The sequence below is a fragment of the Oppia nitens genome, unplaced genomic scaffold, assembly GCF_028296485.1.
Source record: "Oppia nitens isolate AA-2021 unplaced genomic scaffold, nextdenovo-longstitch-racon4-pilon3 scaffold1_pilon_pilon_pilon, whole genome shotgun sequence".
Lineage (NCBI taxonomy): Eukaryota > Metazoa > Arthropoda > Arachnida > Sarcoptiformes > Oppiidae > Oppia > Oppia nitens.
In genome coordinates, this window is record NW_026533199.1 from 1,623,606 (window position 1) to 1,767,350 (window position 143,745).

At 28.9% G+C, this 143,745-nt stretch overlaps 23 protein-coding genes across 23 annotated transcripts; 14 read left to right on the forward strand and 9 right to left on the reverse strand.

The window, feature by feature from the left end:
• Nucleotides 1-32,997: 32,997 nt before the first annotated feature.
• Nucleotides 32,998-33,843, forward strand: LOC128952783 (zinc finger protein 860-like). The gene has a single exon (XM_054298227.1). It carries the CDS (start codon nt 32,998-33,000, stop codon nt 33,841-33,843), a length of 846 nt encoding a protein of 281 aa, XP_054154202.1.
• Nucleotides 33,844-34,240: 397 nt separating this feature from the next.
• Nucleotides 34,241-35,403, reverse strand: LOC128952576 (nucleosome assembly protein 1-like 1-B). Its single transcript, XM_054297991.1, has one exon. The coding sequence runs from the start codon at nt 35,216-35,218 to the stop codon at nt 34,292-34,294; it is 927 nt and encodes a 308-aa protein (XP_054153966.1). The 5' UTR covers nt 35,219-35,403; the 3' UTR covers nt 34,241-34,291.
• A 798-nt stretch (nt 35,404-36,201) lies between these two features.
• On the forward strand, nt 36,202-37,561 carry LOC128952575 (putative zinc finger protein 840). Its single transcript, XM_054297990.1, has one exon. The coding sequence runs from the start codon at nt 36,424-36,426 to the stop codon at nt 37,447-37,449; it is 1,026 nt and encodes a 341-aa protein (XP_054153965.1). The 5' UTR covers nt 36,202-36,423; the 3' UTR covers nt 37,450-37,561.
• Nucleotides 37,562-39,121: 1,560 nt separating this feature from the next.
• LOC128952574 (zinc finger protein 184-like) lies at nt 39,122-40,695 on the forward strand. Its single transcript, XM_054297989.1, has 2 exons — nt 39,122-39,708; nt 39,803-40,695. Exons 1-2 carry the CDS (start codon nt 39,273-39,275, stop codon nt 40,444-40,446), a joined length of 1,080 nt encoding a protein of 359 aa, XP_054153964.1. The 5' UTR covers nt 39,122-39,272; the 3' UTR covers nt 40,447-40,695.
• Nucleotides 40,696-41,836: 1,141 nt separating this feature from the next.
• On the forward strand, nt 41,837-42,925 carry LOC128952784 (PR domain zinc finger protein 5-like). Its single transcript, XM_054298228.1, has one exon. It carries the CDS (start codon nt 41,837-41,839, stop codon nt 42,923-42,925), a length of 1,089 nt encoding a protein of 362 aa, XP_054154203.1.
• A 26-nt stretch (nt 42,926-42,951) lies between these two features.
• On the forward strand, nt 42,952-47,123 carry LOC128952572 (zinc finger protein 239-like). Its single transcript, XM_054297987.1, has 2 exons — nt 42,952-43,016; nt 45,032-47,123. The coding sequence occupies exon 2, from the start codon at nt 45,059-45,061 to the stop codon at nt 47,063-47,065; it is 2,007 nt and encodes a 668-aa protein (XP_054153962.1). The 5' UTR covers nt 42,952-43,016; nt 45,032-45,058; the 3' UTR covers nt 47,066-47,123.
• Nucleotides 47,124-47,767: 644 nt separating this feature from the next.
• On the reverse strand, nt 47,768-52,794 carry LOC128952689 (transforming growth factor-beta-induced protein ig-h3-like). Its single transcript, XM_054298120.1, has 8 exons — nt 52,252-52,794; nt 51,826-52,122; nt 50,482-50,682; nt 50,315-50,406; nt 49,672-49,841; nt 49,217-49,571; nt 48,125-49,141; nt 47,768-48,043 (listed from the first exon to the last, which is right to left on the reverse strand). The coding sequence occupies exons 1-8, from the start codon at nt 52,365-52,367 to the stop codon at nt 47,796-47,798; spliced, it is 2,496 nt and encodes an 831-aa protein (XP_054154095.1). The 5' UTR covers nt 52,368-52,794; the 3' UTR covers nt 47,768-47,795.
• A 5,812-nt stretch (nt 52,795-58,606) lies between these two features.
• Nucleotides 58,607-63,426, forward strand: LOC128952088 (stathmin-3-like). The gene is made up of 3 exons (XM_054297424.1): nt 58,607-58,926; nt 60,839-61,209; nt 63,156-63,426. Exons 1-3 carry the CDS (start codon nt 58,917-58,919, stop codon nt 63,225-63,227), a joined length of 453 nt encoding a protein of 150 aa, XP_054153399.1. The 5' UTR covers nt 58,607-58,916; the 3' UTR covers nt 63,228-63,426.
• A 1,131-nt stretch (nt 63,427-64,557) lies between these two features.
• LOC128952515 (CAD protein-like) lies at nt 64,558-72,166 on the forward strand. Its single transcript, XM_054297923.1, has 11 exons — nt 64,558-64,705; nt 64,788-67,033; nt 67,121-68,150; nt 68,246-68,831; nt 68,923-69,039; nt 69,121-69,188; nt 69,256-69,628; nt 69,696-69,747; nt 69,821-71,500; nt 71,566-71,921; nt 71,991-72,166. Exons 1-11 carry the CDS (start codon nt 64,621-64,623, stop codon nt 72,091-72,093), a joined length of 6,696 nt encoding a protein of 2,231 aa, XP_054153898.1. The 5' UTR covers nt 64,558-64,620; the 3' UTR covers nt 72,094-72,166.
• Nucleotides 72,167-72,333: 167 nt separating this feature from the next.
• LOC128952227 (regulator of MON1-CCZ1 complex-like) lies at nt 72,334-75,370 on the reverse strand. Its single transcript, XM_054297581.1, has 10 exons — nt 74,978-75,370; nt 74,731-74,872; nt 74,485-74,643; nt 74,342-74,410; nt 74,134-74,243; nt 73,949-74,038; nt 73,627-73,862; nt 73,082-73,521; nt 72,539-73,016; nt 72,334-72,431 (listed from the first exon to the last, which is right to left on the reverse strand). The coding sequence occupies exons 1-10, from the start codon at nt 75,196-75,198 to the stop codon at nt 72,358-72,360; spliced, it is 2,019 nt and encodes a 672-aa protein (XP_054153556.1). The 5' UTR covers nt 75,199-75,370; the 3' UTR covers nt 72,334-72,357.
• A 79-nt stretch (nt 75,371-75,449) lies between these two features.
• LOC128952231 (dual specificity protein phosphatase 22-like) lies at nt 75,450-76,805 on the forward strand. The gene is made up of 2 exons (XM_054297586.1): nt 75,450-75,602; nt 75,747-76,805. Exon 2 carries the CDS (start codon nt 75,792-75,794, stop codon nt 76,746-76,748), a length of 957 nt encoding a protein of 318 aa, XP_054153561.1. The 5' UTR covers nt 75,450-75,602; nt 75,747-75,791; the 3' UTR covers nt 76,749-76,805.
• Nucleotides 76,806-77,179: 374 nt separating this feature from the next.
• LOC128952232 (serine-rich adhesin for platelets-like) lies at nt 77,180-78,471 on the forward strand. Its single transcript, XM_054297587.1, has 2 exons — nt 77,180-77,677; nt 77,766-78,471. Exons 1-2 carry the CDS (start codon nt 77,388-77,390, stop codon nt 78,400-78,402), a joined length of 927 nt encoding a protein of 308 aa, XP_054153562.1. The 5' UTR covers nt 77,180-77,387; the 3' UTR covers nt 78,403-78,471.
• Nucleotides 78,472-78,981: 510 nt separating this feature from the next.
• LOC128952229 (nuclear receptor-binding protein-like) lies at nt 78,982-81,025 on the reverse strand. Its single transcript, XM_054297584.1, has 4 exons — nt 80,797-81,025; nt 80,385-80,699; nt 79,242-80,303; nt 78,982-79,147 (listed from the first exon to the last, which is right to left on the reverse strand). The coding sequence occupies exons 1-4, from the start codon at nt 80,905-80,907 to the stop codon at nt 79,013-79,015; spliced, it is 1,623 nt and encodes a 540-aa protein (XP_054153559.1). The 5' UTR covers nt 80,908-81,025; the 3' UTR covers nt 78,982-79,012.
• A 2,430-nt stretch (nt 81,026-83,455) lies between these two features.
• Nucleotides 83,456-84,177, reverse strand: LOC128952233 (39S ribosomal protein L27, mitochondrial-like). Its single transcript, XM_054297588.1, has 3 exons — nt 83,962-84,177; nt 83,736-83,890; nt 83,456-83,669 (listed from the first exon to the last, which is right to left on the reverse strand). The coding sequence occupies exons 1-3, from the start codon at nt 84,026-84,028 to the stop codon at nt 83,460-83,462; spliced, it is 432 nt and encodes a 143-aa protein (XP_054153563.1). The 5' UTR covers nt 84,029-84,177; the 3' UTR covers nt 83,456-83,459.
• Nucleotides 84,178-84,550: 373 nt separating this feature from the next.
• LOC128952226 (probable protein phosphatase CG10417) lies at nt 84,551-87,311 on the forward strand. The gene is made up of 4 exons (XM_054297580.1): nt 84,551-84,879; nt 84,951-86,623; nt 86,708-86,792; nt 86,892-87,311. The coding sequence occupies exons 1-4, from the start codon at nt 84,769-84,771 to the stop codon at nt 87,186-87,188; spliced, it is 2,166 nt and encodes a 721-aa protein (XP_054153555.1). The 5' UTR covers nt 84,551-84,768; the 3' UTR covers nt 87,189-87,311.
• Nucleotides 87,312-87,648: 337 nt separating this feature from the next.
• Nucleotides 87,649-91,376, reverse strand: LOC128952230 (protein starmaker-like). Its single transcript, XM_054297585.1, has 5 exons — nt 91,041-91,376; nt 89,226-89,318; nt 89,034-89,138; nt 88,018-88,948; nt 87,649-87,805 (listed from the first exon to the last, which is right to left on the reverse strand). The coding sequence occupies exons 1-5, from the start codon at nt 91,227-91,229 to the stop codon at nt 87,681-87,683; spliced, it is 1,443 nt and encodes a 480-aa protein (XP_054153560.1). The 5' UTR covers nt 91,230-91,376; the 3' UTR covers nt 87,649-87,680.
• Nucleotides 91,377-91,449: 73 nt separating this feature from the next.
• LOC128952228 (RING-type E3 ubiquitin-protein ligase PPIL2-like) lies at nt 91,450-93,307 on the forward strand. Its single transcript, XM_054297583.1, has one exon. The coding sequence runs from the start codon at nt 91,611-91,613 to the stop codon at nt 93,261-93,263; it is 1,653 nt and encodes a 550-aa protein (XP_054153558.1). The 5' UTR covers nt 91,450-91,610; the 3' UTR covers nt 93,264-93,307.
• Nucleotides 93,308-95,145: 1,838 nt separating this feature from the next.
• Nucleotides 95,146-97,893, forward strand: LOC128952785 (ras-related protein Rab-23-like). Its single transcript, XM_054298229.1, has 7 exons — nt 95,146-95,178; nt 96,148-96,269; nt 96,402-96,445; nt 96,569-96,610; nt 96,749-96,988; nt 97,128-97,307; nt 97,409-97,893. Exons 1-7 carry the CDS (start codon nt 95,146-95,148, stop codon nt 97,891-97,893), a joined length of 1,146 nt encoding a protein of 381 aa, XP_054154204.1.
• Nucleotides 97,894-98,036: 143 nt separating this feature from the next.
• LOC128952234 (uncharacterized) lies at nt 98,037-98,950 on the reverse strand. The gene is made up of 2 exons (XM_054297589.1): nt 98,482-98,950; nt 98,037-98,367 (listed from the first exon to the last, which is right to left on the reverse strand). The coding sequence occupies exons 1-2, from the start codon at nt 98,743-98,745 to the stop codon at nt 98,236-98,238; spliced, it is 396 nt and encodes a 131-aa protein (XP_054153564.1). The 5' UTR covers nt 98,746-98,950; the 3' UTR covers nt 98,037-98,235.
• Nucleotides 98,951-107,750: 8,800 nt separating this feature from the next.
• On the reverse strand, nt 107,751-110,420 carry LOC128952225 (uncharacterized). The gene has a single exon (XM_054297579.1). It carries the CDS (start codon nt 110,103-110,105, stop codon nt 107,871-107,873), a length of 2,235 nt encoding a protein of 744 aa, XP_054153554.1. The 5' UTR covers nt 110,106-110,420; the 3' UTR covers nt 107,751-107,870.
• A 6,705-nt stretch (nt 110,421-117,125) lies between these two features.
• LOC128952787 (transmembrane protein 234 homolog) lies at nt 117,126-117,548 on the forward strand (the record flags this gene model as incomplete). Its single annotated transcript, XM_054298231.1, has 2 exons — nt 117,126-117,290; nt 117,378-117,548. Coding segments are annotated over 2 exons (336 nt in total), but the record flags the coding sequence as incomplete, so codon positions are not given.
• A 555-nt stretch (nt 117,549-118,103) lies between these two features.
• On the reverse strand, nt 118,104-119,886 carry LOC128952791 (transmembrane protein 68-like). The gene is made up of 7 exons (XM_054298234.1): nt 119,482-119,886; nt 119,168-119,404; nt 118,946-119,066; nt 118,768-118,869; nt 118,690-118,701; nt 118,317-118,600; nt 118,104-118,214 (listed from the first exon to the last, which is right to left on the reverse strand). Exons 1-7 carry the CDS (start codon nt 119,608-119,610, stop codon nt 118,104-118,106), a joined length of 996 nt encoding a protein of 331 aa, XP_054154209.1. The 5' UTR covers nt 119,611-119,886.
• A 13,735-nt stretch (nt 119,887-133,621) lies between these two features.
• LOC128952795 (uncharacterized) lies at nt 133,622-136,270 on the forward strand. Its single transcript, XM_054298240.1, has 2 exons — nt 133,622-135,637; nt 135,782-136,270. Exons 1-2 carry the CDS (start codon nt 133,622-133,624, stop codon nt 136,268-136,270), a joined length of 2,505 nt encoding a protein of 834 aa, XP_054154215.1.
• The last annotated feature ends 7,475 nt before the right edge of the window (nt 136,271-143,745 follow it).

Sequence of the window (143,745 nt, forward strand, 5' to 3'; positions counted from 1 at the left end):
TGTCATTACATAACATAGCATAAATAGTGCTATATTGAAACAGTTTTCGCACCAACACATCACAAAATTATTCCTTACCTCCCTTTAAAAAAATACATTGATGCGACCGAGACTATAAAACCCCGTGTATTCTCAATGTTTTTATCATTGAGATACTGGTAGTCACTCGGCATAAGACTAGTACTGCTAAGAGCCTTTAGCAGATCAGTTCTCTTCCCCTCTGGTTCGACCCCTTCTCTGATATGGTCCGTATACTTGGATGTATACACTTATGATGTCTTTTCAATAAAGCCTTTGGATTTCAATGTGAGTTTTTTACCTTTTATTGTCTTCTACTTTTCTAAGCGACCTAAATCCGTGGGTTCCCGCGTCGGGAGCTCCAGTATCGTAAAGGTCCCTTCTTATCTACATTAAGGTGAGATGACTGGCCGTCGGGTCCGCCGTGTCGGGGGATCTGGTCGGTTATGTTGTCAAGCCTTCCCGCGTATATAGCTAATGGACGGAACCGCCGTGTCGGGGGTTCCGGTCCAGTTATGTAATCCTACCCTAACCTACCTTTTGATGGTTGACCATCGGATCTGTCGTGTCGAGAGATCTGTACGGCTACGCTGTCCTCCTCCCTTACCTCCTTTGACCTATACTTAGTTATTGTTGGTATAGACTACTATATGTGTCATATGGAAGTCTCCGACATCCCCGAGATTGTACCAGGCCGCCGAAGGCTCTGCCCGATTTTTCGGCAATAGTCCTTCGTTTTAGTGAAACAGTTGTAGTTTTGTCGGTTCTCAGTGTTAGTTAACACTAATAGTCTGACCTTAAAATACAATTTACTAGGTGATCCACTAGTTGCTGTCTACGTGACAATAGCACTAGTTTTGTTGATTGTTGTAATTATCGGCTGTTTGAGTGAATGTGTGTGTGAATGTATAGCAGTGGTTACTCGAGTACTTATGTGCTTTCGCTAACTTAGTTGGGAAAAGCATAGTTACTATCTGATACCGACTGACTGGGTTGGCCAACGGTCCCAAGAGGGTTCCGGTCATCCGATCGCGTGATTGTGTGTTAATAGCCGATAACGGACACTGAGTTTAAGACCGTTAATATACGCTCCTCAATAGTGATCCGAGAGTATAGTTAAGGTTTGCCTTAACTTTATGAGTCTATAGTCACCTTCGGGATTGACTGACCCGGTATAAATAAATATTTGGACACCTAATAGTTTATTGTTGTTACATATGCACTGTTCTTACAATATCACGGCCAAAAACCTATAGGTGATGTCAAGTGACCCCAGAGACGACATAGTTATGTCTGACCAGATTTAACTCAATACCGTATGTGAGATAATAGAAATGTTACGATAATTATGTAATACTGTCGGCAATCTGTCGGTCATGTATTGTCTTTATTGTATTTGAGTGTATGATTTGTTTGTATAGATTTATGTTAATTTATGTGATCGGTGACTCTCCGGCGATGCATTCGTTGACCGATGCGGCGGCGGTTGTGTACGCGACACCGCTTGCTGTAGTTAATGAGCGCCTTATCATTGACGCCACCACACATACAATTTTGTCTAATATAGTTCTTGTCTATGTATGTTAGTTGAATGTAATTTTGTTGTCTGTTGTAATGTTATACAGTACAGATTAGTAGTCCAGTGATAGTCACCGTAACAAAGGTTTCGGGTGTTATCACATTTCACCGACGAGTGTCGGGTAGGGTTTAACTAGTGTTTAAACGCCTTTATTTAGTGCCGGGTAGGCACGGCTGTAGAGACATAGATGGGTTAGATTCCCCCAGAGATTGCTTGTGACGATCCCATGGTTATGTCATCAGAGTCAGAGGACTCTGATTTATAGTTTGGCCACAGGGTTGGTCAACGGGTATAGCATTACTTATCCTATAGTGGGTATTTGAATAGACTATACGCCGGTTTTACCGACGGTAGTACCGAGTGATGGTACTGACCATTAGACTCAGTCTTACTAGTAGATTGGGTATTGAGTTGCATGTTTTGGTTAGAGGGAGGCTTTGAGGCTTCTCTCGTTGACAATTGTTGGTAGTGCACGACCAGCTAGTCAATCGTTATGTTTTTAGTTACCAGTTTATAGCTGCGACTAGACATTTGTTGTCATTGAGATAGTCGGTTTTTGTTTGTTTTAGCGCAATTGTTGCGACTAGCCAGCCATTGTATGGATACTGATAACACTGTATCGTCATGTCTTCAATATACTATAGTAGGGTCACGTGTAGTTTGTGACCAAACCCGTAAAATAGTTTTCACTGGTCTCAGAGCTTCTGACCAGACCCGAGTGGTACAGACTTCGAGTCTTAACTCTCAAAACAATGAGTCTGTCTTAACATTGAATAGTGTTTCGTTCGATAGTAAAGGTCAAATTGAATTAAATAATCTCAGGACCAGAGATAATACCTTTTATATAATTGGTCCGCAAAGTAGAAATGTCTTAATTTACGATCAATCAGACATAGATTGTATTAATAATTGTGTAGTAAAAGCTAATATTGTGCCCAATGTACAATTCAGACAACCTAAGCCACTACAGGAGTACTGTGCCAATAGTGGCGGCCATTCCAGTGGTTTACGTGAAATCATTGCATGGAAAGTGAAGCGAGTAACTCACCCCAAAAATTCTCATGAAACATCTAAATAATCAACACTTTCCAGATATAAATGGCAATGTTATTAAAATAATATTGAAACGGTATAAAAATAGGATATATTATAGTTATAACAGTAATAATAAAATCTACTCTTTACATCATGGTGGAGGTGCGGGGTATAGAGAGTAGATTGAAATTATTATTACTATTTTTTCAAATCTTGAGCTCATTCTAATCTTAGTAGTTAAGCGGTCTTAACTAATTAAGCGATTTCCTGTATTTTAATTGCAAGTTATAATTATAATAATATCAAAAGTTATAATCTGATCATCGTTCAGACGCAACAATATAAATATTTATATGAATTATATGCAGCTTTAGAATTATTTTCTAAAATTTTGTTCACTTGTATTTTAGATTTTATAGGATACAGGTTGAAAGTTCAACAAATTTAAATTCTCTGATATAACAGTTGACATTAAATTAATTGTGTGATTTAATATTTAGTTTTTTTTATAAGTTTATTTAAGCTAATTATTAAATTACGATTAAAAGTATTGGACTGGTAATTTTCGAATTTATTTCAGGTATAATAAAACGTTTCATTTTTATAATTTTGATTTAATAAAAACAACATTTGTAGTAATACAAAATAGTGTACGCATTGCTGAGCTAAAGGTTACCCGGGTCGGGTAATTGAATGCCGCCAAACAGCATATTGACTGCAGTATTTTGTAAAGCTTATTTTGTTGTATTCGTATATGTGTTCCATTGTTTTGTGTCACTCGATTTTTATTAATTAATGTCAGTAGTACACATTTGTCTCAATATTATTTATTATAATTATAGTCATAATACATATGTATATTTGAAGAGAAAACAAAAATTTGACTGATTTTCAAATCGGATAACAAAATATATAATATCTTTCTCTCTCTATTGAGTTTTATTGAGTAAATTATTATGTATAAAATATCATTAGATAAGACAGTATTGAGTTTCTCTTAAAACTTACAACTTTTTTAGTTTTAAGTCGATGTATTATTACATTTTGTTTCAATTTAAAAATATATATATAAATGTCATTCCAATAGATTTTACTATAGATTTGTTTTGAGAGTGATTGCCTTTCTCTCTTATGTGGAGTCGGTGTCAGACTCAGTCCGATACCCTAAATTTAAGTACTGAATATATTTATCTCACATTTTTATGCCCTCTCATTGTTGGACTCAAGTTATTTGAAATTAAACGCACTGTTTTAAGTACTTTAATTGTCACTTATCTGATAAAATGAGGGATAGCAGACTGATTGTCTGAAACTTTATGTGTGTGTTAACTATAAAGTGCCGATAATAACAAATACAATATGGAAGTTACTATTTATAATATTAGGCAATACAATGTAACAATAATATGACTGTAGTATGACTATCAATATATTAGTTAGTTTAATAGTTATGCTAAAAGGTCGTACATTTTTGCACCTTCATTACAGCTAAAAACAGTTTACCCATAAAAACTATTTTTTCATTTCAATAGATATAACGTCTGTAACTGTATTACCAATTGAAAACAATCATTTTACTTATAAACGCAAAATTATAATGATATAAATGCCTTTAAGTGTATTCCCATTATTGATAAATCATAATAAATGCTTTTAAATATTATCTCTTTCGTGTAGTTTTAATACATTCAATAGCCTATAGTTATACATCACACAATCATTACTGAATTGATTTTACAGTATACTATATGGTATCTGTTGTGTTAAAATACATATTATACTGTATATTGAGTTTCAATGGTTTCTTCAATATATATTCAATAATTCCTTTTCTATTCAACAATTTAGATATATTGAGAACACAAAGTGCCGACCACTTGAATATTCAGTAATCACTCACTTATTTTTCTGGCCTGTAGTTATGTTTGCGCTCGTTTAGTTCAAACAACCACCCGATCAAACAATCGATTGATATAGTTATTCAAGTTATATGTAAATACCGATGATTTCGGTCTTTATTTGTTTTGATTTGCAATTTATTTTCCATATTCTCACTACTAATACCATAATTCACAGTTATATTGTATAAATGTATCAATGATTACATCACCCCAACAGTGCTCTAAGTATGTCCTTCATAGTTATTTTGTTTTTCTTTTGCAATGTATTGCAAACGAGTATCACATTTGTAGTCATATTTGTGTGCAAACAGAGATATAGAGACACAAAAAAAAAAGTTGATATTATAATATAGATATTAATAATAAATACATTTATATTAATTTTTTTATATCACGTTGTTTTTTCAGTTAAAAAAAACATTGCTTAACAGTTATAGCCATTGAAATGTTTTCAAATAAATAAGAAAATTATTGAATAAAATTAATTGATAGTGGAAAGTAATACAACATTTGGAATACCAGTTAATCAATCAATCAATCGTTTTGATCGTTGAAAACGCGTTTGACTTCCAAAACACTAAAATTGCAATACAATTGACTGAACACTGGATCTGACCGTTGATTTAGTGACCACTTCTTCATCACTTTAAGTTGTGTTATAATATGACTAAATGTATTTATATTAATGATAAGCTTTATAAAATAAGCTATTTTACTTATACCAAATTTGAAAGAGAAATTCAAAAAGATAGTAAACGAGCCATAGATATTTTTTGTAAAAAATTTCACTTAAAATACCAATTTATTTATTGTAATTACTATTATCAAAGCATTAATGGTAATGATTTCGAGCTATTTGTTAAATATAAATTAGTAGTTCAATCCTTTACAGACATAAAAATAGAAATATCTACAGAAAATAAAAATTATAAAACTGAAATTTATCATCAAGCAGCTGTACAACTACACAAACAATTTTTTAAGATAAACAAAATAGATAAAACTAATAGTCAAATTAAAAAAATAAATAAACAAAATAAAAATAAAATAAATAAAACCAAAAATAAAAAAAAATAAAATAAAATAACAACCTAAAAATATATGTACTTAATATAAAATTTATAATCAGTATATAAAATAAATTATTTCTATTTTATAACTAAATATAAATAAAAAAAAATTATTTAAAACACTCCCTTACTTATTATTTTATTATTTTTATTATATGTAATAAATTAATTAATTAAACATTCTAGTAATTTATTAACCATTAAATCATCAAAGGATTTAATGAGTGCTTACAATGCATTGCTTTTTAAAGTTATGTTTTAATGCTTTCATAGCGTTTTACATATTATATTTATTAATTTTATTGTGAATACACTGATATTAAGAGGTTTTTCGATGATATACTTAATTATACTGATATTAGACATAATTATTAATGATTTCCATCAAAATTAATTATAGATTAGGATTAACGAGACATTTTTTTTGTTAGCAAAAGTCGTCAAAAGCGAGAGTTAGCTAAATTTTTAACGGTATTGAGTGCAGCCGTTAGCGGCCAGTATTAGTGCACTCAATCTCGCAAACAATTCCTGCATTACTCCTGTAGTTAGTAAATGTATTGACTTGTTTGAAATATTGCTAATATTTGGTCAAAAAATGTATTATTTGTTTGGATTGATTCTCTGTAAAATGATTATTTCTTAGACGTTAACGATTTGTATTATGCATTTGGCAAACAAACTCACTATTTATGTGCATTACTTGACATGAGATCTGAATGCTATATCATATAACAATGACACACATTATCACTACTATTATCATTGCATTTATTATTGTCTAAGTCAGCCGTTGAGATGCATGAGCTGTGCTTTTAATAAAATGTTTGTGTGGATCGCACAGTCTATTGAAAGCTAATTTGAATAACAAATGATATCATATATAATATGACTAATGATTGCATTAATTATTTGTTGTTATCTTTGAATTATTAATGAAATACTTTGTGACATTTATTCTAATGAAATGGGAGTTACATATAAGCAGTTAAGGGTTAAGATAAAGTGGGGACAGTGGGGGTATATGGGATGTACTGTTTAAGGGCTTACCACCTCTGCATTGGTATATCTGTGAAAATCTTGAAAGTTGAGCGTCAGTCTAGAAAAGGATGGTATGTGTGTTCACTTAGGTGTATGTCATGTAAATGCCATTCATATGGTATGAATGAAAGCAAAGATATCGATATTTTGCGGTCATTTAGTTATCAAATGTTTGTAACAAACTTTTTGTTAGAGTCGTCGCTCAAAGGCTTTTTTGTTATTAGATTTTTCAAACAATAAACAAACAAAAAAAAAAGTGATAAAAAGTTTTAGAGAACATTCATTTTCAATAATTATATTATAAAATACTTACATATTATTAACAAATAGTCTATTTTGAATCACTTGATTATCTCTAATTTAAGTATGAATTTTGGATTTATGGCATCATTTGTTTGTTTGATTCAAAGTTTTCTATATATAGCTTTAATTGAATCAATGACGTACTCTCCCGACTCTCGATACTTGTGAGGCACTGACTGTTAGTTTTCGTATTAGTTGTATATTAGCTTTGTATGAGATAATAAAAAATAGGGAATAGCCTGTAGGCACTAAACAATGTTCCCCTCATTGTGAATAAGGCAGGTGACTGTTCATACCATACCATACATACATAGTACATACGTAGGACTACCCGTTTGAGTTGAAAACTAACTCTCATTCACTATCGATCCCTAAATTTCTCTCCTCACTCGCTATCGACCCTCTTTTTAATTTGTATGGCTCTAACAATTGCATCTAAATATAGCCATAAACTGTGTCTAAAAAGCACTCAATTGGCAACTGAATGCCTATATATATCTGTATCTGTCATTTGCATACATCTGTGTGTCTGAGCCTGTGATCAACCAGAATCTAATTATGTCTAGCAATTCCTTTCAATAGAGCAATAGAACACACACACATATAACACCGGATGTACTCGAATGCTCCTTAACTATTCTCGAGTTCGAAAACTAGGTCTCTCTTTCTCTCACTCTCTCTCTTATGAGTGAAAATCATAACAAACTTTTGTTGTAAATTCTGTGCCATAACTTATACCGTATATACTGTACAATGAGATAATATATACAGTTTATGTATGTTGAAGTATGTGTGATATGATGTGCACTGAGAATATCCATCAGTGCTGTGCTGACGGTATTCATTTGAATGACCTCTTGAAAACTTGTTTCAGTAGACAGACTTCTGGCACTCGGAGAGGGATAGGGAGAGAGTGATTGGAAAGTTGGCTAACAATAGACCAAAAACGGAAACAGATTTTACATATTATGTATGCAAACAAGGGGTGCAATCATTCAGTCATTTGAATAGCACTGATATACAGACACACAAACACAATGACTGTATTAAATGCAATTCACAGTCAAAGAGAGCAGATTTGTTGGACTATTTTAAAGCTGATATCAGGTTCCGTGAAAACAGAGATACTTTTACTCTCTTTTTCTCTCTCTCTCCTGTCCTCATCAACCGATATTGTGTGTCGTTTATTATTTGTGTATTTCCCACTCAATCTCCCGTTCCTTTCTACTCAAATGTCGAGTGCTTTCTTGATTTTCATTTGCATTGCAAAATTTTTTATTAGACAGACATAATTCAGAGATCATACATATTAGTCTAGAATTATTGTGGGATCATATGTTGAGCGACTGACTCTATAGTACTGTACACTAACGGTGCTCTCATTGTCGGAGCACTTGATGGCGATAAGTAAATCGTTTGTATTTTGAAAAGTTTACTATTTAAGTTTTACACACACATAAAAAGCTGATAAAATGATAACAAATTTTGTAGCAATTTTTTATACTATTTTCCCTGCATTTTCATTATATTACAATTTACAATATATCTTAATAGAAAGTGAGTGATATATATATATAGTATCGTTTATAATATATACTATACGGTATATTGTAGTTAGTAACTGTAGTATATGGAGAATTTATATAAAAATACATACAATATATACCGGGATATATATATTATAATTTTCATTGAATACACGATTCAATGGTTATTTTAATCGATGTCATGAATACTACATTTTTTCTGTATTACATGTGAAACCCGGTTACACTAATTCACTCATTAGGAGCACATTTATGGCACTTTAATTTGCTTTCAAATCAAATTAAACTTATGTTTTTGAGAAATTTATATCTTTGAAAAAAAAATTATTACAATTTTTGACAATCCCTTGACAACACACACCTACACCAACCAATACATCTACCATTTCTTAAACTATACGCTATATAATATATCATACCTAAAATGCTAACCAATGACCTGTTATAACCCAGTACTTGATGAATTTGTCGTATGCTTTAAAAGCATAAACTAAAACATAAATAATTTTAAAATCGATATAAGTTGTAAATCCATGTAAACTAAGTTTAAACTGTTTTAATTGAGTTATTTTGTTTTAAAATCATTGATAAAATGCAGTCAAAAATCAGTTGCTGTGAACAGAAAAGATTGACAAAACCTGAAAACAAAAATCAAAATAAATGTTTTTATAGTGATTTTAATACAACATTAACTGCTTAGACAGCAATTTGCGATCTCATTGTTGCTCTTCACGCGTATCCATCAGTTAATTGTTGACTATTTTTACTCAATGAATGCATTACTAATTCTAGCTATGATTTTAATATTTATTAATGAATTAAACACTTATTAAAATGTTTTTTAAAATAGACAGTAATTGAAATAACTCGACAACAAATAGATTTTAAATTTTAAGTAATGATATAAATTCATTGTTTTTGTTATTATATATTCACAAAAAAAATAATAAAAATTTAGTAAATAATTATGCAATGAATTCAGACATTTTAACAAAAGAAATCAACGATAGCGTAGAGAGTAGAGAGTGAAAGCACCAGCATTACCATATATCTATAATATGTTAATCCATGACTAGATTTTTAATTTAAAAATAAATATTGTTATGGTATCAAAATTTTTTATAACATAATTATCTAACATAATAAAAAAAAATCTCAATAATATTTAAAAAAAAAATAAAAAAATAAATATACACATAAATTTTACTAATTACTATTTATATTACAGACCAAATATTCCGAACCCAACCAATTCCTTTGCACCATCTTTCCCAAGTTTTCCCAAAAGTATCCAAATTTTAATTAAAATAAAATTTTAATCAAATTTATCATAAATAATTAATTTTATAACAATAATGAATGTAATATACACTAAAGACTGTGAAGTGAATGCCACTATTCAAAGAAACTGTATAATTATTGATATTATAAGTAATCTCAATAATAACTATAGAGTAAATTACAAAGAAGAACAAGATATTAGATTAAGTTTACATCACAGTAAAGATAATTATTATTATGAACTCTATAGTTTTGGAGATTTTACTTATAATAAAAATACAATTCATTTCTTAATTAAACAAAAATACAAACCTAAAAGACCACCAATTGGACTTAAGTATATGTTAATCAATTATAGACACATAATAGAAATGTATTATAAAACTAATGATATTCAAACATTATCAAAATATAATACACCAGACCTAAGCGATGAATTGATAGAAATTATTATAAGAAATAATAATTTAATTAAAAATAATTATGATAAATATTTGAAAATAAATTATTGTCCATTTTGTGACCATTTTAAAAGTACAAATATTTCTAATACTAAGGAGCATTTGCTGAATGAACTAAGTTTGAGCACAGATTGTAAAATACATAAAAATATAAATTATGTAAAAACTGATTGGATTAATCAGTTTATATACAACACAAACAAATTCAATTACAAATTATATTATTGTCAACTATGTCAAACAAACTATAATCAAATAGATAATTTTTCACTTAAAAATACCTTCTTAATATTAGAACATTTTAATAATCACTATAATTTTAAAACCCTCATTTGTTTACTTTGTATAGACTCAGAAACATATGTTGCCAATGATATCGGATTTGCAATTATTCATTTTAAGACGCATTTGAATTCATTGAATAATAATTTATCCAATGAAATCAGTAAATTTTATTATGGTGATAATATAACCATAAATCTACTTAACTTCTTATTTACCAATTATATTATATTACCAGAATCAATAATTGAAAAAAATATTAAAATTAAATGTTTAGATAACTATCCAAATTCAAAAATATACAACTCAGTTGATTTTATTAGTAAATCCTTAAATATTGTAAAAGATTTCACTATTAAAAGTAATTTAGACAGTATTATATTTAAAAACTCTGAATTAACGACAAAATTAAATACAACTCATTTAAAATGTAAAAAATTTTCAAATAAAAAATGTTTAAAAAGGTTAAATAAAGTTAAGTTATCAGGGACAAAGAATGTTAAGATATGGTTAGAAAATAATGAAAATTTTAGAAAATCATTTTCTAAAATTAGTATATCAGTTAGCACATCGGATTATACAGTTAAAAAATTTACAAATAAATACGAATTGTCGTTAAAAGAGTTATAAAATATAATTATTTGTCCTGAATTGTATTTAGAATTTGATAGTAATTATTTATTTGAATTATCAAAAAATATATGGCTAAAGCAAGACTTTGTAGATGGTTTCTTGTATATAGCCCAAAATTTTGTTGACAAATATGATTGTCTCGTATTACTTTCCACTGAAGTAAATACTATTATTAATCCTAGAAATGATTTTACCAAAATTCTAAGGCGGCATCACCATTACATAAATAACACAAAAATATTAATTTTTCCAATAATTTACAATAAACATTGGTTATTATTGCTATATAATAAACAAAAAAACACACTGTATAATTATGATTCAATGCTTAAGTCTCGATATACACAAACCAATTGTCACAATCAAATAATTAAATACATTCAAACTGTTTTCAATAAGACACCAGAATTTATAATTGAAAATTGTTTAATACAATTTGATAATAATTCTTGTGGATTATTTATGATATATAATTTATGTATGTATTTAAAATTAGCCGAAGAAGACACGTTCCTTGACGTTAATAGATTTAGAATATTTATGTTAAACGTAATAATTGATAATAATTATCAAAATTGTAATTTATTCTTATAGGTTTTAACGTCAGAATCATTGTGTAATAAAATAATAATAAAATTTTTTATAAATAATCAAAATATGTCTCATTTAATATTAACTTTAAAACATAATTGTAACATAAAATGTAAACAATATGAACAACATCGACCACCTACTCCTGAGTTGCCAAAGCTTACATCTTCTGATTTACGTCCATTTGAAAAAACAATTCATAATTTAAACAAACAATTTAATAAAGAATATTTTTTCAGAAAGGATATTAACTTCGGTGATCAGTATGTGTTAAATGACAATAATCTATCAGCAATATTTATTTGGACCAATTAAAGAAGATGACAATAGAGAACGTATGAAATTTCTTGTATGTTCAAGTTTGCTTAAAAAAAGATCATTGAAATATAAACTTACTTCAGATTATACAAAAGTTTGTATTAATAACTATTATAAAACTAACTTTTTACCACCTGTTTATTATATACCTAATTATTCACATAACTTAAATAAAATCATTAATAACAATTTTTCACTAATTAATAAAAATAAAATCAAATTTATTTGTGTATACTGTAATTATAAATGTAAAGACAGCAAAGAGTTTATTAATCATCTAAATAAAGAAATGGATAATGAGATACAACATATTTGTAATAATTATTGTGTAGAAATGTGTATAAATCATATACATAGCAAAAACGACAATAACATTAATTTGAATCAGTGTAAACATATATGTATTATTAAAAGTTTTAATAATATCATCAAAACAAAACTTACTAATAATTTTATTAACAATCATAAAACATATAAATTCTGTGCTTATTGTCAAGGATTGACCAGTCGAACTGAACTGAAAAAACTAATTAAAACAAAAAATATAATTGAATTATTAAAAACTTTTTACAATCACATTAATATGAAATCTGTGTTATGTTTGTTGTGTCGTGCGAAATATTTTAGTCAATACAAAAATGGACATTCTATTGAACATTATATTACAAATGATTTAAGCATTATTATTGATCATTTGATATCACATCATGTGACCGATATCCAAGAACCTCTACATCTGGAAGTCTCTACATTTAATTATGGTGATGACATCACAATCGACGCTCTGGCATGGATTAGACAGTACGTCTACGATGTTGGAGTAACTAAAATTGAAGAAATCATCAAAAACAACATCAAGAAAGCATCACCGGATTCAGTTGTCTATTCATCACTAACAAAGGCGATTTCGGATATTGGGACACTGGGTGAATTTAATTCGTTTTATACCATACCTACTGAAGATGATAACATAGCAGCCGATGATATAATCAATGACTTATTTAATAAACTTAATTAATATTTTAAACTTACTTATATAACCTTATAAACTGGTGTGGATAGGTGTCCCGCTTTCCGTTGGCGGTCATCCAACCTTTTATTGGTTGTTAGTCGGTCGTCTGATCAATGAATTAAACTAGCAATTGCTCATGAAACAATTTATTCACATATAGTTTAAGTAATACAATACAATTATATTAAAACAAAAACAATTGGACAATACGATATTGAAAACTGACAATTATAATTATGACATTTTGAAACAATAATTGCTAAGTAGTACCCGAGACTTGTTAACTAACTTAACTTAACTTGACTGCCTCTCTCCATAGTTATACCGGACCGGCAACAGAATCGTGCGCACCAATCCAGCAGCCGGTCCAAATACAGGTATGGGAGGCATCAGTTGATCGCATACCTTACTATATATGTCTATGACTGCACAAATCAGTTACCACGTAAACAAATACTGTTACAAATGCCATCCAATCAGTGTCGATCGTCCCCGATCGACATAAAAGCTTATTTTATAGTAATACAATAGATAATATAAGCAGAATAAAATAAACGATTATATTAGCTTTATAATTATAATAACACGTGTAATCCAAAAATCCGACGTCGAACATCTTTTCTAGTCGGTCATCGATATCGATATACCGTCGATCAGGACATCTTTCCCAATCGACAAATAACATCGACCTAATATCCAATTAAGTCGAACACGACTTACAACACCTCAGGCGTCCCCTGGTGAAGCGTCTCCCATATGGACACCACGAAAGCTCGCATACGGGATGGTCAGTACTGAATAAACATCAGCCGCCGCTGATAACTGGACTTAGTCCCCAGGAGTCATAAACAACTCCTAATTCTCGTTATATTACAAATATCTTATACCAAATAAAATCTTTATAAAATAACAAATTTTTTTTTGTCTTATGTGTAAAATGTGTATGTGTGTGATTTCAACATAAAGAAAGGGTTCTAACGGACGACCGGCATTGACTTCACCGAGAACGTCTGCAAGCAAACCTTATTGTTAAACGTCGACCCACCCATCGCTTGATTTCGAATGACAAGCGATGGGTCCACTTGACTGACTTGGGTCGCTTTTTCCATKAGTCGTCTTGGCAATTATGCGGAATTCAACTTCATCTTCCGCGTCCAAAACTGGGTAATTAAATTCTGGCTGTGTTACAGGTTGAAGATTGACCCTTGTCCATTGGGATTTGTTGCTATTGTTGGTGTTCAGTGTTTGGACTATATATTCAGCTTCCAGCGTGTTTTCAAATTTCTCCCATCCTATTTGAAGATACTTTTCATCTCTTTTTATTAGGTAAGGTTTTCCAGGTTTATTGTTATAATGACCAGTAAATTTTATCCTTTTGTCCTTTGTTGTAGGTTTTTGCTGAGGATTGTTTTCAGAAATTCCGTTGGCCATCCGCTTATTGGGTTCAGGTAGTTGATAATCATTGCTGATTGCATGAATTTTGCTTCCTAAGGGATCCTTGGACGTTGCTCTGAATTGGTAGCTTTGGCCACGCCGTAATTTGGAATATCCGTACATATCGTCGTCGACACAACACCGTCCTATAAATGTCCAGGCTTGCTGTGAGCTGATGCGTATTTCTATATCAAATGTCGCGTTTCTTCTGTACTCCAGAGGTATAGTATCCCAACTTAACAGGACCGTTGTATCATCTACTTCTTGAACGTGTATCTCATAATTTTCAGTCTTTTCGTCTTTGTCTTGTTTTTGTTGATTATCGGCGGTTTCAATTGTCTCTTGTTTTTGCTTTTTAAACTCCCGTTTCGGCCATTCGTTTAGTTTTCTTTTGTGATGGAGTGACGCCAGTAAATCAAAGTGTGAACTTAGGCACGGAATATAAACACCATTATCTAATTGTTCGACTTGTTCGGGTGATACTGCTATTTTGTTAATAACAGAGTCGTCTTTGATAGCATCGTATTGATCGCCTTTAGAAGGTGAGTTTATTTCAACTGTATAATTTTTGTTGTCTTCGACTTCCGATAGTCTATCAATTAAGTTTTCTTCTGTCGTCTCGTTGATGTCAGTTTCAGTATTTTTATCCGAAACATCGGGCGTTGATGTGGGAACTCCAGACAATATTCTCTTGGATTTATTAATATATCGACTGATGACAGTTTTGCATTTTATGCATTGACATCGATGTCCCTGGCCACGTGTACATAAATTGCTGTTGTCATCTTCTAATAATTTTCTGCTATATTTCCATGCATTTCGTCTAGAATTTTGGAACCAAATTTCAATTGATCTTTGATTGCGATTCAATACTCTTGATAAGTTTTCCAAATCAGTTGAAGTTGGATACGGGTTTGTTTCAATGAAACCACGCAATATCTTTAACTGGAAATCTGAACATTTGGTGCCTCTACTTCTTGTATCTGACAATCGATCTTTTATTATCTGAATTTGTTGATTTTCTATTGGATTCAGATGATCTTCCATTATTATCTGGATATCGTTTCTTGATTTCAGATGATCTTCCATTACTCTGGTGATCGTCAGTATTTTCAGTCGATCACTGTTACTATATAGTGATCTTCAGTATCTTCAGATGATATACTGTTACTATCTGGTGATCTTCAGATGATATACTGTTACTATCTGATGATCTTCAGTATCTTTAGACAATATACTGCTACTATCAGGTGATCTTCAGTATCTTCAGATGATATACTGTTACCTTCGGGTTGTCTTCAGTATCTTCAGATGATATACTGTTAATATCGGGTGATCTTCAGTATCTTCAGATGATCTACTGCTACTATCAAGTGATCTTCAGTATCTTCAGATGATATACTGTTACTATTTGGTGATCTTCAGTATCTTCAGATGATATACTGTTACTATCAGGTCATCTTCAGTGTCTTCAGACAATATACTGCTACTATCAGGTTATCTTCAGTATCTTCAGATGATATACTGATACTATTTGGTGATCTTCAGTATCTTCAGAAGATCTACTGCTACTATCAGGTTATCTTCAGTATCTTCAGATGATATACTGTTACCATCAGGTCATCTTCAGTGTCTTCAGACAATATACTGCTACTATCAGGTTATCTTCAGTATCTTCAGATGATATACTATTACTTTCGGGTTATCTTCAGTATCTTCAGATGATATACTGATACTATTTGGTGATCTTCAGTATCTCCAGAAGATCTACTGCTACTATCAGGTTATCTTCAGTATCTTCAGATGATATACTGTTAATATCGGGTGATCTTCAGTATCTTCAGATGATCTACTGCTACTATCAAGTGATCTTCAGTATCTTCAGATGATATACTGTTACCATCTGGTGAWCTTCAGTATCTTCAGACGATCTACTGCTACTATCAAGTGATCTTCAGTATCTTCARATGATATACTGCTACTATCAGGTTATCTTTAGTATCTTCAGATGATATACTGTTACTTTCGGGTTGTCTTCACTATCTTCAGATGATATACTGTTAATATCGGGTGATCTTCAGTATCTTCAGATGATATACTGTTACTATTTGGTGATCTTCAGTATCTTCAGATGATCTACTGCTACTATCAAGTGATCTTCAGTATCTTCAGATGATATACTGTTAATATCGGGTGATCTTCAGTATCTTCAGATGATATACTGATACTATTTGGTGATCTTCAGTATCTTCAGAAGATCTACTGCTACTATCAGGTTATCTTCAGTATCTTCAGATGATATACTGTTACTATTTGGTGATCTTCAGTATCTTCAGATGATATACTGTTACTATCAGGTCATCTTCAGTGTCTTCAGACAATATACTGCTACTATCAGGTTATCTTCAGTATCTTCAGATGATATACTGTTACTATTTGGTGATCTTCAGTATCTTCAGAAGATCTACTGCTACTATCAGGTTATCTTCAGTATCTTCAGAAGATCTACTGCTACTATCAGGTTATCTTCAGTATCTTCAGATGATATACTGTTACCTTCGGGTTGTTTTCAGTATCTTCAGATGATCTACTGCTACTATCAAGTGATCTTCAGTATCTTCAGATGATATACTGCTACTATCAAGTGATCTTCAGTATCTTCAGATGATATACTGTTACTATTTGGTGATCTTCAGTATCTTCAGATGATATACTGTTAATATCGGGTGATCTTCAGTATCTTCAGATGATATACTGTTACTATTTGGTGATCTTCAGTATCTTTAGATGATATACTGTTAATATCGGGTGATCTTCAGTATCTTCAGATGATATACTGTTACTATTTGGTGATCTTCAGTATCTTCAGATGATATACTGTTAATATCGGGTGATCTTCAGTATCTTCAGATGATATACTGTTACTATCTGATGATCTTCAATCTCTACAGACAATATACCGCTATTATCAAGTGATCTTCAGTATCTTCAGATGATATACTTTTACTATCTGGTGATCTTCAGTATCTTCGGACGATCTACTGCTACTATCAAGTGATCTTCAGTCTCTTCAAATGATATACTGTTAATATCGGGTTATCTTCAGTCTCTTCAGACAATATACCGCTACTATCAGGTAACCTTCAGTATCTTCAGATGATATACTGTTACTATCCGGTGATCTTCAGTATCTTCAGATGATATACTGTTACTATTTGGTGATCTTCAGTATCTTGGGATGATATACTGTTACTATTTGGTGATCTTCAGTATCTTCAGATGATATACTGTTAATATCGGGTGATCTTCAGTCTTTTCAGATGACTTACTGTTACTATCAAGTGATCTTCAGTATCTTCAGATGATATACTTTTACTATCTGGTGATCTTCAGTATCTTCGGACGATCTACTGCTACTATCAAGTGATCTTCAGTCTCTTCAAATGATATACTGTTAATATCGGGTTATCTTCAGTCTCTTCAGACAATATACCGCTACTATCAGGTAACCTTCAGTATCTTCAGATGATATACTGTTACTATCCGGTGATCTTCAGTATCTTCAGATGATATACTGTTACCATCTGGTGATCTTCAGTATCTTCAGATGATATACTGTTACTATCTGGTGATCTTCAGTATCTTCAGATGATATACTGTTACTATTTGGTGATCTTCAGTATCTTGGGATGATATACTATTACTATTTGGTGATCTTCAGTATCTTCAGATGATATACTGTTACTATTTGGTGATCTTCAGTATCTTCAGATGATATACTGTTAATATCGGGTGATCTTCAGTCTTTTCAGATGACCTACTGTTACTATCAAGTGATCTTCAGTATCTTCAGATGATATACTGATATAATCGGGTGATCTTCAGTATCTTCAGATGATATACTGATACTATCGGGTGATCTTCAGTATCTTCAGATGATATACTGATACCATCTGGTGAACTTCAGTCTCTTCAAATGATATACTGTTAATATCGGGTTATCTTCAGTATCTTCAGACAATATACCGCTACTATCAGGTAACCTTCAGTATCTTCAGATGATATACTGTTACTATCCGGTGATCTTCAGTATCTTCAGATGATATACTGTTACCATCTGGTGATCTTCAGTATCTTCAGATGATATACTGTTAATATCGGGTGATCTTCAGTATCTTCAGATGATATACTGTTACTATTTGGTGATCTTCAGTATCTTGGGATGATATACTATTACTATTTGGTGATCTTCAGTATCTTCAGATGATATACTATTACTATTTGGTGATCTTCAGTATCTTCAGATGATATACTGTTACTATTTGGTGATCTTCAGTATCTTCAGATGATATACTGTTAATATCGGGTGATCTTCAGTCTTTTCAGATGACCTACTGTTACTATCAAGTGATCTTCAGTATCTTCAGATGATATACTGATATAATCGGGTGATCTTCAGTATCTTCAGATGATATACTGATACTATCGGGTGATCTTCAGTATCTTCAGATGATATACTGATACCATCTGGTGAACTTCAGTCTCTTCAAATGATATACTGTTAATATCGGGTTATCTTCAGTATCTTCAGACAATATACCGCTACTATCAGGTAACCTTCAGTATCTTCAGATGATATACTGTTACTATCCGGTGATCTTCAGTATCTTCAGATGATATACTGTTACCATCTGGTGATCTTCAGTATCTTCAGATGATATACTGTTACTATCTGGTGATCTTCAGTATCTTCAGATGATATACTGTTACTATCTGGTGATCTTCAGTATCTTCAGATGATATACTGTTACTATTTGGTGATCTTCAGTATCTTGGGATGATATACTATTACTATTTGGTGATCTTCAGTATCTTCAGATGATATACTGTTACTATTTGGTGATCTTCAGTATCTTCAGATGATATACTGTTAATATCGGGTGATCTTCAGTCTTTTCAGATGACCTACTGTTACTATCAAGTGATCTTCAGTATCTTCAGATGATATACTGATATAATCGGGTGATCTTCAGTATCTTCAGATGATATACTGATACTATCGGGTGATCTTCAGTATCTTCAGATGATATACTGATACCATCTGGTGAACTTCAGTCTCTTCAAATGATATACTGTTAATATCGGGTTATCTTCAGTATCTTCAGACAATATACCGCTACTATCAGGTAACCTTCAGTATCTTCAGATGATATACTGTTACTATCCGGTGATCTTCAGTATCTTCAGATGATATACTGTTACCATCTGGTGATCTTCAGTATCTTCAGATGATATACTGTTACTATCTGGTGATCTTCAGTATCTTCAGATGATATACTGTTAATATCGGGTGATCTTCAGTATCTTCAGATGATATACTGTTACTATTTGGTGATCTTCAGTATCTTCAGATGATATACTGTTAATATCGGGTGATCTTCAGTCTTTTCAGATGACCTACTGTTACTATCAAGTGATCTTCAGTATCTTCAGATGATATACTGATATAATCGGGTGATCTTCAGTATCTTCAGATGATATACTGATACTATCGGGTGATCTTCAGTATCTTCAGATGATATACTGATACTATCGGGTTATCTTCAGTATCTTCAGATGATATACTGTTACTATTTGGTGATCTTCTGTATCTTCAGATGATATTCTGTTACTATTTGGTAATCTTCAGTATCTTGGGATGATATACTGTTACTATCGGGTGATCTTCAGTATCATCAGATGATATACTGTTACTATTTGGTGATCTTCAGTATCTTCAGATGATATACTGTTAATATCGGGTGATCTTCAGTCTCTTCAGATGACCTACTGTTACTATCAAGTGATCTTCAGTATCTTCAGATTATCTACTGCTACTATCAAGTAATCTTCAGTATCTTCAGATGATATACTGTTACTATCAGGTTATCTTCAGTATCTTCAGATGATATACTGTTACTATCGGGTGATCTTCAGTATCATCAGATGATATACTGTTACTATTTGGTGATCTTCAGTATCTTCAGATGATATACTGTTACTATCGGGTGATATTCAATATCTTCAGATGATCTATTGCTACTATCGTGTGATCTTCAGTATCTTCAGATGATATACTGATACTATCGGGTGATCTTCAGTATCTTCAGAAGATATACTATTACAGTGTGGTGATCTTTAGTTCACTCGGTTTATTATGAGATTCCCATGTACTCTCATATGTTTCACTCGGATTCAGATTAGTTTGCGATATCTTCACATATAATTAACACTGTTTTCGATTTCATATTGTATATGTATACCGTCATATGTCACAGCTTGAGGGTCGTTATTGTTACTCAATTTAGTCAGTGAATGTAGTGTTACAGCACACGGCAACAGCACAAAAATTACCAAATAATCAAATTTCAATATATGACATTCTCATCATATAATACTTATGATTGAATGAGTGTATGTGTAATTATTCATTTATGTTAGTAAAAATAAACTTTTAATTTTATATTTTCTATTAATATTTCCAATGTTAAGAAGTTTATTTATTATCAACTAAAATAACTTTTAAGCATATGCGCAAATAATAATTTAAATATTCTGTTATTAATTTAGACTTAAATTCTTAAAATAATTTTGAAAATTTGTTTGAAAAAAGACACATCAATTATAAACAAAAAAGATATAAAAATACAGTGCATGTAAAATATTTAAAACATACTAAATTTATGTTTATTTTAAAGCACGAAAATAGATATGAAAAGTTTTCTATTAATTTGGTATGTCTTAACTTTTATGCTCTAAAATAATGTAAAATGTTTATGTTGACTGACTTTTAATAATGGTTTTATGGCAAAAAGTGATTATATTTTTTGTTAGTATTGTAAAAGTTATACAAAAAAATTTTTTTTTCAATATAATGCAAACTAAACACATTTTTGTGCACACACATTTTATTTTAAAACAAACCTATATATTTACGGCTTTTTTGTGATATACTTTAATTTATTTTAACACTTAATCTATTTTTAAAGACAAAAAAAAAATTTTGATTCCATTTAGCCGTAGGTTTGTACTGACAAAAAAAATCTATTCTGACGCTGTAAAAATTAGCAAATAGTTTTCAGACTATAAAATTTATTTTCGATATACTTGGCCTGAATTATGACAAATATTATTATAATAATTCTTTTATATAACTAAATCCATAGATTAAATATTCACAACAGATTATTTTTTGGTTAAACAATAAGTTTTAGTAATAGGAATTTATATTTTTTTCTAAGATATTTAAGTGATAAAATAGTGGAACAACAATAAAATATAATAAGTCTGAAAAAAATATTTATTATTACCATAGTATAAAATAAAGTAATACTTACCTAGAATTTGAATAATTTAAGTATTTAGTCATTTTATATTTGTGCTTTTTCCTTCTCTTTGGGCTTACCTGTAATCGAAAGATATCGAATGTGGTTTTATTGGGCATTTGGATCCCCAGTTCTGATAAAAGAGTCAATTTTGTCGCCAATCCCGCCTTCCGTTGGCCAGACATCATTGGCTACTTATTTGTCCAGTATATCTTCGGTTCACGTGTGGATAGGTGTCCCGCTTTCTGTTGGCGGTCATCCAACCTTTTATTGGTTGTTAGTCGGTCGTCTGATCAATGAATTAAACTAGCAAATGCTCATGAAACAATTTATTCACATATAGTTTAAGTAATACAATACAATTATATTAAAACAAAAACAATTGGACAATACGATATTGAAAACTGACAATTATAATTATGACATTTTGAAACAATAATTGCTAAGTAGTACCCGAGACTTGTTAACTAACTTGACTGTCTCTCTCCGTAGTTATACCGGACCGACAGCTGAATCGTGCGCACCAATCCAGCAGCCGGTCCAAATACAGGTATGGGAGGCATCAGTTGATCGCATACCTTACTATATATGTCTATGACTGCACAAATCAGTTACCACGTAAACAAATACTGTTACAATATTTCCAATGTTAAGAAGTTTATTTATTATCAACTAAAATAACTTTTAAGCATATGCGCAAATAATAATTTAAATATTCTGTTTCAAAAATATTCTGTTATTAATTTAGACTTAAATTCTTAAAATAATTTTGAAAATTTGTTTGAAAAAAGACACATCAATTATAAACAAAAAAGATATAAAAATACAGTGCATGTAAAATATTTAAAACATACTAAATTTATGTTTATTTTAAAGCACGAAAATAGATATGAAGTTTTCTATTAATTTGGTATGTCTTAACTTTTATGCTCTAAAATAATGTAAAATGTTTATGTTGACTGACTTTTAATAATGGTTTTATGGCAAAAAGTGATTATATATTTTGTTAGTATTGTAAAAGTTATACAAAAAAAATTTTTTTCAATATAATGCAAACTAAACACATTTTTGTGCACACACATTTTATTTTAAAACAAACCTATATATTTACGGCTTTTTTTGTGATATACTTTAATTTATTTTAACACTTAATCTATTTTTAAAGACAAAAAAAAATTTTGATTCCATTTAGCCGTAGGTTTGTACTGACAAAAAAAATCTATTCTGACGCTGTAAAAATTAGCAAATAGTTTTCAGACTATAAAATTTATTTTCGATATACTTGGCCTGAATTATGACAAATATTATTATAATAATTCTTTTATATAACTAAATCCATAGATTAAATATTCACAACAGATTATTTTTTGGTTAAACAATAAGTTTTAGTAATAGGAATTTATATTTTTTTTCTAAGATATTTAAGTGATAAAATAGTGGAACAACAATAAAATATAATAAGTCTGAAAAAAATATTTATTATTACCATAGTATAAAATAAAGTAATACTTACCTAGGATTTGAATAATTTAAGTATTTAGTTATTTTATATTTGTGTTTTTTCCTTCTCTTTGGGCTTACCTGTAATCGAAAGATATCGAATGTGGTTTTATTGGGCATTTGGATCCCCAGTTCTGATAAAAGAGTCAATTTTGTCGCCAATCCCGCCTTCCGTTGGCCAGACATCATTGGCTACTTATTTGTCCAGTATATCTTCGGTTCACGTGTGGATAGGTGTCCCGCTTTCCGTTGGCGGTCATCCAACCTTTTATTGGTTGTTAGTCGGTCGTCTGATCAATGAATTAAACTAGCAATTGCTCATGAAACAATTTATTCACATATAGTTTAAGTAATACAATACAATTATATTAAAACAAAAACAATTGGACAATACGATATTGAAAACTGACAATTATAATTATGACATTTTGAAACAATAATTGCTAAGTAGTACCCGAGACTTGTTAACTAACTTAACTTAACTTGACTGCCTCTCTCCATAGTTATACCGGACCGGCAACTGAATCGTGCGCACCAATCCAGCAGCCGGTCCAAATACAGGTATGGGAGGCATCAGTTGATCGCATACCTTACTATATATGTCTATGACTGCACAAATCAGTTACCACGTAAACAAATACTGTTACAATATATTTTGTGACTTACATTACATTACATGCAAAACTAAAATAACCAATTCATATATTTGTATAAATATTTCCCAATATAAACACCTATTAGTGTAACTTAATATTATACTTTAATCAATATTATATAATGAATATTTAAACATATTTATTATAACATTTATATTACATTTATAACAATTTTACTTTATATCCTATTTAATAATTGATGTTTTTAATGTTTAATTGTAATTTTAATCTTTATAAGCGGACAGATATCATGAGATTCGAGTCGAATCTACAGGGAGAAGAGAGTGATGTCAATATAAAATCTATTATATAATACCCTTTATATATATATATATAAAAAACACTCACAAAGAAATTTTTTTATTGTACAATCATATTGTACACAATATACTACATATAACATTTTAGTATAACGAAAAATCCAACTTTTTCTCCCCAACCATAGTATAAATCTATATAATATTTTCCCTATTCAGTGCCAGAATTACCAATTTTATATATATGTCATTACATAACATAGCATAAATAGTGCTATATTGAAACAGTTTTCGCACCAACACATCACAAAATTATTCCTTACCTCCCTTTAAAAAATACATTGATGCGACCGAGACTATAAAACCCCGTGTATTCTCAATGTTTTTATCATTGAGATACTGGTAGTCACTCGGCATAAGACTAGTACTGCTAAGAGCCTTTAGCAGATCAGTTCTCTTCCCCTCTGGTTCGACCCCTTCTCTGATATGGTCCGTATACTTGGATGTATACACTTATGATGTCTTTTCAATAAAGCCTTTGGATTTCAATGTGAGTTTTTTACCTTTTATTGTCTTCTACTTTTCTAAGCGACCTAAATCCGTGGGTTCCCGCGTCGGGAGCTCCAGTATCGTAAAGGTCCCTTCTTATCTACATTAAGGTGAGATGACTGGCCGTCGGGTCCGCCGTGTCGGGGGATCTGGTCGGTTATGTTGTCAAGCCTTCCCGCGTATATAGCTAATGGACGGAACCGCCGTGTCGGGGGTTCCGGTCCAGTTATGTAATCCTACCCTAACCTACCTTTTGATGGTTGACCATCGGATCTGTCGTGTCGAGAGATCTGTACGGCTACGCTGTCCTCCTCCCTTACCTCCTTTGACCTATACTTAGTTATTGTTGGTATAGACTACTATATGTGTCATATGGAAGTCTCCGACATCCCCGAGATTGTACCAGGCCGCCGAAGGCTCTGCCCGATTTTTCGGCAATAGTCCTTCGTTTTAGTGAAACAGTTGTAGTTTTGTCGGTTCTCAGTGTTAGTTAACACTAATAGTCTGACCTTAAAATACAATTTACTAGGTGATCCACTAGTTGCTGTCTACGTGACAATAGCACTAGTTTTGTTGATTGTTGTAATTATCGGCTGTTTGAGTGAATGTGTGTGTGAATGTATAGCAGTGGTTACTCGAGTACTTATGTGCTTTCGCTAACTTAGTTGGGAAAAGCATAGTTACTATCTGATACCGACTGACTGGGTTGGCCAACGGTCCCAAGAGGGTTCCGGTCATCCGATCGCGTGATTGTGTGTTAATAGCCGATAACGGACACTGAGTTTAAGACCGTTAATATACGCTCCTCAATAGTGATCCGAGAGTATAGTTAAGGTTTGCCTTAACTTTATGAGTCTATAGTCACCTTCGGGATTGACTGACCCGGTATAAATAAATATTTGGACACCTAATAGTTTATTGTTGTTACATATGCACTGTTCTTACAATATCACGGCCAAAAACCTATAGGTGATGTCAAGTGACCCCAGAGACGACATAGTTATGTCTGACCAGATTTAACTCAATACCGTATGTGAGATAATAGAAATGTTACGATAATTATGTAATACTGTCGGCAATCTGTCGGTCATGTATTGTCTTTATTGTATTTGAGTGTATGATTTGTTTGTATAGATTTATGTTAATTTATGTGATCGGTGACTCTCCGGCGATGCATTCGTTGACCGATGCGGCGGCGGTTGTGTACGCGACACCGCTTGCTGTAGTTAATGAGCGCCTTATCATTGACGCCACCACACATACAATTTTGTCTAATATAGTTCTTGTCTATGTATGTTAGTTGAATGTAATTTTGTTGTCTGTTGTAATGTTATACAGTACAGATTAGTAGTCCAGTGATAGTCACCGTAACAAAGGTTTCGGGTGTTATCACATTTCACCGACGAGTGTCGGGTAGGGTTTAACTAGTGTTTAAACGCCTTTATTTAGTGCCGGGTAGGCACGGCTGTAGAGACATAGATGGGTTAGATTCCCCCAGAGATTGCTTGTGACGATCCCATGGTTATGTCATCAGAGTCAGAGGACTCTGATTTATAGTTTGGCCACAGGGTTGGTCAACGGGTATAGCATTACTTATCCTATAGTGGGTATTTGAATAGACTATACGCCGGTTTTACCGACGGTAGTACCGAGTGATGGTACTGACCATTAGACTCAGTCTTACTAGTAGATTGGGTATTGAGTTGCATGTTTTGGTTAGAGGGAGGCTTTGAGGCTTCTCTCGTTGACAATTGTTGGTAGTGCACGACCAGCTAGTCAATCGTTATGTTTTTAGTTACCAGTTTATAGCTGCGACTAGACATTTGTTGTCATTGAGATAGTCGGTTTTTGTTTGTTTTAGCGCAATTGTTGCGACTAGCCAGCCATTGTATGGATACTGATAACACTGTATCGTCCTGTCTTCAATATACTATAGTAGGGTCACGTGTAGTTTGTGACCAAACCCGTAAAATAGTTTTCACTGGTCTCAGAGCTTCTGACCAGACCCGAGTGGTACAGACTTCGAGTCTTAACTCTCAAAACAATGAGTCTGTCTTAACATTGAATAGTGTTTCGTTCGATAGTAAAGGTCAAATTGAATTAAATAATCTCAGGACCAGAGATAATACCTTTTATATAATTGGTCCGCAAAGTAGAAATGTCTTAATTTACGATCAATCAGACATAGATTGTATTAATAATTGTGTAGTAAAAGCTAATATTGTGCCCAATGTACAATTCAGACAACCTAAGCCACTACAGGAGTACTGTGCCAATAGTGGCGGCCATTCCAGTGGTTTACGTGAAATCATTGCATGGAAAGTGAAGCGAGTAACTCACCCCAAAAATTCTCATGAAACATCTAAATAATCAACACTTTCCAGATATAAATGGCAATGCTATTAAAATAATATTGAAACGGTATAAAAATAGGATATATTATAGTTATAACAGTAATGATAAAATCTACTCATTACAATACATAAAAAACACAACCGTTTATATTAATTAATTTTAAATAACTTCAAAAATAATAATAATAATACAATGCACTACATACAAATAATACATAAATTATAGTAAGTATATTATAAGTAAATAATATAAATGTTAATTAAATTTTAACAAATGAAAGAGTCAACAATTGAGTAATACATATACTGTAAGTAAACACGTTTTTATATTAAAATATAAACACGTATTTTTAGTCTATTAATAGTAAATGTACAGTAAATTTGGATTAAATGTTTAATTGATAATTGATTAATCAAATTTGAGTTTATTATTTTTCTATAATAAAATTATCAACATAAAAATATTGTCAATATATATATCATATATTTTGAACACATTTATTTGGTATACCAAAATTAAATACAAATTTTAAACAATAAACTGGAAAATATATTATATTAATTTTTTAGTAAATCTATTGGTTATAAATTGTATAATTTATTGCAGTTTACACTGGATTTGTTAATGAGTTTATTTATGTTTATTTATTGCAATTTCAGTCAACAATACTCACTAGTATTAACATATTGCTAAACTGTATGTCAGTAGAGACAATAACTATGCAATTGTAGGTTTTTTGAGGTACGCTAACACTATGCGTGTGATGTATGAACACCGATGCGATAGTTAAACCGTAGTGAATAAGTGGACACAAAGATAAAACAAATAATAATTGATTTATTTATATACGTATTTATATGGGAAATATAAACATATATTTAGTCTATTGATAGTAAATTTCTATATGAAATTCTATATTTTTAAATTTATTTGATATTATAGTACAGTTTGTCTATTTGATATATGCATCAATGTTTGGGGTCTCAGCACTTGAACACCAATCGTATCGCTTCATTGTCGTCAACCATACAATAGCCAATTACAGCTCAGTGTTGACAACGGTTATTACTGTAACAGTTATTACCCTTATATTATCAACTAGTATTCAACTAAACTATATGATTACAATTTATTTGTTTGGCAATCATGATATCTCAAAATATTTTTGGATAATATTGCTATTGTTTTGGTTTGCTGGCAATATGTTACTAATATTTACTGTACTTATAGCCTATAAATCATCAATAATTGCCCAACAATTGAAATATTTGGACAAAAATTTAGATAACTTTTCCCTACAATATGTTTTCAATATTGTGTTTCACTAAAAATCTATGTCAACCGTTTAGATAGTTTGTTAGCATTACATAATTTTCTAGTTGTCATTATATTGACTATCAGATTAATTACCGATTTAAATAAATAGTATTTTGGTAACATTTTGGTTTGATTTATTAAAATTTCAGTCAACAAAATCACAATTTTTAAAGATTATTTTCACGGTTTTAGAGATACGCTAACACAATGAACACAATGCGTGTAATATATGAGCGCCAATGCGAAAGTTAAACCGTAGAGAATGAGTGGACACAAAGTTAAAACAAATAATAATTGATTGATTTATATACGTTTTTATTTGAGGAAATATAAACACATTTAGTTTATTGATAGTAAATTTAAATGAAATTATATATATATATATATATATATATATTTATTTATTTATTTGATAATATAGTACAGTTTGTCTATTTGATATATGCATCCAATATGTCTATTTCAATATTTAATTTTTAAGTAAATGTTTGAAATTGATTGATTAAACAAATGTTCGTATATTTATTAAAAATTGTTAATCAATCAATTAATTTCATTTTTGATTTATTAAAATTTCATTCAACAAAATCACAATTATTACAAATATTCTATATCTGTGTCTAATCTTAGTTGAGATAATAATAATGAACTTAAGGAAACAATTTATGTTTAATTATAATTTATTATTACAATTGAAATAATTTAAACAATATAAGAAAATAAAATGTAAATGTTATATATTTTTTGTTTATTTAATATTATTGTTATTACTGTATTATTTTATTATAATTATTTATTATTAATTTTTTATAATATAAACATCCTACAAAAATATTAAACAGTAAATTACAATAAATAATTTCTAAATAGAAATGTATATATATTATATATAAAATACATTTTTATAAGAATATATAGAATAAATATAATTAAATGATAAAATAAATAAATAATATATTTTTGTAATGAGTTTGAATTATTAAAAAATAAACTAAATAAATAAAATCTATAACAAACAAATATATCAATAAAAAAAATCATTAAAAACTAAATTATAAAGTTTATAAATTTATTTGTTATAATAATAATAATATAAGCAATTTATGTTTTATAAATAAATGTTACTAAAAAAGCTAAAAGCAATTTCTAATTAATAACTTGACAAATAAAATAAATAAATATTTACATACAGTATATAATTTACTGTTTAAAAAATTATGTTTAATATACTGTATTTTAGTCAAATGTGATTTTTATCACCAAATATTTTTTTTGTAGTATTTATTGTGATTATAAAAGTTTTAATCACAAAAGCAATTGATTAAATATAACTGAAATTAAATAAAAACATAAACTTTTTGATTAATAAATAAACAGTATTTTGTAGTTGTTTTTGTAAACTTTGAGTAAATTTAAGTATTTCATTATTAGTTTTTTTAATCATTTATTGTATTAAATCAAGTATTTTCGTAACTCCGATATCACTGGTCAGGTCATGTCAACCACCGATTGTCACCGATATTTGTCTCGGTTTGTCGCTATTAAATAGCTCTACAAATATTAATGTTTAATAAATGTAGTGAAAAATGCAAATAATATACACAATATTATGCATATATTAATAAATATGATAAATATTGTTAATTAATTTATATTATAATATAATGTTTGATATATAAGTAGTACTTATTAAGTATAATATACAGATTAAAAGTTTCTTAAAATACTGTATTAAAAGTTTCAAAACATTCATATAAGATATTATAATGAGTTTATCAGAAAACATTGAAAATATTTGCACACAAAAAATAGACATAATTTATCATAAATTATAACTACCTGTTTGTTTGATTGTTTTAAAAAAATAGATTTTTATACGAATATTAAAAAATATTTTTGTTTTGTTTAAGATTTATATTTGTAATAAACTTTTTGTTTTGTTTGTTTGCACATATTTACACATACAGTCATACATTAGTTTAAAACATAAGTTGTATTAAACATAAAATAGTTTATTTCAAGGAATTCCCAGGGAATTTCCTATTTCCTTGTGCTCCTGAACTCACCTATTGAACCCTAAAATCAACATATTTTAATACTAATATTTTAACCTAGGTTTGAAAAACAAATATTATCACAAGTATTTAAACTATATATTGAGTGGTGTATTGAATAAAAAAAATTTTTTAAAAATATTTCTATAAAATTTTATGCATTTTTTGGGCTTCATTTATACCAATAATTAGATAATCAGTTAATTCGGAAAATATTGGAAAATAAGATAATTTTTTATAGAATTAATTATAATATATATTATTTGTAGCCCAATATCACTGGTCAGGTCAGGTCATGTCAATCACCGATTGTCACCGATATTTGTCACGTTGTGTCGGTATCAGTGCCGACACCATTGATATTCTGGTCAGAAATGGTTTTGATTCGGTGCACGCATTGCGGGCCATCGATATGGACATAGACTGGTATCACTTACCGCCGCAGATATCTATTGGCCAGAAGATACTGTTGCGGCAGGCGTTGGACAAACTGGCAGCTGATGACTATGACGGTGACAATCAAGATCTAACTGCAAGACAATCGCTATCTATAGACAGTCCTATTGTCATCAATTTGGATGACCAGATGAACACAAATTCAATGGATAGCAACGGAAATTCGTATAATCATAATATTGAAGTCAATAACAGTGATAATTATCAATTGTTTGGCCAGAAGATTGACTCTGAAACTAATCTGCAAAACAATTGCCAATTGAGTGACCAATCAGTGGCGGCTGAAAATGTGTTCAACACGTCTATGAAAATGTGTTCAATATGTTTGGATCCATTGGCCAATCGGATCAAACAACTTAATTGTGGCCATAGTTTTCATAATCAATGTATTCAAGGATGGTTTGCAATGGAAAACAATACGTGTCCGATGTGTCGCCAATTGGTTTTATCTCCGTCCGGATTTCTACCGAATCTTTCGATGACTTTAGTCAGCCATTCAACAACCACTGCAACCACATCGAGACGATCGGCAATATATAACAATAATCGGCGAAATGAGATCCGTCAGCAAAATCTTAGACATTATGACAGACCAGAAGCCGATCTGAACCGACCTCTCGTTAATCATAACTATCACTTCCTCTGATAGATTCAATCATATGTCTCGTCAACGATATAATCATTAATCAAACAATTTGTAAATCATATATAAATTATTACACAATTTACACACAAAAAAATGATATTTTAATTTTACCTATTATACAGTCTTTAATTTTTATTAATCAATAATTTTAGTTATTATAAAATTTTATTATTATTTTATTTAAATAATTCGAGTTTTTATTATTATTATTAATATCTTTAGTATAACATTCAGTATAGTAGTATAAATGAAATAAAAAATAAAATAAATTTTTAACATAAAATATTGTAGTTTTTCTAAAAAATATTGTAATATTTAATATATTGTATTTATTTTTAAAAAAAAAAACATTATTGTATCATTTGGTTTGAACCAATTTTATCAATAACAACAAAATTAGTAACAATACTTTTTTTTAGGTAAACAAATAAATTAATTTTATATATTTTATTTAATAAACATTTTATTTAAATATAATTTTTTTGGCTATATTTATAGCTTAAATATAGCACAGGTATGAAATATATTATACTGTCATTGATATAAATAGATTAAAAACTATGGGTTAAAACTTTAAAAATAGATTTATTAATACAAAGTATTTAATGGATAATACTTTGAATGTAATGAAAATACAATAATACTGTATATAATTTATAATATATGTATATATATGTGATAAATATAGTTAATTTTAGTACAGGTATATATAGTGTTGGTAATTTTTCGCAATTCAATTTTCGATTGCCGCAATTGCGGAAAATTGCGTGAAATTGCTTGAAATTGCGCGCATGAGGGAATGTATAAAAATTAACTTTGACAATGTTAAAAATTTAGTTTACTATAGATTAAGATAATTTACTAATTTATTATTATTTCTACATGGTTTTTAGATGGCAATATTTTATGATTAAATAATTAAAATTAATATAATTAATTTATGTTTTTATTCACATTGCTTTACCATTTAAATTTTGTTAATTTTTAAAAAATTATAAATTGTTCTATGTTACAATTGCGATTTTCGCAATCGAGTCTTATGCAATTGCGGCAATTTCACGCAATTTCCGACCAATGCAATTGCGCATTTTGCAATCGGTACATCACTAGGTATATACATTGTTGTATACATTGGTGTATTTGTTAGTTATTTTTGTTTAAATATGTGTTGAATATTTATTATTATTGAATATTTAAATATATTATTTTTTGATAAAAAGTTTTTTATTTAATGTTATTTGTAATATAACTTCTTTGTTTGGTTGTTTGTGTGCACATATTGTTATCAATTTAATTATTATATCACAAATCATCACTTCTAGAGACCCATAATATCATTGATGTCGCCGTCTTTGTGGCAAACTTTTTGTTTCCGATATTTGTCACAATTTGTTGGTATCACTGCCGACACGATTGACATTATGTTGCGAAATGGTTTCGATTCGGTGCATACATTGCGGGCCATAAATATAGACGAAGATTGGCATCTGTTGCCGACACAGATATCTATTGGTCAGAAATTATTATTACGACAGGCATTAACCAAACTGCAAGATATCACTGATGATGACTTAGAGGATAACAAACAAATAATTACACCAAAACCTCTGGTTCCTAACAGTCGGGTTTTTATCAATTTGGACAATAATATGGACACAGTTTCGGATAACAATGATATGTTGTATAACAATAATGAAGTGAACAGTGATAATCAATTGTATCAAATCAATGATGACTTAACATTGCCGTCAATTATCAATGAATTTGAATTGAAAAGACTTGCATTACAAATACAACCCGTTGTAGTCATAAATCGGCTAAAAATGCCAAACAATAAATCAAAGACTATCAGTAATAGTCGTCTAAATGGGTCTGAAGTCGAAACTAAAAACAATGATTGTTTCAAATGTGTTGAATGCGATCGGTATTTATCATCGGAATTGAAACTTGAAATTCATGTGAATAGTTGTCATCTGAAATGTCGTCCATTCAGATGTAATAAATGCCGAAAAGGATTCTTTGCCAACATATCACTACTCAATCATTTGGGAGAAAAACATTCAATTAAACCGTTTGGTTGCGATAAATGTCAATTCAAGACCCGTAGTAATTGGCAGCTCAACCATCATAAACGGATTCATTCATTCAATCCAGTCATAGGTTTGCCATTACAAGGACTGCAATAAGTCGTTGAAATTTCAGAAATATTTTCGTAAACATCTCGAAAATGATCACTCATCTGATCGAAAAGTTAACATTAAATAAGCTATTAATAGATAAGTTGACTGGATCATACTTATTAAATTTTTTTTTAAAAAAATTATATACCATGTTTAATGTTAACTTATACATAACTAGGAGTCAATTTGCAACAATAAATGTACAGAACTTTAAACATTTATAATTAAAAAATAAAAAAAAATATTTTTTTAATAAACTAATGAAAGAAAAAATAGTTTACAGATTTATATAAAATTTATGATATAATTTGAATAATACAAAACACATAAATTTAGAGATAAATATAAAATAATAATAAATGTTTTTTTTTTTTTTGAATAATTTTGTTTACATAAATTGCAGTAAATAATGAAATAATTTGTGAAAATAATTTAAAACAATGGATATTAACGGCTAATCGCTGGCACTTTCCGACTCTGAATCGGAAGAGTCCTCTGAATCGGAAGATTCGCTTTCACTCTCAATGATATCACCGGTGAAGTAGAGGATAGCATTCGGAACCAATTTTTTGATTAACAGTTGGCTTAGATTCCAGTCATCCCAAAGAAAGTCTTGGATTTCATTGTTATAATTATCACTTTTTTTGGGATCAGTTTTTCTTCCAAGAAGTGAATCGTTGAACAGATCAAAGAACGAGTCTTTGTTTTTCTCGTAAGACTTTCCATCGGTGGTGTTATTTAGTTTAGTGACATCTTTGCCTTTTTTCCAGTCAATGACACAGCCTTTGGAAGCGATCGGATAGTAATCATTGAGAAACCACGGATTGTTAGGATTTGGTCCAAACATAATCTCATATGTTTTGGTGAGCGAAGTATTTCTGAAGAACTCGTTTGTCGCAAATGAAAACTTGAGTTCAATTTTTTGTTGATTTTGGCCATAATTTATCCGAATGTCCGATAAGTACTCCAAAACTGGTTCGTCTTTCTTTTCAATCCATTTGTTTAAATCCATGACTTCTTTCATGGTTTTGAGCCAAAAACCAGGAATTCCTTTAATTAGGGAACCATTGGTTGGTTTACTTTGATTGACGAGTATGTAACCCAACTCTTCGTCTTTGTCTTCAATATCGTCGTCCAGTTTGCAGTCAGTGTCTGTCGGCTCGATTTCACCGCTAATAATAGCTCTCCTCTTCTCATAGATACTGTTGTAGTTGTTCTCGTGTTTAGCCACAACATTGAAGATCTCTTCGGCTACCAGTCCATCAATTTTCAGTTTTTCAAACTGTAGTTTCTTTAAGGCTTTGATCTGACGGCTGAGCAATAGTTGCCAGTCGTTGGTTGGAATCGATGGCATTACTAACTCTCCTGAAGTCGAAGTCATTATCTAATTAGATGTCTTTGAGATTGTTTTTTAGATATTAAGATTCAATTATTTTGTTGTTATAGCTATTGAATGCAACGATTTTGTTAATTCAAAACGTTTACACCACTAATAAAACTTATATTTCAATTGTTTTATTGAAAAACATGAATTTCACGCGATTTTTATTTGTCTCCATTACTAACAATACAATTATCACAACACTATTATTGACTATTAACTCCTATTAATTGTTGAATTATAGTGTAAAATAAATAATATAAAATTTATTAATTTATTAATTTATAAAATTATACTCTATCTCAAATAAATTAAATATATATATATATATTTAATGTCACACTTAACTTATGATATTTTTAAGTAGTTTATTGTTATATTTTTCTAATAAGTAATTAATTATTAGATTAATTAATAATTTAAGCTTTATGATTATAATTTAATGTGTCTATAATATTAATATAAACACTATAATATAATAATAGAGTTACTCTATTTGAACTACTGTATATACAGTACATATTTTTTAGCTCAAATAAACTATTAATAATTATTTTTTGATTTCATTACAAAAAAAAATTTTTTTTAAATTAAATTTTCTAAGTCATACAAATAAAGCAATTTTGACAAATTGACTCATAGATATATAAATTATAAGTTAACATTAAATGGTATATAATTTTTATTTATTTAATAAGTAATCATTTAGTGAACTTATCTAGCTTATTTACCTGTTTGTTAGTGTTTAAGCATAAAGTTTTTATTATATAAATATTAATAGACAATACTCTCTATCTACTATATACAGTATATATAAATTTATATTTTTTTAGTTCATAAATTTTATACATACTATGTAAATGTACCGTATATTAAACTTTTGCATTAAAATAATAATTTGCTGTTTTTATAAAGTGAGATAAAAAAAAGTTAAAATTTTGTACCCTGGCGATTTTAGTGTCAATTAACCCATTGCTAAAAACGAGTCGAATTAACCCATTGCTAGTTCATAGAGTGGCTCAAAATTAATCAAATACATCCCTGTTTAAATTTATGTATATGTAATTTTATGTATTTCACAATTACAATGTCAACTCAATTATTATTATTATTACAGTGGGTTTGTTTGTGTGCATACATTGACAATAATTTTTAAATTGAAACATCACTTCCGTATCCATAATATTATTGAATAAGTCAATTGAATGTCACCGCCGATGTCGTTGTCGTCGACAATGAATTCGAGGCAAACCTTTTGTCACCAATATTTGTCACGTTTTGTCGATATAAGTGACAAAACCATTGACATTATGGTCCGAAATGGCTTTTATTCGGTTAACACTTTACGGGCCATCGATATGGACAGAGACTGGAATCACTTACCGTCGGAGATATCCATTGCCCAGAAGGTACTGTTGCGGAAGGCGTTGGCCAAACTCGCAGACGATGACTATGTGGATGATAAACAAGATCTAACTGCAAGACAATCGGTATCTAACAAACCGGTTGTAATTAATTCGGACAACAAGATAGACACAGTTTCGGATAGCAATGGAAAGTCATATAATAATAATATTGAAGTAAAGAATAAAAATAAATTTCGTTACCAGAGGAATGACTCAACTAATAGACAATTCAAATGTAATTATAAAAACTGCGACAAATCGTTTAGAAGCAAAAAATCTTTATCTCAACACAAGAAAAATGTTCACTCAATCCGTAGGCCATATAATTGCAATTACAAAGACTGTTATAAGTCGTTCAAAGAAAGACAACTACTGTGTCGACACCAGAAAGAGTTTCACTCGACTGACAGACCGTTTATCTGCAATTATAAGGACTGCAACAAGTCTTTCAAATTCAATCAAGATATGAGTCAACATAAGAAAATGTTTCACTCGATCCGTCGGCCATTTGTCTGCAATAACAAAGACAGCGACAAGTCGTTCAAAAACAAAGCTAATCGACAGAATCGACACCAGAAAACCATTTACTCAAATCATCAGTTAATTAGTTCTCATCGTAGGAATCGATCAACAGATACAATGACCGCCGCCACCACCACCTGTGGCACCAAATTGACGACTTTGTCAACACTGTCACCTAACTTTATCTTTACTAACAATAAGCCGGTCATTACTACTATTGCCAAACCAAAGGTTGACATTAAACCAATTGTAGACATCAAACCAGATCTGAAGTCCACTGCTATTATCACTGTAATTGACTAATTGGATCAACCGGTCAATTGAAGCTTACATTCAATCATTAAATATTAATCTTAACAAAGTGTCGATCTCTTAACGGTTCATCACTTTTGCTATAATAATAAAACTTTTTTTGTGGAAAATTATATTATAAATTACATTACATATTAACGATTTAATGATTTAAGTAATAATTGTATATTTTAAAACATATGCTCAATGCTATATATCATTTTATTTTTGAATTATTAAATATAAATTATCTAATATATACATAACTTAAAGACAAAAACAAAACTTTATTATTTCCGAATCAATACTTTTTTTTTAAATAATAATTTTCAAATTATTTGCATTTTCTTTCTTTTTTTTATTCAATAATAGTAATTATTTATCAAATTATTAAAAACTGTCGGCTCCTTAACGGTTCATCACTTTTTTTATAATAATAATTAATATTTTAATATTTGTGGATTAAATTCTAAATTGCATTATATATTATAATAATTTAAATAATAAGTATATTTTTAAAACATATACTTTATGTCATTTAACTTTCATTTAAAAAATTGATTAAATAGATTAACCTAATAAAAATAGCATTTAATAAAACATTTTTTTTAAATCGATACTTTTATCAAATTTATTATATAATTTGTATTTTTTATTAAATAATTATTTTAGTTAATTTGTAAGAATTTTTTCTTTTTTGACCCAAAATATTATTGGATGTAATATATATTACAATGATTTAAATAATAATTAAATATTTCTAAATATCTTTGATTTTATTTTTTAAAATTGATTAAATAAATTAATCTAATAATAGCATACAGTATGTAAAACAATTTTTTCAGAGCAATACTTTATTTTATCACATACATATAAAATTATTTGTATTTTTTTTATAATTAAATAACAGTAATTATTTTATTTGATTATGAATTTTTTGTAACAATTATTATAACTATTGTAGTATAGGATCGTAAAACACAGATATGAAATATATGGTCAGTGCTATCACTTTAAGTTATTTAAAAGTATGGGTTAAAAAACCAAATAAACAGTCTATTATTACTAATAAATGAAAAAATAAATGCAGTCATAGTGTTATAATACAGTATATGTATGCCAATAAATATGGTAAAAGTTTTAAAATTTTCCAATCTATCAATTTATTAATTAAATTTATTATGCTTACTTTATGCTGCTATTTATATTGCTTAATAAAAAAGGTATATAATTTTTTTTTAATTTCTATTACCTTATATTAATATAAAACATAAGATATTTATTATCATAATATCTTAAATATAAAAATAATAAATATTATATATGACTACAGTAAACATATTAAGTTTCTGTTCAATACTTAGCAATACTATACACACAACAAAAAAAAAGTTTTTTAACTTTCAAAGCATTTGATGAGATATTATAATGAGTTTATTGACTTGTATTGAAAACATAGCAAAAAAAAAGTAGACAACTTATTTTGGACTATCACTTACTAATGTTTATTAGTTGTATTATTTTTATTCATTAGTTTTATGTTTTAAGCCTTTAGGTTTTATGTATTATTTTTTTAGATATTATAGTTTTATAAGTTATCATTTATATGAAAGTTTAATTTTTTTTATAAATAAAGAATATTTTATTATTTAAATACATTTATTAATTGATAGGTTTTATATTTGAAACCTTAGTGTTGTTATTGTATATTAAAACTTTTTGTTTGTTTTTTTGTTTGTGTGCACACATATTGACAACAATTTAGTTTTGTTTAAACTTTAAACATAACATTACTTTCGACGAAACCCTTCATAATATCATTGGATAAGTCATTGATGTCACCGCCGGCGGCGGTGTCGTTGTCGACGACGAGGACAACAATGCATTCGCGACGGCAGACCTTTTGTTACCGATATTTGTCACGTTTTGTCGGTATTAGCGGCGAAACAATTGACTGTTTAGTCGAAAATGGTTTCGATTCGGTGCACACATTGCGGGCGATAGATATGGACAATGACTGGCATCTAATGCCGACACAGATATCGATTGGTCAGAAAATATTATTACGTAAAGCGTTAGCTAAACTTGAAAACTCTACCGACGATGACTTTTACGGTGACAACAAACAAGAAGTTAGTCCGAAACGATCGGTATCTAACAGTCGGGTTTTCATCAATTTGGACCATCAGATGGATGACAACCCATTAGAAAATGTTTCGGATAACAATCAAAAGCCGTCGGATAAGGATATTAATGTTGAGAACAGTAGTGGTAATCACTTTTTTTGTTACATTTTTTTTATAATAATGATTTCATAATTTTTATTAACCAAAAAAAACTAATGAAATTTTTTTCGCTTCAACAGTGAAACCAATTGTTAGTGACTTTGAGTTGAAAAGACTTGCATTGAATACACAACTCGTTGTAGTTATAAGTCCACTAAAAATGCCGATCAATGAATCAAAGACTGTTGTCTGCAATAGTAGTCTAAATAATAATAACAATAATAATAATAATAATAACAATAACAATAATAACCGGTGTTTTAAATGTGATGAATGCAACAGATTTTTCTATTCAGTGACAACACTTGAAATTCATGTAAATAAATATCATCTAAAATGCCGACCATTCAGATGTAATAAATGCCGAAAAAGTTTCTTCGCTAACAAATCACTATTCAATCATTTGGCACAAAAACATGGATTTAAATCGTTTGCTTGCGATGACTGTCCATATATGGGTCGTACAAAATGGCATCTCATCCGACATAAACAGATTCATTCAGACAATCAACAATTTCTATGCAATTATAATGACTGCAACAAGTCGTTCAAACGACAACATTATCTGCGACGACACCAGAAAAGTATTCACAATTGGATTGATCGGCCATTTGTCTGCATTTATAACGATTGTTATCAGTCTTTCAATCGTAAAGATCTACTGCATCGACATAATAGAGAGTTTCATCACTCAATTGATCGACCAATTTGTCTGAAATTATGATGACTGCGACCAATCAAAAGCATTCAACAGCAAAGATCAGTTGATTGATGATAAAGAAATTGTTTGGTATTTTTTAAAGTCCAAAATAAAAGTCCTAATTGTTTGACGTGAATGAAGTGAATGTCAACCCATCCATCATAAAAGTTTAGGTCAAACTTACAAATAAGGCTCCGATTCATTGACACATAACTCCTAACAACAACAAAGTATCTGTCCATCACTTAACAACTGTTTCTCACTTTTTCATTGCCTATAAAATCAATTTATTTATTTTTTTTACTTTAATTTACTTATAAGTTAGTTATAATTTTTATTGTGTAGAAGTTTTCAATAAATAATATTAAATAGAAATAATAAATTATAATATAAAATAGTTTATTAAAAAAATAAATTTATTTATGTTTAGTAATAAAGTATTTAAGTTGTGAACTATTTTTATTATACTGTAAATTAATAATCAACATTTATTGATAAATTATAAATTTGTTTAGATATTTATCTATCACCATCACATATGCACTGATTTATAGATACCAGTGCTTTAAGCGATACGGGAGGTCGGCAGGGGTTAAGTGGACACATGTGGTATAGTTTGTGAATTTTTATTACTTAATTCACATATGAATGTAATTTTGTGATAAAAAAATATTAAAACATTAGACATTGGCTTATCATAAACATAATCACTACTTTAGTGATTGACATATAGTTTTCAAACAAAAATAGTAAGCAAAAAACTCACTGTATTTTATATAATTATGAATTTTTGTTATAATTATAATATATATATATGAGATATAATGGTCAGTACTATCAATACAGTAGTCCACTCAAAACTATTGATTAAACCAATAATAACAGTTTCAGTGACACATACCGTATGATTTCATTTAGTTTTGTAAATTAATAATATAATTTAGATTTTATTTTTACTCAAAATAATTTTAAAAATAAATAATTAAAAAATTATTTTTTTTTATATTCTACTATTAAGTAGAAATAAATTTTAATAATATATATTATAATATACAATACATTAGTTTTTAATTTTACTGTAATATATTGTTTGAGATATTTATGYGTTGAACAAACTGTATTTATGCAATTATTTTAAGCGCAAAATGAAATAAATGGATTAAACAGTTTTGTGGTATTTAGTTATATAAATATTAAATCAGAGATAAAAAAAATAATTAATTAGTTAATTAGTTATTGAAATAAAACATTGAAAGAGTAGATAAACTTTTAGACTAATTACTCAATAGATTGTAATTGTTATGTAAGTTAACCGTAAATAATAACAGTTTGATTGAAGAAAAAATAATTATTACTTAATTATGCATTTTGTATTTGATTAGTAATTTTGTTTACCGATATCACTGGTCAGATCATGTCTACCGATTGTCACCGATATTTGTCTCGTTTTGTCGATATCACTGCCGACACAATTGATATTTTGGTCCGAAATGGTATCCAATCGGTTAACGCTTTGCTGGGCATCGATATGGATAAAGACTGGGATCACTTACCGCCACAAATATCCATTGGCCAGAAGATACYGTTGCGACAGGCGTTGAACAAACTAACTGATGATGACTATGGCGATGATAAACAAGATTTAACTACAAGACAATCGGTATCTAACAGACGGATTGTCATCAATTTGGACGACGAGACGGACACGGATTGCAATGGAAAGTCTTATAATCATATTATGGATCTAAACAGTGATAATCAATTGTGTGATCAGAGGATTGAGTCAACTAATCTGCAATTTGTCTGCAATTATAAGGACTGCGACAAGTTGTTGAAATCGAAAGGGAATCTGATTAGACATAAGAAAGAGGTTCACACCACTGATCGGCCATTTGTTTGCAGTCATAAGGATTGTGATAAGTCGCTCAAAAGTAAAGATCATTTAAGTGGTCACTTAAAAACGGTTCACTCGACTGACCGGCCGTTTGTCTGTAATTACGATGACTGCAACAAATCGTATAAACGCAGATCCGATATAAATAGACACCAGAAATGTGTTCATTTCTCTGATCGGCTTTTTGTCTGCACTCACAAAGACTGTGATCAGTCGTACAGAAATAAATCCTCTTTACGTAAACACCAGAAAACGGTTCACAAAATCCATCGACTAATTACCGTTAGTTCAATTCGTAGGAATCGATTAACTGATACAATCAACACTACCATCAGCACAACCTCTGGCACCAAATTGATGAATACAACTTCAACGTCAACTAACCTGATCTCTACTGAACCCGTCATTACTATTATCGAACCGGAGGTCGACAACAAACCAATTGTCGACATCAAACCAGTTTTGGATATAAAACCATTTGCAGACATAAAACCATTTACAGACATAAAACCATTTACAGACATAAAACAAGTTGTGAACATGAAATCAGATATAGACACCAAACCGTTACTCATTTATATCAATCCCAGTGTTATGGATCCAAAGTAATGGATCAATCGGTCCAGTAATGGTAGTGACGCGAAGTCTCCAGAAGTAATGCATTCAATACAAAACAACAACAAAGTGTCACTTCTTAACGGTAATAATTTTTGTGAATTAAATTGTATTATATATTAAATAAATTTAAATAATAATTGTTAATGAATGTTATAATAAAAAAAAGTATCCAAATTTCTATTACTGTACTGTATATAATAACCAGATATATAAAAATTAGTTGTACTTTTTAAAAAAATTTAATTTAATTATGAATTTTTGTTACAATTATTATAACTACTGTAGTATAGAAACACAGGTATGAAATCAGGGTTAAGTAAGGGGGGTAGGGGGGGTAAGGCCAAAATACCCCCCCTAAGATCGAGAAATTGGGATTTTACCCCCCCAGACTTTTTGACCAAATTGAAAAAATTGTCGCTTAAAAACGAGGAGAAATGACCCCACCTAAAATTTCGGCACCGAAGGCGCCGAAAATTTTTTTGAAATTTATAAAAATTTTAATTTTAGTTGATACTATTTTAGTAAGTGTTTTTATGTTTTTAATATTTATAAAAAATCTAATTATTGATTAAAAATAGTCAAAATAACGTTAAAAGTCATCAAAAAATAACATTATTTTAATTAAAATAAACTAAAAAATTAAAAATTACCTATTTGTTGAAAAGAGTAATCATATTACAATTTAAATATAAGTTTAAGAAGTTAATAAAACAATAAATACTTATGTTTTTATTAATAATTTTTAAATTTTAAATAAAAAATTTAAAAATATTTTCAATTTTGTACTTAATATAATTAAACTTTATGGAAATTTGAGTTAAATAAGTAGTATTCAGTCAGTATTTGTATAAAAATAAAAATATATAACAAACTATAAACATTAAGTATTGTTTAAAAAATTAATTATGTTAAAAGTTAAAAATTATTAATACTAAAAATAACTCATAGTGTATCATTAATGCTTTTATCAACTATTTTTAAATCTTAAATACATTATTTTATTTTTTTTGTTAAAATTTAAGTTTTTATTAATTTTAAAATTTTTTTTTTAAAAATATATATTTTTTGTTAAAATTTAAGTTTTTGTTAATTTTTAAGTTTTTTTTAAGTTTTTTTATATTTTTGGAAATTTTACCTTTTCCCGGGAACTTGTGGGAATTTTATTGAATTTACATGGGAATATTCGGGAACTTAAGGAATTTTTAGGGAATTTTCTCTAGACCCCCCTCCTTGATTTTGGATTTTTGAAAAAATTGCCGTTTAAAAATGCAATAAAAATCTTACCCCACCCAATACCCCCCCCCCCCCCAAGATTTTTTGAGAATTTTGTAAATTTTACCCCGGTCTACCCCCCCCCCCCCCCCCTAAAATCCAAAACCTTGCTTAACCCTGGTATGAAATATATGGTCAGTGCTATCACTTGAAAGTCAAAAGTATGGGTTAAACCAATAAATAGGTCTACAGGTGGGTAATAGTCTAATATTAAATACTAAATTTGTCTGTAATAATAAAAATATATGAGAAATAAATTCAGTGAAAGTAAAATAATATATTTATCTGCAAAATATGGTAAAAGTTTTTCTATTTGTCTATTTGAAAATTATTGCTTATTTTATGCTAATAAAAATATATTTATTAGTTTAAGTAATTTATATTGATAGCATTTATAAAAGCATTTATTTATTTACAGTATTTATTATAATATTATTATTTATGATATTATAATAATTTATTATAATATCATAAACATAAATCAAATGTTTGATATTAACTAAAGTAAACAGATTAAGTTTCTGTTCAATACTTATAATAAATATTAATACAGGTATTTAAAAAAAAGTTTTAAGTTTCAAAGCATTTGATAAGATATTATTGAGGTATTGAAAACATTTCAAAAAAATTTTATTATAATGTTTATTAGTGTTTTTTTATTTAAGATTTTATTATATGAATATTAAAATACTTTTTTTTTGTTAGTTCATAAGTTTTATATAAAACTTTAGTATTGTTTTACAGTATATATATAAATACTATTTTTTTAGTCTGCGCAAAGTGACAACAATTTTTAATTTTTTTTTGTTTTCAACATAACATCAGAACTTCCGGTTAACCACAAAGTCATAGATGTCACCGCAACCGCCGTTATCATCATCATCATCATCAACAAGAACAATGTCTTCGCGTCAAACCTTTTGTCACCGATATTTGTCACGTATTGCTGGTATTAGTGCCGAAACGATTGACATAATGGTTATCAATGGCTTTGATTCGGTGTACACATTACGGGCCCTCGATATGGATAGAGACTGGCATCTAATACCTCCGCAGATATCTTTGGGACAGAAGATACTGTTGCGTCAGGCGTTGGCCAAACTACCAGATGATGTCGCCGGCGATGATGACTATAATAGTGGTGACAATCATGAGATGACCACTAGTCGGCGATCGGTATCTAACAGTCGGGTTTTCATCAATTTGGACGACAATAATGACAAAGTTTTAAATAACAACAACAACGGGAAGCCGTCTCAAGATGTGAACAGTGATAATCAATTTTGTGACTTCTATGATGACCTAACAGTGCCATCAAATTCTAGTGATTTTGATTTGAAAAGACTTTCGTTGCAAACACAACCCGTTGTACTCATAAGTCCGCTAAAAATGCCGACCAATGGATCAAAAACTATCGGCGATAGTCGTCTTAATTGGTCTGATATTAAATCTAATAGCAATAATCCATTGAAATGTGGTCACTGTGATCGGTATTTATCATCGGCGGATAAACTTGAAATTCATGTGAATAGTCGTCACCTGAAATGTCGTCCATTCAGATGTAATAAATGCCGAAAAGGTTTCTTCTCTAACATATCACTACTCAATCATTTGGGCGAAAAGCATGCAATCAGACCGTTTGGTTGCGATAAATGTCAGTTCAAGGGTTGGACTAAATGGCATCTCGTAAAACATATGTTCATTCACTCAAACAATCGGCCGCATGTCTGCGATTACAATGACTGCAACCAATCGTTCAAACGCAAAGACTATCTGCGTATACACCAGAAAAGGATTCATTTAACTAAACGGAAATTTGTCTGCAATTACAATGGCTGTGACCAGTCGTTTAAATGCAAAGACTATCTGCGCCGACACAACACTAGGGTTCACACTACAGATCAGGAATTTGTTTGCAATTATGATGATTGCAATCAGTCATTCAAAGCCAAAGAATATCTGAGAATACACAAGAAAACTGTTCACTCGATTGATCAGTCATTTGTCTGCAATTACAAAGACTGTGATAAGTCATTCAAAGCCAGAAGCTATCTTCGGCAACACGAAAGAATGGTTCACTTAACTAATAAACGACTTGTTTGCGACTACGATGACTGCGACAAGTCGTTCATAAGCGCAAGAACACTGCATCGACACCAGAAAATCGTTCACTCAACAGATCGACCATTTGTTTGCAATTATGAGAACTGCGACATGTCTTTCAAACGCAAAGATTATCTGATTTATCACCAGAAAAAGGTTCACTTACTGAAAGTTCTTCCGAACGAAAGATTTACTATTTCTTCGGCAAACGAATTAACCGAAACTACGAATAAGACGTCAAAGATTGAGAGACATCGATCATCGACTGGTACGATAGTTACCAGATCTGCTAATAAATCAACTAAAACTACGGCACCACCGACAACAACACCATCACTTAATCAGATGTTCACTCAGGAGATGAATGAACAACCGGTGATTACCGATTTTGCAGCAGACATGGAGACGGTTGCTGTTGTGGATATCAAACCGTTATCTTCATTATCACCGATTCAGTTGTCAAATCAAGTTGTTGAAGACGAGGAAATCATTATTGCTAACAGTGGTGAACAACAACAACAGTTATGTTCAGTATGTGAACCAGAGTTGGCCCGAATCAACGGTTTCGGCAATTATATATGCTATAGTTGTGACAGTTTTATGAATCGTATGGCCGCTGAAGCCTTGTACCGAACAATGACCAGCAGACCGAATGTCCAGTGGACACCAATTTGGGATGATTTGAATGATTCATCTATAGAAAGTGCACGACCACCACCATCTATTAGGCCAACTATAGAGATAACTGAGCTTTGAGTCAAAATTTTCATATCAATAAGCAATATAATATGTTTTATGAATAATAGCATTTAAGAAATTAAATAAATGCCATGATTTTTAAAATATTTTTTTTTAAATAATAAATTATCATTTAGTATATGTATTTTACTATTATTTTTTTATATATTCAATTTATATATAATTTAATTATTGAATTTATGTGATAAATATGACATCAGTAGAGAGAGAGAGAGAGAGAGAGAGAGAGTATACAGTATTGTATGTGTGACATGTTTGGGTGATATCACACATACAATAATTGTGGAGATTTATGATAAGTTGGATCCCATTTGTGATATCAGAAATAATTGTAACAAAATAGTGTATATATATATCAATATTTTATTAATTAACACAGAAAACAATACAATTAATTAATATGTATTCAATGTAATAAAAAAAAATTGAGACCAAACTTTTGACAAAAATAAGGCTACGATTTATTGACACTGAACTCAATAATTCCCGACCAAAGTGTCGATCCATACGGTCTCTTAACATTAGTTCATCACTTATATCATTATTTGTTTTCATAAATTAAAATATCATAATATTATAAATTGTATTTTACATACAAATTGAATAATTATAATAATAATTAAAATGAGAATTTCTTATAATATTAAAATAATGAGAAAAAAAATAATAAAATAAAATAAATTATTAGATAAATAATAAAATAGTTTTTTTAAGAACTTTTTTTTCCTTAGAATACGAATTGCAATGGAAACGAAAAGTCGTGACTTATCGGCGATGACGACATTTCTGGCCGTTTTCTGGTCAAAACACGATTGATTACGTGAACGACTCCGTTGTCGGCCATTTGGTCGCAACGGGTGACCTGTGCCGTACCGAATCGAACCCGACCCGCGAACGACCGATGGGCGGACACCAACTTTCCGTCCAAATTTCGGAACTCTTGCGAACTCAGAAATAGCGGCGAATTGTTAACTCCTTTTTTAGAAATTTAAATATACGGTAAATATATAAAAACATTTAAATAATAATAATTTCTTTATATATATCTATAATTACCCGAACAGCAGATAATTTCTCCAAACAAATGTCTTTTGATAAACTTTTCCGATTCATTCTGATTGCTGACCATTGAATTGATTTGCGGTACAGAATAATAGTTGCGTACAGTTTCATCATCGGGTGCCAGCAATGTATAGGTGCCGTTAGCAGTCAACTGTTCTTGGATGCCACTTGTTTGGACAATTTGCCGGATAATAGACAAGTTTTCCATCGAGTCGAGTGTCTGCAGTAGAGTGCCTTTGGATGGCTGAAGAAAGCGGTCGACAACATATATGGAAGCGCCGCATATGTCTTGATTGGGCGCAATAATCGGCGCGCACTGAGCCGTAACCACTGGTCTCAAACTGAATCCAAGTATATCGCTGCCAAACATATTGATTCTCATCATCTGATTTTTGTCGCTCATTGTCCTCATCAGTTGATCTTCAGTCCAGTCGCATACTTCTGATTTGGTTGGGACCACATGATAGCCAATCAGATCTCTAGTATTGTTGCGAATTCTGTCCAAATCCGGCTGCGATAGGCTTCTCATTGCATTCTTCGACGGTATGAAAAACGACACATTAGTCAGTCCGTCCCATTCGCTTAACAGACCCGAATCGTTCAACAGTTTCATATAGTCTGTCAACTGGTGTTTCTCGAGAAACTTGGATATGGGTTGCGATTCAACTGATGAAATGACTCCGTCGATGACATGAATCACACCATTAGTGGCCAATTGATCGCTTTCCACAACATTTATGCCATTGATCTCAACTTTTTGATTGACTCTCTTGATTGGCAACAGTTTTTCCAATCTATTTCTCACTGAAGCAAACTCTTGTACGGCTGACAGGCAAAGAGTGTCACCAATAATATGATTGTTGAGCAATGCGTCGACACACGACTGTCCTTTGAGTAGTCTTTCCAGATATAGGCTGTCTAGTCGTCGAAAAGCTTCGTCGGTCGGCGCCAACAGAGTTATATGTTGTTTACTATCATTCAACTGATCCATTAGATTAGTCTTCGACAATACTGTCAAAGTTAATTAAATGACAATTAGTAATGTCTTACAAAAAAAAAATTGTTAACCTATTCAATGACACTTACTTTGTCCAAGAATTGTAAACCGATCATCGTTTTCAATGATTTGTTTCAACGTCTTGGTCGGCGACGGCATCACTCTGTTGACTATATGAACAATACCATTGATGGCATAGTTATTGGTCGACACCAGTGGCACACAGTTGGCAGTGACCACTCGTCTAGGGTGTGTGTGATAGACATTGAATCGGATCTGTTGTTTGGAGGGACTCAGTGTAGGCACCAGTACGTCGTCGTTCATATCGCCAGATCTGACAAAACCGGGCAACAAATGCATTGCAATCGAGTCGGGCATTGTATTTGTTTCACGTCTTCGCCGGACAGCCGATGGATAGGAAAAGTCTTGTGTTTCCACTTCATTCTTTGAACAATGGATTACAATTAATAGATTTTTTTGTTGTTGAAAAAACTTTCTTAATGTCAATCATATCAACAGATTATATATCAGATGTCATATTTACCTCATCTTTGGTCACATTGTCTTCTAATTCAATTAGCGATTCATCGATAACGGCCAGTACAGTGATATTATCGGCGACCAAAATGTTGGACATACCGAACCTTTCAATTAATTTTAACATACGATTAGCATTAAGATCTTTCATTGTCTCCACCAAACTCTTGAGATTCACTGCAACAACAAAAATACAATAATTAATTGTAATTATGATTCTAACACTAGATTAGTGATAGAAAATATAGATAAAAAATCAATATATATATATATCAATAAATTATATTTAATAATAAATTTATATAATATTTATTGTCTTTTTTTATAAACGACTTTAAATATTTATAGGCTATTCTTGACTTATTGGCTAATTAATTGTTTTTTAAATAATAATTTTTTAATTAATTAATTAGTTATTTATATATATTTTTGGCTTAAATCTATATTATAGACAGCCAGCAAAAAAGTATTGTTTATTATGCAATTAAACATTTATAAAATGTTAGTTTTATTACTTATTTATTATTTAGTTAGGTTAGTTTGGGTGAGTGTGAGGTTAGGAAGTGGTTGGGTGGGTGGGGGTGGGTTTGGGGCAAATAATTTTCTACTGGCTGTCTATAATATAGATTTGTTCCATATTTTTTTATTACTTTTAGTACATCCAGTACTGGTATCTTTGAAAAATCCGTGACAACATTGACGCTTAACAATTGTTGTCGTATTTTCTCTGCCTTTAATTAGTCTATAATTTAATTTAAAATTTAATAATTATTTAAATTAGAATTTTATTTTTATTTGGGTTTTAATTATCACAAACTTTGAGACACATGTATAGGAAGTGTCGGATTCACTGCAAGAAGTTGACTGAAGACTCAATGAGTTGCGTAAATTGGATCCAAACGATTGAAATTGCATATTCATTGTCGGACTTTGATCCTCGACCTCCAGACCACCAGTTTTGGTACTAATGACGGCCTCATCACCTTTGATGACCTTTTTCTCGATGCAAACATTTGGCCTATTTTTTAAGTAATCATTTTTAATATAAATATATCAATTTAATAATAAAAAGTTTTTTTTAACAAGTTTTGTAATAAAAATAAAATACTGTATAATAACTTATGCTATGTTAAATAAATTTGCCATAATTATATTTAATAGATTTGATGATAACTACACTATATATACCGGTATATACAGTATATATATTTTTTTTATTACAAAATTTTAATAGTGTGTATTAATAATATAGTTTTCGGAGTGTAAATAATTTTTTTTTGAAAAATTTAATTTTTATTGGGCGGATGTGAACCAAACAAATTTAATAAATTCAATTCAATAACAATTTGATTCATTGATTTCCTGAATTAATTGATGGAAAGCCTAAAAATTGATTGTATTATTATTGTATTGTGTGTTTAGGACAGTTGGCAGGCGTTGGGAGGGTTTGTTAGCACTTTTAAAAWATAAAGTTTAAATACACTAATACACTGTATATAAGTTATATAATACAATACTGTATAACATGTTTTAAAGTAATGTATTTTTTTTAAATAATTCAATGGTCTTTCAAAAAATAAAATATGGATTAAATGTCAAGAAATTGTTATTTATATTTTCTTATTTATATTTATATTTGCATTTTTATTGAAAAACTTCATTCAATTGTTATATTATTAATAATATTATAATACCCTAATATACTAATAGCAATAACAACAAAAACTACTGATTATAATACAAAAAGCTCATAAACTTTTTGTTGTTTTTGTTTGTATTAAAACAGTACAATACTGTACAGTACTGAGAGTATATACTATACAGTATACACTGTATCTCCCACTGAAAAATTTATGATTTGTAATACCTTTACCTGTACCATTTTAATACCTGTGCAAAACCCATACCCTCTTTTTTTTAAAAAAACATTTCAATAAAACAAATAAACAGCAAAACAAAACAACAAAAAGTTTTGCAAAATAAAAACCTATTTATAGTTCACATAACACCATAAGTTGTTAGACTAGGTGTCGGGTTATTAAATAAAAAGGGCGTTAAAGAGATAAAGAGTTGAGAGAGAGAGAGAGAGAGAGAAAGAGAGGAAAGAGAGAGAGACTCTATATATAAATAATTATAAAAAAAGTCATTATCAATGTCATACCCCTTCCACCACGGCTTTTGACGGCTCGATGGTAAGCCAAACGACCAGAAGTTAGGTCTATTGAAACCCATTGTTAACGGAAAATCCATATCAAACGGATTTTCTGATTCCGATTCATGCGATGGTTCCGCTTCCGTGTCTTCGGCAGAACCTTTGTCAACGACAACAACCGACGGATCAAACTCTTGATGATGTAATGGTTCGGCCGCCGATTCGCGCTCCGGTAGTCTCATGTCTAGACTACCGAAAGTCGGCATAGAATTTATTCTATGACTGTTTCCCATCATATTAAGCCAACTATTTGACATAATATAAATTTTTATTATATAATACATTATTTTTATTGATTTAAAAAAATCTTTTATATAAACTTAAATATTTAAAACTTATATAAAGTTATAATAACAACAAAATACAATCACTTACTTGTTATGCATTGACTGAAAACCATCGGAATGCCATTGACCCTGTATTTCATTGGGTAGACCACCGATGATGATGACAATCGATGACAATAGCAATAAGATATTTGTGGTCATCATTATTATTATTATTATAACTTATTTGTCAATCACATACAAAAAATTTAGTCTATTTATATAAAGTCAAATATCACACACTAGACAATTATATATATTTATTTATTTAATAACTACTATTTATTTAGTGAAAATGTATCTAAACTTTTTTATTGTCACTGAACGTGTCAATACTGATTGTATGGCAAATAATATATATAACAGTAATTATAACAAAAACAGTACTGTATTTCAAGTTTAATACTAATACTAAATGTTGTTTTAAAAGTCAAAGTCGTTGTCGTCTCTCTACTGGTATTTACTTTATTATTATTATTGTTATTATTATTATATTTTTACAGAAAACTATATGAGTTTTTAAATAAAAATATGTGGTTTATGTCAATGTTTTTTCTTTACTTCAAAAAATATTTTTCAGTCTAAATGGTTTTATATGATGAGTTGATAGGGCGGACCACTTCCTGGTAATTGTTATCTCCTCTCTGGTAATGCCAGCGATGGGCGAATCAGATGAGCCATTCATTTCCAGTAATTTCTCTGTCATTGCAAAACATTTTTTTTATTTAATTAATTAAAAAAATATTTATTGACTCAAATATCAGTCAATTCAATTCAATACTGTATTAGTTAAATATAATTATTTATATAAAAAACATATTGACTGTACATTTATATTGTGTTTATTGAAAAAAAATTTAAATCTAATATATCACAGAATTTCTAGAAAATTTCTATAAATAATTACTAAACACATCATTTAACTTATAATATTAAAATATGATCTGTTTTTTTGTTGTTGAAAATATATGTATTTAATTTGCAATACATATACTTGAAATTCCTGAAAATCAAATCAAAAATATTATTATTATTATTATAAATGACTAATTTATTTATTTAGATTAAGCAATTACAAATTAATATTATTAATAATAATAATAGTTATATTTTATATATTAGCATAAAATAATATACTGTATATAGTATACTATTAAAAGTATTTAATATTTAAATTTAATAGCAATTATATACATTACTACCGGTATGTGATAAATACTATATTAGAAAAAAACATTATTTTTTTATAAATGTGTTCAACCCTTTTAATGGCGATTATAATGATAATTAAAATTGCTATGCAATGTATTAAATTCAATGCATAATAACTTTTGAAAAAATTATTTAAATAATAATTGATAATAATAATAATAAACTAAAGTTCAAGTTTAACTATGAATTAATTTATTATAATTATTTTTATAAATATTATATACAGTATATATCTAGAAATATGATTACAAAAAATATGATGTATTAGTAATAGATTACTTTATTTGAATTTAACTAAATTTTGATTTATTATTATTGAGAAACTGATATAAAAGTCATAAATATATATATTTCAATACATGAATCAACATATAAGACATTTGATAAGTTTGTTATAATAATTATTAATATTTATACAGTTATAGCCTATAACTTATAGGCAAATAAAAATTTATGTATTATACTGTACGTGAGTTTTAAATGATGTACTAAATTATTGGGAAATTTTTATCAAAAGTTTATATACTGTAGATTTCATACACAAAAAACCCTCTTTAAAAACATGAATCATTTGTATAAAATTATAATCTATAAGTAGTGTATTGATTAATAATTTTTTATACTCTATTAAATAGTTGTTATAATAGTTGCTAAAAAAAGTCAAATAGTTGTTAAAATAGTTATTTAAACTGTATTAAATAGTTGTATATAATTGCCAAAAAAAGCCAAATAGTTATTGAAATAGTTATTTATTTTCTTATAAATATTTCAACTGATATATAATTCACTTGTTTTCAGCATATTTACAAAAATGATTTATATAAATAAACTAATTATTTCTATTGTTAAAAAGTAATATGAGTTAATAACAGTTTACACATTTTATATAATTTATATAACTATTACTTTTTGTTTTTACATATATTTGTGCAATATTTTACAATTTAATGCTTATATTTATCAAAATCAATGAAATAATTATTTATAAGTTTTTATAGTTGCTAACCCAACAAATAGTTATTTATAGTTATAATAAAATTTCGGAAATAGCGTCCACTGGTCAACTTCGGTGGACATACTATGTCCCAGTTATAAGCGTTGAACCGACAAAATAATTTTTTTAGTTGGAAATCAAGACACTATCTATAAGTTATAGACTATAACTTATACTTTACTTATAATATGTATATAAGTTTATCTCTCAATATATTTATTTATTTTAAATATTTTCCAATGATTTAGAAAGAAAAGTTAATGGATTGAAGTTTTTTATTTAATTTTTTTTAAATTTTATTTTGCATACAAACCGGTAATACAGTATTCTGTTAACTAAATAACAATTAAAAAAAAGTATCCACAAAAAAATTATTATTGATAAATAATTTGTCAAATTTTGTTATCTCAATTACTAATTGATTTTTCAACCAATCATTATAATAAATGCTTAATCAAATGAAATACTAATTTTTTGTTTGTTTGTTTAATTAACTCGAAGAAAAATAAATACAAAAAAACAAACCATAAAAATTAATTATGATAAAAATTAATTTAGTTATTTTTATATATGTACATGTATTTGTACACTAAATATTTGTTAAATTTAATTTTTTTTATCAATAATTGTATAATTAAAAATTTTTTTTATCTTAATTAATTTTAATGCTATTTTTGGTAACATTTTCATCGGTAATTAAAATTTACAGATATATTTTAAAGATAATTATTAATACTAAAAATACCGTAACATAACATTGTGATACATTAGTATTTAGTTTTATGAAAAAAATATTAATTTTATATCAAATATATACTTAATATAAATAAATCACAAACAAACATAAAAAATACATGTAATTCATATTTTTAAATTAATTAATCTTTAATATCAATAACAACAACAAAAAAATAATTTATTCATTTATATAATAATATATCAAAGATTTTATCCAAAAAAAATAAATAAAATAAAATTTTACTAAAAATAAATAATGCAAAATAATAGTTGGCAATCGTGTTATCATAAAACATAAAAAACAATGATTTTTCTATATATATTTATACTATATTATAATTTATACTCAAAAGTTATATTTACAACAAAAATATTACAGTATATATCAATATAATAATAATATGTAAAATTGTGTTTAACACTAAACTTGAAAAATAACATGAATTTGCAAACAAAATATTATACAATAATAATAATAATAATTGCAAAGTTTGATATCATATACTCAACAAAAAAAATTGTATGTCAAAATGCAAATATATATTTTTATATAATATGTGTGGGATTGTTAATGCAGTTTACCTGTATTCAATATATATAAATTTTATATATATGTATAATACACTGTATAATAATTTTGTGTGATCTAAATTTAATTTTTCATTGCTTATATAAAATAAGTTATATTTATTTATTCAAAAAAATAAATAAAATAAATACATTTAATCTCTTGTTAATACAAATATAATGTAAAAAAGCTTTACCTTTTTTAGATAACAAAAATAATCGTTTCTAAGTTTAGCCATAAAAATAATATATAAATCAAAATGTTTTTTTTTTTAAATGTTAAAGTGACTTACAATTTGTAAGTCACAAATAATTTAATTCAATTCATTCAAACAGTTTTGTATTTAATTTTTTAAATTGAAATAAATATCATTTCAATGCTAAGTAATACAGTAATACCATATACGAAATGATACCTAATTTCAAAAAAAGTTATATATTTTATGAGATCAAATATATCACTAGAAAAAAAACTTTATATTTGATGACAAAACCAATTAATAGATATGAGTACAAAATATTTTATATTTATATGTTATCATATTATGTAAAGTTTTATCTCTAGTTTTAATATTTAACATTTAGATTGACATATATTTAACTCTCTCTCTCTCTCTCTCTCTCTCTCTCTCTCTCTCTCTCTCTCTCTCTCTCTCTCTCTCTCTCTTCAATCACTATCTCCCGGAGTCGTATAGTCATCAGTACTACTGGCCCTACAGTATCTAATATGATGACAGTTAGCAGGTTTAATGAACTTTTATTATTATTAGTTATAATTTATAACTTTTTAAAAAATAAACTTAATATTTAATAAAAAACAAACAAACAAACAGATATAATAACATTGAATTTAAATTAGCATTAAATCTAATTAATTTGACTAATTTAAACTATTTTTAAAATTTTTAAAAAACTATTGACTAATCATTATATACCTGCAAACAATGGTCCACTTTTTAAAAAATAAGTTACTCTCACATTAATTAAGTCAGAAAAAAATATATACAATGTTTATTTATATACAAACACTGTATAATACAGTGTATATATATATTGTAATATATTTTGTACAGTAAAAGTTTAAATAGCATCTAAATTAATACTGTATTTAAATTGCAACTATTAATAATAAACAAAAACAACAATATTAATAATATTTAAATGTATTATACTATTTATATACCTGTATATAGTGTATTGATTTTTTAAGATAACAATTTTTTTTGGTGTACTGTATCTAATGTATTAATCTTATGTGGAAAAAATTATGAGAAAGTTAGCTTAAATTAATAATAATATTATAATACAAAAATCAAATAATTTGTTTAAAAATAAATTTTTCAATTATTTTCAATTCAAATAATATATAATAGCTAATTATAATTTTTCTACAAAAAAAATAATAAATAAACTAATTTAATGTAAAAATATATTAATAGTAGCTTTAAATAAAATGTTAATTAAGTTAAATGATTTTATGTTATCTAATAATACTACTTGTATTTTACTTGCAGTTTCAAATTGTTTTATTTTTAAAAAAAAATAAATAAATAGATATATAATCTACATTTACAATCTAATACTAGTTTATATAGTATACTGTATTTATAAAATTGAATATCTTTTAAATCAATAATTTATATATATATATATTTAAAAAATAGTTACAATTAAAATTAATTGATATTCCTAATATTAGTTTTTTTGTGTGAAAAATTATAATTAATAAAAGTGTTAACAACACTGTAATTATAAATAAAAAATATTTTTTCTCTAAAATATCTAAAATTTTATTTTATTTTTTGGTAACAGTGTTAGCCTCAAGTAAGTTATGCTAAATTTTTTGTTTTATTTATTAAGGCAAAAATAAAAATTTATTTTAGCCATTTAATACCAATAATAGCTAATTGGCTAGTAGTCATACAATTTAACATATTTCCTAAAATATATAAGTTTTAATTATATATTAAATAATTTATATAAATTATATTTTAACAAAAAATTTAAATTTTCAATACATTGACCAAAAAAATACTTAATTGTTGAATCAGAAAACTATGCAAATAATTACTGTATATATTAATATTATTAATAGCTAACAAACAATTGATGTCATCCTATATGTCAAACTAATTAATAAATTTAATGCTTAAACCATTAATAATAATAATAATAATACTGTAATATTCAATAAAGTATTGAACAAATTATATGATATTTTTCCAGTGCTTTAAACACACAAATACTGTACTAATAATACTAATAATTAATAGACTGCAGTATTGTCTGTAATACTCTGTAAATGTAATGGAAATCATACGGTACTATACATAGTGTTTGACAGTGCAGTTGGCATTAGAGGGTGTGGATAGTCCACTGCATTGATAGGGGACGGTAGTAGTGAGGGGACGGGTAGGTCATACAGTACTACTACTAAAAACACAATAACACTAAACAGCAGGGTTGGAAAAATACAAGGTTTTCAATTTTGGCTTTGTAAAATACAGTAAAATACAATGTACTGGATGTATTTTACAATTATAAAAAATTATATTAACAATGATAAAATATTCATTTTTTAATTAAAATAATTATTATTACATAATTTCAATATTGTTATTAGAATCGTTGTTTTCTAAAACTATTAAAAATTAATATTAATTATTTTATTAATATATTTCAATACCAGAATTAAATTGACTAGCTAATTTCAAATTTTTTCAAAATAAAAAATAATTATTATTACAAAACATGTGCTTATTTGTGAATTTTAGTATTTTTGGTTAATAGGTGGCGCTAAATTTTTTTTGTAAGCCAAAATTGTCATGTAATTTACATTGTATTATACTGTATAATACGCTTTGTATTATACATACACTTTGTCTCTGCCAACACTGCTAAACAGTGTGTTTGACTATTAGGTTATTATTTTTGGCGCTCAATATATGCCTGTCTTTTGTCTCCTCACACATACATACAGTCATACCGACAGTATTTGAGTGACTCATCCCATAGTTAGTTGTCTATCTGTCTGTCTGTTTGGTGACACTTCTTCTGATAACGACTATCACTGCAGATATTATCGCTGACACAACAACAGTAATTGGTTGGACACCAAGTTTTGTTTATCTGTTTATCTGATCCATACCTACCCATAGTTGTTGTCGACAAACACACACAAAGTCTTTGCGAAAAACAAAACAATGTCTGAAAGTAAGTCCTCTTTCTGTCTGTTTTTAAAAGTCTTTTATTTTAAAAAACCATTTTTTTCAATATCAATGAAACCAATTGTTTGATTCAAAATATTGGTTATCTATTAATAAGATTTTTTTGTTATTTAAAAAAAATGTGATCACTATTTGATCCCAGACACAACTTCTTTGATTGATTAATATTAAATTTTTAAAAAAAATAAATTTATTGATAAAAAAAACTTTCAAAATTTGTTTTTTTTTTTGATTATCAAATATCATAGTTTTTTTTATTAAATAAAATCAAAATGTATTGATACTAAATGAAAATTGTTTTTTGTTTGTTTATTTGATAATATTTAGCATTTAAAAAAAATATCATATATATATTGAAATGAAAATGATAACTTTAGAAAAATAAATAAATCAATAATTTATTAGTTATTTTATTTATTTTTTTAAAGTCTCTGACAATTAATAGATATCTAAATTATGATAATATCATATATTTTTTTGTCATAAAAAATAAAATGAATAATAAATGATTGCTTTGTGTGTGTGTTGTCTATAATAAAAGTCATTATCATTTAACTATAGTCTACTGTATATTATTATTATACATATGTGTCTAACAATTATTGCTATATATTTTTTTTTATTATATATATACAGAATATATATTATCATATAAGTATATATTATACGATATAATGATTATATAGACTGCAATACTATTGCATAACATATTATGAAATGACTTTTTTCTAAAACAACAAAAATATATATGAAATATAAAAAAAAGTTTTGCACTAATGATAAGCTATATATTTCTAGTTATATATGTATATACACACAGAGTGTTATACTGTGTGTGTATTGTAATACTGAATGTATTGTTGGTATGGTATGGTATGGGTTGGGTCTGGTGTATCATTGAAGATATATAATTTGCAGTATATTTTAGAGGATAGGACAGGGAGTCAGTCCAGACAACAGCTTTATTATTATTAAATTTATTTCTAACCCATTATATAGTTATTGAAATATTGGTATGAATTTTAGGGTTCGTTTAACTCTTTTTTATTTTTAGTAGTATTATATAAAAAGTTATTTAATAACTAATCGATCGATCGATTCAGTCAAATGCAATATAATAGTTATTAATGCAATAGTTTTTCGTATTAAATGAGTTGTGAATAAAGTTTTTTAATATTTTTATATATTTAATAATACAATATAATGATGAAAAACTAAAAGAAATAATAACTATATATTTAGGGATTAAATTAAAATAAGAAAAATAAATAAATAAATAAAAGACAGGATTTTATCGGTGATTAGCGATTACGAGAGGCAAACCATTTAGAGGAGAGAGAGAGATGGGAACCACTGGGTGACCACCAGAAGCTGTGTCGACCAAAGAATATTGCGTGCGGTGTGTTAGCCAATCACCACTTAAGCTGATCCATTGGCACCAGTAGGCGGACAGTCGGTCTCCCAAATACTGACTGTATGTTTAGTGTTAGTCTGGATAAACATCTTTTTGACGGGTCGTTAACCTCACGTGACTGACTCCTCTCTTTCTCTTGTGTTAAGTCATTATATAATATATATATATATATGTTATATGACATCAATTTTCAGATGACTTTTTCTGGTTTATAAAAGGCAACCACTCTTTCGTTAGTTGTCTTCAGTTGACAACAAACTATTCAATTGATTAGTTCTTTACATTACATAACACTTCATATTATTATAACTTTGATTGTTATCTTTGATATCAATATTATTAATAATAATAATGACAATCGGATTATTTGATGGTATCATTGAATTTTATATTAATATATATTATATAATATCTTTTGATATATTTTTAATATTATTATTAAAAAGTGATAAATTAATTGATAAAATTTTGATTGATTTTTCAGCTGCCGATAACCTCCTAAGCCCGAGCCAGAGCAAGGGTGGCCTCAAGTATGAGTTGATTTTGGAAAAGCCATCGAACGAAACGCCACCGAAAGTGGTGGGTCGACCACTGGATCAGCCGAAACAATTGTCTGCCGAAGTGATTGAGGCCAAACTGAAGGAAGCCGAAGAACGGCGCAAATCGTTCGAAGCCCAGAAGATTCTTCAGGCAAAAGAACGGTTCAGTCATGTTTCGGAACTGAAGGACAAGCGATCGGAAATCGAAGAACAAAAGATCGAATTGACTCGTCAGTCGTTGGAGAAGAAGATGGAAGCGTCTAAAGAGAATCGCGAGACACACATCAAAGCCATTCAGGAAAAACAGAAGGAACACGTATGTCATTGTTTGATGTTTTTTACCATTGATTTCGGTTAATATTATTGATTTAATGATATGTTTTGATGCCAAAAAAACATCGACAACTTGTTGATGAAAAACATTATGTGTTTATCTATCTATTGATTGATTGATTGATAAATGGTTAGTCTGTGTTTTGAGTGCTGGCTTATAGAGAGACCCCCAGACCTCCTAATCTGGGAGGTGTATATACACACTTACCGTAAGACAAGATATTATATGATATAATTATCATAAATTTTTTGTCCATTTAGTTGACTCATATACTTTGATAATAAACTATTGTTAGTTTTCGTTAATATTTTTCATATAAATATATTTATTATATTTTAATACTTATGAAAAAATTTCTATTCAGTTTTGATAATTTAAAAAATGGGTTTATTTTTTGTGTTGATATTGTATTTGATTGTTGCAATGAATTGCCACCAAAAAAAACTATAGGATAGACGTGTAGATGAAGTCCGCAAACAAGTAGATGACACACACATCTGCAGCGACTCATTGAAGTCGAGATTAGAGTCGAAACTGAGAAATGCACAGAAAAATAGGGAACTGATTGTCAAAGACATACTCGAGAGACTTAAAGAGCACGTGAGTTACCATTTGTATGGTCGGTGTGTCGACACTTAACAACTAATCCGGTGCTAAAGATATTGATTTATTTAAAAAGAAACGACATCTAAAAACATTTGTTTGCCTTTAAGACTAACTATTTGGATATAATACCAGCAAATTACTATTCAAATAACAGATTTATAATATACTTTACGGTGATATCGGTTTGTTTTATCATATAAAGGGATAAGGTTTTTAAAAAAATAACCCATAATTTTATTGGCAATTTTAACCCGTAATTTAATTATTAAAAAAAAACAATTGACTAAATTTAATAATAATAATAATAATTAGAAGACTCGTATCAATCGTGTGAATGCCAGCCATAGAGACGGACAGTTGGCTAAAGAGAGCCGATGCTGTTCGCTACCCCATTGCAAACAGATAGCCATCGCTAATGAAAAGCGTTCACAATTTTTAAAGACACGAACGGATCGGTTGAAAACCAATTATGTATGACAACAATTCAATATGTGTACTACATCCACCCCACCCCCTACTTTTTCCGCTTATCTATATATACCGGTGCTTATTAGTAGCCTAGTCTTTTGGCATTGACCCAGTAGAGTGTGTCTACACTGTGTTATCGGTACTATACGGTATATATCTATTTCTATGAGTTCATTATACGGAAACCGGGTGTTTTAATTGTTGTGTCAATTGGGTTGGGTATAAATTTGACACATTAGACACATTTTATATTTTAAAAATGGTTATATATATATATATAGGATGAATAGGTTAGCAATATTGTATATATATTTTTCTATATTATTATTGGGTTATTGTAATAATACAATAGCTATTATTTAAATTAGATTACTATTATTATTATGGTTTTTCACATATAATCTAATTATTTAATTTTCTCTGCTATAGATAAAACAATGATATAATATATATTTTTATATATTTATAACGTTTGTGTATTATTAGTAACAAAACTCGGTTTCCATATATTAGGACTTTTTTTTGCTTAAGGTTGTTGTTGTTGTAGTCAATTAGTTCACTAACTTGAGGCACATTTATTAATATACATTACTAATAGTAATATTTATCAATTAATTAATATACTAATCATAATAATAATAAAATAATGATTTGGTTGCGGTTTCGCGTTTGGCATTAAAATTAAAAATTGAATTAACTATTATACTGTACTAAATATTTATTAATAATTTGTTGTTGTTTTTATAGCAACAATTAGTTGTTAATTATGTCATATTATATATTGATTATATATTAGATAATAATTGTTTTGTTTATTATATTTTTTTCATATATACTGTATATATATATTAAAGGGCGAAAAAGTGGCAGAAGTTGTTAAACGCAAGTCGGAAGTGGTTCCCGATTCTGGAAATGCCGTCCAATAAATTTGAAGAGAGAAACAACAATTGCATTACATTTTACATAAATATATTACTATTTCACGTCATTATATTATAATTTTTTTATATAAAATTCAGATATTTTAATCTAACGATTACTTAATTTTTTGCTGCCTTTTTTGTGATACATTTTTTTTAATTATTAATAATAATTAATCAATTATTTCTTTATGCACTTAATATTTTTAGTTTTTAATTGTATACTTTGATACGATATTATTATTATTATATAAGTATTTTATTAATTTCTAACAATGATTCACTGTTTATATACAATATATATATATATAATAATTTTCTTTTTAAAAACTAATTAATATTCATATTATGATAAATATATTACTATTATTATTATTGATAAAAATATTTGAGCTGAAATTGTTTTTTAAAACATTTAAAACTGATAATAATTGTAAGAATCGTTTTAGACATTTGTGTATTTTTTTAATTATTGATTAATTGACAATAAAAATAAAATTGTCTAAAAAAAGATAAATTGTTTTTAAATTATTATGTCTCATAAAAATCGGTTATTTATTTATGGCACACACATATAGACAGACAAAACATTACCATTGATACCATAAAACAGCTATAGTTTTTGGGGACACTATGATAGATGAGATGGCTATCTTTCTTTCTCTCTCTCTCTCTCTCTCTCTCTCTTGTGTTGTTGGGGGCCAACTTGGGGCTACCTATCTATTTGTCAGCTACCAGTGCTAACACACTCGTTATCAGACATTTACTTTTGAAAATTTCAATTACTTATAATCATCAGTAAATCACTTGTAATAATAATAATAATCTCGTGTACAGTGAGTGCATGTCATGTGTTTTTGTGTGCAAACTTTTTTTTGCAATAGTCATTCCAGTCATGCATTTATTTTTATAAAGTATTTATTATCATAATATGTTATATCAATATATGATATAAATTTATAAAAATAATAATAATAATAATATTGTAAAAATAAAAAAAACGGGTTTTCAAATTTCACTTAAAATATATTATATGTAGAGTAGTATCAAATAGCTCTCAAATTAACAATCTATTGGGTGTCCTAAAGTCCAATGAAATAGTTGAAAGATATTTAATATTTCAAATGTTTAGCCAGATTTTTGTTTCAGACATTCACTTTCAATGTCATTCAAATAGTAGTTAGAGATTATATTAATATATATATATATATATATATATATAAAGTATATTATTATTAATTAGACGACAAAATATTTATAATAAAAAAAGATTTCCTAAAAAAATAATAAAAAGTTTGTTTTATAATAAACAACTAAAAAAATTGTTTGTCAAAATAGTTTTATAGATTAGTTGATAGTTTTGTTTTTTTAAGTGATAAAATAAAACAAGAAAAAAAGTATGAATGCATTCCTCATCCTTAAAGATGGTCCTACTTTTGCCGGCCATCACTTCGGCTACGAGACCAATGTCACCGGAGAAGTTGGTCTGTATTTTTGCCAATCAATCGTCCAATTGATTTCATAGCATTCATTAATATATTAAAACAAAAATTGTCGGCAAATTAGTTTTCCAGACAGGAATGGTCGGCTATGTCGAGTCACTAACTGATCCGTCATATCATAGACAGCTACTGGTTCTGACCTATCCGTTGATAGGCAACTATGGTGTTCCCGATACTAACCAAATACTAACAGATGATTGGGGACTACCGAAGTGGTTTGAGTCGTCAAAGATATGGCCAATCGGTTTGATTGTCGGCGAGTATTCCGAATACTATAGCCACTGGAATGCCGGCCAGTCATTGGATAAGTATTTGAAAGCCTTTAAAGTTCCCGGAGTCCAGGGTATCGACACTAGAAAACTGACAAAATATTTACGTAATAGTGGCAGTTGTTTGGCTAAGTTGGTCATCAAAGATATTGTTATTGCCAATGAATTGTCATTCAGTGATCCCAATTTGGATCATCTGGTCGAAGATGTTTCCATCAAACAATCAGTTGTCTACAACCAGAAAGGATCGCCAAGAATATTGGCCGTCGATTGTGGCATAAAATACAATCAAATCAGATGTCTGGCGGCCAGAGGAGCTCGGGTTGAAGTAGTCGGTTGGGACTATCCGTTTGCCGACAATCCGGCCACTTATGACGCCATATTCATCAGCAATGGTCCGGGAGATCCGGACAAATGTACAAAAACTATTGAAAACATCCGGAAACTGATTACCGGCGACACTGTCGTATGTCCCATATTTGGTATCTGTTTGGGACATCAATTGTTAGCCAAAGCGGCCGGTGCCCAAACATACAAAATGCCGTACGGTAATCGTGGCCACAATCAACCGGCACTGTTTTTGGACACAATCAGCTGTTGTATTACATCGCAAAATCACGGTTTCGCTGTCGATGTCAAATCGTTTCCCGTAGCAGACGAATGGATCCCATTGTTCACTAATGCCAACGACAATAGCAACGAAGGAATTGCTCACAAAAATAAACCGTATTTCAGTGTCCAGTTTCATCCGGAACATACAGCTGGACCCGAGGACATGGAGTTTTTGTTTGATGTATTTCTCGACACTGTAACCAGTCATCGGAAAAAACTTAATGATCCGTTTATATCAATTGCCGATCGGATCCGAAAGTATTTCCCGTTGACCACCATTTCATCGATGGTTACGACCAAGAAACCGCGAAAAGTTTTGATTCTCGGTTCTGGCGGACTATCCATAGGACAGGCCGGCGAGTTTGATTACTCGGGCTCGCAAGCGATCAAAGCCCTAAAAGAAGAGAAGATCCAAACTGTTCTCATCAATGCAAACATTGCCACCGTTCAGACAACGCCTGGTTTGGCTGATAAAGTCTACTTCTTGCCAATCACTTTGGATTATGTAACAGATGTGATCCGATCGGAACGGCCCGACAGTGTTATGCTTATGTTTGGCGGACAGACAGCTCTCAATTGTGGCATTGAATTGGAGAAAAGCGGAGTTTTGCGTGACTATAATGTAGAAGTATTGGGAACACCAATCAAATCGATTATTGATTCGGAAGATAGAGAAATATTTTCGCAAAAAGTTACCGAAGTTGGCGGCGAAGTAGCACCGAGTCGTGCAGCCTATTCGGTTGAAGAAGCTTTAGTTTATGCCGAACAATTGGGTTATCCGATACTGGCCAGAGCTGCCTATGCTTTGGGAGGTCTCGGCTCGGGCTTTGCCAACACACCCGAAGAACTCAAACAGATTGTTAGCCAGGCGTTGGTTAACTCGAATCAGGTTTTGCTCGACAAGAGTCTGAAAGGTTGGAAGGAAGTCGAGTATGAGGTGCTGAGGGATGCCTACGATAACTGTATTACTGTCTGTAATATGGAAAACGTCGATCCGTTAGGCATTCATACCGGTGAGTCCATTGTGGTGGCGCCGAGTCAGACACTGACCAACTATGAGTACAATAAGTTAAGGACAATGGCCATCAAAGTGGTCAGACATTTGGGTGTTATCGGCGAATGTAACATCCAGTACGCGCTGAATCCCGAATCCGAACAATTTTACATAATCGAAGTCAATGCTCGACTGTCCCGAAGTTCGGCATTAGCTTCGAAAGCCACTGGCTATCCGTTGGCCTACATTGCGGCCAAAGTAGCTCTCAATATACCGCTGTCGCAACTGGTCAACAGTGTTACCAATGAAACGACCGCTTGTTTCGAGCCGGCACTGGACTATTGTGTGGTGAAGATTCCGCGCTGGGATTTGGGAAAGTTTACGGGCGTTAGTCATCAAATCGGTAGTTCCATGAAGAGTATCGGCGAGACTATGGTTGGTATATATTTTTTAAAATCACTTCATTTTACAGGGAACTGATATGTGATAATCAACACAATATGTTATGCTTTACTCTATTAGGCAATCGGCAGGACTTTCGAGGAAGCGTTTCAAAAGGCTCTGCGAATGGTCGACGAAACAGTCGACGGTTTAGATCCGTTTCTCAAGAAACCAAACAAACAGGAGTTAGAATCGCCAACCGATAAACGTATCTTTGCTTTGGCCGCCGCTCTCTATGACAACTGGACTATTGACCAGTTGTATGAGTTGACCAAAATTGATGAATGGTTTCTCTATAAGTTCAAAAATATTATCGATCAGCTCAAAGAATTAAAGTCACTGCAGACTACCGACGGTTTGACGGCCGCTGTTTTGCTTAAAGCCAAGAGGTTAGGCTTTTCCGATAAAATGATTGCCCAATGCGTCGAAAGTACCGAATTGGTGATCAAAAAACTGAGAGACGAAAACAATATCAAACCGTTTGTCAAACGAGTGGATACAGTGGCAGCCGAATGGCCGGCCACTACAAACTACTTGTATTTGACCTATAATGCCGAAGAAAGTGATATCGATAGTCATGACAATAACGCTGTTATGGTATTGGGAAGCGGTGTCTATCGGATTGGATCATCGGTTGAGTTTGATTGTTGTTCAGTTGGTTGCGTACAGGAGCTGAAAAAGATGAATAAGTCGACGATTATGGTTAACTGTAATCCGGAAACAGTTAGTACCGATTACGACATGTGCGACAAATTGTATTTCGAAGAGATATCGTTTGAGACGGTTCTCGAGATCTATCACTTGGAGGCACCGGAAGGTATTATCTTGAGTATGGGCGGACAGTTGCCCAACAATATAGCTATGGATTTGTTCGGCCAGAATGTAAAAATATTGGGCACATCACCCGAATCGATAGACAATGCCGAAAATCGGTACAAATTTTCCCGATTGTTGGACCTGAAGAACATTCATCAACCGATTTGGGTGAAAGTGGCCGAAATAGACAAAGCCAAAGAATTTTGCAAACGTAATGGTTATCCGTGTATTGTTAGACCATCGTATGTGCTATCGGGTGCTGCCATGAATGTGGCCACTTCGGAGCGTAACTTAGGTAATACACACACACACACACACACACACACACACCGATACCAATCGGGATACTATTGAAAAAGACATTATCCTAACTAATGATTTTCTCGACAGAAAACTATTTGAATGAAGCGACGGCTGTCTCGAAGGAACATCCGGTAGTCATCTCGAAGTTCATAATCGATGCCAAAGAGATTGATGTCGACGCTGTTGCCCAGGACGGCGAACTTGTATGTATGGCCGTCTCGGAACACGTGGAAAACGCTGGCGTACACTCCGGTGACGCCACTTTGGTAACACCGCCGCAAGATTTGACACCGAAAACGTTAGCAAATATCAAAGTTATTTGCGAAGCCATTGGCAAAGAACTGTTGGTCAACGGTCCCTATAATATGCAACTGATCGCTAAAGACGACGACCTTCAAGTGATTGAATGCAATCTTCGAATTTCCCGATCGTTTCCATTTGTGTCGAAGACATTGAACTGCGATCTGGTGGCGTTGGCCACCAAAGTGATTATGGGTGTCAAAGTAGATCCCATTGATATTGTTTTGGGCAAAGATCTGATAAACGGTTATATTCCGCGAAGAGTTGGTGTCAAAGTACCACAGTTTTCGTTTTCACGACTGAGCGGTGCCGACGTAACACTAGGCGTCGAAATGGCCAGTACTGGCGAAGTGGCCTGTTTTGGTCAGAACAGGTATTACGGATTACCAACCAAACTGATGCCGAAGTTATTGAATAGTTTTAATTTTCTGACAATTTTTTGTTTGTTTGTTTGTTGTAAACAGATATGAAGCATATCTGAAAGCTATGCTTTCGACTGGTTTTCGTTTGCCGGTTAAGAAACGGGTATTCATATCGATAGGACAGCACCGGCAGAAAATTGAATTATATCCAAGTATTAGGTAAATAATTAGATAAATGGTTTAAACATTTTTTTCTGTGGATATCTTTGTGGACTTAATCATCTAACTATTCCCTTACAGAGCTTTATCTAATATAGGTTTCCATTTGTTTGGTAGTCTGGGAACCGCTGACTTTTACAATGAAAAAGGTTTACCACTTCTATATTTGCATTTTACAAATAAATAAATTACCCGATTATTCCGTATATTCTACAGGTATTAATGTTGAGGCCGTCGAGTGGCCATTCGATGACGAAGACAAAGTCTGCCGTTTCAACGATATTGCCAACTATTTGTCGACCAAAGAGTTTGATTTGGTAATCAATATACCGATGAGAACTTCGGGCAATCGCCGAGTATCGACAATCGGTTATTATGCCCGACGTTTCGCTGTCGACCACTCGGTACCGCTCATATCTGATGTAAAGTGTACCAAACTGTTGGTACAGGCGCTTCAGTTGGTCGAAGGTCGGCCACCGGTCAAAACGCATATCGATTGTTTGACGGCCAGCAAAATAATCAGACTTCCGGGACTTATTGACATTCATGTGCATCTGCGAGAACCGGGCGATGAGCACAAAGAGGACTGGTATTTGACTGGTTTTATAAACGAATTCATATGAATTTGGCTTAATTTTTGGTCATTTAATTTTCAGGGAATCGGGAACAGAAGCCGCATTAGCCGGTGGTTTCACTTTAATAGGAGTGGTATGTTATATAATTAATCCATTTTTTGAATCAATTGCCTAATAATGTCTTCTAATGAAAAATAATCAAACAGATGCCAAACACCAAGCCTGCCATCACTGATGCCGAAACCTATTCAGATGTGTCCAATTTGGCCAAAACTAAAGCCAAATGTGATTATGCATTGTTTTTGGGCGCCACCAGTAGTAATGCCGAAATTGTGGCCAAATTAGCCAAAAAGAATCCCATTCTGTCGCTGAAAATGTATTTGAACAATACGTTCGGTGATCTTTGTTTGCCAAATATGACCGATTGGATGAAACATCTCGAGTGTTGGCCAAAAGACATACCGATCTGTGTTCACGCCGAACGCCAGACAACTGCTGCCATCATATCGTTGGCACATCTCTACAAACAGCCCATTCATATATGCCATGTGGCCCGAGAAGAGGAGATACTAGTGATCAAGAAAGCCAAAGAACAGGGCGTCAAAGTTACCTGCGAAGTATCACCGCATCATCTGTTCCTAACCGAAGATGACATCAAATGTATTGGTGGTGAATCGAGAAGTAATGTTAAACCATGTTTGGTGACGAAAAAAGATCAACAGGCTTTGTGGAACAACTTAGCCATCATCGACATCATTGCCTCGGATCACGCACCACATCTTAGCAGTGAAAAAGTGGGACCTAATTCGCCGCCCGGTTTTCCCGGACTTGAGACAACATTGCCGTTGTTGTTGACAGCCGTCAAAGAGAACCGATTGACAATCGATGACTTACTCAATAAGTTGTGTTACAATCCCAGACGTATCTTCAATATACCCGAACAGAAGAATACCTATATAGAGGTCGATCTAAACGAAGAATGGATAATACCTGAGGCGATGCCATTCTCGAAGGCCGGTTGGACTCCGTTTGCCGGTCGGAAAGTTTACGGACGAGTCAGACGTGTTGTTATGCGCGATACGGTTGCCTTTGTCGACGGCCAGGTATTAGTCGACAAACATTTCGGACAAAATGTTTTCAAACTGGAAGGCGACGGTTCCATACCATCGCCTGTCGAGACTGCCGTTGGATTTCAAAATTTAGTTAACCATCAAAAGCTCAGCCAAACTCATGAAATTTATACGGAAATGCTCACAGAATTGGAAATTCCGGCCCAGAATCTAAAGGCTCAGAATCAGCTGAAAAAACCCCTAACAGTAATGCTTAACAGTCCATCCAATGCTAAAATAGGGCCAATTATATCTCCGGTTCCCAACATTGATAACCGACTCGTTGGTCACGATATACTATCGGTTGATGCCTTCGATAGGGAACAGTTGCACGAGTTGTTCAATTTGGCCCATAAGTTTCGGTTGTGTGTCCTCAATGATAAACCGCTAGAAAGAGATGGTCAGATCATACGTATTGAAGACATACTGAAAGGCAAAGTAATGGCATTGATGTTCTATGAGGTCAGTACGCGAACCAGTTGTTCGTTTGCGGCGGCTATGCATCGATTGGGTGGTTCGGTCGTCAATTTGAACGAAGAGTCTTCGTCGGCCAAAAAAGGCGAATCACTTGACGATTCGGTTCATATAATGGCTAATTATACTGATGTTATTGTCATCAGACATCCAGAAAAGCATGCCATCAATAGAGTGGCCAAATCCAGATCGTGGGCTAAGCCTATTATCAATGCCGGCGACGGTATTGGCGAACATCCGACACAGGCATTGCTCGACGTGTTTACCATAAGAGAAAGCATCGGAACTGTTAATAATTTAATGGTAAGTAAACAGTATTACTGAAGATATCAGATGTTTTTATCATTATAATTATAATCAAATTATAGATTACATTAGTCGGCGATTTGCTTAATGGCCGCACTGTCCACTCATTGGCCCGAATGTTGTCCAACTATTACGGTATAACAATGCAATTTGTATCGCCACCGCAGCTGAAAATGCCCGATGAAATCAAACAGTTTTTGGCTCAGAAAGGTATCCGATTTTTGGAAACTCAATCACTACACGAGGCACTGCCCGATACGGATGTCTTGTATATGACACGTATTCAGAAGGAACGGTTCCAAAGTGAACAGGACTATAAAAATTGTTGCAATCATTTCATTATAACACCACAGTTGATGACCAAAGCCAAGTCCAATATGATTGTTATGCATCCATTGCCCAGAGTTAATGAAATAGCGTATGTTTTTTTTGATGATTATTATCAATATCTTTAACAAAAATAAATAAATAATAATTAATTTTTTAGGCCTGAGTTCGACTCCGATAAGAGAGCCGTTTATTTTACACAAGCAGAGAACGGTATGTTTGTCCGGATGGCACTGTTGGCTATGGTTTTGGGAAAGTGCTGATTGCTGAAGACCAACCAACCAACCAACAACCATACCATTCCCAAGTCATACAAATACAACAACAAATTTTAAATTAGGATTTTTTTAGCATTTTTTAATTAACAAATTTTATAATCAATTTTAATTTTTTTTCAATTAATTAACAAATTTATATATCTTTTTTGTTTTGTTTTTACAATACCAAGTGATATATCACAGTTCAAAAAAGTATTAGATAATAAAAACGTATATTTTTTCGTTATTTTAACCGTTTGTATTGGTTGATCAGTGGACAGGTAGACTGGAAGTACTGCCAAACAATTTGCTAAAATGTTCGATATATGTTTCGCAATGTTCGCCTAAATATAACCACAAAAAAAGAAAACAATTATTATTAGCACCGATTAAAACGCCAAATATTATTCATAAATAGAAAAATTATATAAACAATAAACAGTTAGCAAACCGTTAGCAAATGCTGGCGATCCTCGAAGTCGAAGATTTCTTAATTCGAAAAACTTGTAAACCGAATAAAATAGTTTATTGTCGCCAGAATTGGTGGCAATTTCCAGAAACTTTCGGGCAGATATACTATCGATATTGCCGTGCGATTGAATGAATCGTAAGGCCCTTGAAATCTGGTACTGCGATAACAATACTTCGATTATCTCTTCGTTGGCTGTCGTCAATCGTTTCAACATATCCAGTGCCAGTTGAACAGCAAATTTATAGTGTGGTTCAAGCGATAGGAGTAGACAGGCCAGTGGTTTCGAGTCGGTAAAGACATGATACTGGAGAAACTGATGCATTTGATAGTACTGTTCCGAACGGACCAAATGTCGGATCAGTACTTCGTAGACAAAATATTGGATTTGAATTTGATTTGTCGACAATGAATAGATGTATTCAAATAGTATCGATATTATCATGTTTTGATCCAAACCCTTAAAATAAATTAAAAAGAAAAATCAATTTAACGGTCAATTAAAAAAACACAAATGAAATTTACAATATTTTGTTCGTCAAAAACTGAAAACACTTCGGAAAAGACGTCCTTCTGTTCAATGATTGACCGGGCTTTCAGTTTGTTTGTGTCTAATACATGGTTCGGGTTTGTATGGGTTGTTGTTGTTGATGATGTTGTTGTTGTTGTCATCTCTGAAGTCAATGTTTCCCTATAAGCGGCGTTTAATTTGTTGAAAACTACCGACAAATTTCCCAATTGGTTTTGCGGACTATCTTCGCTGTTAGGATTCGGATTAATAAATCGTTTGATTACTCGAAGCAAACATGACTTCGAGTTTCGCCGATAGATAAGAAAGTCGATCAAAATTTGAATGTTTGGCAACAAATCAATCATATGCTTCAAATTGATTTGCAAAAACCAAAGACAACCGAGTTTAGCATCGATTATGATATTTGGCTGAAATATAACCCAATTTGTTGAATCTTTTTTTACGGTATAGTAAATAAATATATCAATCAATCAAACAATAAAATAATTATTATGAAAAACTAAACTAATAATAGAAAATTACATTAAAAATCGCTTACAAAGTTCACAATCAATATTATCGTCCAATTTAAATGCTTTTATCGTACAATTGGAAAATATCGGATAATTAACTTTAATATTGCCTATTGTTTCATTTGATGGCAAATTTATGTCAAAAACCAGTGATGTTTGACTAGTCTGGTGATGAACTATAACCAGATCATCAACTATGTTGATAGCAAAACGACCGGTTAGGTTAAGCATTAAAATATCAGTTTTTTGAGGCTCTAAATCTCTGTATTTGAAAATTACAAAAAAAAATTATTAAATACATAATTTCTAATTCAATAAACTTATAAATCTTAATAATAATAATAATACTTTGCAAACGTATAGATGACAATATGGGCGCCACTTTGCTCTTTGGTTACCGGATGATGTTTGAGCACTAGTAAACGATTTTTGCCATAACTTTTAAAAACAATTACCGATAATTTTTCAATTAGATTAACCAATTGATGTAAATTATATATATATTATAACATAAAAAACAAATTGTGTTTTACATGTTAGTGACGGCAACATCTCTCTCATATAAACCAGTTTTTGTTGTCTTCTGTTGTTTACCACCACTCCAGTCGACTTCAAATTTTGTTAACTTAAACACAGTGTTTGGCTAATAAACCAAAAACACACAAACAATTAGCGATAAATTATTTCATATATTTTGGTTGATAATTAAAACAAAATAAAATTTTATATAAAAAAACTAACTTTAAATTGAAACACTTGTATAGCATTGGCAAACGTTCCGTTGGCCACCAATAGGACGGCTGATTGAGACTTAATTATTAACAAACAAACAAAAAAAATCAATTAATTAAATCAATTATTAAAAAAACCATTAGATTTCAAACCTCATAGACAAACCACGAGACAGTTATGGCAAACGTTTTCAGACATTTGACGATTCGTTTTTCGGGAACCACTTGATAGAGTTCGATGCTGTTGTCGGTAATGTAAACCATTTCATAAGTATTGGTCCAAACAAATCCTAAGACTTTGCCATTCTTCGACTGTCAGACAAAGACAAAAGAGTTAACATATCTTTAAACAAAATTTATAAAAAAAACTTTTTTGTTTTATTTCTTTTAATTTCATACTCTCGATGGTTGCGAATAGTGATCACTTGGCTGTCCGTTTGCAAAGTTAATAAACTCGACCGTATTGGCCGATCGTTGAATGGCCAACACATCGGTGGCCGGCGAAAACTTTATGGACAACACATCGCCTCTGTCTTCGAGTCTGTAAATGACATCATATATCGCCGGTGAAGACAAACAAAAAATCATTTTTAATATAAATCATTTGGTGGTCACCGATCGGGTTGTATAACACACGAATACATACTTAAACTTAGCAATAGTTTGGTCAACACTGTCGACAATAACACCGTCGGCGCATCGATTGTTGACCACAAATACATGTTGATTGGCCTCATCGTAGAAAACATTTACCGATTTAGATACCGACTCGAAGCGGACGTATTTGGCGCTCAGTTCGAGCAGTCGGTCGCTTCTGGAGTTGGAGGCGGAAGCAGCAGATGATGGCGACGATGACGACGACGACATCGTTGGTAATGATCAACAACAACAACGACAAGTCATATCAATTAGTGGTCACAACAATAACAAGTGATTATTATTTAATCAAAAAAAACAAAATAATAATAAAAAACAAAACAAAACACAAACTAATAGTTGAAACTCTCATATATTTTTTGTTTACATCAATCGAGTCGTACACACCTCTACTGTATATTAATAAATGTATTGCTGTTTACAGTATTTATTGCTGTATTATATACTGTATATTCAGTACAGTATTTGCAACCATTGAATAACAAGTATTTAATAATAAAATACTAAATAAAATAAAAAAAAACAGCAAATAATAAGTGAAACCATAATTCAAAAAACGATTTAACAAAACATTATGTTATGTCTTAAGACTTGAATTGGCGGACAATTATTGTGTATAAAATATTTTTTGATTGACAACTACTGACTACTTAAACAACAATTAAAAATAGTTTATTATAAAAATCAATTCAATTCAATACTTCAATCATTTCATTTGATATCATATATGATATATTTTTCTTCGTTGATGCCATTAGATTAGATCCATTATCATCACTACTATCACTATTACCGTTAAAGATATGCCACACGACTGTATTAACCAAATCGATGACAAGCTATTCCTCGGCAGTCTGGAGGCGGCAACCAATCGGACATTGTTGCAACTGTACGAAATCAAATTGGTGATCACTGTTATGGACCGATCAGTTAAAAGTGGTGACACCGACAACGAGATCTGCTACTATCATATCAATGCCAAAGACTGCAAGACTACCCAACTGTTGGATCGTTTCGAAGAAACCTATCAGTTGATTGCCGACACACACGGCATGGATCGCGGCGTTTTGGTACACTGTAGGGCCGGTATCTCTCGCAGTGCAACACTGGTCACTGCTTTTCTCATGAAACGCTACCGTTTGCCCTATTCGGAGGCCATTCGAGTGGTCCGTTCGAAGAGGCCGTCGGTCAACCCGAACGCCGGTTTCGTTACACAACTGCAACTCTACGAACGTATGAACGACTTTTCGTTGGACGCAAATCGGCCACAATTTCGCCAATATCTGTTGAAAATGTATACACCGTTAGGTATTTACAATTATCTCGAACGTCGAGCACAAGTAGAACGGGTGGCCACTGTGTCGGCGGCGGCAACGGGTCCCTACTATCTATGCAAATATTGTTCGTACAGACTGTACAATGAGATTCATGTTATCCAAAACGATACGCCAAAGACCATCGACAACAACAACGACGACGACAAGTCAAATGTATGTCAAAGTAATGGCTGTTCTGATGTGTTCATTGAGCCGCAAGACTGGATGATTTCGGCTAACAATTATAAGAAATGGTCGGCCAGTCCGTCGATGTACGGCCGGTGCAGTCCAGCGGGCGTTCATCAAGTCGTTTGTCCCAAATGTAGTCAAACAATTGGTTCATACAATCCGATTAGCTATCGATGCAATTGTTGCAAACATTTTAATCTCAGATGTCTTGAGTTCAAAATCGACAACAATTTGGTGGTCAAGAAGACTGACTGAAGATCTGATCTCATCATCAAATAATTATCGCCAAAAAAAATACAAAAATTAAATTCTCAAACAAACAAAATATTAATAATTTAATCACAAATTTTCTTCTTTTTTTGTCAAAAAAAAACTATTGAAATAATATGTTATTTAAATCCTATTATAATTATTGCAAATAAATATTATATATTTTGAAGTTTATATAACATATATATAATTACCCGTTTTTTACCGATAATTATATTGTTATTGAGCGGCGCACAGCTCTAGTCAATGTGGAAAACATTTGCAATAACATAAAATCTCTGGAAATTTCCATTAGAAAAAAAACAAGTTAGAACTTTCCCCGGGGAAAGTTTGGGAACATTTTTTCCCATTGACTCGACACGTGATTTTGGAATTTAAGGTCAAATGAGTGACGCATTCTATAGGCAGAGGGAATATCTAACGGGAATATTGTGTCGATTGATTTGGATTGAGTCGAACCCTTCAATGACTTCAATGTTTTTTTTTTCGTCTTCAATAATATTATGTGTTATTTGTGTTATGTTTTGATCTATGATTTCAATGACTATTATATATATAAATAAAAATGTTTTGCCATTCAATGAGTGACTGATTTTAGAGGGAAAACAACTAATCAATCAATTGATGGATAAATTAACTGACAGTTCATCGACGGCTAACACGAAGAAGTGTACGTCAACTGATGTCAACAGTGATGGTAACGATAGTCGAGGATTTGAAATTAATTTGACTGAAATTCAACGAGATTTACGACGACTGCAAGTGACCAACGACTCGGATCAGGTCAGCCACGATGCGGTGGTGGCCAACATCGGTGGTAATAAACATGACTCTTCTTCCATCAATTCTCATCACAACAACAATAGTTGTAATTATTTTACACTGAAATCGACTCCGTATTCACCGAAACTCAGGTATTGTATCGAAATATTTGTGTCACATATGATATAATCACTGGAAAAGAGTTGGTCTGAAAAGAAAAATGTTTACCACTTCTCTTAGTTGTCACGAAAGGAGACAATCGTTTAGTGCTGTACGTCGTCTTCATAGGTCTCATCCGCCGCCGTCAGCTCAGCCATCGACGTCGTCGTCGTCATCGCTGAAAATGGGAACAGATTCTCAAAAACAACAGTCTTCCGATGTCAACGAAAATACAATTGTCAGCAAAGAAGTCGATAATACAATTGTCAGCACTTCTACTACTGAGACACCAATTTATTGTGATTTCAAAGATTTGGCCATCAATTCAGTTAAAGATTCGGACAGCAATGACAGGTCAGAAAATGACGACAAAATCTTGTATTTTAAAAAACACTTCCGACTCGAGTCTTCGGCTACTGAATGGCGCGAAAAAACTACTACTACTATCACCGATACTACTACTACTACCGCTAAACCGTCGGTGAATGTCAACAGCTGTGGCGTTGAAAATTGTATTAGACTTAAGCCGAATAAGATTCGTAAGTTGCGATTCAAAGACGACAAGACGTGCGCCCGACAGGCCTTATGCGACTCGAGTCTCGGTCCGACTGGTTATCCATCGGGCGATGAATCAGTTGAAGAGTTGGCCGCCTATTTCGATGACACACTGTATTTGCCGCGAAAGATGTCGTTTATGGCTCGATCTATATATTCATAAAAACGATTATTTTCTCTGTTTTTTTCTTCTCTCTCTTTCTTAATTTTTTGCTATTAATAACACATAATACAGCTATAAATATATATATAATATTAATATAACTAATAATTGTCGTGAATTTTTCTATAAATATATATATATACAGTATATATATATATAATTTATATTTAAAAAAAAACAAAAAGATTACTAACAATCGTTAACATGTTTTTTCTCTCACATTTCGTATATTAAAACTATATAAATATATATATAAATATAAAATATTGTAAAAATTTAATGATTAGTAATATATATATATTAATATTATTATATTTGGTTTTTTGTTGAATTCATTTTAATTGATTTTAAACAACGACTTAAAAGATATTAAAATAATGAATTCATAAGACCAGATGAAAAGAGAGTCAATAAATGAAAATTGTTTAAAATTTTATCTCATTTTAATGGATTTTTTTGTTTGATAAGAATTTTTAAAAATATTTCAAATATTATATATATATAAGTATATTCTATATAAAAATTTATATATAGAATATTAATCGAAAAAAATTGTTGCTGAAAAAATTTATTAATAATTAATTAGTTATTATCATTATTTTTTTTTTAATTATTTATTTTCACTACTACTGGTTTGTTGACTCAATTTTTGCATTTTTTGACAACTGACTGACTGACTGTTTGCCGAATCGGTAAACAATTTTCGAGTTTCAGACAATAACTCACAGACTATATCTTCATCATCCTATTGAATGAAAAGATCAAAATAATAATTTAAGAAAATATTTTCAATCATTTGTGATACTAATAATAATTTGTTTTTTTCAAAATATAAATACCTTATTAACGAATCCATAAAATATCAATTCTTGAGCTAACGATGACGGATCCAATTCACATGAATCCAGTTTTGTTGTCAACTTTCTGTTGATTTTGTCATCAAATATTATATGAAGAGATATCACAAGTTGTTTAATATCACTTGGCTCTTGGCTATTATTATTTGGCTCAAGAGTTGAATTAATGGATTGAATACGACGTGTCTCTTCGTCGAATGGATTGTCTGGAGAGTTAAGCTGTTTGGATGACTCGCCGGACACCTCCGGTGACATTGTTCGCTGACGAGATATCAATGGAAGACGTGTTGTCGTCAAGATTGCTGTCAACGGATAGGATCCGTTTCTGACTTCTTCGATATATTTTTCAAACTCTAGTTTTGTTGAATCACTTTTCATTGAAACTGATGGCCGGCCATCCGGATGGCATATCTCAGCCAATACCCTGTCGTTGTTTTGTAGACATAGAACACGATTGATAGCCTCCTCGGTATAGAGTTCCGGCTGATACGATGGATTCTTCGCTATTACATGGGCTGCGAACAGACGAAGAGTTGGCACTTCAAAAATGATTGGATGAAACAACAACTCTCTTGCTGTCGGTCTTTCTTTTGGATTCTTATGTAGACATCGTGTTATGAAATCCTTTTGCAACGGATTTTCCAGACTTTCGATGGTATTGTTGATAACATCGTCGGTAATGAGACTGTTAGTCGTCGTCGTCGGCGCCGCCGTCTCACCGTTAGTCGCAATCTCGAGGGCCGCCATTTCTAAGGCACACATTCCGAATGAATAGATATCGACTGGCGGTCCGATTACCGAATTGTTTGAGTCGGTAATACTACCGATTTCCGGTGCTATAAAATGCAGATTAGCTTTCGAGTCTCCGCGTACTGTCTTTACGTGCTTATGGATGGCGTCGGGAGCGACGGCTCCAATCTTAATAAGACCGTTATAACTGATGAATATTGTATCGCAGTTTAAGTTCGCGTGGATTATGGGTGGCTGTGAACTGTGCAGATAACATAGCGCTGACAGTGTCTGAGTGCACCACCGCTTCCAGGCCTAAGACAACACCAGATTAATCAAACAAATCTCATTAGTGGTGACAACTAAATAAATTTATTATTAAAAAAAAAGACATACACTGAGAGCCATTCGGATTAAGTTTTTTTTCGTTTTGCGAAGAAACTGTTTAAGTGATCCACACGACATATATTCAGTAATGAATATAACTCTTGGCTTTTCGATGTCTTTTTCTACCCAATACTTGTGTAGCTTAACAATGTTCGGGTGCTCTAATTGGACCAATCGGTCGAAAACTTCGTTAATGGTTTCTTCTTTTGTCTTGAATATCTTGCGTTCGGAAAAGCGAACCTCATTCCAGACCACTTCGACGCCTTCATCGGTGTCCATCGCCAGATAGGTAGCATCAATGCCGGGTATATCTCGTTGTTCAACCTATCCATCAGTGGATGATAATTAAAAAGAGTAAAAATGATAAATGAATTGGTTCTTCAACAACAACAACAATAACACACAGACATTACACACAAACCTCTTCCTTTCTCTTAAGCCATCGACCGCATGGACTCTCCTCAAGAATCTCGTTCTCTTCCTCCGAGTCGTTGCCCTTCGAGTCGTTATCATTGGCTCTGTTGTCGGCCATTTGGTTTTGGTTTAGTTTATATCTTTAGTTGTCAGACAAACAGACAGAGAGGAAATTGATGTCAATATTATTATTATTATTATTATTAAATGATTGCAATAAATCAGACACAAAAAAAAATTTTAATAAAAAATTGATTTCAATTACAAAATATTGTAAAAACCAATTAACAGTTAATCTCTGCGGACATTATGTTTGCAAAAATATTATCAGTTTTTTTGTTGTTGTAATTATAATAATAATAATTATAATATCATTTAAAATAAATGATAAACAAACAAATTATTATTAATTCAATAGGTTTTATATTATACAGTATATGATTAAAAAATATAAAACACAAATATAAACAATAATAATATCATATAATTATAATAATAATAATAAAATGATAACAAAAAAAAATAAGTGACGACTAAATTATTATATTAAATATAATAATATTATTATTAATAATAATTTGTATATAAATTTTTGATGACAAATAATAATAAAATATTTAATTTATTATTACTTTTTATTATTATTATTATTATTATTAAGAATTACACTATTTATGAGTTTGTTTTGAATACAGTATTGTTTACAACAATAACACTATTATTATTATTTTTGTTATTATTATTATTATTATCAATAATAACCAAACAATTGATTATCATTTGAGACATTAGTCGATTGCGATTACAATGATTGCCGTAATAATAATAATAATGGTTAGCCATTGCATACAATTAGGTTATCATATATATATATGTTATTATATGATATATAGATAATAATAAATTAATATATATATATGTATATTAATTATGTGATTATAAATGTTTTAAACCCCAGCAGATTGTCATCATCATCGGCGGTAACCGTAAGTATTATGCTATTTGTCGATCACAATAAAAAACAGATCACCAGAAAAAACATTTACAACAAAAAGATTTTTTTTTCTCTTAAATTAGTTGACAATATATTATAGTTGTTATTATAATATATATATATATATATATATGTATTAAATACATAAAATTATCAGAAAAACCAGAAAAAAATTAACTTATTTTGTTGTTGTGATTATTATTACTGATATATTGTTGTTGTTGTTTGACTTCAAACCTAAATCCACTGAGAAATATGACATTGAATTTGAAGGCAATGTTTTTTTTACAAGCAATGCATTCACAAACTATACATTTATTTCAATATTAAATATCATATATTGAATACAAACAAACATTTAAAAAAAAAAAATTATTATTATTATAATTGTTAAGTAAACTAAATAACACTTCAAATAACAACGAAAAAAAAAATATTTCACGAAACAAACAAATAAAATAATAATTATTGTATTCAACGATCAAATTAATAGTATATATATAACTTAAATAATATATATATTTAACTCTTTACACGACTTATATTACACTTAATTATTTGTTTTATTTTATTTTTTGATTATAGCATTACTTATATATATATTAATAGTCAAACATTGTGTGTATGTGTGTGTGTGTTATCATTATATTTAACACATAATAACAGTCAAATCGGTGTTTTACGGTATGTAATGTTGTATTGTATGCTTAATATCATATATTTGATAAAATATGATGACAATTGAATAAATGTTTGGACACACAAACCACTTATTATTTAAATATATTATTAATTGATTAAATCATTTTTTGTGAATAGTTTTTATATATATTTTATTATCATTTTTTTATAAATATTATTATTGCTGTGCCCTTTGGCTGATTGTTTGCGTGTATAGTATGTGTATTGAATATTATAGCCAAACACTACCAGTGCTTACTTACAGTCAAATGCAGTCAACGCTCACACATACACACACATAGACATACCGTACGCACAGACACCACATAACACAGACAGACACACACACACACACACACACAACACACATAGTCAATACATACATACAAGACGTGCCCATACATTGACAGCAACTACCAGTGCGCTTAACCTAACTTTTTTTTTATATAAACATTTCATTAATTCAAGAAAAAACAAATTAAAAACCAACAGTTCAATAGTTTAATTTAATACCTCCGAGAGACACACCTCCGCACACATACACATAAATTTAGACTACTGTCCCAAATCATTGGGTAGTTTTTTCTCTCTATCTCTACATTAATTGATGTCAAACTATGACAAACATTTTTGTTTCCTAATTAATAATAAAAATTACATAAATGTTTTTCATCCCCTCCTATCCCCCCACTAAAGGCTTACCATTGATGACAAGTTTGCCCATAAATAAAAAATAGTTAAAATAAGCATGCTCATTTTACTTATATACTGTACCTGTATATACAGTATATACAATAAATGATTATTTTTTTATTATTAATCTAATAATACAATTATTGTTTTTAAACTAATAACATAATAAACAGTATATTAATTAATTAATATATAGTATATATACTGTATATAAAATATGACTACAATTATAGACAACAATATATCAAAAATGTTTTTTTTTGTCATTAAAAAAACTATGGATTTTCAACGATCCGAGACTTTCAGATGATATCAATCATTTTGAATTCAATCGGTTCCCGATCTTTGACAACATGTATATACTTCTTATAGATAGGTATATCATTGTTATCACTATTGTAATACTTGTCCACCCAATGACTTTTCGGGTTCGGGTAAAACTTTTCAATCGAGTAATAGACAGTTCCCGAGACCAGTGCATAAAGACTTTTGTCAACTGGATTCAGTGAAACCTAATAAAGACATTCATTATTATTATTATTATCTATAAAAAATATCTTGTGGTCAATGAAACAAACATTATATCCCGGATGATATTTCAGACGTTTTTGTTTGCCAAGTATTGTCCGCTCCTCAACCCGATCGCCGGGAATACTAATCAATGTTATGTTCTTTAGCCGTCCCTTGTGTTTCTTCTGCGACTGACCGGGACTTTTGCAGATCAATCGTTTGCCTATAAATAATAATAATTGTCACCCAAATTAGATCCAAAACAAACAAACAATAATATACAATAAAACTTACCGAAAGTGACCAATTGGTTCAATTTTAACAGATCACCGCCCGATAAGATACCGCCGATAAAGTTCATTGCTGTTCAGACACACTGAATTGGACAGTTATGTCGAGGACAGGGATTTAATTAAGTGCACAAATAAATAGCTTATTGTTGTCTTATAATAGCAATCATTGATCACTAAAACAAATGTTTTTCAAATTTTTTATTTATTATTATTTATTCAAAACAATTATTTTGTTTTTTTTAAAATTATATTCAATGCACCAAATCGTTCGTATATAACGTTACGACAAAAAAAATGTTTTATATATTATATTCATTGAGTGAGTCATTCAATTGGGACACTAAATGCCGGTTTTCATACACAACACGTGTGACTAATAATATATAATGAAAAAAAATAAAGTCAACTACAGAGTCAACTCTATACGCTAGAGTTCAATCCACACCTATAGTGGGCCATCGTAACCATTCAAATACAACGTTATACCGTTAAGCTGAGTGTTAGCCATACATTTAGGTGTAATTCACTTAATATTATTTATTACTATTAATAGGGGTTTCAAAAAATACATATATTTATTATTAGTATGAATTGACACACGTATGTGACGATGGATGGCATCGATGTGTTTGTGTTGAGGTTTTTTTTCTCATTGGTTTTAGTGTTGACTTTAATGTATTAAAACAATAAAATGATTGAATGTATTGAAACACTTCACACATAAACTGATTGATTGATTGATTGTCTTGTCATTTGATTTTTGATTTTCATCTGAAGAAAAACTGATATTTATTTATTACAAGAAGCGATGGGTGTTTACATGTCGACACCAAACACGGAGATCGAGTCGGAAGACGGCCAGACAGCCCGTGTGGTGTTCGGCGCCGCCTCAATGCAGGGCTGGAGGATTGGTCAAGAGGTCGGTGATAGTCACCAACCAATTGTTACTCAAATTGATTTATTTATTTTTTTTTGTTTTTTTTCAAAAAGGACGCTCACATTGCCATCGCCGACTACGACGATAATACATCGCTGTTTGCCGTATTTGACGGTCACGGCGGACCAGAAGTGGCCAAATACTGTGCACACCATTTGCCGACATTCATAAAATCATTGAACTTATATCAGACAAATAAATTGAACGACTGTCTGGTGGAAGCCTTTCTTGAATTTGATAAAACACTGGTCAAACCGGAAGTGTTTAACGAATTGAAGATATTGTCCGGTACTCAGGAAGATGAACGCAACAGTGATAGTGACGACGATTTTAATGAAGCCATTCTTTTGCGAGAAGAGGCCGACCTACCGATTACCGAAGTGATGGCCAGATATAGTCATAATGTGATTGCCGGTAATGAGATGTCGACAAAATCCGATGATAACGAATGCAGTGGCAGTGGTCTGACTAGTAGTTCGACGTCGTCGTCATCATCGTCTAAGTTAAGACTGTCTGTGCCGTCGCATCTGAGAAACGAAGTGTACGGCAAAGACAATAAACCTATTTCGCCATTTCTTAAAGCAAAGCGAAGCTCATTGACTGAGGAATCATTAAACAACCATTTAAGGGATGAGTTAGACCCTGATCTGCAAGTGTGTAGTAGTTCATCGTCCACTACTACTACTACTCCATCAGCTATTGTAAAAAGTGATGACAACAACTCAGCAGAAGAAGAAAAGACCATATCATCAACTGAGTCAATGGTATGCACTGCCGATGATAATGAAGCGAAAGCGACAACAACAACGATAACAAAAGAGCCCAAAGACATCAGTGAAAACATGAAATCATCGAACGGAGAGATAGCGCACAACAAAAACGGTGATTCTGTGGTCAATTCAACAGATTCTGCCATCGATGATGGTAACAATGGAATCGATTCCAGTGATGACAAGTTGAAAAACAAATCATCTGAAATTGATGGCAAAGATGAAGTTGTCAGTGATAGCAACAATTGTGACGTCAAGAGTACATCTGATGAGCCGTCGACGACGCCTTATAAAGGAAAAGGTAAACATAAGAAAGAATCGCCAAAACCGATGGAAATTACTACTAAAGATGACGAAGATTCCAGTAAAAAGTCTGATAAACATATTTACGAGTATTTTGTGAAAGACATGGATGAATCAGATAATGTTGAAGAAGATAGTGACGATGAAGACGACACGTTTATGGGAAAAGACGAGTCATCTGATGATGAAGAAGAAGAGGAGGAGGAGGGAGAAGATGAAGAGACATCCGAAGAGGAGGAGGAAGACGAGGTTGAAGGAGTGGAACCTCATACAGTTAGCTACGAAAAGCCCGGTTACGACAGCGGGTGTACAGCTGTTGTCGCACTGTTACGCGGGAATCAACTATTGGTGGCCAATGCAGGCGATTCGCGGGCCGTTGTCTCCCGAAACGGTACGGCCATCGAAATGTCTATAGATCACAAACCAGAAGACGATCTGGAAAGGGATCGCGTGGAGAAGGCCGGCGGTAAAGTGACACAAGACGGCCGCGTCAATGGCGGACTAAACTTGTCGCGTGCCATCGGAGACCATTCCTATAAAAATAATACTAGACTAACGGATAGGGAACAAATGATTACCGCATTGCCGGACATTAAGACACTAGATCTCGACCAAAGCGACGAGTTTATGGTCATTGCCTGCGATGGCATTTGGTATCTATTATTATTCCATAATATATATTATTTATTTAAATGTTTGATTTATTTAATAATTATTTGATTTGTTTCCTAATCTAGGAATTCAATGACATCTCAACAAGTGGTAGAGTTTGTCAGACACCGTATCAACAAAGTGGACAAATTGTCCAAAATATGTGATGAAGTAAGTTATCGATAATTGAACTGTTTTTTTGTTTGTAACATTCATCGAGACATCCAAATGATACTTACCGTACATTTTTATTCTTTAATTTCCAATCAGCTATTCAGGACATGTCTGGCCCCTAACACACACGGAGACGGCACCGGTTGTGACAATATGACTGCCGTTATCGTCAAATTTGTCGGTCAAGTGTCCAAACGAAAGTTGGACGACGATGAAAATGAAGTAAACAATCATAAAGTAGATGTCGATAGTGTGGTTAAAAGCGATGAGCCTTCGGCTAAACGAGTCAAGACTACTAGCGAATGTTTGACCGCCGATTCATCGATGGACGACAAACGGGTATTATCGGACACAGTCGCTGCCACTAATACCGACGACACTACCAGTGCTTGAGATGATATTTGCCCAAAAAAAAGATAATCAATCATTGGTTCAATTGGTAGTTTGGTCTTAACGACAACTAAAACAATTTTCAACTATTTTATATTTTCTACATAATTGCAAAAATAAAAAAAAATTCAATCATTTTTTCTTATCATAAACAAAAAACAAAACAAAATTATCATTGTCAACAACAAACAAACAAACAAATTAATTATATGTTTTTTCTCTCAATTGAAACTTATTTAATGATATTTATAGTGATTTCATACATTTTTTTCTGGAAAAAATACAAATTGTATTATATTTGAAATGCATTGCAATGTTTTTTTTAGGGAAACGCTTTGCTAATGAATAAAATCATTGAAAGAATTTATAATAATGAAAAAAAAATATTTAAAAAATATATATAATTAAAATGTAATGAAAAACAAAATAATAAAACAAAAAGTTTGACAATATTATAAATAGTATATAAAAAATATATATAATTTGATGATATATTCAATCAATATATTGATCCAATTGTTGCTGTTTTCTCAGGTCTTCCATCATTAAGATGTGATCGCTTTCCATCATTTGTCTAACTTCTGACAATTGACTCAAAACTCTTTTACGAAATTCAATATCTAAAACAAAACAACAAAAATTATTTTTAAAAATTAAATTATAGGAATAATAATTATTAAAAAAAATTGTAAAATCATTTTTTGCGAGTAATTTATAAGATTTTACTCACAATTACTATTAAAATTATCGACAATTATTACCGGTACTGTTCCAACACTATCGGTATAATTCAATGAAATTAGGGCTTACAATGAATACAAACAAACTATACCTTTGTTTTGTTTATCATATTTATGATTATCAGGAGAAACGGCGACGTCTTCTTCTTCCTCTTCTTCGTCATCATCATCGTAATCATCATCGGATTCATTGTATAATTCAGCAGATGTTGGTGTGCCGTCTAATTTTTGATGACCAATAGATTTGGCGGTCAACTTATGTTTCGATGTCGTCTCCGGTCGTCGCCTTGTGCTAGACATGACGGACGCTAAAGATCGGGAAACATTGGATTTGTTGTTGTTGTTGGACACCGTTTGTTGTTGTTGTCTACTCCTGGAATGCTTTTTCGGTGACTGAGATCTATGATACGGATGTCCATCTTTTATATGCATATAAGTAGGACTTCTTATCATCGATAGTGGCGACGCTGGTATTCGTCGATAAGGAGACATCGATGATTGCAGTTTATCCGAGTTGTCGCTGAGCCTCGAATCCCGTTCTTGTTGTTGTTTATCTCGAAAAGCCCTCTGTTCGGCCTGAAATTCGGCCAACAGTTTCTGTCTTTGGGCATCGATTTTCTGTTCCATATCTTTGTCTTCATCTAGAATTCGTTGTTTTTCCTGTTCTTTGAGTTTCTTATTTTCTTCGCACTGTTTGCGCAACTCTTCCCTGTATTTCATTGCCTTTAATCGCGACGAATGTGTGGCCAACAGTCGACTTCTCGGTGTAATGTATTCGGGATCAAACTTGTTGTTCGAACAGCTCATCGGTACTGAACCAATCATCGGCGGCACACAATATCCTTGTTTGTCCACTTGTATTCTCATCCCATCATCTTCTAAGTTCATATCATTCATTCCCGTTAATTGTCGATATTTTTGTTCATCGATTTTCTTCTCATTCAACAATTCATTGTAATTCACCGATAAATCCAATTTTATGTTTCTTTTCGATCGTTTTATTTCCTTTTCCTTTTCGGCTTTCTGTGTCAAATACAACAATATATATATATATATATATATATCGGTAATAATAATAATAATCAATAGATCACTTCCAGATCTATACCTCTTCCAGAAATTCTTTGTAATCCTGTCGTCGCTCTTCAGCCAACTGTTGGCGTCTTAACTCACTCTTCGCCGCCGATGTTAACCATAAGCCTTTGTCGTCAAACTATTTAAAAAAAAATAAAAATCATAAATAATTTTAATTTTCATACATTTATTAAAACCAATTAAAAAATAAATTCAATAATATTACCATCAAATCAGTTGATTGTTGAGATAGTGGTCTTGGGATCTCTTTTGTTGGTTTGATTTTCTCTTCATTTGTTGTCTCATCAGTTTCTCGAAACTGTCCGACAATTTAATTAATAAAAAAAATAAATTTTTGTTATAAAAATATATACTAATTTATTTTAACAAAAATAATTTATCGACATATATGACACTTAAATATTTTGTCAAATAATTGTCATTTTTCATGCCATCAATACATTGTGTCATTGAAAAACTATATAAACATTTTCATTAAGTTTTTGTCATTTTTTTATATTATAAATTTAAAGGTAAAAACACATCTCCGATAAATAATTTAATTAAATATAAAAATTATATAAAAGATAATTTTGTTATTAATATTTTGTTATTAATCAATTAAATTATAGCAAGTCATGCAATAATAGATATTTTTATTATTTTGTAAATTTCTTTTTATAATAATAATTCAAATAACAAATTGACAATCAATACAACTTTCAAAATACTATAATAATATTTTTCATATATGAAATCGATTTATATATATATATATATATACAGTATATACCTATATATAGTATTGTATAACAAATATAAAAAATAAGAAAAAAAGTAAATCTAACAATATTTGCGCAAATATTAGCAAAACAAACATTAAGTACATTAATATTATTATAAATTAGTTTTTAACAATAATACTATTTATATTATCATTATTAACAAAATTGTTATTAAGAAAATTATATATAAATTTAAAAAAAAATATCTCGCAATAATTTAACCATGGTAAATTAATACTGGTATTTATAGTAACAAAATTATTTATAATTTATTGTATCTGTAACTTCAATTGTAATTATATAATTAAAATATATATAACATAAATGAAAATTGTTTGCTATTTTTAACTTAATGGGATTATATTAGCAATTATTATTATTTTTTATTATTTTATAGTATCCTAAATATGTAAAATATTTTCAAAAATAGTATTTTGATTATAGTTATAAAATACCATTATATATGCAAATTTTGGTTAACTATGGTTTTAAAATAAAATTATAGAAAATAAAATATTATGTTTTACTTAAAAATCTATTATTAAATTGCATATATTTTTAAAAAATATAAATATCATACAATATTTATTTTAATAAATAAATAAATGATGTATTATTAATAACTTTTTTTGTTGTTGATGAAAATTGCGTGCAATTTTATTTATTAATTAAAACTATAGTTTATTATTATTATTATCAAATTTATTATTTATTTTATAATATCCAGTATATGCTATTACATCTATATTAGTAGTGCTAATAATGATTTATATGTAGAGTTATCAGTGGTTAACAATAGGCTAACAATTGGATCAATCAATAGATTTAAAAGTTATATTAAAATTCATATCATTATTGTTGGTTATCTCCCATAATATCATATAACTTACAATAAGTTTATATCCATATAAACTATATAGTTATATACAGTATATGTATATGATATACACTATAATACCTGTGTATATTAATACTGTACAGTGGGTTACCATTGGTAATACAGGTAGTAATAAGTTTGTTGTCAATGTATTTAGTTATTAGCAAAACATAGCAACAAATTGATTGCAATAATAATTTTATACATTATATGTTATATGATATTAATATAAAGTATTTAAACGCATGACTAATACATATGTATATCACATATGATATAGACATCGATCTGGTCATCAATTTTTCATCAATGGTTAATATATACTGTATATCATTATATTTTTTAGATCAAATAATTAGGAGCTTTTAAAAACAATTACCATCACTTGTCGCTGACCATCAGTATGATGATGATGACGATGATGATGACCATCAGTATCGTCATCATCATCATCGGCGGCCAATTGTTCATCTAATGAGTCCAAAAATAGGTGCAAACTTTTGATGGCTTTTCGGCGACTTTTGATTAATAAGTTTTGATTGTCTATGAAATTAATTAATGAACACATTTTGAAACTAACAGTTAAAACAAAACTATTGCACTTTTGTTTGTTGGTTAACAAACTAACATTGGATCAGCTCTTTAGCTCAAATAATTAAAAAACACACAAAAACTCTGTGCAAGTGTTGTCACATTAGTTGTGAAAATAAAAAACAAAAAAAAATTATTTCAATTTTCAAACCGATTTTCATTCAAACCAATGACAGTATCATTCAATTCAATACATTTACATACAGACTGTGTATAACACAATAGCGCCGACTATTAGACACATTAGACATCACTTAATGAAAAAAAAACAATTGATTGCATGTATTGTTGTTGTTGTTGTGGATCAGCTTTTAGGTGATTATTTCAGTGACAAACATAATCATCGTTATCATCAGCGATGGGCAAAAAACAACATCAAAAAGACAAACTCTATCTGACATCAACAGAATGGTCGACCATTTACGGCGGCCGTACGGCCCTACAGAATCTGATGGACGCGACCAGCGATCAACAGTTCCGACGGCTACCACTCGATCACTGTTCACTATCGATGCAACCGTTCAGTCATCCCTATTGTAACCAATCGGGCGTTATCTATGACCTGCAAAACATCGTACCGTTTATCAAGAAGTACGGCATCGATCCGTTTGACGGCCAAAAGATGGACATGAAATCGCTGGTCAAACTGAACTTTCATCTCAACAACGACGGCCAACGACACTGTCCTGTATTGTACAAAGTGTTTACACAGAATTCGCATTTAGTGGCCATCCGGACGACTGGCAATGTCTTCTCGTACGAAGCCGTCCAAGAACTCAATCTGAAGGCCAAACATATGAAAGACTTGGTTAGTGATGAACCGTTTACCAAGAAGGACATCATTACCATTCAGGATCCGAAAGATATCTCCAAATTCAATATCACTAACTTTTATCACATCCGCAATCAGCTATCGCTAGTCGACAGCGATGACGAAGACAAGAAAGACTCGAAACTAAGATTTGTCAACAACGAAACCAAAGCCACACTGAAAGAGTTGAGCGAATTGGAAGAGAAAACAAAGAAAAAATCGGATAAAAACTTGGATAAGAGTAAAGACACGAAAGCGGTGGCCGTAAAGGGCGACAAATTCAATTCGGCCCACTATTCTACCGGTGCTGTGGCCGCATCGTTCACCTCTACAGCAATGGATCCGGTTTGGTCTAAACTAGAGCCGGCCATTCTAACCGACGATGCAATACTCTATCCGAAGATCAAGAAGAAAGGTTACGTACGGTTTGTGACCAATTTTGGTGACTTAAATTTGGAACTCTATTGCGATCAGACACCGAAAACTTGTCATAACTTTCTGAAACTATGCAAATCTGAGTACTATAACGACAACATATTTCATCGATTGATCAAAAATTTTATGATACAATCGGGTGATCCGACTGGCACTGGCAAAGGTGGTCAGTCGGCTTTTGGTCAGCCGTTTGACGATGAAATAAAGCCACAGTTTTCGCACGAAGGACGCGGTGTATTAAGTATGGCCAACTCGGGTCCCAATACTAATAAATCGCAATTTTTCATAACTTTCCGGTCGTGCAAACATTTGGACAAAAAGCATACCATCTTTGGCCGTGTAGTCGGCGGTCTGGAAGTGTTAGATAAAATGGAAAGGACTAAGACTGATGCTAAAGATCGACCCCTCGATGAGATTAAGATTCTAAGAACACCTATATTCGTGGATCCGTTTCAGGAAATTGAAGACCAGATTAGTAAAGAAAGAGAAGAAATGGATGGAGAAGAAAAACGGAACAAAGAGAAGGAGTTGAGGGCTAAGAGTAGGACAACAACTCAAGAGTTGAAGCCTATACGCAAAGGTATCGGTGCTTTCATAGACCTGAGTGTATTGAATGCCCAAACATCGAGTAGTGATACCAATACTACTACTACTACTAATAATAATAATACTAATAATGATTATTATGAGGGCTCAGAACAGCCTAAAAAGAAAAAGCTATCACATGGAGGAACGGTAGGGTTTGGCAACTTTAGTAATTGGTAACCCATGTCTCGATCAGTACATTCAAAAAAAATTATATATTAAAAAATTCATGAAATTCATATCAACTATAAATATATATAAGATATTTTTCTAGGTTTTACCTTAATTATTATTTAATTTTATACAATAATCCAAAAAATAAAGTCAATTCATAATTTCATAATGTTTTTTCTTTTTGGTTCATAATATAGTACTGTATATATATATAAAGTTATATAAATAATATTTGGCACAACCATCACATCATACAATAATGTTACCAATTTTTTTTGGTTAATTATGAAATCCCATTGTATTGTATATTCAGTAAAAATAAAGGCAATAAAAATATGAATAACATTAAAATCATATATTTATATTCTCATTGCATTAATAATAATAATAATAAAAATTTGTGTCTTATTATATATATGTATGGATGGATGTCCTGAGGCTATCCATTTGATTAGTGGGTTCTCTCTATTTCTCTATCCGATGGTGTTTTGCTTGATTAGGTAGGGGCTGTTCTGTGTGTTAAGTACAGTACATCATCACCACCACAACAGATAGGTTCAGAGAGTCTCAGAAAAGTCAATCCTCTTCTAAGAGAGTCTTCAGCTTAAGAGAGAAAGAGAGAGAGAGAGAGAAAAAAGTCGAGTCTTGTTATAAAGCAATTGTTAGTCCAACAAGAATTGGCCGTTCGTTCAACCATTCAGTTTAAGGGGTCAATGAAATGGCAACAAAAAAATTATACAACAATTTTCTTGTTGTTGTTGATGTTGTTGTTGGTGTTGTAGTATTAAAATAATCTGTTGTTGTTGTTTGCAGTCTTGTCTTGTATTTCATGTCTAGTGTGTGTATGTGTGCGCTCACCACTACTTGATCTATCATTTTCTTCTATCATATATAATACAGTGATTTTCATGGACCACAATATTAGTATTATTATTATTATCACACAAAAAACCAGTTGTTATATAATAATGTTTATTATATGAAAATATACTGTAAAATACTATTTTTATTATATAACTTATTTTGTTCACATACCTGTATAATACCTGTACAGTATATACTCTACTATATAGTCCCTGAACTTCAAACTTCATAAAATATAAGTTTTTAATAAATCAGTTATGCATTTGATTTGTAGTGCAATTGTTTTTTGTTGTTGTTGTTGTAGTGCATTACTAGCTTAAGAAAATTTCAATTATTTTTTTTAAGTCTCCGGCAAATAGAGAAAAAAAATTTGTCAAAACTTATTATATTATATATGATATCATAAGTAGCAAAATATGAGCCCAATAGACAAGTTGTTATTTCACTTACAGTATACCTGTATATATAATATATAAATTATATAAGTTATATATAATCACAAAATTGTTGCCACAATTTCTCACTCAAAAAATTATTATTTAAAATTTAGTCGAAAACTTGATTTTTATGATTGCGTGAAATAATTTATATGAAAAATAATTTATGTGATTATGTGACTAATTATTAAACTTTTTTTTTGAAAAAAACTAAATTATGAATCAACTAAATTGATATTTTTAAAATTTTTTTCGGTGACAAATAACAATAATAAAAAATATATATAATTTAAAAAGTTTTGCTTTCAAACTAATCCATGCGTAAAATATGCAAATTTTTTATATTTCCCATTGAATTATCAAAATTTTATTGAAGATTATCCACTAAACTAACTTATAATTGGATATTATTAGTATTAAAATTTATTTGAATATAAATAATTTCTTTATTATATAAAAAAATTTTAAATTGTGATATTAAATAAATTATATTATATTATCAATTTACGGTGGTGCAATATATATATATAGTGTTTAATTATAAATAAATTGTTTTAATAATTAATTAAAATTTAATAATTAGTATTATGAGAGACGACGACTTTGAACTCGCTATTAAGGTATGAATTAATTATTTATTTATTTAATATTAACTTTTTCCTAAAATTTGTGTTAACTAAAAATGTAAATTATTTGTATTACTCTGTTATAAATGTTATTTAAATTAACATTAATCGTTTGTTTTAAATTTTTTATATATATAAAAAACATATTATTCATTTTTTTTAAATATTTTTATTTGTTATGTATTTTTTTTATAAAAAAAGTTTAAAATATTCCTTTTAATTATGATTTCAAATCAACTTAAATAAAATTAGCATAAATAAAAACATTTTAGGATAAGTAATAACTCAAAAAAATTTTTTTTTTGACATTTAAATGTGACGGAAAATCGTAATTTAAATGAAAATAGTTGTCAATCATTTTTGATTTGAAAGATCGACTTTAGTTATAATAATAATAATTATTATTATATTAAGTTTATTGTATATAATTAAACATAAAACAAAAATTATGTATTGATTTTCAATTACCGGTTAATATACAATTTTTTAATCTTTAAAAAAAAGTTTAATCAACTTATATGATGTATTTGAATAACAAGTTTTTTCTTCAAATCAAATTAAATGATTTGTTTATCACTTAAAAAAATTATTTATAACATTAATATAATTAAATGCGAAATATGATTTGTCTCAATTAATTATATACGTACTAATTAGCTACAGTATTAAACATAAAACAAAATACTATTAAATTAAAAAAATATTAATAAATTTAATGATAAGACTATTTATGGTTTAAAAAACAAAATGCGATTACATTTTTTTGAGAGAAAAAAACTTTTAATTAATTAACATAAGCGTTAAAAAATATAGCTATAATTATATTGATTTTTTTGTTGTTGAAAAAACCGATAAATTAGTTATTCAATGCATTTGATAAAAATTATTATCAAAATAAAATATATGACATTTTGATTTTGATTTTTAAAAAAAAACTACTATTACTTCTTTGACTAATCATAGGTTGTCATTGTGGGCAATGGTGTGGTCGGCAAGAGTTCAATGATACAGCGGTTCTGTAGAGGATTGTTCACTAATGAGTACAAGAAGACACTTGGCGTGGATTTTATGGAAAGAAAAATCCGGTATTTATTTGATTTTGTGATTACAATCAATTAATGAATGAAAAAACATTAAATAAGATATTTTTTTAAACAACAAAACAAAATTAAATCTCGGATTTTATTTCTGTAATTTTTTTAAATACCTATTTATAGCGTCAAATCGGATAATATAAGACTAATGCTTTGGGACACAGCGGGTATGTATACTCTTAATAAGTCAAATAGTATTTAATAAGTTATTATTATATAACATAATTATTAAGTTTGTCTTAACTTTATTTTTTTTCATTATTGTTGATGGATTTAACCATCGATTACAGGACAAGAAGAGTTTGATGCCATAACTAAAGCCTATTATCGAGGTATTCAATGACACTTACAATACACAAAACAACAACTTTTATTGCATTTCTCATAATCGCATGACTTAATATCATATATATTATTATTATTATTAATACTTATTATATAACAACCGGATCTACTTCTCATGATTTCAGGTGCCAATGCCTGCGTTATAGTCTTTTCGACAACAGATCGCCAATCGTTTCTGAGTATTGAAAAATGGAAAAAGAAAGTCGAGTACGAATGCGGTGACATACCGATGGCCATTGTCCACAATAAGATCGATTTGTCCCATCAGAGTGTTGTCACCCGCGAGGAAGCCGAGTCGTTGGCCAAACGATATCATTGTAAACTATTCAGGACTTCCGTCAAAGACAATATTAATGTTGAAAATGGTAACAATTATTGTTTTTTGTTTGCTTTAATCTTAACGGATAAGTGTATTGTTTGCCAAACAGAAAAAAACTCATCAATTAATTGGTTCATTATTTTCTTTTCTTTTGTTTTGTTTGTTTGCTTTTCTAAATATTTTAGTATTTCATTTCCTCGCCGAGTCTTATATGGAATCAATCAACGATGACAACAACAGTGTCGATGAAGAACCAGTTTTCAAGTCATTAAACAATACATCCTATTATTCGACGCCTGTATTGTCGTCGCCGCCAAACAACATAATGCCAACACTTCGCGCAAATACATCATCGTTTGGCACAAGTATTGCATAATAAGACATATATATAATGATTATTATTATCTCACATATCATATAATTAAATAAAATTGTTTTTTTTGTGCTGATATCAAACAATTATTAGATTCACTATATCACCAGCGATCGGGACACCACTACATGACTAACTATCGGCAACAACCACAACACCAGCAAAGACAACAACAAAACAACTATAAAATGGGTTACAATTACTTTAATAATACTTCAACCGTCGGCCGTGGTATTGTTGGTGTACCGTCGCAACTATCGTTGAGCAGTAATGCCATACTAAGTCATTATCGATATAAAGGCAAATACGGTGGCGGCGGCGGTATAGGCGGACTACCGGTGCGACCATTACCGACACAAAGATACAGCAATATTATCAACAATAAACACCACAACAATAACAACAATAACAGCTCATCCATTGTCCTACACCACAGACCTCAATCACAGTACGAACAACTGTTGGCCAAACACTCGCTTCATAACAATTATATCTACGGCAGCGGTGGTCGACCCTATCAGACAACGACCAACACATCATCAAACAATTCATTTCTCAAGACGTGTCGTATATTTTAGTTAATAATTTTAATATTCATTTTTTGTCTGTATTTTTAAAGAAACTATTATTAAAATTGTTTTTCAAATAAATCTATTGAATTATTATTACAATATATCAACCAATATATATATATATATATTTATATATAAATTTGCTCTCAATTCATATAACTATCGGTATTATTAATAAATTTATTATTGATATTAATATTATTATACAAGATATACAATTAAATCCTACGGTAAGTGTGGTCTAACAATTGGTAGTTACAGTACGGGTACCCTAATTGCAGACATCTATACAACTAAAAACAAAATCTCGCCGCCTTAATATCCCCGCATAATAATTCCCACTCGGGATTACGGATGAAACGGTCCCCATTGGATGGCATCGCGCGGCGGTTTGACCTTATCGTGAAAGTCGGCCAACGATCTCTCGCCTCTCATCACTTGTTTGAGCCGCTCTTTCGTCATTTCATTGGCTCTCTGGCCCTGCAATTCATGTGAAACAACAAAGATATATCAGTCATCATTATTAATAGACATTAACTGTAAGAATTCGGGTGTCCACAGACACACACACACACACACTATAAGATGACATACCTGTGCGAGACCATAGGTACACTCGAAGAAATCTTTGAGAAAATTCAGACAAACTTTGCGGCCGCGATGGGCGCCGTACGCCTCCAGACACTCGAAAGCGTTCATCTGAAACTCGGCACACCTGGGCTTAGCGTTACCAATCTGACACTGGGCCGACATCAAGTGGCCAAATATATCGGTAACATTGCTCCGGAATATGCCTTCGGGAATACCGTGCAATGGTCTCGAGGCCTCGTGATGTATCGGGTGTTCTGGTTTAACCATGACTGGACTACTGGACACTTGTTAGTACGATAATGTTGTTGTTGTTGTTGATGGTGGTGGTGATGATGATGTTGGCCACTCTATCGGTACCCACAAAAAACAAACTGTTGCCGTAAAACACAATTGATTTGATTTTTATATAATAATAATAATGTTATGATTTGTTTACTAAACAATTATTGCAATGTTTTTATGCCATTCAATGCTTTTTGGACTTTCTATACAATCACACAATAGGTGTCACACTTAACATAAAACTTAACATTAAAAAGTGTAGTTTTTTTTTTAAATATCAAAAAATAATATTTACTATTAAAATACTGTCAAAAATTTTTTTTTTGTGACTATTACATCAACAATAAACTAAACTACTTGTACAGTTTATTATTTAAAAAAAAATATCATAAAAATTATTTTGTTTGAAGCGAAAATTAAAACTAAAATTTTTATAAACATATAATTTTATTAAACTAATAATAATAATTTTAATCTACATTTATTATTATCATTATATAATGTGTGATTTAATTAATAAGTTTACATGCAGTCCAATAATACCCGAACATATTAAATGTCAAATCAAATTGTTTCACTGTCAATACGGTAATGTATTTTATGTGACCAACGATGACACTGTCTATGCACTGGGAGTCAACAACACCAATGGCCAGTTAGGTTTTGGTCACAATATAGATGTTACAAATGAGCCGCAAGTTGTTCCGGAATTGTCGGGAATTAATGTCGAAAAATTTATTATCGGCCAGAAAATGGCATTTTGTATAACACGAAAACGACAAGCATATAGTTGGGGTAGTAATGATTGCCTACAACTGGGCCGACCGGTCAATGATGGTCATACTGACAGTGAATACAACAAACCGGCTCTAATACCGTTTTTTGTCGGCAAATATATTACGGATATTGCATGCGGTAATAGTCACGCACTGGCATTGACCAGTATGGGTGATGTTTACGGTTGGGGCGATAATAGTATGGGACAGTGCGGTTGCGGTAAACAACTAACTGATTACATTGTTTGTCCGACTCTGGTCAAATTTGACTATAATGCTAGTATTGTATCGTTATGTTGTTGGACTATTAGCCTGTCCATGGCCATAGAAGTTACCGGACATGTTTTTATATGGGGTTGCGATACCTATCCTCCTATAGATATATCGAATCGGGAATCAATATATAAACCCCGATTGATTAAACAATTAGCAGATATTAAATCAATGACAGTCTACTGTGAAAATCTAACCTATCAACAATATTATTTGACCTACAGTGGCCAGGTCTACCAGTGCGGCAAAATTAGAAAACGCGACTATAATGAACCTAAACTAATTAAAAGGCTAAACAATGTTAGCAGTATCCAGGGCAAATATCTATATTTTCAAACTAGTGATAGATATTATCAACATGATTATGATTTGAAAACCAATTTAATTGAATCAAATAGTTTTTATGATATCTATGCCACGGAATTGGATGAAACATATGAAACAATTGATTTAAATAGATATAATAAAGTGTATAATAGTTTTGAAATTAAAAACTACAGTACAAACTATTTAATAAATAAGTTTACTGTTATTAAACCACTTGGTTCAGGTGGTTATGGATCAGTTTGTTTGTACAAACATAACGAAACTGATAAGTATTATGCTATTAAAGAAATAATAAGTATTATTAGAATTTTTTTTATCAAATACTAATAAACTATACATTCAAATGCAGTTTTGTTCGCAAAATCTTCGAGATTTGATTGAAGTTAAGTCAAAGACATTTCAACGATCAGCTAATGAACAGCCAATGGATTTAACAGAGTTTTATATAACTATTCATCTGATGTTAGAGATTAGCGATTGTATTGAATATCTGCATACAAGATGTCCGCCGGTTATTCATCGGGATCTCAAACCGGCTAATATACTCATCCAATCCGAGCCAATCAACAATCGGTTTGTACGGTTAGGTGACTTTGGTTTGGCTACCGAACACAATCGGTATGGTTCGCGATCGCAATCGCATACCAATGATTTGGGAACTCCACGATATCTGGCGCCGGAAGTCATCGATAATATAGGAACTGCCGACCAAAGAGTTCAGTATAACGAAAAAAGTGATATCTATAGTCTGGGTATTTTACTAATGGATTTGTTTGAAATCAATGATATCAATGCAATTGAGTATGATCAATTTTAAAAACAAAAATTATTTTATTTATTTTTTTTTGTTAAAAATTATTTATTTTGTTGTTGGTTTTATCTAGATACTTTTTTGAACTATACAAAAATAGTTGCTTGAAATTATATATGAAACAAATTGGCAATTTAATTCAATCAATGATTGAGCCTGTACACTATAGTAGTAGACCTACTAGCCGTGATATTGTTGACCATGGTACAATGTTGATACCGGATCATTTATTTACAAAACAATTATCTGATAATATAATTTATGAATTTGATGGTAAACTTAAAGATGATTGTATATTTTTAAAAATATTTCAAACAAAATTAAAGTAATTTTAATAAAAATGTTTGTAATTTTTAACTATTATATATACAGTATATATTTACTAAAATATGATTATAATTTAAAATTATTTTATTTTTAAATTCAATTTACATAGGTACTCGCTAGATAAATTGAATTCACTTAATGAATATGCTTGTATCGACCCAACAAATACTTAATATTTAATAATAATAATAATAATAATAGTTATAAAAGTTTTTATTTTATTTATTTTAAAAAAATAATATACAGTACTGTATATTCAATAGTATTTTTATAAATTATGTAATATTATTAATAATAATAAACATTTTCAACACACTTTACTAAATTTTAATTGTTATGTTTATTTGTCTAAATTATTTCATAATTTAGTTTTTTTATATATTGTTTTATTGTTATCTTGTATTATCAATAGTAATGTTGAATTGTTTGGCATATAATTATTGCATATATTGGCATTATATTGATATATATATAAAAAATATAAATACTATACAACATTATTTAAATAATGTTAATTAAAAACGTATCAACAAAATTAAATACAGATAAAAACATTACAGATAAATAGTAAAAAAATTAATAAGTTATATAATGAAATAAATTGAAAAATAATTATCGGTTTTTTTTAAAACATTACAAATTATATTTAGATATATTTGAAAAAAATTAAACAATAATTTTTTTATATAATTAATAAATTTAACATTAATTTAGTTAATTCACTCCAAACGATATCATAAATCAATACCTCCTCTCCCACTGACTATTGTTAGTACCCATTAAAGTACCAGTCCTTTGAACGATTTAGGAATTTTGTCGATACGTCTGCACCGGGGTATGTGTTTATATCGACACCGTTTTCCATGAGGACACTCGCGTCCCAATCGCCACCAGTGACACTCACCGGCACCGTTGACTACATCGCGATAGTCATCCATAGTCATGGTATCGTAGGCGTGATGTTGCCTGAAATCGGGTGACAACGATAGCCTAATGGCACCTCCAGTGTTGGTCAGTCCGTCAATGTGTTTGCCATTATACGAGTTAAGGGCCGCTATGGCCGACTCGGGATTGTTGTAACCAATATGTGCGAAATTAGTGTTGGGGTGATGTTTGTTGTATACAATTTGGCCAAACTCACCGAACACTCGCTCCATTATCAGCCGGTCCACGACATCGTCTATGCCTCCCATATACAAACAGTTCAATTGATGCAAATTAGTTGCACTTTTCACTGGTTTAGGTTTGGCCTCACTGGACAAGTGTTTCGACTTACTTGGCTCTGGACTGTCCAATTTGTCATCATTTAGTGAATCAGGGATTTTGTCGATACGTCTGCACCGGGGTATGTGATAATATGGACACCGTTTTCCATGTGTACACTGGCGTCCCAATCGCCACCAGTGACACTCACCGGCACCGTTGACTACATCGCGGTAGTCATCCATAGTCATGGCATTGTAGGCGTGTCGTTGCTTCAAATCAGGTGCCAGCGATAGCCGAATGGTACGTCCATCGATGGTCAGTCCGTCAATGTGTTTACCATTGTATGCTCTGACGGCCACGATGGCCGACTCGGGATTGTCGTAAGCGATATGTGCGAAGTTGGTTTTGCGGTAATGTTTATTGTTTACAATTTGGCCAAACTTACCGAACACACGGTCAACTAAAAGCCAGTCGACAACTTCAACGATGTCGCCCATATAGAGGCAGTTCAATTGGTGCAAATTGGTCGCACGGTTCACTGGTTTGGGTATAGGTTTGAATTTGTTAGTTCCCGCCGTACTCTTGTCGGTCGATAACAGATAATCCGACGCAACGTACGATACTTTCGATGATTTTTTGTCACATTTTTTGGGACACATTTTTCTAATCTTTTAATATAATTTAATAGTCTATTGATTGTATTTAATGCAAATGCAATGCACTTCATACGTACAGTTTATCAGTATATTAAATATATTCACACACAAAAAACTTATTCCTCAAAAATTTTTTTATTTGCCATAATATTAAAATGTGGATATCAATAGTTAATAGTGTGTTATAAATTAATAATTATTGTATTGTAAAGTATGCTAATTGTGTGCAAATGTTTCACTATAGTAATTATCTACTACGGTAATAAAGTAAATTATTATAAAAAATAAAATAAAGACATTTAAAATAGTATAACTATTAACAGAATTTTATTTATCATATTTAATATTTTTTTTAAAAATACTACTAATAATAAAATTTTTTATCTTTAAAAAATATATATTCAATAGAAAATTTTAGTACACTATTGTATTAAATTATGTAATATTATTAATAAATATTTTCAACACATTTTTACTAGATTTTATTTTTGTTATCTTTTATTTATTTGCCTAAATTATTTAATAATTTATCAATTTTGTTTATTATATATAGTTTATTAATTTTTGTTATCTTGTATTATCTCAAATGTAATTTTGAATTGTTTTGTATTTATAAACAAAATATACATTATTATTTAAATAATGCTAATTTAAATAATAATAACAATATTATTATTATTATTTCCATAATAAAACTAAATCTATTATTTTATTATTAATCTATCATATTATTAAACCATTGAAATGTCAATTGGATAATAATAATAAWAATAAAAACAAAAATTTATATATATATATATATATATATATATATATATATATATAATATATTCTTGTGATTTCAATGACAAAATATAAACTATGCATTTAATTCATAGATACACTATATAATAGTAAGAAATAAAATTATATATTGATATTTAATTTTGGTTACACTGATAGCCGTATTTTTTTAAAAATAATAAATACTAAACAATGATAAATAAAATAAATATACAGTATATAAATGTATAAATTTTTAAACATATAACATATAAATACAAAAATATTATATAATTATAGTGATGTCATGTATAGTATATATATATTTATATGTGTAATGAAATTGAAAACTTGTGAAGAGTTTGCGATAATGCCATAAATGGTTTGACAATTAATTCAAAATATATTAATACAAAAATTCAATAATAATAATATAAAAAAGTTAGTGAAACAAACATTGCAATTGAGGTCAAATGCTATATAAAAAATGTTTTAACTTAAGGTATAACTTGTTTTCAAATACTCATTAGTAATACTTTTTATTTTATTTTATTTACTATATTTTACTTAATAGTTTATAGTCTAATAACAATCATTTATATATAAAGTGAAAACAAAATAACTCATATATTATATTATATTTTATATTTTCTCAATGATATAGATATTTGTTTAATAATTATTAATATTAATGTAGTATTTATAGAGTTGTTTTATGATGTTTTTTGGATAAAAAAATAAATTAATGATTTTCTCGTTATAAATGGTATTATTTCATTGATGTCACTGTTATTGATATATTGACTTTTAATAATAATTAGATTTTTTAAAAATTTTGTGGGGAAACCATGAAATATAAAATTCAAGTAAAAGTTAATTAAAATTTGGTTTTATATTATTTATTAATATTTCTAATAGTTTAGAATTTGGTAAAAATATAGAAATTTTAATAATTAAAAAATTAAAATATATTAGGCATATTATTTTTATTTAATTGTTAAACAATTGGATTTCAATTAATTTTTAATTATCAATTTTTATTAATAACAAAAAAAATAATCAATTAATTGATTTAATTAAGCAATTATTTAACTTTGTTAATGTTGATAAATTAAATATTGATTTTTAAAATTTAACTATAACGATACTCTATCATCAATTAATACTAAAATTGTTTTAAATAAGTATTATTATTTTACTATTAAAAAATTAATAACCTTTTAAAGTGTATATTAATATTTAATAATAATTTAAAGGCAATATTTTTAATAATAATAATCATTTAATTAACTTTTTTTTGTTTTGTTTTTATATTTCGTTTAATCATAATTATTACGATTGTTAGATAAGTAGGTAAATAATTGAAATAATAATCATAATTATAATCAGAAAATAAGTATTTAGTTAAGTGTCGAAATATATATATATATATACAGTAAATATAAGTTACTAGAAATTCACGCAATCATTGAATCGTCAATTTTATTTTCACTGTTAATTAAATATAATAATAATTCATAAAAATCAACAATAAATAAATAAATATAATAAATGATTGCCTGACTTTAAGTCATAAATAATTATCCCTGATAATTTCAATTCAAACATAATATACTGTACATAAAGTTTATAAACACAGACACAAAGAGTCCTTATTTAAAAATAAAATAAAAATTAAGACTTATTTAAGACAATAATGTTATAATACTCTTATATGATAATTAAGTTATTTTTATGATAAAACTATTTAAATCTTATATACAGTGTAGTCAGTCGTCTTAATAGTTATTATCTATAATATTAAGGGTTAGTTAGCAATGATCTGTATTGAACTCATCTTCAAGGACTCGCCTCACATGAAACCAATTTAATTAATGAACTCTAGCACTGGTACCATAATATAAGCTACATAAGCTACAGTATATTGGTTAAACTTGGTTAAATTTGTAATTTAATTGTGTGTGTGTATGTTTGTGTATTAGAGAGTCAGTAAAAACTTGTTAAACTTAATTATTTTTTTTACACACATAAAACCAATTGCTTGCACCTGTCGTTTTAGTGTTGTTGTTGTTGTGTCACATCATTGCTTTTGGAGATCAATACCAATATCTTCAGGTAATAAAGAGAGAGAGAGAGAGAGAGAGAGAGAGAGAGAGAGAGAGAGAGAGAGAGAGAGAGAGATTTTGTAAAAACTTTTGTTTGCAAAAAACAATTAATATTTATTATTAATATTGTTTGCACACAATATTCTCATAACTTATATATTATATATACTGTATTTTATTGTATAGTATGTTAACGTTAATCATAATCACTGCTAAAACTTATGAATCACTCATTGTTTGCATTAATTAACATTATTATTATTATTATATTATTATTAATGTTTATTATGAATTTTAGTAAATGATTTATACAGCGAAAGGCCTATTAAATCAAAAAATTATTTGTTAAATACATGCAAACAGTGTTTCTCTTTTCAATTTTCCTAACAATTATATTTATTTCGCCTCTATGTATATGTCATTGTTTTAAAGTAGAAACAAAATTTTTTGTAATTAAAACACAAAAAAATAACTATTTGTTTTTTTAAACATATACTTTAGTGTACCTGTAATTTATATAAATTAAGATATTTTGCACACAAACACAATAATTGCCATTTATTTATTATAATAAGTTAGTATACTGTATATGTAATAATTAATATAACTAAGCTAATAGGTATATAAATAATTTATTTATACCAACAAAAACAACAAAAATTTACGCAAATGTTAAAAACAAAGTGATCTGATATAACATTTATGATTATTATGATTATTATATTAAATGATTTGAATGTATATGTGCTGTCAGTCAAGCGATAGTCAAGTCTTTGCATAATATTTTTTGTTTGATTTTATTTTTTTCAGAGAAGAAAAAAAATTCAAATGTATTGTTATATTGTTTTGCAAATAAAAGTGAAGTATAAGCACTGTATATGTACTGTACTATACTCTACTGTTTGAATATAATTGTTTAATTTGGAGGTCAAAATTGATTTATTTTATTTATATTATAACAATTAAAATAATTTCTACAATAAGTTATATTTATTTAGCGCACATCCTTTCACTCCTAAATACAAAYATTACAATGTATTGTAAATTATTTTAATATTTAGAGAGAGAGAGAGAGAGARAGAAATAATAAAATAAAGAAAACTATTAATTAATAAAATAAATTTTWWAAAAAAACTTCAAACAAATTCATATCSGCTATCGACTAGTAGTAGTATTTTTTATTATTATTATTACTTTAAAAAAATATTATTTTTATACAATTTTGTAACCATATTTTTTTTGGTAAAACACATTATTTAAAAATGTTATTTAATAAAAATATTACAATTAGTTTAAAACAAAAGTCAAACAACAAACAAATTGTGTGAAAAAAATATAATCATCAACAAAAAAAAAACATTTATATTATTAGAAAACAAAAAAAAACAACAAATATTTAATTTGTTTGGCAATTTGTTAACAAAAAAAAAACAAACGAAAAAATAATAGTTTTTAAATTAAATACAAAACAAACATCAAAAAAATATTTTATAAACAAAAATTCAATTAATTAGGAAAAAGAGGATAATAATAAAATGACAAAAAAATTAAATTATTTTAAATTACTTTAATTATTAATTATTTTTTACGTTTGTTACTYAAAAAAATAATTGTAAGGCACATAAATAACACATGACCTTAACCTCAAATTATCAATTAGTATATCATATATAATATTTGTCATATATTTTTTAATTTATTTATTACTATTATATTTTTTTAAAAAAAAAGTTTAATTAGTTCACTATTTGAAAAACTTTTCAATCAATACTTTACTTTCAATAGAAAAAATTACAATCTTTTGACAGTCAGTCAGTGAGTGTCAGTCAGTCCTCATCCATGGGCTCCGGGACTTAAAGAGATAGACTTATGGATCTCTAAACTTGACTTTAGACTTAAGTTTCGAAAGCCACGGAAATTTGGTATCTTTGGGAATGGAATGTCTTCGGCTAAGAATACTCTTACCATTCTTTAGTTTACCAAAACTTTTTGTATCTTTTAGTTCAACGATTTCATCTAATTCTTCGTCGTTCATGTGTTTCTGATTGTTTTTATTATAATTTGAATATTTCATCGGATAGTCACGCGGTTTAGTTGGTCCGATATCACTGGCTGCCGATCCTTTAATAGGCCGTTTGGCCGTCGGTTTTCTTGCAGCTGTACTACTGGCCGTACTTCCTGCCCGTGAACTCGGTCTCAATATACTGGACAAGCGATCACTTTCGTCCGTAGCCCGTTTGTTATGATGACTGACCGCCGGAATGTACATAACAATCGGTTCCCTGTCGTGAACAAACTGCTGCTGTTGTCGTTGTTGCCGATGTCGGTTAATTGTGTCCGAATCGGAACTGGAATTTGCCGAATTACCGGCCGAATTGAGTTGATTGTGACTTAAATAGCGAACTGGTGTCGATTGGGAAGGACTGTGGATGTGATCTTCGCGTATGGCAGACATCCTGTTCAACGATGACGTCCTTTTTTCCGGTTGTGTCTGTCGGTTGCGATAAGCATTGGCCAGACCTCCTCTCAGATTGTTGTTATTATCCCTGGAATAGTCGCTCAGATTTGTGGTACTTCGATGAAGTCTAGCCCTATCTTTCGGTTTGGTCTCAGTCGGCGGTGACAGCGGTACCGCAGCCGATGATTCCAACTGTTTTTGTCGTTCTTTGAGTACCCGTCTATCGAGTGTATAAGCCTGTCGAGGAGGTGGTGTAAAGTCAGCTAATTTATCCTTCTTTCGCATGTCGTGTCGCGATAGTGTCGAATACGACGACTCGTTGTCCGTACCGTAGGTCACGGCATTGATTCCCCGCCGATAGTCAAGCGGTATAACTCGTGAACTGATCGACGGACTTTCGGTGCCGTTTTTAATCCGCGGCCGACTTGAATGATCGGCAGCGGAGGGCAAATCATTGACATAAGATATCTCTTTGCGTTTGTGGTCCAACTCAATGAACTGCGGCTTAGGGCTGAGGTATTGCTCAAACTCTCCCTTATAGTCGTACGGTTGTAGATCATCGCTGGAAGCGTTGGATATCGAAATGGTTTCCTCCAAGACTTCTTGTTTGACCTCTTTTTTGTGTCCACTGACATTGTGTCTGACGGGACTATCGTCGTCGTCATCCCAACGTCGATGGGTTGTTGGCTCCTGGAATCGGGAGAGTGAACGTGATCTCAACTTTGGCGACATGTTTGGCAATTTGATCTCTTTTTCGTCAATTCCCGATCTTAAGGTAAATCCGATTCCTTTAGTTTTATTTTTTAAGATCCTATTAGTTGGTGGAGTACTGTACTCTGATATACCCGAATATTTCGAGTAATTGCTCAGTCGGGACGGCTGTCTCTCATTGATTGGTGACTTATAGATAATCTGCGGATAATCCTTATAGTCTTCATACTCGGGATAACCGTTTAGTTCATCATTTTTGTTGACTTTTTTCTTGCTTTTATCGACTTTACTATAAATGGCTTCACTTTGAGGTAAGACTTTATGCTTTAAAACGGGTGGTCTTTTCGATGGACTCCCGACAGTCTTGAGTTGCGGTACATCGCTATAAGCGGTAACCATACCGTCGTCCGATGATTTTATTACCCGAACATAGCTATCGGTGCTCTCACTGGACGTACCTTTTACTAGATGTTTGTCCGTCTTTTTGCGATTGCATTGAATGCCGACATCGCGTACAGTAGGGATGTATGAATAGGATTCAGAATTCTGGAGTTCATAATAACCTTTAGGATCTTCAAGAAAAATATCATCCAATTCTTCGGCGGTCACAATCTTTTGGTCATCAGTGACGGCACGAATTTGTTGTTGTTGTGGTCGTCGTCGATGATTATTATGATGGTGTGATGTGTCACTTCTGTCACTTCGGTAATCAATTGCTTTTAAATCGGTTCGACTGCGATGATGATGGTCTCGTGGATTTGGTTCCGCTGGTGGAACCGTTTCGTAATACTTTCGACGAGTCTTATTGTGCCAGACTTTGGTTCCCTCTTCTTTAGTGGTAAATGTCTTACCCTCGCCGGGCATCTCAACCATTGACTTCTCAAAATGTGACCGATCGGCCATCAATCGGGGACCGGTACGTAAGGTCAACATTTTTTTACGCAATGATTTTCAATATGACTTCTCTCTCTCTTTAAATCATTAGAAAAATCAATCACCACTTTTGAGGATTCAGTGATAATAACAAAAACAGTTGTTCACAAACTATAATTAATAAAAGTTTTCAAAATATGATATAATTGTTTCACATTTTTTTGTTGAGAGAGAGTTTCAAACACACAGTTTGGTTGAACACATCCACAGTGGTTGGTGTGTGTATCGGCTCTGATAGAGACACTACTGGTTTAAAGTCAATGAAACAAATGGTGTTTCAAACAAAACTCATTGAGAAAACAAAACTTTACCAATTTGTGTGGTGATAGTAGTAAATGTCGATTAAAAATAACAGTAAAAAAAATTTTCATTCACACACACACACAACTATATTCAATGCATATACATATTATATATATATATATAAATGTATGTAATGATGAAAATTTCACTAACAATTAAAAAGATTTAATTTCTCCTTAAGAGTACACCTACTGATGGCCTTTGCTATTTTGGACGGTTAAGGGATAGACATATCAATCCTACGCTTAATAACTAATACTAGTAATAGTAGTGTTTATTAACTGAAAATAAAATTTGCTTTTTCGGGAAAAAATCTTCTCAAATAAGATATATATATATATAATGTATATATATATTTATAAGAAACAGAGAGACATATAGAGCGAGAGAAAGAGAGAAAGGGAGAGAAATGAGAGAAAAATTAGTTAATAAAACTAAAAATTTGATTCATAACTGGTTTTGTAAAACACCTGTCCTTTCTAACGCATGCGGTGTCTCTCAACCATAATATTACGGGACCATAATATACATAAATGCAATATTATATTATACCTTTAATATTAATAATATTAATAAATATTAATAATAAATAAAAAAAATATTTCATTATACATATATTGTAGGCAACCCTTTCAGTGCACACACACACAGTAATTGTGTTCATAAAATCATGTATATTGGCTGCGACTATAGGTTCCCTCCTTATAGTAGTCTAAATGCATGTTTAAATAGAGGAGGCAGTAGTTAATAGATGCCTATTATCACAACTAAGCTATCAATGTTTTACAACATTTTTTCCCATCAAATTTGTTTTTTTAAAAAGGATATACTATATACTGTACTGTAAAATACAATACTATCCACACAATTGAGTGGTATATATAATTTTTTCACTTTCAACGAAAAAAAACTATATTCAAATATTTTTATTTTTTATTTTTTTTAGTTTAGTTTACATATAAGTACAGTGAATATAAAATTAAATCAACAAAAATAAAAATTATTTTAAAATAAAAACATTTAGAAAATGGGTTTCAAAGAGGGAGAGATCGCTCGCTTCTTCTTCACCTAATTTTAAGCACATTTTTGGGCGAAATATTATTTAATTTTTTTAAAAAAATGTTTGATAACAATAATAATAATATTGTAATACTGTATTACAATATTATTAACAATAATAAATATAAGTTGTTTTACTTATGATTATTATAAAATAATTTTTTAAAAATTACAATACATTGAATTTAAAATATAATAAACTATCAAATTTCTCGCCCATATCTCCTCCCAAATAATTATATGTTTAGTGTGTGTGAGAAATAAACTCTTTTTTTTGTTATTTAATTTTTTTTGCTGAAAAAATTATTTTCAAATAAAGTAATGTATTTTTGTAACAAATAGATATCTGTATGTATTTATTTATATACAGTATGTTATTTGTTAGATGAATACAATACTAAATACAGTGAAAAAAAAATTTTGTTTGACATAAATCTCTTTGGATTCGTCTTTCAACTATAAAATACAAACAAAAATAGTCATTCATTTAATATTGTTGTTATTTCTAATAGTAATAATAGTAGTAATAATAATAATTTTTAATAACAAAGCCAATTATGAAAAAACAGTTTAAAATGAAATAAAAGACATAATTATTACAAAACATAAAACAAAGTGATAAGCTTTTTATAAATTATATTATAATTTATATATATTGTATACTAAACATAAAATTGACTTAATCTGATGCAATGACACTATGTATGAGTAAATTATTATTAATAATTTTAATTTATTAATTATATCTAATTATATAAAAAAAGATAAGTAGAAGATTTAAAACCTTTTATTATTGATATATAAATTATGTATAACTTCCGGTCTGACAAACGACTAGTTTTATGTACAATTAAAAAGGCAAACAATATATAAATATTATTCACATAATTGCGATAAATAAATGTTTAAATGCTTTACTGTTGACTCAGATTTCGATAAAATCCATAACAATATTAGATATGATTAATGCAATTGAGAAAAAAAAGACAAACACATATTTACTGTATTAATTTATATATAAAACAATACCTTTTAATAAGTTATAATTCAAAGTGCAGTTAAATTGATATAATAATAAACGGTTGATTTGAGATTCAGTGAAATACAATCTAATGTCTAATAACTATTATTAGTATGTGTTAGGTGTGGCCATAACTTAACAATTTTTATTAATTTAATTTTCTAAACACACCATTAGTTTTGTTTAATCGACATTTAAATTGTGTGTGACTTGATTTGAAATAAACAATTATTATTATTAATCAATTAAGTTAATTAATATTTAACTTATTTATTGAAAAAACTAAATTATTGAAACCATTAAACAAAAATAAATACTAAATAATGGATTTATCAAAATTAATGAGACTATTGTTGGTGATAATCAACTTTTTCTGTCTGATTTTGGCCATCATTGTCATGTGTCTGAGTATTGGCCACTGGCACGAGTATACGGGCGGTGCCGTAACACTCATCGTATCGATAGCTGGTCTGGTAGTTGCTTGTGTTAGCAGTCAAATGATACTAATCGGTTGGTCAGTACTGACCATTATCGATGTACTCATAATACTGGCCAATGCTATCTATTTGACAATCAAAAAGAGCTTCTACTCGGACTACTGTTTCGACAACGACAGTAGTAGGGATGGACCGGAATGGGGTTGTTATGACTGGCGAAACGGCTACTATGAAAGAGCTACCGGTGTCATGATATGTCTGTTCATACTATTTGTGTTTCGTGTACTGAATATTGCCTGCTCTTGTCTGTTGGCCCGCGATATCTATGAGGAACAGTATGATGAAGACGGAGGTGTCGGCGATATCCGACGGGATCACGATTTGGGAGAAAAGGGAACTCATTATTAATAACAACAAAAAAAACCCAAATAACCAAAAAATAATTATCGATCAATAATTTTAATATACTATTATTACAGTATTATTACACTAATAATTAATACATGATTTAAATTCCTATTTTTAACATTCATTATTATTATATATTTAATAATCCATACCATTCATTATTATTATTATTATTATTATTATTATTATTATTATTATTATTATATGAGATAATAAAAGCATTTTTAATGTGTATTTTATGTGTAACTTAAATATCATAAAAATATATCATTGCTTAATTTTATAATATTTTTTCAAATGTGTGTAAAACAAACAATTATTTTTTTTATGTAAAACATTTTACTTTGCATTTTTTATTGATAATAAAAATATATATTATGACATAAACACATACATACTTATTTAAATGCTTTATTTAAAAATATTAAAAATTTTAATGAACTTTATTTGACAAAAACATAATAAATACTTTAGTAGTTATACTAAATATGTTTATTTATTGTTTAGGTTTTAATTGCAATTTGTGTACTGTATATATAATAGTTAACCGATAAATAAGTATTAATAATAAGTAAATGTGTAATTGAACTGAAATAACAATTTAAAAAACTAATATTAATATTACATTTATATTCTATATACTGATAAATATGGATAACAATATATTGTATATATATTTATATAAAAATAATTCATTCATATCCAAAAAATTATATAAATATATTTATAAATGGGATTACACTTATTATTGTGCAATTGTTACGGCAAATCCTACAAACAATTATGAAATATTATATATACACACAGTATTATAAAAGAAAATTATTTTTTTTTTCAAACTTATTTTGCTAACAGATTAGGGAATATATTACCGACGCCGACACATCCAACTATAGGTATGGGTATATGTATGGTATGATTCACATTAAGTACAATACTTTACAGTAATGTAATGTTTGTTTGTTTTTTTTTTTTGGGTAAATGTGACGAATCTTTCGTAATTTACTCTTAAATTACAAAATCATAATTTCATTTTTTGTTGTTACATGATTTGGGGGTTTTAATGTATGATTTAATATGTATTATATTATTATTATTATTATTATTATTATTATTATTATAAGTTTTTAATTTATTTAGCCATTTAGAAAATCACAACGTGTTTTTGTTTTATAATAATTATTAAATTATTAAATGCATAATACCTGTAATACAATGAATATCCATTTAAAGTTGTTATTGCATTTAATATAGCATATAATCGCTAATATAATAATACTATTGTTAATACCCCTGGTTTATTAGCATGACAATATTATCAACAATACTACCGGTGCCCATCAAGATAATTTCCAAGTGTACAGTATAACTAATTGAAATATATAACATTATATATACAATTACATGTATATTGTAGTTTAACTAATGTTCCCATTTACTATATCTCAATGATGATGGTATTGACTTTTTTTAAAATAAATAATTCAATAAATATATGTTAAAAATATTTTGCTTGAAGACTACGGTATGTTTGTAATTAATAATTATAATAATAATAATAAAATGTGTATAACTATACTATAATCAATATGTATGTATGTATACGTATAATATCAGTATTATCAATAGTTATGTTTATTACAGTTATTTCTTGTTGCTGAGTGTGTGTGTGTGTATGTGTGTATGTGTGTATGTGTGTATGTGTGTATGTGTGTATGTGTGTGTGTGTATGTGTGTGTGTGTGTGTGTATGTGTGTGTGTGGGCCCAACACTCGACACACAATTCCCTATTGAATTCCTTACGGCATATCACTCCTTATATGTGATATCTCTCTTATATATAATAATACATTTATAAATATAACAGTAAATATAAATACATAACTTTATATTTATATACTCTACAGTATATATAGTGTATATATATATATATATATATATATATATATATATAACTACCTGACTATCAAAGTGATAGTTACCATAAACACCCACCTCTTGGAAAAAAAGATTAAATTTATGAATTGAGAACAAAACCCAACCAAACAAACAACACATCCCATAAACATACATATCATAGAAATATCATAAAAACATTGAACACATTATTATAAATTATGCCATTATTTGCTAATTTAATTAATTATCTCTCTTTCTCTCCCTCTCTCTCTCTCTCTCTCTCTGTCTTCATATGACTATAAATATGTTTTATATCTTAACACACAATACCTCCACTTGAATCTCATTTGAATATTCATTCATTTAGTTTCATAATATTAAATAAATATTTTTGTTGTTGCAATAAAGTTTTTTTTACTAAAATTTTTAATTAGCAAACTTTAAGATATATAAATAATTTAATGAATCTTATAATTATTTAAATATTTTGATTATTATTTGAATATAAAAATAAATAAATATTTGGGTATAATATTAAATTCAATGTAATAATAATACTGTAATAATAAATATGGTTTGTCTCTTATATGATAATAATAATATTATACAATAAATTTGTTTATATAAAATATTAACATACTTTTATTAATTTCAAATTATAATGTATTGTTATAAATTATTATATATATATATGTGTGTATAAAAACAAAAACAAAACTTCCTTAAAAATTTCAAATGATTATAAATTTAAATTTTCAAATAATTATATAAACTATAGAAAATTGATCAGATAGTCAATAATATGGTTTAATGAATTGCAATATATAATTATTATTTGAAATAATTGTATAAATTATATAATAAATTGTCCATAATATATTTACAGTATATACAGTATATATAATTATTTATTTATTGGATTGAAAATAAAATGTGATGTGTTTGAATTTAAAGTAAAATTTTAAAATTAAAAATAAATAAATATGTTAATAATATTAGGAAATCGAGAAATTGGTAAATATTATGTATATATAATTTGTTGTTTACTGTAAATTCAAACACACATTACATTTTATATTAATCCTATAAATAAATTATTATTATTTAAATAAAATTACTTAAAATCTAAAAATTGTAAAAACAGATTTCAAAAAATAATCTAAATTATATATATATATATATATATTTTGAAATTTATGGCTAAAATGTCATTGAAAAAATGCATTAATTTATATACACAAAAAAGTGAGTTATGATGATAGCAAATAACATTTATCAAAATTATAATATTATATTTATAATAATAAATATTATATGATTAATATATTGATATACAGTATATACAGTATATCAATTCAAATATTGATTATACTATATATATATAATTTGTTTAGTTTATAAACTTTTCATTGCTAACAAAAAAATAGTTTGTTAAAAAATATTAGTTAAATAATTGCCACAAAAACTTCACAAAATATAAAAATTTAATTTAATACACAAATTGTAATATTATTACCTGTATAAAAAATACAGTTCATTATCGCTATCTATTGGCTTCACGTAAAACAATATTTTAAAATAATATTACAGTATTTGTTTTGATTAATCAAAAAAATATATATATAAACAGTTTGGGAGTCAAAAATTATACTAATGTTTTAGTGCAGAATATATTCTGTTAAATAAATGACAAAATCTAATCATATAATATAATTAAATAAATAATAATAATATTTAATAACACTTTTTTCTATAGATTTTTTTTGTCACAAATTTTAATTAATTAATTAATAATGAGTTCACTGGGTTTTGGTTAGTATTTTTGTTAATTAATTATTAATATTATTGTATTGATAGTTAATTAATTGTATAATTAAAATATTTGTATATATTATACCTATTGAAGAATCAATACTATCGATGGTTATAACCGGTTTTGTTTGGGGTATATCTACACCACTAATCAAAAGATACAGCAAAGACATCGATGAAGTCTATCATCAAAACAAAGTGATCGAAGTTTTCTTACAATTGAAACAATTGGTTACCAATTGGAAAGTAATACATTATATAATTGAAACTTTTATTTATTTATTTTTTTGGTGTTAATTTCCAATAATATTATAATACAAATATCGATTTTAGTATTTATTTGCATTTCTGGTCAATCAAAGCGGATCCATATTGTACGCCATAAGCCTATCATACAATCCCATCATTATAGCTGTTCCGGTCACTAATGCCATCAATTTTGTCTCTGTTGTCATATTTGGTCCACTTTTGGGCGAAAAAGCTCTCGACTCTAGTAATGACTAAATTTTTTTGTTGACAAAAAATTATCCAAAAAAAATATTAATAATCTTTTTTCCCCAAAAAAATTAATTTCAAATTTTTTTAAGGATCACTATTTGGTGCAATTCTTGTGATATTAGGAACTGTTTTGTGTATATTAAGCCAACAAAACGTTTAACAAAAATATTATCATAAATATAATATTTAACACCAATTTTATTATTATCTATAGTTAAAATATTGTAAATATTCAATTTGTTTGTACAGTTTTTTTGTGTTAAATACCGTTATTATTATTATTTTTTTATGAATAACAAAGTTTTATATCACACATTATAAAAAATAATAATACATAATATATATATTTTATATATATTTATATATAACTTCGTAAAATCGGTACATAATTTGATGCATTGTTTCAAATAATAATAATAATAATAAAGGAGTAAAATTATTAAATTAAAAAATTTACAAAATAAATGAGTTTATGTTTCAATACACTATAATTCAAATATAACTCTAATATTATTGTATATAACAATCAATTGAAATCCTATTTAATTAAATTAACTTATTTTATATATCTTTCTCTTTTGGATACGAATAAAACCTATCGACCATTGCCTTCAAAATACTGCCCGGAATTCGTTGATGTTTTCGGATCAGATCTTCAATGGCTTCTGATGTCTAGTATAGATGTAAAGAGAAGATATATCAAACATTATGGATATCATTACCTAAATTATCTCATCTAATATACTGTAATAACAAAATTATTATTATACTAACTTTTAGGACAACTTCGTCGACAGTTAATTCGGGATCAAATGGTATGGGTTTGCCCACAAATGTACGCAATTTGACTGGAAATCCGCCATAAATTGGTACAACTGGTAGCTTAATTCGTTCGTAGATTCGTCTGAAATACGATTGTCCCAAACGTATTGATCGAAAGGCTTCCCGAAGATTCTGTGTAAAGACCGGAATGATGGGCACCTGTGCCTCGATGGCCACCTTTGCGAAGCCTCTCCTTTCGCCCCACATTAGACGATACCTTTCATCACCGAATTGGGCTTTTTTGAAAAAAAGTCAAAAATCAAATTCAAATTTCATGTTTTGTTTTTTTGAGTAAAAAAAGATGAAATCTATTTTGAAATCAAACCTTCGCGAACACCTATTTAATAATAAATATAAATAATTAAAAATCATAAACAAATTGCTAGTATATTTGCTAACTAACCTCCCGGTGCTATCGATAACATGTCTCCACCTTTCAGTACAGTTGAGCACATGCTGATGGAACCGGGGAAGACTTGCAACACTTCCATCATTAGCTTCCAACCTATTGTCGGTCACAACCAACCAATAAAACATTTGTTAGTACTTCACACACACATACACATCAATATCTTCAATACCTGGTATCCTGAAGAGGAAGTGGTCGCCAACCGCACGGATCAATCGTTTCTTATACAGTAGACATTTGGCAGATAAGTAGTAGTAGTCGAGTGGTATTGCACCATGGTAATAAACGATTAACTAATTGGCAATAATTGAAGACAACAAAAATGAAATTATAGTAAAATAAAATTTTGTGGATCAAACAGCACATGACTACTGCTGTATCATAAACTACTAACAGCTGGTCCGTCATCGGGAATGTTGTCCAAACCGATCACCTCATAGCCGTACCAGATGTAGCCGTGAGCCTCCCATAGGATGGCTACGGCGTGTAGGGCGCCGTCCCAGTAGTGTTTGCGTTCAATAGCGTCAACTATTTTGGCCAAATCTAGCCGTTGTCGGTGCCGATAGATGAAGATAATCAGTGCAGACAAATACAACAATATGATGATCAATACCGGCAATAAAAAGGTTATCTAAAGATCCCAAATAAGATAATTGCGAGACATTATTGAGATATTGTTATCAACAAACAAACAAACAAAATACTGACCACAACGGGCGTGAAGAGCCATATAAACCATTTGAGGACATCGATGTCTACATAGCTTTCGATGGCCGATATGTTTAGCTTATGGTAAGTATAGTTAGCCAACGATTGACTTAAATGATTCAAATTCATCTATAGATTATTATTTGGATGAATAAAATTGTGGCCAAACTTTTTGTTTTGTTTTTGTTTTTTGGTGGACGAGACAACACATCCAGAAGACAACGACAAAGAAGACGAGAAGAAGGTCTTATAATAAGCGACCGATTTGTTCATCAATTGGTTTATCAATAATAATAATAATAATATCTTCACTACTATTGTTGTTGTAGTGGATAATCATCTGGTGATCAACGAGTTTTGGGATCAACTTTTTTTGTGTCTTTTACAAGACATTTAACAAATAATAATAATTTGATCACAATTTTCTCAATTTATTTAATCATATGATAAACACATTATAATTAATAGCTATAATAATAATAATAATAATAGTAATAATCCTCTAAATTATTGCACAAAAATAGTATTAATAATCACATAATTATGATATAATAATAATACATATAATAATGTAATAATAATAACACCAACTGTTGGCTACATATTATTAGGCAATACTATAATACTATTTAATAATTATTTTTTTTATGTTTTGTGTTTATACACTGTATTTGAGGATAATATGTCATAAAATAATAATAATAATAATAATATCATTTATTGCACATAAAATTTATTTTTAAATGCATTAGTATTTTGATTTATAAAAACATTTATTTTTAATATATAAAATATACTGTATTAATATATTAATAATATTATTTGTCATAAAATATATTTCATCTACATTTTTATTGTGTTTATTATTATTATTATTATTAGTTTTTAATATTAATAATAATAATATCATTGTTTATATTTGTTATGTTAGCCATAGATGTCACTTTCTAACCAAAAAGATAAAAATTATTATAAGTTTAAAAAAAAAATTGTGGTTACGTTTTGTTATAATTATTAATTAAAAACTTTGTACTATTATTATTATAATATCATTATTAGTTTGTAATAGAGTCTGAATTTTTTTTATATATATATAAATATAATTTATAATCAATTTTATTAGTTATATGTTTTTAATATACAATATAATATTTGTCAATAATATAAATTAATATACAGTATATATATCTACAGCATTTTGCAAAATTATTGATAATCAATTAAAATCAATTTTAAACATATATTAATAAATTATAATTAAAAATTATYAATAAAAAAAAGAAAAGTAAATATAATAATATAAATAATTGATTAATTAATTATTTTTTTTATAATGCAATCCTCAACCCGTCGCGGCATACTCTCAATGAGAGACTCAGGTGATTGGGGACAAAAGATCCTTTGGATTTTTGAAGTCCAGTTATATAGATCTGTCCGGGTCTCTTTTGTCGATATAATTATTAATTATAAAATTGGTATATGGTATTATTATAATATCATTATTAATTGTGTTGCGATTTGAAAATAATCATCGAGCCTCCGGTTAGAATGGCACCATTCTAAATTTTTTTATACTTTTTGAGCGCCAGGTATATATAAACTTTGCGGGGCTCTCTCGGCTCCCAAGCCGGCCTCGAACCGCTTAACACAGCGGTAATAGGTCTTTATAATCTGGTCCACACTTTCTGTTTTCCATATAATAACTTTTAAATATATTTGATATATCATATGATATATCAGGTATAATCCTTTATTTGATTATTTACTTATAATCAATATATCTATAATAATATAAAAGTTTATCTCTATTTTAAATTTTTAATATTTTATCAATATATTTGCAAAATGCTGTATATATCATATATAAAAAATTTTCAAAACTCAGTGTTTTCAAAAAACTAAATTTTATGGATATTTATTTTTTAAAACAATTATTAAAAATTGGTTTAATATTACAAAAAAATTTTTTTTCAATAATTATATAAAATTTTTATACATATTATTTATATAAACGTTTTATTAAACATTTTTGATAAATCCATTTTATTCAATACTATTTAAAAAAAGATTATTATTATTATTTTATAAAATTATCAAGCTAAATTTATTTATTATATAAAACAAATGTTTATCATAGATTATTACACCCTGACAAATGTGTCTCTCAATTAAAAAAAATAAATTAATTGTTGGTTTAGTTCAGTAAATTTGGATAATTAAATAAAACACATTTCAAACATAACACTAAAAAATTAACATTTATTTTGCATTAGTAAACTAATATTATAATTAATAGTAATTATTTACAAATGAAATTAACATACAGTAAATGCTATTAAAACAATTGTTTTGTACACTTTTTATTTTATACACAACAACAACAACAAAAAAAAGTTCAGTGAATTACTTGTATATACAGTATATATATATATATATATAATTTATATACAAAAGTATAGTTCAGTAAATTAAATATTATATAGAGTTGTCATATAATAAACCATATATTTTGCATAATATAACAATTAAATTTAAAAAACATTAATAAAATAAAATAAAACTCTCATTTTGATAATACATTGACTTTTGATATTTTGTATTTTCTATGTGTGTGTATATATGTATGTATGTATGTATGTATGTGTGTATGTATGTATGTATGTATGTATGTATGTGTGTATGTATGTATGTATGTATGTATGTATGTATGTATGTATGTATGTATGTGTGTGTGTGTGTGTGTGTGTGTGTGTGTGTGTGTGTGTGTGTGTGTGTGTGTGTGTGTGTGTGTGTGTGTGTGTGTGTGTGTGTGTGTGTGTGTGTGTGTGTGTGTGTGGAAATTAATTTCATTAAAAAACACATATACAGATTTTTAAATAATTTTATTTGTTTGCTAATTACTATTTAGTGTTTTTTACCTTATAGTGAAAAAAATAGTTTAATAATAATAAAAATATTTTTCAATATTAACAACAAATACAGTACTACATGTATTTTATTATTATTATTATTATTATTATAATTCATGAAAAAAATAAAAATCATAATATTTTATTACTCATACATTTTTTTATTTGTTACTCTGCTATACCTTTCCAATTCACTCACTCTCACTTGTATTGTATATTATATATAATATAATATAAAATATATATACTGTATATACACAGTGTATAATATAAAAAAATTATATAATAATAATAATAACGATAATAATAATAAGGAACTATTATATAATGATTGGGTGAATGTACGGCACTGGTAGTGGTAGAGTGATGGTGTGAGAGGGGGGCCAAACCCCTCAAACACACACACATACGGCTGTTGGGAGTACCGGTTGGGCCACTTATGGTCTGAAATATATCTATAGAGATATATCGTCTAATGTTTGGTGAATATCACACGCAAACAGCCCAGTCGGTCGGGTACTTACTTTTCATTACAAAACAATAGGCATACCATTGAATTTCATTGAATAATAGCTGTGAAAATTTTATATATATTTATATATAGATATAAATATGAAAAATTTCTAATCTAAGTTATATATCAAATATTATTTATCAGTTTTTCTTTCAAACCAAAAAAATAAATAAATAATATACCCATATAACCATAAATTAACATTCCTAAATAAAAGTGCTAAAAAATGTACATTTATTATTATTATTATTATTATAAGCATTTATCATTGTTAATGAAAGGCAAATAATAATAATTTATATATTTATAAATATTTATTGACAATACATTTTACATTATATTTTACAAAATTTTTGACATATTTTTTGATTTAAAGAGATCATCTGTTTATAATTTTCTTGAATGGGGGCGAAAAACCACAAGTTTTTGTTTGTTTGTTTATTTGTAATATTAATGTTTTTTTAGTGAAAATATAACAATAAATGTAAAACAAAAATTAATATAATTAATTAGTTTTTACTATCAATAAGTTGTGTTTTATTATTATTATAGTTTAATATTAATAATGAAAAAAGGATTGTCATAAATCACAAGATAGCCATTAATTATAATATATAGAAATTATATTATATTTAAATATATATAAAATCAATTCGTTTAAATAAAAAACTCATAAATCTTGTCAATTATATAAAATACATATAAATTTTGAACTCATTTTTTTCTTAAATCAAAATCTGTTGTAACTATAAGATTAATCAGTTATTTTACAATTGGATTTTATTATTATTATTATTATTTTATTTGTCAGTAAATGAATTATTTAAAATTATTTGGGAATAAATCAATTAGATATCTTATATAATTTTTTGTTTGTTTGCTGATTGTACTGTATAATGTAAAAGCACGTAAAATATTACAATAATTGGGACACAATTTGGGCTAAACCACAAAAATATATATAAATATACTAAATATTTATTACTTTAAAGATCTGCATAAATATATATTAAAAAAGATTTCTACATTAATATAATAATAAAACTAATTTGCAATACTGTTATAACTGACATTTTAAAAAATTGTTGACAATAATACAGTAAAAATAGTATATAAAAGTTTAAATAATTTTTTATTTTAAAGTACAAATGGATTTTAATTATAATTAATTTTTTTAAATCAAACTATTTGCTGAGTTAATACAGTTAAAGCTGTTTATTTAGTTGACTTCAAACAATAACTTGTGTTGCAATTTACTAAACTTTTTATGACACAAATAACAATTAATTTCTTAATTTTTTTTGTTGAAATAATAAACTAATAATTACATAATTTAACAATGATTTGTCTAATAAGACATATTACAAACATACAGAAAACAAAATTATTTTTTACAAAAAAATAATAAAATAATAATATATAAAATTTTAAATGTTTTTCTAACAAAAATTTAATTTATTTAAGAGATAATTTTTTTAAAAAAAGTTAACATTTCTCTAAAATTTCTAGTTGTTTATTACATTTTTACATCAAAAAAATTGTTGTACAATAGGGACATAGGGTGTACAATACAATTGTTTCAAATTTTTGTTGTATTTTTATTGTGGTTTCATATCAATAAATCTAATGGAGATTACATTATAAATACATTATTGAAAAGTAATTGAAAGCATGAGAAATGGCTTTTCTCTCTCTCTCTCTCTCTCTCTCTCTCTTAATCTTCGTGTAGAAGGAGAAGAATAAATGATTAGAGGAATCAAGTCATCAGATATTAATTTTTTGTTGTTGGTTAGGGTTTGGATATTAATAGCACCAATGGATTATTATATTGTGTGAGAAAAAACAAAAACAAAAAAACACAATTGTATAATATGTTTAGGATATAGATAGAGAGCACCGTTCGGTTAGGTCGGTCGGTCGGTCGGTCGCTTCCTGGGTGTACACCTTTACCTTTATTATTACTGCACCATATTTATTGGGTTAACGCCAATGAATAAGCTATTATACGGATAGTTTATACTATATATATATATGATAGGTGATATGAATAGCTTTAACAAGTTAGCAAATGTGTGCCCAGTTAGTTAACGAGAAAAACATATTTATATAAAATCTATGTATATCATATATATATATTATATAATATTAATACAGTATATAAAAATCTAATGGCATCGTTGTGTTGAATGAGACACCAAAAAAGGTATACATAAGTGAAGGTCAAAGATTGTGAATCCACTTCTCTCTCTCTCTCTCACACACACACACACACACACACACTCACTCACTCACTCACTCACTCACTCACTCACTCACTCACTAATTCACTCAATCAGTGTTATATCATAGCATTTCTGGTTCTTTAGCAGCACTTCATGTCCTGCCCGGCACCTCATACCCGCCCTATCTTACACACACACACACACAGCTCAGTCAGCAACTTTCAGCTCAGGGGTCATTGGCATCGACTCATGGATGCAAATTCACATCAAAGATATGAGAAGGCAAGTGAACCTCATATTCCAACTGAGAAGATTCAACTACAGGTAAACTCTCAACTATTAAAAAAAAGCTACATAAGCTGTACAACATGTATACAGTTTTTTTTGTTATAAATGTATGTATGTGTGTATTAAATGAAAAATCAAATGAAAGTGAATATAAGAAAAAATTACTTATTATTACAGTATTGTTGTTATTATTCTTTAGGATTTTTTTCTCTCAAACCTCTTAGTGATAGATAGATATAGACTCCATGCTATGAGTTCATGAATTTTTGTACACAAAAAATCACTTTTTTGAAAAAGATAAATGACATTCAAAATATATAAAATGAAATCCTTATAAACTTAAATATATATATATATATATAAAAATTTATATTTAATACATACATAAGTTATAACTCTTTTTTGCACATTTCACAAATGTTACTAACAGTTAATAATAATATATTTTCGGATAATAAAAGATTAATTTTGTATTCAAACAGAGATTTTTGGAAAATTATTTATTATTATTATTTTTTTATCTCAATAATACATTGAATTATGTAATGAAAATTTAATTTTTTTTCAAAATGCAATGTCTTTTAATTTGTTTGAGGATTTCCTCTCTCTCATTCAATCTTAAGAGATAAGTTGACTATTGTTTAATCATATATATGTATATACAGTATATACAGGTATATGCTGTGCGCTTATCATATAAATTATGTCATTTCTTGTTTCAAAAAAAAGTTGATAGTTATCTACGTTTTTTAGTTTTATTTACTGCAGACAACACCTATGCCTCTCTTTTTTTAACTTAGAGGTCATTCACCACAACAGAGAGAGAGAGAGAGAGAGAGAGAGAGAGAGAGAGATGGTCAGGGAGTATAAGGAATCACTTGTTAGACTTGCATCTCATACATGTGCTCACCTGTTGATGTTTGATGTTGTGACCCCCAAATGCTTAGAGAGAGAGAGAGAGAGAGAGAGAGAAGCTTAGGGGGGTTGAGCACAGGGCTTACTGATTGGGATGAGGGCTCGGATTGTGAATCACATTATCTTATATTTCTCTATGCCTTTTGTTGTCTGCCATTCAATTTTAAAGATTCATTTTAATTTCTCTCTTTTATTTATTTATATTTTTTTCTGCTTATATTTTTTTGTTTGTTGCTAACCATAAAACATGTTTTGCATTTATACATTCATACATATTATATTATACATATATGTAATACCGTATACGGTATTATATAATATAGTGTATAAAAGTTTAGACCAAACTGTTATTTTGTTTGTGTTCCCTGTTTTGTGTTTTAAAAGCCAAACCCATAGCTTCAGTACCGCATAATATGCCCGTAAAACTTGATTAATAATTTAAAATTGTTTTTTATGCTGTTTTTTCTCTTCCTTTTTTAGACTTTTCCTGTCTCCCTCTCTCTCTCTCTCTCTCTCTCTCTCTCTCTCTCTCTCTCTCTCTCTCTCTCTCGTCAGTTGATATGAAAATGTATAATAAAACATAGATTTTGTTTTTTGTTTTAGATTTTTGTTGTTTTGTTAAAATTCAATGTATGTAAATGCTCTTAACATTTGATGATTTATTTATTATTTAAATCCTGATTATTGAACTCAGCATTTAATTAATACTACATATAAATAAATAAATAAATAAATAGAGAGAGAGAGAGAGAGAGAGAGAGAGAGAGAGAGAGAGAGAGAGAGAGAGAGAGAGAGAGAGATGTGGATATGAAAAGCATTTTATTTTATTATTTCTCTATCACTCACTCACTGTTTCTATCAATTGTTTTAGAATAATAATAATAATAATAATAATAATAATAATAATAATAATAATAATAATAATAATAATAATAATAATAATAATAATAATACTGTATATATTGCTGGCAAAACAATTGTCTGCTATTATTATAGTATTATTGTTATTATTGCACACAATTTATTTTGCTATATTGCTATTGTAGAGAGAGATCTGATTGCCGAAAAAAATAACATTTTAGTGAAATTTGTTTTGTTTTTTAAGGCAAACAAAGAGTTGATGTGTTGTTGTTTTGTTGATTATTGTTGTTTAAAGAGAGAGAGAGAGAGAGAGAGAGAGAGAGAGAGAGAGAGAGAGAGAGAGAGAGAGAGAGAGAGAGCGGATCCACCAAAAAAAAAAATACTAAACACTAAGCGATCGTTAACTTCATTACCATCGCTAGCATTGACCGCAAATCCCAATCGCATAACACATATCTCACACATCATCTCCCAGTGTATTGACTATTATTATTATTATAATAATAATAATAATAATAATACTGTAATACAAGTATTAATACCGGTCTCATGCCTTAAACAATTAAATGCTTAAACATTAAATAATAATAATAATTTTTCAATACTATTTTAATAATCATTATTAATTTTTTTATTATTATAATTAAACTATTCATTATGCATTTTTATATTAATTGTTAATTTATAGTAGTAGTAGTAGTAGTAGTAGTAGTAGTAGTAGTAGTAGTAGTAGTAGTAGTAGTAGTAGTTGACTTTGAAAATTTATAAATTTTAATCGCAATCAAAAACAAATATTTATAAAATCATTTATTCAAAAAATAAAAAATAAAATAAATTTATTCAATCATTTAGTAGTTTATATATTATACTGTACTTATATAAATTAATATATGATATAATAAAACAATATTAACATCATTTTGTGCATTAATTTTTTTCATATACTGCATATACAACAAACAACAAAACAAACAAAAAATATATTAACAAAATAATTTAAAGGTTATTTAATAAAAATTTATAAACTGTATATATTTTTAAATGTTGTATTTATATATATATATATAATTTAAAAATCATGCAAAACTTTAAGGCTAAAATGCACACACGTTTTCATCAACACAAACAATTAAATGATATATTTCACTTTTATATTAACAAACAAAATAAATAAATAATATTTGTATTTATTTATTTAATTTAAAAATATTATTTTTTACTAACAAATATATAATAATAACAATAATAATAATATGAATGTGTTATGAAATATCATAATAAATAATACATTTTGAAAAATGTTTACAAAAATTATCACATATTTAGAAAGAAAAAAACATACTTTTATTTAACACGATTTTGATACAATATTTTTTCAACATTTATGCAGTATATTTAATAATTTAATTATTTTTACTTATATTTTTTTTTGCTAATTTTTAATCATTTCAATTTTTAATAAAAATATTATATATGATTAATTAAAAATAATTATTTAATTAAATTACTTTTAATTGTTGATAATTATTATAAATAATTTATAAACTATATTTCATGATAAATTTGTTTGTTTTTTTTAATAAAATCATTCTTTAAATAATAAAAATTTAAAACATAATTTTTTTGAATACTATTAATTTTATAAACTAACAATTACTGTATATTATAACTTAATAATTTTAAAAAAAAATAAATTGTTATTTTACATACTAATTATAAGTTGTAATTAAATTTTTTTATTTTATATTTATAAGTTGGCAATTGGTTGGCAATACCCTAACTTATATATAATGTATAGATATAATTATTTCTGCAGTTATAGCAGTTTAAAACTAATGAGAGAGAGAGAGTGTGTGTGTGTATATCAAAATTCACTGTCTTTTTTGTGAAAGACTTTTTAATTGAGTTTAATTACAGGTAAGCGAAAACAATAATTAATTAATTAATTACTAAAAAATGATATGATATGACAAACCCCCTGTATATGTGTGTGATTTAGTTGTGTACCCTCTTATGAGTTCAAACAAACAAAAACAATTTTTTTTCACTATTTATGAGACATCAATTTGAAAAGTTATCATTATTATTATTATATAACTTATATTTATATCTAATTTATAAGATTTCACACAATATATAACTTCAAGTCAAGTCTCTCACACACATTCATGTATTTGACTCTAAGGTCATTGAAAAATATACTGTATATACCAGATACTGGCAGGAAAAGCTTACTAGCTTAATTTTTAAATTAAAATTTTACGTTATTATTTGCATATTAGTAATAGTTTATATGTACATGATGATATTTTTTATAAGTTTTTATTATGTTTAATAAACTACGTCATCAATTAATTTAAAAATTAAGCTAGTAAGCTTTTCCTGCCAGTATCTGGTATATACCTTTTACAGTGTATACCTGTATATCGAAAAAAAGGACTGTCCTTTAGTTTATAAATGTTTATCTTATATAAAGACATGATTGCAATCCGGGGACTAAAAAGATTTCCTTATTTAATGACATTTAGTAATATATATGTACAGTATATATATATATATACCGTAAATATATTAACTGAATGACTATTATGTTTAATGAAAGAAAACATAAATAAATAAATAAAATAAATAAAAAAAAAAGTTTCTGTTTTTTTCTTCTACTTCTTCTTCTTATTTAAAGAGTAACCAAATATTAATCTGTCATTTCATATGATTAAGAGTTTCAATACATGAAAAGGCATTCCTATGAAAGTCATTAACTCTATTGAAGTACTGTTTAGTAGAAATGCCAGGTCTTGGGTATAGTAGTATATAAAGTACAGTATATATATGTGTCCCACTATTTTCCAGGCAATCATTATATAATATATTATATCATATATATATATTTTGTAGATAATACTCAATACTTGTATTTTTTTGTATACCTGTATATCAAATGTTTGGCTAAACATTATTTATTTATTTATTTTTTAAAAATTAAACTATAAAAATTTTAAATTAGAAAAAAACAATAAAGTGATCATCATCATTTTTATAGAGTAAATATACAGTACAATTTATTTTTATATACATATACCGTATAAAACATTATATATATATATATAGACTGTTTAATATGATATATAATTATTGGAAAGACATTTTAAATTTAGATTTAACAACAAAACTAAATAGACTTTTTTTAAATTATTGTTTGGAAATAATACTAATAATACTAAACTTTTAAATTTTATTATGCATTTAACTTAAGTTTATGACAATACGGTTTATTCATTTAAGCAAAAAAAAAGGTTCATAAAGTTTATTAGCAGAAAAACCATTTCAAAATAAAATTGTTTATTTTTTTTAATGTTTATTTATTTGAAATGCTTATATAACAAGACAACTGGTTAAGAGTTATAAACCATGTGTTTGTATATATACTGTATATATCTATCTATTAGTTAACTATTAATAAATAATTTATTATTATTATTAGTTGTTGTCTGCATTCAAGTTCTCCAGTCGTCAAAATTAATGCATTAAAAAAATATAATCATCAAATATTTTTTAAAAATTAAATTATCTATAAATCATATACTTTAGTATATCTACTGTGAGTTAAATGTATTGAATCAAATATATATATATATATATATTGAATATATAATGGATTGAGAAATTAAAAAGGCATTGAATTGATTGAGGAATTTCTCATTATTTACACCAATGCCTTCTCTCTCTCTTTCTTTCTCTCTCTCTCTCTCTCTCTCTCTCTCTCTCTCTCTCTCTCTCTCTCTCTCTCTCTCTCTCTCTCTCTCTCTCTACTATTGTTTGTTAAGGGAACAACAGTTGCACACAGGTATTGCATATTATAGATATATACTGTATATACTGTATATAATATCTGTAATACCTGAGCGCACTGGCATATGACTTATGTTTAGTGGAAGTGTCAGTGAACACCACTGAACACATACATACAGTACATAAAATACAGCAACAAAACAGTTGAAAGAAAGAGTGAAACACACTCTCGACATTCAATTCATTACTACTACCTGTTTGTTATATAAAAAAAAGTTATGTATGTATACATTGAATACTACTACTACTACTACTACTACTACTACTATTAGAGTGCCAGTGCCAGAACATTGGCAGCCAATGCCATACACAACACACAGGTATAACCAGTTGGTTATAATATACTGACTGTATGTCCTGTGTATACACAGTATATGAAGTTTACATTTCAAGTCAAAACCATCCGAGAAGAAGAAGGCAAACCAGCAGATAGTTGAGGGCTCCAGACATGAGCACCAATTCTGGTTGAGTTAGTGCGCTCGTAGAAGCAGTCAATTTGAGTGGAGAAGCCATTCAGGTGGGAGCCGTCAGCCGCACACACGTACCTCACCAGTCACTCACTCACACAGTTTGCCTTTTACTTGTTATGACACTTTTTACTGTACTTTTTTTTAAGTCAGTATATATTAATTGTGTGGCGAAAAAAAAGTTTTTTATTTAAATGAAAAACATTTATATATCGCTTTAAAAAAACATTTATGAGATGTCCTAAACATACAGTCAATATATAGTCGTCAGCTGTGTTTATCTCAATTTTTACAATTTCCTCGACAGTATATAGCCATAGGAGCCGACTGTCCCCATCAATTGTTGCCAATTAATTAATTTTTTAAAAAAATAGTCATTTAGCATTAACGTATAAAACGTAATGTTGATGACATTTATGTGTGTATATATATACAAATATTTTGATTGATTTTAAAAAAATATTTATTTGGTATTTATATACTGTTAATGCATTTTGCATTTCAAAATACCTGGAGTGAAAACTTTATTTTAAAAAATAAATAATACAAAACTATTTTTATTATCTGCAAACTACCTGTGCTTTTAGTATCAGTGCTGTTATGTATAAAATATATAAATGTGTATTTTGTGTCTGTGTTTGAATACCTGTATACAACCAACTAATTTCTGATGTTAAATGAAACCAAAAAAATAAGACTGTTTAACATAAGGTAATTACAATCTATATTTATTAGTATATAATTAATATCTATATATATATATATATATATATATTTATTTATAAATTTTATTAAAAGTAGTATAGTTAATAATATTTAAAATTAATGACTTATAAAAATAACAATAAAATTAATAAAAATAATTTACTAGTAGCATTATTATTGTAATTTTTATTATATATTTATTTATACTTTTTTTTAAAAAAAAAAAACTTTATTACTAACTTTTATTTATAAAAATATACAGTAGTTTATATACATGTACAGTATATTATGTATAGTATAAAATTATTATCATATATAATATGATAAATTACAAACACATTATAAATTATAACTTATAATATAGAGTTGAAATGTAATTTTTTTTCTTGTAGATTAATTTCAATATATATTAGTAACATATAATTATTAATTAATAATAGGATATCAAGTTACTGTTTAAACATATATTTTTTTTCTATAATAACAATTATATTAGATATAATATAGCATAATATATAATAAATTATAATCATATTATTAATAATACAGTAGTATCAGTAGTAGTAGATGTAATAATTATAATAATAGACACAGTAGTCACATAGGTATGCATACTGCTTGGAGGGCAGCTAACCAAACAACAATAATAATAAATTATCACAATTATCATAATCACAATAAGGGTTTTTTCATATTTAAAATACAAAAAAATAAAATAAAAATGTATTTCCGATCACAACATTCAGACATTAGGAAAACATGAGAGTCCCAGAATTAGCTTTCAAACGAGTCATTTAACTTTCATTGAAAACACAAAAAACTTATATATGTTTTTTTATATATAATAAATTTTTATTCAATATATACCTAATTTATATACACTATATATATTATATACCTTATATATATATTAAGCCCAGTGCTCTTAGGTGTCACCGAAACGCATGACAGCAATGTTCGCATCCGTAATCACAGCCACAACAACAACACCAACAACAGCCGAGTCAGTAGTTAGAGGACAGGGAGGACACGAACCCAACGACAGCGAGCGAGAGGAGTAAAAGAGGAAATATTTTTCAATCTCTTGTTGTTGTTTTCAATAGCCATTCAACTCTCTCTCTCTCTCTCTCTCTCTCTCTCTCTCTCTCTCTCTCTCTCTCTCTCTCTCCACAACAAATTGAAGTTCAAAAATTTGTTTTTAACAAAAAATTATAATATAGTATTTAATTACAACAACAAAATAATAATACTATTCAACAAAACCAGTGAATCTGTGAATACATATGCAAAACAATTTTTTTTAAAAAGTGTCGACTGTTATCATACAACTCCAACAAACATTGATTATATAATTTTTATGTAAAAATTATTTTTTTTTTGGATTAATTTAACGGTGAATTAAAAAAAACAATGTCATCATTGGATTCAAGTGCGCTAATATCGGCTGCCAAATGGTCGGAAACAAGTCATCAACTAAAAGAGTTTTCCGCAAAATACGACTTTCCGCAAATCGGAAAGATATCGCGCGGACAGTATTTGAATATCGGTGTTCCCAGTCTATCATCGCCATCGCTCAGCCAAATTGTGTTGTGGGGTTCGGGCGGCAAACGGGTCAATGTCATCGCACAGTCGGTCCGGTTTAAGGAAGGTAGCAAAACAAGTGCCGGTTCTACTGGACGATCAGTGCCAACGGGTCCCAAACTGGTCATACCGGACAACTACGATGGCTGGTGGGAAATACTATCCGAAGAGGGAAAGTCTGTGCGTTGTATTGAAAGTGTTGCTGATCTCAGTAAGAGATGCGGTGATCAATGCCTGGTTAGGGATAATATTAAGGCATATATGGGTAAGACTGACGACCCAAATGTGATATCAGATAAACAAAAAACAATACAAACTGGAGAACTGCTAACATTAGTGGGCACCGATGTGGTGACGCCGCCCAGTGTTAAGTCAAATGGCGGTTATCATCACCGATATCTACGGTGTCGTACGACCAAAGGTGGTGATACAGTATATTTAAGTTTGGATCAAAAAGGAAAGTTTAGTCCAGTGGCCAGGGAAGGCATATCGGGAGTGCATACCATATCTAATCTTTTGTCAAAGCGATTGCCATTAATGGTGCGCTTAGTCTACGGAAAGCCGCCGCAGGGCTACAAACAGTTTCATTCTGATATCCGACTATTCAGTACCTATGAGGACGAATGTTTTGTAGCACTTCCGCTAACAAAAGATATCAACAAAGACACCAACAATTGCTTAACACAAGTTCCTATAGGGAGTAGTCTCAAAGTTTTGGGCCCAAAAAATGGCCAACAATTGTGTGAAATGCCAGAGTTTGGTGCTTTGAAAGAATTATCGGCAAAGTTGAGTCAACAGGGTTTGACCGGAAGAATTCATTTGTTGGACACACAGACACTAAGCAAAGAGGTCAAGGCTTTGCTCAAAGAGGACAATAGTGGCAATCGGGGAAAGTTTGCTTTCAAGTTTCAAGGAGGAGGAGGAGGAGGTGGCGGCAGCGGTGGTCATCAGTATGACCACAAACGACGATTGCAGTCAAATTCATTAGTCAAACGCAGTCTGTCTGATCCGCAACAGATCAATGGCAGCGGCGGCGGTGGCAATGATATGACTGCCGCCGTCAACGAACCGCTAAAACGGGGCACATCTTTGGATGACAGTCACAAAGAGGCCAATGCTAGCCAGCCATCATTGAGTTGTGGCGGCGGCGGTGGCGGTGCCGATACGGATAACGAGTTTTACGATGAGATCGATCAGATCTATGACTATGTTCGCGGTTTTGCACCGTTACCCGATAGGATCAGGAATGAACTGAAATCAAGCAAAGTTGGCGTCAAAGCGACCCAAAGTGATCCGGCAATTGTCGATATACTCAATAAGGAGAACCGACCCGAACCTCCGCCCATCATAACCATACCGTCCATTCAAAAACAACACCAACAACACCATCATCATCAACAACACCACCGTTTCTCTTATCCGATGACAACACCCCAGAAGGTAACTGTAAACGTGAAAAAAGTGAAAAAATATTTTCCTACTAAAGACTATAATATATTCAACAAAAATAACAACAAAAACAATAATAATAAATCAAAGGAAGAGAAAATCGTTTATTTTCCAAACGTTAGAATACATTATAATAATTGTTTGAACGCTGGAAACGGTGTATATTTGCCAACACAATCGCCAGTCTGTACAACACCGATACCTCAAACCCCTTCCCAACAACAGCAACAACTACTGCTATTACAACAACAACAACAGTATCCCATAAATGGCCAGAAATTGTTTGTCAAAAGTTCTTCGGGCCAACGAAACACATGGAAAGCCAACCGATTTCTCAAATATGCAAAACACGTCTCAGCGCCGTTCAGATCGGATGCCGCCATCAACGAGATTGATGTCAGTAAACAAAAGATTATCACAAATAATAATAATAATAATATTATTAATAATAATAATAACAACAATATTAATATTAATAACAACAATAATAATATCAATAATAATATTAATAATAATAAAAATGTGGCCAACGGTGGTCAGTCGTGTCGCAGTAGCAGATCGTTGACCACTTCGCCGATATTCAATATACGATATAAGTCAATGAATAATTTGCATTACATTAAGAGCCCGGCCATGGATTACAACAATACACTAGACTCGAGCCATTCTGGTCAGACGACATCTTCGGGCTCCGGCAGTCGGGATCTGTTTCGCGATCCGAAGCCAAAGTTTCCGAAACTTTCCCGTTCGCTGAACAATGTTTTCTGGGATATCGGTAGCGCGGCTGCTGCCGCTGCAGCAGCCACTGCCGGCAACTATGTGACCACCGATACCATTGACAAACTTAATAACGAATTAAATGATAGGAAAAATAAAAACTGTATCCAATTGCTACCCGTCCACATTGACTTTCTCAATGCATTGGATCGCCTACAGCAACAACAAAACCAACAACAACAACAACAGCTACAACAACAATTGAAAGAGCATACCATCAAAAATCGACATTTGGCCACTTTGTATCTCTGAACAAAAAATTAATAAAATTGATAATTAAAACTAATCTATGTCATTTTATATTATATTATAAAAGCAAAAATTAAATGTATATTTTTGGAAAAAAACTTTTTTTTCATAATATTATTTTTTCTCCATTAAGTGATATTCAATTGATTTATTATTATTATTATTGATACTATTATTATTTTTAATGATTCATTTTTTTATAATAATGCTAATAATATAATATTTTTTTTGTGGATAAACACATAACGTGTTTGTTTTAAATGATTATGATATGTATAATTTAAAAAAATATATTGTAAACTTTTTTGATATTTATAAAAAAAAAATTATATATTGTTTATCATGATAATTAATTGTACGAATGATAATAATTGATAATATTAAAATTTAAAAAAATAATAAAGGGTCGTGGATTAAATTGCTGATATAAAATGTGCCAATTTTTTTTTTAAAAATTCAATAATATTAGATATTTAACTAATACTAATAGAAATAATATTTATTAATAAACTAATTAATAATTCAAGCTATTAGCTAATCCATTGCTCATAAAAAGATATTTAATTATTATGTATTGACGCGCAAATAAAAACCTTTAGATATTATTAATATAACTTTTTGTCATATTTAGTATCATATACTAACACACCCACTAATAATAATAATTATAAATTTATAATTTTTAAATAAATAATTTTGAAAGTAATAATTCCCCTTTAATTTTTTTTGGTCAAGGATTATGCAATTTTCATGAGTTTTTTCATATTATAAGTATTATAGAAAAAATTAATGCCTTTAAAAAAATAATTAATTATGTTTTATATATTAAATTTTTTAAAAACTATTAATAAAATTCCTATAAAAATTTGTCGGCAACAATATAGACGTGTTTATATGTCATATACAGTATATATATATATTTAATATATAATTTCTGTATTATATAACATATACAGTTAAAATAATTAATAAAATTTATATACCAGTATATACAGTATATAAAAAAACAATTTTTCAAGTTTACATAAAATTTGACTATATATTTATAATAAGATTAATAATTATAAAAAATAATAATTGAAATAATTTATATGACATTTTTATTATTAGTTTTTAGTTTTATTTTATTTTATTTAATATTAAATTATATCTGTAAGTTACCAAAAAGATAAATGATCTCCTATTGAAAAAATTATGTAACATTTTTGTATTATTTATTTTTATATTATTCAATTGATTTTTATTTGCTTTATGCCTTGTAATACTGATTTATTATTATTAAATATTGCATTTAAATATATATATATATATATATATATTCTTTTGCAAAAATTTAATTTATTATTATTATTTTTTATTTTATTTTTTATTTTACTAAAGGATTTATCGCCAAAATAATCGCTTGACTTTATTTTAATGGTTTTTTATTTGAATTTGTACTGTATATTTGAATTGTGGAAATCAATAAAAAAACATATGAATACACAAAAAATTATTATCAATTTAAATAAGTTGGTATTATTAATAAGAAATTTTTGGTTATATTTTATATGCTATTTTAATAATCATGACATATATACTATATATATATACAGTATATATATGTGTGATTTTTAATGAACAACTCATTTAATTATTTATTTAATAATGAATAATTTATTAGTTGATAAACTTGACTAAAAAAATATTTTAAAATATTGAAATATTTGTTTTGTTTTTTTTATATATTCAAAAATAAAAATAAAATAATTTTTTAAGTATTTCTATAAACAGATAGCAATCATCTCACACACACACATATATATAAAAAATATCATTTATAAATTATAAAATAATAATAAATATGATATAAAGTATATATATGTATATTTTGTGGGAATGAATAATTGTGATAAATAATCATAAACTCATCACTTATTTAAATTAGATATTAAACTTGATTATCCTTCAAAAATCCTAAACTCCTTTTAAGGGACTAATCAAATAAATTTATTGTTATAACAGAGTATATATATATATATATATTATAACATAATCAGAAAAAGAGAAAACCATTTAATTATAAGAAAGTCTATAAAAATATTTGTTTTTCAAATAAAAAAAATTATATTATATACATATATATACACTTAATATTTAATTTGTATACTGTTTGGTGGTCTCAAAGCCCACAGTTTGCCTTGAATTTATAGTGAAGGCAAAACAAAACAATTTTTTAATACAACAAATATTTTTTAATTTTATTATTACTTTTCGGATTACAAATACAAAGTAGTAAACTAAGTAGTATACTATATATATTTATTATATTAACACACAATGATGTCATTGTTGTAATTGTTTTGGGCACTGGCATAAAAGTATAGAAAATAATAATACAGTAATACTTTAAAATAATAATAATATGTATGACTTGGGGTTTTGAAACAGAGTATATCATCCATCCATCTATCCATCCATTCATTCATTGATTATCACCCATTCATTCACTGGTTGTATCTATCATTTGCTTTCATCAATCATTTTTTATACAGTACTTACACTTTTCAATCCTTTCACTTCAATCAAAACCTATAATTAAAATCATTTATAATAATTTATTATAAACTATAAGATCTTTAAAGTAAGATTTTTTCATGTTCTCTCTCTCTCTCTCACATAGAATGTGAGAATTATATTACACTTTTAATACTTATAATAAATTTTTTCTCTCATATGAAAAAATAAAATAAAATAGTTATTAATGAAAAATATTTCATATACTGTAATACAGTACACTATAATGTAGATATGTCTTATAAATTATATATTGCATACCTTATTATAAGTATCTCCTATTTTATATTATAATAACTTACACTTTTTATTATTATTATTATTATAGTATAGTTTATTATAAAACAACAATAGACTTAAATGAAATGATATAATTAATGTCATTAAATTAGAACAAAGGAAATATATTATTGTATTATATATACACTTATATTATATATTATATTTTATAGCTATATATCTGTGAATATATTTCAAAACATGTCATTTAATGTCAGGTAATATCCTCTGCAACGTAAAGAAAAACTAAGACACACACACACACATACACACATACACACACACACACATACATACACACACATACATACATACATACATACACACACACACACACACACACACACACACACACACACAAACAAACACACACTCACACACATATTATATACTAAGAAAGTGTACCCTATTATGACATTGAAGTTATAGTTTTTTAAGTTTAAAGTCAAAAATGAAAATTGCCTTTAAATTTTACACATCAATGCATAACTAGTAGTAGTAGTAAAAGTTTAAAAAGAAAATGATAACCTTTATGTCTACTTAATAATCGCTTTTTTAAAAAAATATATGCACTTTTACTTTAATTATTTGATTATTGTGTTTATATATTTTCATATTAAGTCTACTAAAGTTTTTTTTGTTTTGTTTTTTCAATGTATACTTTTTATTTCATTCAAATATATATATAAATAAATATATATTTGTTTTGTTAATACAGTATTTAATAATAATAATAATAATAATAATAGTAAGTATATATTCGAGGGGAAGCAAACCAAATGCTCAAACAGTTAGACATAATCATTGAAAATATTTTATTTATATAATATTTATTTATTAAAATATATATATATATACTAAATAAACTTAGACCACATAATAATCTATCCACAAAAAAAAATTTAAAAAATTTGCCTAACAGGCAGTGAATTAATTAAATAAAGGAAATATCATTATATAAATAATATTATTATTAATATTAATATTCACAAAAAAACAGTCTGTTTTTAAGTATAATTTCTGACATTTCTGATAGATTAACGTTATGCTTAATCAGTGGGTATAACAACAATAATAATATTAATAATAAAAACTAAACAACTAAATAGTTAAATCATACAGTAGTATTAATTTAGTGTCATTTTCAATAGGAAATTAACTTTTTTAAAAAAAATATTATTTCAATATATGGAAAAGTTATTATTACTATTATTATTTATATATTCAAATGATTAATTTGCATTTTTATATACCGTATACATTAAACACACACATATACAGTATATATATATTGTACATATATAGTAAAATTATTGTATACATAATTGAATAAAATATAAGTAAATATTAATAATAATATTATTTCTATAAAAACGCTATACGTTTACATAAATTTATATACATATGAAAAAAAGTAATCAATTTTAATATAATAATATAGTTAATCTAAAATAATTTTCTCTTTTTTAATCATTTATATATTTTGTATAAATGATAGACAAGCTCATTATTGTATCAAATATTAAATAATAATAATAAAAAAAAATTGTAAATAAAATAATTATTACACAATACCCCAGAGATAGTTTTTTTTAAGTATAATTTATTGAAAAATTAGGGCAAACGGTGTGGTATTATTATAATAGAAATAATGAGAGAAATTTATTAACAAAATTATAACAACAACAACAATAATAATAAATACATTAATACATATATAAATGATTTTTGCCAATATTATATAACAATAATAAACTTAATAATAAGTGTGTTATATAATGTATATGAGAAAAAATCACTTATATATAGTGTATTTATAGCCAAACATTTCATTTGCACATAAATTATATAACATACGATATATAACTTATAAGATATTACATTTAAAGACAATATTTTTAAAAAAAACCATTCAAAATGTGTTAGTGTTTCTAATGGTTTGCCAAAATTGGATGCACAGGGAGCCCAGTTCTACACACAGTACAGTATAATAAGTACAGGAACTGCACTAAATAACTAGAATATATATAAATTCAATATATGGGATTGGGATGGTAGTCCAGGTGTGCAAAGCTATTTGTTTATGTATGGCTATATAACCTACCTGTGCTATGCTTAACTATGCCTTTTGATAGATACATAGACAACAAGATTATGTTTTTTCCAATGAATATAAAATATATATTATTGCTGTACTAATAATAATAATAATAATAATAATATGCTATGCATTACTTTTAATATGGATTTTTTCGTTTAGTTTTATTTTATGCTTTCAATTTACTTATTCACTCTCTTTTTATTACAGATAGATATTATTATTATTATTATTATTATTATTATTATTATTATTATTATTATTATTATTATTATTATTATTATTATTATTATTATTATTATTATTATTATTATTATTATTATTATTATTATTATTATTATTATTATTATTATTATTGTGTCCTATTTTTCCTTAACAGCAATATTCAAATGTTAGAATAATAATAATAAAAACAGATTTTTATTTTAAATATATATTATAAAATAGATTGTTATGGAAGAGGAGGGGTTACCAACAGGAGGGATAAGTTTTGTAAAGATAGTGAGTGAGTGAGTGAGTGAGAGAGAGAGAGAGAGAGAGAGAGAGAGAGAGAGAGAGAGAGTATTAAAAAAGAGATTTTTAAAAGTCTTATATAATATAAGTTTTATTTTATTTTATTAGTCTTTTTTATTAATTCAATAGAGTTTTTAAGAGACGATAAGAGCCATTGACTGTGTTTTTTGAAAAACACTTTTGTGTGGTTCACACCCATTAAAAGCCATTTGAGATTTATATAATGTAGTATTATATATATATATATACAGTATATTATTTAATATATTTCAATATATTAGTTAGCATTATATTATATATCGTTTATTATTGTACGGTAATATTAAATAATAATAAAAAAAACATACACACAATCTAAATATTAAAAAATATGATATTACATTTTTATTATAACAATAATAATAATACAGGTATTTTAACGCTATGCGATAATTTAAATCATTATAATTTATTAGTATTATTATTATTATAAATATTATTTTATTCAATACTGTAAATTATAAATCAATATATATATATATATTATGATAATATACAGACATTTAAATATCAATAGTTATCAGCAATCGGTTTAGACATTGAATGCTTGTTATGTGAATAACTTTTTAGATTTAACAAAAATAGAGTTATTTAAGAAATAAAATATAAACTAATAAATTAAAATAATACATAATATTAAACACTTTTTAAAAAAAATAATTATAATACTATATATATATATATTAAAAAGGCATACCATTTATATTTACATTATAATAGCAATTAGCATTTGTTTGGGTATAGGGAAGGCATATACAGTGTATATATATATACAGACAGCCCAACAAAAAAGGGATGCCAACGGAAGGACAGGTGAAGGCAATGGCCTCATCAAAGTAGGGGAAAGACATGGAAATAAACTTTTATATATATATTAAATATAATATTATACTAATAATTAACAACTTTTATGTGGTTGGATATGTGTAATATGTTTAATATATATTTTAAAATGCACATATTTTTTTTAGTTTTTAAAAAAATAAATAAATATATACTGTATTGCATATATATCATAGTTATATACAGTATAATTGGACATTACGATTACTACATACAATAATAATGAAAAAAATTAACTTAAATTTTATTTTATAGTCATATATGTTTAGTTTCGGTAGGAATAGTGTACAACACTGTGACCGAAAATATATACATATTTTTAATTATGGAAATTGTTAGATAAATTGAAGGCTATGTATGTACTGTATATGTAATACATATAATGTATATTATTTTTTTGTCACAACTAAAGATTTGCATAAAATACAAATATTTTATTTATTATCATTATTATTATCATTTACATTATTATAAAGTAAACTTGGATTTTGAATTCAACAAAAAAAAAAACAAGAAAAAACAAAACAAAATCAATATAATAGTATATAAATTATACTTTTTTTTTATAAAAATCGATAATAAATTTAAAACTATCGATTAAAATTAGTTTTATCATTATATTAATGTAATATTAATGTTTTTTAGAGTGAGTGAGTGAGTGTGTGTGTGTGTGTGTGTGTGTGTGTGTGTGAGAGAGAGAGAGAGAGAGAGAGAGAGAGAGAGAGAGGTAAGCAATCGACTGCTACACCACCGATGGCTTTGTCCTTGTCTTGAGCGCCACAGAGAAGATATATTGACTATACATTTGACACCTCAAGAGTCGGATTTCAAGGAAAGCCAGTTTTAAAATCTCAAGAGTTTTTATGTATATATGTGTTATGTATTTGTTATAACTTTATAATACAGTATATTAAAGTTATACATTATTTAAACACTGACTGGAGTTGAGGCCCCAATCAATGCATATCATAGACAGTAAAATCTGATGGGATTTCATAAAAAACTTTTAGTTTATTTTATTTTTTTTTATTTATAGAATATATTTTCATAAAAAACTTATTAAAAGTCTCGGTTGAAAACTAAAGAATATTATTATTATTATCAATAGTTTGAATGAAAGAAAAAATATATATAATATATATATATAAAA

Excerpts from the sequence above, each read along its gene's own strand:
- LOC128952783 (XM_054298227.1), top strand. The coding sequence starts at position 32,998 with ATGTCGCCGTCTTTGTGGCAAACTTTTTGTTTCCGATATTTGTCACAA.
- LOC128952576 (XM_054297991.1), bottom strand. The coding sequence starts at position 35,218 with ATGACTTCGACTTCAGGAGAGTTAGTAATGCCATCGATTCCAACCAAC.
- LOC128952575 (XM_054297990.1), top strand. The coding sequence starts at position 36,424 with ATGTCACCGCCGATGTCGTTGTCGTCGACAATGAATTCGAGGCAAACC.
- LOC128952574 (XM_054297989.1), top strand. The coding sequence starts at position 39,273 with ATGTCACCGCCGGCGGCGGTGTCGTTGTCGACGACGAGGACAACAATG. Across the intron at positions 39,709-39,802 it reads TAATGTTGAGAACAGTAGTG|TGAAACCAATTGTTAGTGAC; the intron begins GTAATCACTTTT and ends TCGCTTCAACAG.
- LOC128952572 (XM_054297987.1), top strand. The coding sequence starts at position 45,059 with ATGTCACCGCAACCGCCGTTATCATCATCATCATCATCAACAAGAACA.
- LOC128952689 (XM_054298120.1), bottom strand. The coding sequence starts at position 52,367 with ATGATGACCACAAATATCTTATTGCTATTGTCATCGATTGTCATCATC. Across the intron at positions 50,683-51,825 it reads CAAAAGCCGTGGTGGAAGGG|GCCAAATGTTTGCATCGAGA; the intron begins GTATGACATTGA and ends CTTAAAAAATAG. Across the intron at positions 49,142-49,216 it reads GTTTACAATTCTTGGACAAA|TATTGTCGAAGACTAATCTA; the intron begins GTAAGTGTCATT and ends TAACTTTGACAG.
- LOC128952088 (XM_054297424.1), top strand. Across the intron at positions 61,210-63,155 it reads AGGAAAAACAGAAGGAACAC|GGCGAAAAAGTGGCAGAAGT; the intron begins GTATGTCATTGT and ends TATATATTAAAG.
- LOC128952515 (XM_054297923.1), top strand. The coding sequence starts at position 64,621 with ATGAATGCATTCCTCATCCTTAAAGATGGTCCTACTTTTGCCGGCCAT. Across the intron at positions 68,151-68,245 it reads CACTTCGGAGCGTAACTTAG|AAAACTATTTGAATGAAGCG; the intron begins GTAATACACACA and ends TTTTCTCGACAG. Across the intron at positions 69,040-69,120 it reads GAATTATATCCAAGTATTAG|AGCTTTATCTAATATAGGTT; the intron begins GTAAATAATTAG and ends ATTCCCTTACAG.
- LOC128952227 (XM_054297581.1), bottom strand. The coding sequence starts at position 75,198 with ATGTCGTCGTCGTCATCGTCGCCATCATCTGCTGCTTCCGCCTCCAAC. Across the intron at positions 74,873-74,977 it reads CAAACTATTGCTAAGTTTAA|ACTCGAAGACAGAGGCGATG; the intron begins GTATGTATTCGT and ends TGTCATTTACAG. Across the intron at positions 72,432-72,538 it reads ATCGCCAGCATTTGCTAACG|GCGAACATTGCGAAACATAT; the intron begins GTTTGCTAACTG and ends GGTTATATTTAG.
- LOC128952231 (XM_054297586.1), top strand. The coding sequence starts at position 75,792 with ATGCCACACGACTGTATTAACCAAATCGATGACAAGCTATTCCTCGGC.
- LOC128952232 (XM_054297587.1), top strand. The coding sequence starts at position 77,388 with ATGGATAAATTAACTGACAGTTCATCGACGGCTAACACGAAGAAGTGT. Across the intron at positions 77,678-77,765 it reads CCGTATTCACCGAAACTCAG|TTGTCACGAAAGGAGACAAT; the intron begins GTATTGTATCGA and ends CACTTCTCTTAG.
- LOC128952229 (XM_054297584.1), bottom strand. The coding sequence starts at position 80,907 with ATGGCCGACAACAGAGCCAATGATAACGACTCGAAGGGCAACGACTCG. Across the intron at positions 80,700-80,796 it reads GGCTTAAGAGAAAGGAAGAG|GTTGAACAACGAGATATACC; the intron begins GTTTGTGTGTAA and ends ACTGATGGATAG. Across the intron at positions 79,148-79,241 it reads TTTATGGATTCGTTAATAAG|GATGATGAAGATATAGTCTG; the intron begins GTATTTATATTT and ends TTCATTCAATAG.
- LOC128952233 (XM_054297588.1), bottom strand. The coding sequence starts at position 84,028 with ATGAACTTTATCGGCGGTATCTTATCGGGCGGTGATCTGTTAAAATTG. Across the intron at positions 83,891-83,961 it reads GAACCAATTGGTCACTTTCG|GCAAACGATTGATCTGCAAA; the intron begins GTAAGTTTTATT and ends TATTATTTATAG. Across the intron at positions 83,670-83,735 it reads AATATCATCCGGGATATAAT|GTTTCACTGAATCCAGTTGA; the intron begins GTTTGTTTCATT and ends TGTCTTTATTAG.
- LOC128952226 (XM_054297580.1), top strand. The coding sequence starts at position 84,769 with ATGGGTGTTTACATGTCGACACCAAACACGGAGATCGAGTCGGAAGAC. Across the intron at positions 84,880-84,950 it reads GCTGGAGGATTGGTCAAGAG|GACGCTCACATTGCCATCGC; the intron begins GTCGGTGATAGT and ends TTTTTCAAAAAG. Across the intron at positions 86,793-86,891 it reads TGTCCAAAATATGTGATGAA|CTATTCAGGACATGTCTGGC; the intron begins GTAAGTTATCGA and ends ATTTCCAATCAG.
- LOC128952230 (XM_054297585.1), bottom strand. The coding sequence starts at position 91,229 with ATGTGTTCATTAATTAATTTCATAGACAATCAAAACTTATTAATCAAA. Across the intron at positions 89,139-89,225 it reads AACAATCAACTGATTTGATG|TTTGACGACAAAGGCTTATG; the intron begins GTAATATTATTG and ends TTTTTTAAATAG. Across the intron at positions 87,806-88,017 it reads ATATGATAAACAAAACAAAG|ATATTGAATTTCGTAAAAGA; the intron begins GTATAGTTTGTT and ends GTTTTGTTTTAG.
- LOC128952228 (XM_054297583.1), top strand. The coding sequence starts at position 91,611 with ATGGGCAAAAAACAACATCAAAAAGACAAACTCTATCTGACATCAACA.
- LOC128952785 (XM_054298229.1), top strand. The coding sequence starts at position 95,146 with ATGAGAGACGACGACTTTGAACTCGCTATTAAG. Across the intron at positions 95,179-96,147 it reads ACTTTGAACTCGCTATTAAG|GTTGTCATTGTGGGCAATGG; the intron begins GTATGAATTAAT and ends GACTAATCATAG. Across the intron at positions 96,446-96,568 it reads AATGCTTTGGGACACAGCGG|GACAAGAAGAGTTTGATGCC; the intron begins GTATGTATACTC and ends CATCGATTACAG.
- LOC128952234 (XM_054297589.1), bottom strand. The coding sequence starts at position 98,745 with ATGGTTAAACCAGAACACCCGATACATCACGAGGCCTCGAGACCATTG. Across the intron at positions 98,368-98,481 it reads GTACCTATGGTCTCGCACAG|GGCCAGAGAGCCAATGAAAT; the intron begins GTATGTCATCTT and ends CATGAATTGCAG.
- LOC128952225 (XM_054297579.1), bottom strand. The coding sequence starts at position 110,105 with ATGTTGACCTTACGTACCGGTCCCCGATTGATGGCCGATCGGTCACAT.
- LOC128952791 (XM_054298234.1), bottom strand. The coding sequence starts at position 119,610 with ATGAATTTGAATCATTTAAGTCAATCGTTGGCTAACTATACTTACCAT. Across the intron at positions 119,405-119,481 it reads GGCTCTTCACGCCCGTTGTG|ATAACCTTTTTATTGCCGGT; the intron begins GTCAGTATTTTG and ends TGGGATCTTTAG. Across the intron at positions 118,215-118,316 it reads TCGACGAAGTTGTCCTAAAA|ACATCAGAAGCCATTGAAGA; the intron begins GTTAGTATAATA and ends CATCTATACTAG.
- LOC128952795 (XM_054298240.1), top strand. The coding sequence starts at position 133,622 with ATGTCATCATTGGATTCAAGTGCGCTAATATCGGCTGCCAAATGGTCG. Across the intron at positions 135,638-135,781 it reads CCGCCATCAACGAGATTGAT|TCGTGTCGCAGTAGCAGATC; the intron begins GTCAGTAAACAA and ends AACGGTGGTCAG.